This window comes from Nuphar pumila, chromosome 1, assembly GCF_984573655.1.
Source record: "Nuphar pumila chromosome 1, dmNupPumi1.hap1.1, whole genome shotgun sequence".
Classification (NCBI taxonomy): domain Eukaryota; kingdom Viridiplantae; phylum Streptophyta; class Magnoliopsida; order Nymphaeales; family Nymphaeaceae; genus Nuphar; species Nuphar pumila.
Window position 1 is genome coordinate 3,361,860 of NC_143249.1, and position 144,179 is coordinate 3,506,038.

The 144,179-nt window shown below is 37.2% G+C and overlaps 2 protein-coding genes and 1 long non-coding RNA gene across 6 annotated transcripts; 2 read left to right on the forward strand and 1 right to left on the reverse strand.

Annotated features, from left to right (window-relative positions):
* The first annotated feature begins 3,174 nt into the window (after positions 1–3,174).
* Positions 3,175–48,029, forward strand: LOC149847705 (MADS-box transcription factor 23-like). The gene is made up of 8 exons (XM_089996003.1): positions 3,175–3,365; positions 36,521–36,599; positions 37,796–37,857; positions 47,122–47,221; positions 47,322–47,363; positions 47,461–47,502; positions 47,633–47,787; positions 47,892–48,029. Exons 1-8 carry the CDS (start codon positions 3,184–3,186, stop codon positions 47,905–47,907), a joined length of 678 nt encoding a protein of 225 aa, XP_089852129.1. The 5' UTR covers positions 3,175–3,183; the 3' UTR covers positions 47,908–48,029.
* LOC149847706 (uncharacterized) lies at positions 45,711–69,488 on the reverse strand. Of its 4 annotated transcripts, none has more exons than XR_016430238.1 (4): positions 69,385–69,488; positions 60,663–60,757; positions 49,682–49,852; positions 45,711–49,266 (listed from the first exon to the last, which is right to left on the reverse strand). It is a non-coding gene; the product is annotated as an uncharacterized LOC149847706 (long non-coding RNA). The 4 variants fall into 4 exon arrangements; XR_016430241.1 differs by lacking the exon at positions 69,385–69,488 and adding an exon at positions 61,876–62,354; XR_016430260.1 differs by having other exon boundaries at positions 48,860–49,266; positions 49,682–49,929.
* Positions 69,489–116,310: 46,822 nt separating this feature from the next.
* On the forward strand, positions 116,311–118,757 carry LOC149847707 (uncharacterized). The gene has a single exon (XM_090009322.1). It carries the CDS (start codon positions 116,639–116,641, stop codon positions 118,568–118,570), a length of 1,932 nt encoding a protein of 643 aa, XP_089865448.1. The 5' UTR covers positions 116,311–116,638; the 3' UTR covers positions 118,571–118,757.
* Positions 118,758–144,179: the final 25,422 nt, after the last annotated feature.

A 144,179-nucleotide genomic window follows, 5' to 3' on the forward strand; every position in this document is an offset into this window, starting at 1 on the left:
TCCAAATGATAATCTTGATGTGAAAAACTAGCATAGAAGTCTCCGTAATCAACTGGATCGTCTGCGTGGCCAGCGAGGTGGTTGTGTAGGTGTTGAGTTGAAGACCCTAGATCAAACCCCACTGGTGCACAAGTGTGTCCATATCTTTTAGAGGTGGGCCATGTAAGGCATGGTGGTCGTGAACCCCATCTGCGGGTTTTCCTTCTTTAGTTAGGGTTCTTCATCATGAAAGAAAGTCTTACTAATCACATAAGGTTGGAATCTATGTTTCTAAACACCAAATTTTTTACCGAGATGTTTTCGTCCAAAATTTCATCTTTTCTTCAAATCAAGATGCATTTAATTCAAATTTTTGCCTTTAAAGTAAAATTTTTTAGAATTTTGACCAAAATAAGAGTTAAAGAGGAGATCTCAGCTTTTCAACCAGCAAAAAATCACCTCAATCCGACATCATATATCGTCAACTGCCTTTGTTGCGTACCTTTGAGACAGGATTCACCTGCTCATCTTTTCAAATTCGCATTTGGAAAGCCACCCATTTTCAAAATTCTCTTTCCTTACAAGACTTCTTCTTCTAAGGAAACAAACCATGATTAAATCACCGTCATCTATTCAAAGCATCCCACCTAACAATCGTCTGTTTGGATAGATCTCAGATACGCAGAAAACTTATCTGGATACGCCTAAAATACTATAAATAGGGAGCCACCCTCTTTCTTTCAGTATCTGACATCTATCACTCCTAGTACTGTCACTCTGCCTGAGTCTTTAAAAGACCTAGCCTACCTTAGATCAGTTTAAAACCCAGATCACCTTGTCTTATCCCTTTTGAAACCACACCTAGTCAAAGTGTCGCTCGTGCTCTTTTATGCTTGTTAATAATAGAAAAGGCTACCTAAACCCGATATGAGATTCGATTCTCATTTTTATTTTGTATTTTATTTATTTCATACATTTTTTAAAGTTTACATAGCCTTAACATTTGTATATTGTTTGTTTTGGTGTCTTTTTCTTGAGTTTTGGTGGCTCCCGTTACCGAACTCGTTTTCATCTAGGTGTCGCATACGAAGTACGAATCTCTGTAACTCTGCCGCTTCCAAAACAACGATCGAGGAATTTATGGTTCAACTGATCCCTGCTCATAAGAGGAGGAAAACCTCTTTACCTTGAAGAACAATTCTCAACCCTCTCGAAGAAGTCTTGATTCATTTGTTGGATTCATTTTTAAACAAAAAATATATCTTTTAGTAGAAAACTCTCATTTTTGCATTTCCAAACCTGGGGAGGTGTCTACAATGTGATACCTAATGGATATTGAATGATTGTCGAACTTCATTTTGGGAATATATATAGAAAAAGGGATTAGATTAGAGAATGGCTCTAGAAGGTTATGAAATGTTCATGAATGATAAATTGAATATAAATGTGACGACTTATATAAGGAAGGGCTTGTTAAGATACTACAACCGCCACTAATAATAATAATTATAAAATTGATGATGATGGTAAACCACTGCTATTATCTTTTATTATTACAATTATCTTTGTTACTAGCATTATGAATGCAATCCTAAAGATCCCAATAACATAGCCACCTCTTCTATTGCTGATGATATCATTCACAACTAGTAACTTATCTTCACTAGCACTATCATTACACTACGCAGTGACCACCTAGAGCACCCCCCCCCCCAAATTAGGGCTGGTAAATGACCCAAAAAAACAGAGCTTGAAGTGTCTAAGCTTGTTCATTCTTGTGGCAAGCCGAGCCAAGTTTGAGCTTATAATGAGGGCGAACTAAAGAAGCCAAGTTTGGGCTGTCATGTTTACAAGATTGTGGGAAAATGCATTGTTTTAGAACTAGGACAGTAAATTAATTTTAACTTTAAACCTGTTGCTTGCAAACCAAATGCTTTAATCTTTTTTTTTTTTTTTTTGAGTGAAACCAAATGCTTTAGTCAGTTTCATATTACACTCTAAATGATCCTAAAATATATTTATAACTACACTTACTTAAACGGAGTCGAGCCACACCAAACACTTATAGTTCATGTTCAGCTTGCCGACCCTATTTTAGGGGTTTAGCTCCTACTTAACAATCACCACCACCACCATAGTCCTCATCATCATCATCACCATCACCATCACCATCACCATCACCATCACTGGCAGTGAGTAAAGATCGTCAGGAGTCCCTCTCACGAAGCATTAACATCATCCATCACCTTTATGAAGATAATGATCTCCCATCTCCTTGGAAGAGGGAGGGATGAAAGTGAGCAAGTAGTTAAAACTAGGAGCCTAAAATAGTAATGCTTCAAACTCGTATGAAGGCATCATCTGTTTTGCCAAATTTGGAAACCACAAGTAAACACGCACACATGAAAAGAATAAAAAAGAGCGACAAAACGGAGAAAAGAAAAACCATAGGCTTTTATTTTAAACGCACTGCACTCCCTCCACTCACCCACGTCCTCTATGACACGTGGCGGAACCCCGAAGTAGCAGTCGCCCCGTCTCAGAAAAATAGAGGCGTTCATTGTACATCTCCACCGTTGATCTTAAGAGATAGACGGCCGTCAAATGAGTGGGGACCACGTGAGCGAGTTCAACGGTGGATGCATGCCCACAAGCAATGGACGGCTCTGATTTGATCTGCGTCTCGGGCCTTCCCGCCTTAAACCCAACAAAGTCAGATGGAGGCTTACGAGAGAAATACGAAAAGGTCCACGTATTTCTTACACACACGTGGAAGCAATTTATTGGGTAGACGGCAGCGTATACGGCGATTAACCGAGAGTGGGGGCGTTTTATGTGGCCTCGGATTCCGTGCTCTGGACCTGACCGCTACAGGTTTCTGGTTTTCAGGAGCGGTTTTCGGGCAAGGGAGAGTGAAAACCGCTGATCTCCCACCCCTATAAAAGCGAACCCTCAGTCTCAGACGCCAAACGAGAGAGAGAGAGAGAGAGAGGACGGAGAGAGCGGCCATTCCCGACGACAATCGGAAGGTAACGTCGGGATCTGAGGCTTCCGACGAATCTCCGGCGGGAGATCGCCGGGTTCTTCCTCCTCCTCCTCCGTTTGGATCTGACGAAATTTCGATCTCTTTCGTGCTTCTTTGCTTCAGATCCCTATCTCAGAGAATAGATCGTTGCGCGTAGCGTTTTTTCTAGGGTTTCAGGGATGGGAAGGGGGAAGATCGTGATCAGGAGGATCGACAACTCGACGAGCCGGCAGGTGACGTTCTCGAAGCGGAGGAACGGCTTGCTGAAGAAGGCGAGAGAGTTAGCTATCCTCTGCGACGCCGATGTAGGCCTCATCATCTTCTCCAGCACGGGGAGGCTCTACGATTTCGCTAGTTCCAGGTCAGTGAGATCCTGAACGATTTCGTGATTTCGTTCTTCTTTTAGCTGTTCGTTCCTTGTCTTTATATCATAATTAAATATGATCGTCTTTTTTCCGTTGCGTTTGGATCCGATATTCTTTTGTTCATGATCATATCGTGTGCTTAGTGCTTAGAACTAGATTTTTTATTTGTGTTTCGTGTATGATCCTCATTCCGTCGTTTTATTTTGATCCTTGTGGACTTTGTAAATTTATATTTCTCCGATTTCCCATTAGCAGTGTTTGTGTGAGTCAATTGAGTTTGAGAAATGATCTTTTCTTCCGAACAGTGTTGGAGAAATTATTGATTTTTTTTCCTTTTCTCTCTCTCTCTCTCATGTTAGACCTGAAATAGGTAAGAACCGTAGAAACACGGCGATTCTTTTTCTTGATTCGTTTGCACTTTTTCTCTCCGAGTTTATTAGATTAAATTTTGTGTGGAACTTGTGAATTTACTTTTCTGATTATGCCTTTAGCAGTGCTTGTGCGGGTCTAGTTAGTTGAATAAATTTTTTTAAATGTTGCAGTAAATTGTTTTTTGAATGAACGCAGTAGTGACTCTCTCTCTCTCTCTCTCTCTCTCTCTATATATATATATATATATATATATATGTGTGTGTGTGTGTGTGTGTGTGTGTGTGTGTGTGTGTGTGTGTGTGTGTGTGTTTAAACCTGAGTAGCACAGGAGGCTTATAGATAAAACCTTAGAAAGACGCGTAATTTTCTCTTTTTCTTCTGTCCTCCGTTCCCTTGCGCTAGCTCCGAGTTTATATTTTAGATTAAAAAGATGCATAGAGAAGCATATAATGGAGATATTAAATCGATGACGTATTAATTAGTGGCCTCACATCGGGAGCAGATACTAGGTTTTCATGGCAACTGTTTCTTGTATTGATTCTGATTGAGAGAACGTGTAGATTATCTGAAGATTACTTCAATGAACTTAGAGAAGAATTGTTGACGCAATAAATGTGAAGAGGGTAATATAGGATGAGTTTTGGATGGCAATAGAGATAATTTTGAGACGAAGATGAAAATATTCTGGTTTTGGTGGACACCTAAATATTCAATATTAGGAAGCAGAAGAACCTAGGAATAATAGATTCGAGGTGGGGGAGAAGTTGCAATGTGATCTTTTTCATAACTATAGTTTATTGAATCTGTCAGAACTCAACCATGAAAAATCTGACAACTCATTTTTTCACATGTTATTCTCGGTCACACTTTGTTCATCCTGAGACAGTTTAAACTCTGAAAAAGCTGCAACCCAACCCTTTTGGGACATGGAATTCTTTTTTTTCTCTTTTCTAGAATGACACTTCTTGACAGAGGGATCCCACTTTGATATGAAGTTCCAAATCTCTCTTTGTGCATCCTCCATTTTATCTTTGCGTGGGTTGCAGTAGAGGGTAGATCAGGTTCAAGTGTGAAACGTGTGAATGCACACAATTAATGTGCTGCTGCACCCGATCACCCACCATCTTTGGAATACAGCCTGTCAGCTGAAAGGCGGATCAGGTGCAATTATATTGCACACTTTGAGTGGGACGCTGCTGCGCCTGAGTGCCCTCCATCTTTGGAATACGGCCTGTCTGCTGTGGGGGTCAACAGAAGATGAAATGCGGATCAGCATGCAATGTGATTATACCTGATCTGTCAGCTGCGGGGCCCAACAGCATATGGTGGGTGATCAGGTGCAGCACCACACCAAATGTGTGCAATCACGTTGCGCCTAATCCTCCCTCCTGCTGTCCTATGCGTAATTCTTTACAATTTTGTATATATGGAGGAGGAGACGATGATAGAGCCTCAATAAAAGTTGGCGAGTCATCTAAGAGAGGAAATCTGCATCGTTCTCAATATCATTCAACGCGTCAATTAATTCAAGATGCGTGCTATGGTACACAATATTAGCTTGAATGTTGACGTAGATCCCACCTAGACATGGTTCCATCGCTGTGAGTTATTTTATCTGATAATGTGGATGCATGACCCTTAGTCGTGCAAGGGTGGTCGTCTCTGTGTTGCATGTGCTGGCTTTGTCCTTTCTGCCGTGAAGATACCTGGAGATTCTCTTTGTCTATTTCTCGTCTGGTGCTTTATATATATTTTAAGATATTCCTGGAATTTTAAACGCTCTTGGTCACTATCGAGCGATCTTTTGGGCATTACCAACAGGTAAAACATTTCGATTTCGGCATAAGCTCACATGCATCAGCCCAACATCCTTTAATTAACCACTTCGGTAATCAGTTTCACTGACGGTTTATCTTAATCTGATCAATGTGCTACATGAGGAAACCTACTCAATAGCTACAGATTCCGGTGCATTCCTAAGCCTACATTCTTCACTCTCTAAACATTCCGTTGCCGTGTAAGAGCAGTGACTCCAACAATAGGAAAGTCTGCAAGACCTGTGGGGAATAATCATTATAAGATGCTTTACTCGTCATAAAAGAAGATTCCCATGTTTTAGGGTTCTTCAGGGCACTTCTTCCATTTTTCATCTACATGTTTCATCAATTCATGATCATATATAGCTAGCCATCTGCAGTGTGCATCTTTTGTTCCGGTTGATCTCGTTATTCAAATACTTATTATGATTTTCTGAAATGGCAGATGGAGATGTTAATCTGAAAACTTTTATTTATCAATAACTTCAGTTTAACCTTAATTTGAGAAACACATTGTCCCAATAAAAAATATTTAGTATTTCGGCATCAGCCATAAGCATTTCTTTAACTTATCTCAAGGATTGAGACAAGGTGACCCCTTGTCACCGCTTCTCTTCCTCATCGTCATGGAGACTCTCTCTTCCATGATTGAATCGTTTATTGGGGTTGATTTATTTTATGGTGTGGAATTGCTGGCCTTCTCCAAATTTTCTCCATCCTCTTGGCCGATGATATTCTTATATTTGGCCAAGCTAGTGAATCAAACATCACAAACTTATGAGTTTTTCAGTACATATTTTCTGAGTCATATGGACTTTCAATCAATGGCCTAAAAACATGTTTTGTCCCATTTAATGAGGTCGGTAGGGTTGGCTTGTTTGCATCAACACTCTTTGGTTGCTAAATTGACAATCTCTCACTTAAGTACCTTGGTTTGCCCCTTCACCAAGGTGTAAGATTGAACTCTTGGGTTGGATTCAACCTCACCATCGCAAGGCGGGTCACGCTTATGAAGCATGTCCTTACTAGCTATTTCCTACACTTTGTGCAAATCTTCCACATTCCAAGTAAGACAAGGAAGAAAATCAATAGTCTTTCAAACATTTATTTGGTCCGAGGTTGAAAAAGAAAAAATGCAGTTAGTCTCTTGAGAGATCATCACTCGCTCTAAAGAGGAGGGTGAATTGGGAATTCAAGAGGTTGGATGATGGAACAAAGCTCTATTGTTCAAATGGCTTTGGATGACTCTCACTCTTGACAAACCGTGGGTGTGCATTTTCAAAAGTAAATATGGTCTCCATGGCTAGCTATGGGAGGGGAGTAGTGGTCATAAATGGGTTAATGGATCCAAAATTTGGAAGGGGCTGATAAAACTTATTCTCGAGTTTATTGTTGTCATCCATGTGTCTTTTGGTGATGGTTCAAACACTCAGTTTTAGAAGGATGCATGGCATGAAGATGAGTGTTTGAAGGATCTCTATCCCGCACTCTATTGGGTTGCACGGAGAAAAGAAGAACTCATTTCTTTATTTTGGAACCCGCAATATGATTGAAAAATACAACTATGTAGCAATCCATCGCCCAATGTCTTTGATGAATGGATGAGTCTTATGAAGGATTTGTCGTTCCTAAAGCCCAAGGATTCAATAGATACTTTGCATTGGAAGCACTCTTCTAATGGCAACTTTACCATGGAATCATGCTATCGTATGCTTGGTCCCCCAAACGTACTTTGGATGCCTATCAAAGCCTTGTGGAACATCACATATTCAGTTTGAGGATCTATTATTAGGATCTATTATTGCATGGCTAATTCTACATAATAAGCTTCCCACTCATCATGTGCTTATATATATCAAGAGGCATTTACATTACAAGCATAAGTTTATTATGTAGAAAGGAGGAAGAATCATCTTTACACCTCTTTTGGGAATGCGAATATGCTAGAGAATGTTTCAAATTGATTTGGCAATCAATTGCCCCACAATGGGAGACACCAAAAAATCTGAGAGATGTCCTCATTGACTCATATTTTCAAAATTGGGGGCAGAAATTCATCTTTGCTTGGCAGTGCTTTATCCTTATTCTATGGCAACTCTTATGGCTGCATCGAAACAATAGAGTGCACATGGAAGTCAGCCACCATCACACCATCATTGCTAAAGCTGCACTTCGGAAACTTCTTATTCGTTGTAGAATCAAATGGGTTGACCTGAATATTCCATTCTTGCATGTCTTGCGGTCTTCTTTGCTTTCAGAATGAGTGACATCTCGGCACTCCATGTTGAAATACTTCCTATCTGAAATGAAATGAAACTATATTTTTCTCTCAAAAATAAAAAAGATTTAGTGCACGATAGGCACAAGATTTGACCACATTGGATTGATCTCAATCGTAAAGTCCAAAAGAGTAAAGCTATTGGTCAATGGGATTAAGGACAATATATGGATCATAGTAGGCCACGGTGGTTCTAAGCATTGACTTATAGATTCCACCCTTGGGACGTGCGACCCTTCCCCCTCCCGAGGAACACAAAATTATGAGTTTGCACGTAATAGGTCATTTGTTCCTTGGTCCAACATTTTAGGCCGACTTTGGATCTTAGTTTGTCGAAGTAATAGGTGTAGTTAACATCAAAAAAATCTCATTTAACGTCTTTAGGGCATCAAATTTCAATATAAAAGCTGAAAGGCCTTTACATTATTAGACTTGTTTGTATGTGGTACATTGGCCAAAAGTTGTAAGGATTCCTCCATAAGTTATTCAAATTATGCTTGAACCATTGACCGCTTTCAGTTTTTAGCGTGAATAATAAAAATGTTTTAATAAGAGAAAATTGCAATTAAAATTAACTCTGCTGGTTTTAATTTGGCATTTTCGGAAAGGCTTACTCTTGTCAAGCATGTTCTATCTAGCCTTATATTATATTTTGTTCAAATATTTTCAATTCTCCAAAAACAAGAAAAATAATTAATAAAGCCCTTCAAGTGTTCTTATGGTCGGGAAAGGCGCATAAGAAAAAAATGCATCTAGCATCTTGAGATCTTATTACTAGACCCAAGGATGGTGGCAGATTAAGAGTTAGAGAGTTTGGGAGATGAAATGAAAGTCTTCTAATAAAGTGGCTTTGGTGCATAATGTGCTTGGAAAAACATTGGGTGAATGTTCTAAGAGAAAAATATGCTTTGAAGGGCTAGCCTTGGGAACGGTTAGGGGGGTCAAAATGGACTTGTGGTTTGGGCTTTTGGAAAGGTCTAGTGAAGCTATTATCTATCCTCTTACAATCTATTCATGTTCAATTATGAAATGATGAAAGAACACATTTTTTGAAAGATGCTTGGTGTGTTGAAGGTTGTCTTAAGGATGTTTTTTTGTCCTTATATTGGATTGCTAAAGGCAAGGAGAAGGTCATTTCTCATTTTTGGGACATTCAATTCGGATGAAAAAATCAGCTTAGAAGGAACCCATCTCCTATTGTATTTGAGGAATGAGTTTGTCTCATGCGATTGTTGGAAGCTCGAAGACCGAATAACTCCATCGATTCTTTACTTTAGAATCATTATGAGGATAGCTCTTTCTCAATTTCATCATGTTATCATATGCTTGACCCCCTCCTATAGTTTCATGGATTCCTATGGTAGCCCTATGAGATTTTGCCTACCCCTTTAGGGGTTCTTTTATTGATCTTAGAGAAGTGTCTTTTATTAAATCAAAGAACAACAAGATATTATTTGCGTGAAGATGTTATGTGCTCATTATTTGAATGGATGTTTGGATGAAAAGGAACAAAAAGAGACATTTGGAATCTCATTTGCCTTGTAAGGTGATTGCCAAAGCTGCCTTGTGGGAGTTGCAGCAAATAATTGCCTTTAAATGGCTGAATTTGTGTAAACATTTTCTCTTATCTCTTGACACTGTTATGTAGTTTATGTAGATTGACTCTTCGTCAATCCTAATATAACTTCTATTTGCTGAATTGGTTGAATTATTTTTCTTAAAAAAAAAGGTTTTAATATTCACTTGCCTGTTGTAACATGTTATTTATTAACTATTTTCATTTGATTTCTCTCTCTCTCTCTCATATATATCTCACTCCATAATCATATAGTGAAATTCTATGATGGAAGCCCTTTTTACTAATCTCAAACCTGCTCCTTGCTTTACTTTTGCAAAAGATCATGTGGAAACACAAAGCTTTCCATTCACCAAGTTGCTCCTACACCTAATGGAGGAGGGCTTGTTTTTAAGATCAGATATTTAGAAGTCTGTTAAGGGACTAAGATTTGTTGGTGAGAAATGAGAAATGGGTCCAAAAAAATGGATGCAAATGCCTTATAGAAGGTCCATTTAGGCATCTCCGAAAGTGGATGAGAGATCAAGGCCTAGGAGAGCTTTTGGAAGAAACAAATAGGACAAGAGGTCTTTTCTGTTGGATGTATTGTTTCAACACTTGCTTTGTTCTGTTATGATATGAATGTGTTTGAAATGGGGACTTGGCCTATGGATTAGGAGAAAGAACCATATACTCTATTTCGATGGGTGATTCCATGACGTGCAAAAAACCTTTAATTCACCTTTCGGATGAAGGGAAAGAGGAAGGTTGCTTTTGACGTGTTTGAATATGGAGCATTAGCATGTGTCATTCATTTTGTGTGAAGATAATTAGAAAATTGCTCAGTAGAGAAAGGCAAATAAGATCTAGTGTTATGTTCGAATAATGGAATGATGGATTTTTCAACAAGTCTTATAGACCGATCAGAGATATATAAGCTTCTTGGGAGAATTCATTCGTCAAATAGGACATATGTGTCCTAAAAGGCAAATAATTCTTTCATCTTCTTTAGCCAATTTATTCGCTATGCCATGTTTCTTTTCTAGCTCTTTAATGAATATACTTTGAAGATGTACCTTGATTCCTAATGCTTATCGAACTAGTCAAGCTCCTTAATGCCTAAAAAGACAAGAGTGATAGTGTGCCTAGTTAAAATATATTCCCAATGAGCTATAAGAGAATGCAGGTTTTTAGCGATTTTGTTAATCAAGTGAATTGTTGATAACAAAAGTGTCACATTCGAAGACACTCTCGAATACTTGATTCATTCATTAGAAGGGTTGGTCCCACTCGAACCGCTAGAAGAATAGGCCTTGCATATTTCCCAACTTACTGTTGGAAGAATCTTTTTTAGTTTTCTATGCCATCAAGTAGAAATTCCCAAACACACACACACACATCTATATATATAGTCACCAGAATATGAGAACTGAAATATGAGAACTAGAATATCACAAATAGAAATATGGGAATTTTCAACATTTTTTTTTTGCAAATCCAACCATGTAGATGTGTCCAACGTGGTAAATTTGCAAGAATCAATTGTTGGATTGTGTCTTTGATGAAAAAATATAAATTTTTAATGCTTGAATATTTATGAAGATTTATTATAAAAAAAATGCATTTCCCAACATACTGCTTGAATATTTATGAAGGGATAAATAATAGGGTCCGTTCATCTCTCTTGGCCACATTGTCTCGACTTGTCATGGGTTGACTTGTGACTCAGCTAGGTCATGACAACTTTATTATATATAGGGTTTATATTTGGTTCAAGCGATTGTACTTACAATCTAGATTGAATCTTATGATACAGGTTGTTTTGACACAATCTAACCTCATAGATGTGTTTAACATGCTTGATTTAATAGGAATTTGATTCTTTGATCATGTTTTTTCAACCAAAAAATATGTTTTTATGAGTAAAAAAAATTGATGCCTTCAGTCATTGATTTTTGGATCATAAAAAAAAACAGTATACAGGCGGGATTCTGATGATCCAAAAGTTTGTTTTCACTAAAAAAAACATGTACATCACATCTATGGTGTTCGATGTGAATAAAAAAGCCAAACAAGGGAGTTCCACCCAATTTGCTAGGCCATTTGCACATACAAATGATTGCAGCAAATCTTAACCCATATATATAGGAAAAATATACAATAGTTTTGTACCATGATACCATACGGTGTATCTAGCTACCAAATGGTAAATCTAACTTTACAAATGTGTGTAACATTGTTTATTTATGTTAAACGGTTTTATCATGTCTAATACACTACAAGATTCTATTTCTAAATAGTGAAAATCAACAACTCACAATTCCTGAAAATAAGAGCAGTTTAAAAATGGTATAAAACATCATTTTCAAGAAGACATGAAAATAATCAATAGAGCATATTAAACATGATTCAAGGGTTAGATTTTTCTTTTGGAGCTTAGATCTATGTAAATCAAGTATGAAACGCCACAAGCTATGACAATACAATGCCACCATGGCACCTAGAGAGAACTAAATATATTAGGCTCCATATTTTTGTTTTACCCCATAGTTGGAAGTGTTTTATGATAGATCTAAACCATTAAATGTGTTTAGCATGCTCGATTTAGTGAGAATTGACTCTTGAATCATATTTTTTTGATGAAAATATATATTATGAGTTGAGAAAATTTGATGCCTTCATAGCCATTGATTTTGAATCACCAGAAAAACATGTATACAAGTTAGATTCTGGTGATCCAAAAGCTGGTTCCCACTAAAAAAACCTATAGATCACATCTATGGTGTTAGATGTGAGAAAAATACCAAAAAACTACGATGTTGAAGGGGCAGAATAGGTCAAAATGAGAAAATGGGCAGAACGAGCGTTTTCTTTAGATCTTACCATACAGATACATGCTTGATTTTTATAGGAATTGACTCTTGGATTGTCTCATTCCATCATGCAGGTAGGTTTTTACAAGGTTTCAAAATCAATGGTTTAAGATTTTTAAAAATATTTTTGCTTAAAAAACACTATCCAAGTATTGTTTCCTAGAAAATCTACCATGTTAAGCACATCTATAGGGTCAGATTTGTAAAAAAGAACTCGAAAACATGGGTTTACTTACGGTAGGCTGGTTCCAACTACAAAGGCTGATTCCCATTAAAAAAAAACTATAGATCACATTTATGGTGTTGGATATGAGAAAAAATACCAAAAACTACGATTTTAAAGGGGCAGAACGAGAAAGTGGGCAGAACCAACACATTGCTCATATATATATATATATCAAGAGAGAGAGAGAGAGATGGTAGTTGCCAGCCCCTTTAATAGCTTACCAGGTTTTTAAAGGTTTTTTCATTTTTTTTTTAAATCTTACCATACAAATGTCTTATACATGCTTGATTTTATAGGAACCGACTCTTGGATTGTCTCATTCCGTCATGCAGATAGGTTTTAATAAGGTTTCAAAATCAATGGTCTAAGATTTTTCTAAATATTTTTCACTTAAAAATCATATTTTTTTATTAAAAAAACATTATCTAAGTATTGTTTCCTAGAAAATTGACCTTGTCAAACACATATATAGGGTCAAATTTATAAAAAACAACTTGAAAACACAGGTTTGCTTGCGATAGGATGTCAGTAGGCTAAAAAAGTAGTAGGTAACTACCATTCTCTCTCTGTAACGCCCTAGATTTTCAAAACAAAACTTTGTCGAAAATTAATGATTTTTTATTATTTGTAGCGAAATTTATAAAAAGCTTAGCAGCGAAAATAGATGATAGTTAGTCGTCAGTTTTAGAAGATGCCGGACAAAGTCACTGGTATGTGGCCAATCACTCATTGTCCACCAAAATATTTCATTTAAGAAAACCAAAATGAGTTATTTATTACAAACAGTACTGATTGGTAAAGTAGTACTAGATAAAACTGGGTTTGTAAACAAAATATCCAATACAGTCTAGAGAAACCCAGGATCTCGATGTCACCCTGGTCTGCATATCACACTGCAGGTTTAGTACCTGTATCCCCCATAAAACGGGGTCAGAACCATTTCTGGTCTGGTAAAAAAATAATTCAATTCTAATAAATATAATACTTTGAAAGGATAAAAAGTTATTTCAGAGCCACAATTAAAAACATCATAGCTTAAGTCTCCATGACTTAGCGTATTGATATCCCATTAAACGAAGCAGGAGCTCCTCGAGCTTAGCTTAGCTATGGAGATACAATTTGGGTCTCTTGCCCGATCAGTCCAACAGTGTATCAAGATCAATACCTTATACAAGGTGATGTATGAGTAACACTAACACACATTCATTCATTCATCATTGTACCTATAGTTAATGTATTATTTTGATAATTATGAGTTCAACCCCTAGTACGTGGGAGAACATAACTTTGTCATTAAATGAAGTCATTTGCGTGTTTATTATGCTATGTATTTTTATATGCCCATAGGCCTGAGTGACCCCGTCCATAGTGGGACAACAATTTTCATGCCGAAATAAACCATATTAGGCTGGTTCAGATGCACCCTTCTACTATAGTAGCAGGGTTCAATCCCTAGATCTTAAGGATAACTTGATTTTCTAACCTCTGAGTGATAGGAGACCGACTAATCTCTTTGGTTCATAATATCATGTATGTCACTCAAGGTGGTATCATCATCGTCTATCTCGATGAGCATAAAGTCCTGAAGGGGACGAGAAAATCTTTCTTATTAGGATGTTGAGTGTCACATAGGCAATCCAGTGCATTTTGTGCAAAAAGGAATATGAACTCAACCCCACTCATTTTTTTGAAGCACGGGCCAATTCTTGTGTGGTCTGTGACAACTTTTATGTTTTATTCATATACATGCAAACATCACTCTTGGTGTCTACGACATTCACGAGCGCTTCATCCCTTGCGGGAGGACAACCAACTCTGGCACAATGGCGCTTACGGGTATTATTATTATACAATATTTCACAGAGACATGTATCGACAAGGATCACTTTGGATCGACTGCTCGGGCTATTTAGCCACATCGAGCACTGGCTTAACAAGGCGCAACAACTACTTTAGTGCATCTGTCCTTACGAGTATGGTGCCCTTGAAGGCAAAAATGGAATGAGCTTTCTAGACAGGATTCTAACAATGGGGGCATCATTGTGTCATTCATACTATCTTAGGTACGTATTTTGCCAAAAAATTCGGCAACATCTCTCATGTTTAACATGAAAAACACGACGTCCCTTTTAGCTCAGATAGCATATTGTTAAAAATTTTGGCAGGATCTTCCCTATTTAATGGAAAAAATACGACGTTCCTTTTAGCTCAGAGTGCATCTTGTAAAAAAATTTGGCAACATCTCTTCTTTTTAACGAGAAAATCACTACATTCATTTTTTGATAGATGTGCACCGTTGGGCATACTTTGCATCTTCCATGGTTTATTGAAAACCTAGGCCTTAGTTTGGCCATAAGCGGGTGACTTAAATGTTTACGTAAATACAGTTTTGCACAAATCCAAAACCTTTTCAATAGGGGCTTCTTCGCCAAGCAATATTTTGAATAAGACAAGGCATTTGAAATTGCTTTGGCGATAAAGATTAGTCACCATTTGTACGCTTATTATAACATAATTACATTTAATAAAAGCAGGAACCAGTGCACACATAATAACGCGATGATAAAGTAAAGTGCATAAAGCAAGACCCGATGAATGAAACCATACATTGGGCTAAGTAAAGTGCGTAAGGCCCGATAAATGAAACCATGCATTGCGCTAAGTAAATTACGTAAAGCAACATATATGTATATTTGTACATATATATAGTGAATAGAGAAATAGTCGCAAGGATACGAGCATGGTCACTGAAGCAAGCTTGTGGTGCCTTAGAGGGCATAAACCAAGGACTAAGACCCTATGACACTTAATTCATCACAAATATTGAGCGATAGTCGCAAGGGTATGCGTGTGAACACTAAAGCAAGCTTGCAGTGCCCTAGAGGGTGTAAACCAATGACTAATATCCTATGACACTTAATTCATCGTAAATATCAAGCGTTAGTCACAAGGGTACGCGCATGAACACTGAAGCTAACTTGCGGATAGCGTACAAACCTACCAAAATTTGGTGTACGGTAAGAAAAATTCTATCATACAAGACAGTTAATCCACTAAATAACTTGAAAGAGAGAGGATGGCATGCAAACCTACCAAAATTTGGCAGTGGTGACTCAGCGCAGCGTAGAGACACTCTTAGGTCATGTCTAGCACGTCCTTACGTTTGGTACGATAACAACCAAGAGCATCTCATGCAGAACTTGTCGGCGCGATGAAACAAAGAGGTATAGGCCAAAAATGGATTTGGACCTAGTTTAGGTCCAATTGGGTTCAAACCTACTTCAAGTGGGCTAAACTAGGTCAGATGGGTTGGACCCTAGTCAAGAAAAAGATAGAGGAGGTCAAGCTATCAAGACCAAAGTGTTTTAACTCAATTGGGTTCAATCCAGGTCAGGTAGATACAAGCTTACCTTAAGTAGGTTTGATCTAGGTCAAGTGGGCTTGACCTTGGCTAAGACCTAAAACACAAGAAGGGAGAGAAAATTAAACCTAGTAGGTCAAGTGGTTTGACCCAAGTGGGCTTGATCTAGGCTAGGCAAGCTCAAGTTCATCTCAAGTGGGCTTGGTCTAAGTCAACTAGGCTTAACCTAATCTAGAACCAAGAGAGAGAGAAGAGAAACAAAGGTGGGGGATGATTTTCTAAGGGGGGTCTCCTCTTATTTATAGAAAAATAAATGAATCTTGGATCTGTGTGTGGACTGGGTCTGATCCATTTAGTTCATCTGATCCAAGATCCAAACTTAAGACCAAAGTAACATAATGACACCCATATCTCAGTGGGGCCCACTTGATATTTTTATGAGAGATTTATGTGGGGCCCACAAGATATTTTTGTGAGATATTTATATAGGGCCCGCCAAGTATTTTGTGGGGTCTACACATTTTTAGGGTTTCACCAATATTTTTTGCGAAAACAGTGAATATGCCATTCTTTTCGTCTTGACAAGATGAAGCGGCCTGGCTCTGCAAAATTCTCTAATTTTGCCCCATTGAGTGAGATATAACTCCCTACTGTTTAAGGGTATATCTTTGAGGATATATATGTCCTCAGTATAATTGGCTCTGTGAAATTTCTTTGTTTCACATTCCAGGTTAATACAATAATTTTACATAAAAATAGCTCTTATTTTTATTCAAAATTTTACTAAAAAAAATCGGATCTTACACACACACTCTCTTTATATATATATATATATATATATATATATATATATATATATATATATATATATATATATATATATATATATATATATATATATATATATATATTACTGAGCCAAGTCAACCTATGGTTTGGCTGAGTTATGCCAAAACTCCACTGAGCTGGCCGAGTCAACTATGAATTCTTAGGTCATTCATTGGATTGACCCAGTAAGGGGAACGAGTTGGGCCAAGTCAATTGAGACACCGAGTTGACACCAAGTTTTTAGATACTGATGCAGACCATTTTTTGAGAATCATTTTAAGATAACACAAAATCTTTTTCAATGGTTCCATATGTTCAGTTATAAGTTATTGCATAAATTGTGACACTTATTCACAACAACATAAACCACATTTGGGTGAGTGAAAATAAGATATTTCATCATTCCTACAATATTTCTATATCTAATGGAATCGTCGTACAAATCTCCATCATTCACCAATGAGAGCTTGTTTGGTAGGAGTTGTTAGTGTGCGTCCCCATGTGTTGGGATATTGCAAGTTCAAAACCCAATGGTATGTTGTGTAAATGGTGAGGGTGGGGGTCTTCCTAACCCCAACTTGCCTATAAAACAAAACTCTCCATCATTCATATTTTGCTTGTGATGAAAAGCACTAGGAGTTAATAAGGGCTTACGACCACTCATATTTGTCTTCTTCAAAAGATAAAGAGTGTACTTAAGTATACATAATCTCATATTTTCCTCTATTGACTTCAACACTCCGCCTCAGCCAAGCCTTGAACATCAGCCCTCATATTGTTGAGCCTTGGCTGTCTTGCTTCATTTGATTACAAGAATTATTTCAGCTTGCCAAGATCTTTCATTTTAAATCTTTTGCTCAACACATGTTTAATCTCCTTAATGTGTTCTTCAAAACTACCGATAACAATTATGCCATTCACATAGATAAGCAAAATTGTGATATAACTTTTAGTTCTATGAATGAGTAAAGAGTGATCTATAAAAATCATACTTCTAAATCTCTAAAAATAAGCTCTTGAATCACAACCATATATTGCTCTTTTCAACTTGCATACATAATGAGTCAGGTCATTCTCATTGTAATCAAGAGCCTGCTCAATGTGCAATTTCTCTTGTAGCTCTCCATGAAGAAAATGCATTTTTAACAACCAACTGACTTAATGACCGGTCATAATCAACAATAAGAGATAAGATAATACTTATAGTTCCATCCGGACTACAAAACTAAATGTTTCTTTATTCCTTTGCACTTCTAATTGTTTCTTTCAAACAACTGGGGCCAGCTAGAACATTTTGGGTTAATTGATGAGAACAAATCCTCACTCAACCAAAGCTGATAATATTTTATGCCTTCTTTCAACTATTTATCACATAAATTATATTTGAAGCTAATCTCATAAAAAATTATATAAACTGAATACTTGAATACACATGTTTTTAACGTCATAGCACTTTAAACCTGTATAATCATCAGCATCACCAACAAATTTATATATGTATGGCCCTTGGTTCAAATTTATTTCTCAATGATTTGTATATGGAAACATATCATAGATAAGCATAAGCTCATATAACTGAGATGTTTTCCAAACAAAATGAAATACACAGATTTATTTTTTAAAATTTGCATAGGCAATTTATTTATAACATAAATAGCATAATGAAAGACCTCGTATCATAAACAAATTGGAACATTGATGGTGTGTGTTATTGCTAAAACACTTTCAACAATACGGTGATGTTTTCTTTGAATAATGTTATTTTGCTGTAAGATGTACGGACAAGTCACTCTTTGATTGATCGCATTATTTTTTAGATAACCAATGAATTTCTTTGAACAGCACTCACCTTCACTATCACATTGGAAATTCAAAATAGAAATGGTAAATTGATTTTTGACAATGATATGAAATTTTCTAAAACATTGAACACTTTATGCATATTTTTCACAAAATAAATTTAGGTATAACAAGAACAATCATCAATAAACAAAACATAATGAAAGTTTTGAAGCTATTTTATTCGATGAATTAAAGGGGAGTAGATGGTTTTTAGACAATTGATGACAACTGGGACAAACGCCATCTTACTCATGACATAAATTGAATTAGAATAAACTAATCTCTCAATAAATAGTTAACTACAATGACTTAGACGATTATACCAAAGAGTTTTCTTGTTTGACTCTGACCTACGGAAAAACATAAAGAACTCTATCTACAACTCATGTTTCAAAATTGTACCATCAAACATGGAAGAAGGATCTTTTCTAAAAATGTATATATTTCTCCATCACTCTCCCTCGAGGAACGTTCTTCTTACAAAGATAACAAAACAAAGAAAAAAGTAAAAACAACATGAGTTTGTATCATACACTAGATTTTTTTTATTAGGAACAAAGAATACACTAGGCAAATTAAGAGGACCTAACAAACAAAGAAATAAGCCCATTTTTAGCATGAGTGATGGTATAACCAGTACCATCTCCAATAATAACACTTTCTCTACCATTATATGAAACCAATCTATAATTACAATTATCAGTGTATGATGACACTAATTGGGCAGGGTGCCAAGATGATAGGTGCTTAACTAGTGGCTACCTTACCTTACCTTGGCATAAATTTACTCTCTTAAAACTCATCAAAGCAACAAATTGTTGTTAAATTCAGCAAAGCTCAATATAAGGTTTTAGTAGGAGTTGTGGTACCCTAACCATATGTCACGAGTCTATATAATTCACACAGATAGGTGCTCAACTGGTTGAGGTACCATCTGTGTGAATTGTATATCGAACAAGAAGAAACTCCTGTCATATGGTGTGATAACCTTGAGGCCACATATCTTGCTGCAAATCCAATATTTCATGCTCGTATGAAGCATATTGAAATAACTTTCACTTTGTGTGTGAAAAAAGTAAAAAAGAAAAAGCTTGAAGTCAGGGTTATACATCAAAAGATCAATTAGCATATATTTTAACTAAGCCTTTACCCACATAAAGTTTTGAATCCATTCGAGCCAAGCTCAATCTCACCTTTGGAGAGATGAGCCTGAAAGGGGATGTTGAAGATCAAGGTTCATCCAAGACTCCTTATGACTCCAAGAAACCTCTTCAAGAAAGTTCTCATAGGAGTTCTAATCAGCAAGGTTATCTAATTGAAAGATCTCATATGAGTCCTAATCAAGAAGGTTATCTATATGAATGAATGAATTGTAAAACAACTTGTATGATTGAGAAACTTAAGAGTTCTTGGAATCAGAAAACTCCAAGTTAAAAAGTATTTAGAACAAAATATGTTTAAAAGCTAATTACTATTCATGGCTTGAGAGAGAGAGAGAGAGATTTGGAAGGTGTGCCCTATAAACCATCCAATCCAATGATCTAATAGACAAAAAAAATTCTCAAGATAAGATATGCATGATTAGTTTAATAAAAAACATGCTTTATATAATGTATGAAAAATAATTGTACTGTATGACAAATTTGACGTGTTTTTCGAAGTATTTCATAATTTACCAAATCTGCCAAATGGACAATTCTATAGGTTCTCAATTTTTTCTAAACACTTTTACCCCTAGCACCTACAATTTTTTTATTTTCGTAGATCACGATGCTAAAAGTTGGACTTAAGAAACTCATCAACAAAATTGCAACTGATATTGTGGTATTCTAAAAATTGTTGTGAAAATCCTTTACCTTATGAAATTCTCAAGGAGTATCGCATAAAGTATTACGAAATTACTAAAAACTTGTGAAAGTCCTATATTGCAAAATTCTCAAGGCGTATCACAATGGTATTGCGATTTTTTTTCTAAAGAAATTCCTATCCATAAATGACGCTTCATTTCTTAAACCCTTATTGCAGATGCCCTATTTTTGCAGCCCTAAGGTTCTTTTGGTTCTCAACCGGTAGTCTCCAATCCTTACAGTGACATTTCAACGATATTTCAATTTTGCAAAAATCCATCATCGACAACTGTTCACTGGCGGTGAAAACCCCTAAAGCATGGGAAACACTTTATCGACGATAAGTTTTTCCTGTAAAAGCATGGGTAGTACTTCATCGATAATGAGTTTTTTGGTAAATGCATCAGCGATGAAAAGATTGATGGTACTTCATCGATGGTGAATTTTTTTGATAAAAGCATCGACGATGAAAAGATCAGTGGTACTTCAACGACGATGAGTTTTTTCAGTAAAAGCATCACCGATGAGATCTTATGGCATGGATGAGATAGAAAACCAAAAGTATGTGAGTTCTTCGTGAGTGCAAAAGTTGATAAACTGAAAATTCGTTCTCATCATAAGGAACGTGAAGGATAATGATGTAAAATCAATGGAGGTCCTTTTCTAACAAACTATAAAAACTCCTAAGATGTGTTAGACGATGATGTTTTCTTCCTATGCAATGTATGAGAAACTTCACTTTGTTCAAGCATGAAATGATTGCATTGTATGAGTATTTCAACCCCTTTTTTCATTCGAATGCCCTATTTTTGCAAACCCAAATTTTGAACCCCCTCAAACGATTTTTTCAGCGAATCTCTTATGAATGGTGGAGGCGAATAAGAAATTTTGAAAAAAAAAGAAATTCACAAAATTTTGAATTTTCGCTTTTATAGTACAAAAATCGCTACACAACTTGTAAAGTTCATTGCAAAATTCCTCAAAAGTATGCAAAATTCTTGTAATGTTTGCAAAATTCACAAAGTTTCACATGTGATGCAAAATTTTTGCCGCATTAAATGTGATGTTGAGTTTTCAAAGACTATTTTTGGCTAAACACAAATCGACAACACTGCATCTTGTCGCTAATTTTTTACTCAAAAATGAAGGAATATGAAAAAACACAAAAAAAATAAAGATTCTAGACAAAAACATACTAAAAAACGACGAACAAACTCTAAGATTCAAACCCTTCAATGTTCCTAAAACAATAGATGAACAGACACAACTACACCTATCCCAGTGATTATATGCTATTTTCTTGCCGCTTGTGCCAAAATTTTTAAAAAATAAAAACAATAATAAAAAAAGATCAGGACATTAACCCTTCAAAACCACCAAAATCTCATTATGATAAATGATTGAAAAGAAGTCTTCTAAAACACAGTGTTCAGTTGTAATAGGCTGTAGAACTATTTTTGGTTTCAGTTTTGGCTCTAAAAAACAAGAACCCTAAAGAGGTTTTCGATTCCAACTCAAAACAAAAGTTCAAATTCTTGGTCTAAACTTTAAGCTTTAATGTCGGGTGACTCATATATAAATCTAAAAACAAAAGCTTTTCAAAAGATTTTTGAGAAAATTCACAGAGTTGCAAAATCCATGAAATACTTGAGAACATTAAAAAGATCTTTAAAAAAATTTAAGAACCTGCAAAATTGTTCATTTGAGAATTTTGGTAAATTTTGAAGCATTATTGAAAACACGTCATTTTTATCATACAGTACGATCATTTTCAGTATAATGTAAACCAAAAGAATTTTGAAAGTCATTAAATATCAACTTGAAATGGACTAATCTTAAAAAAGCTGTGATTTTATTTCAAAAAGACAATCCAAAGTATGATTGATAGCCAAGAAAATGTAGAATATTTGCCTGTTGAACGTTTTGTCACCTCTATGGTAAGAGAGGTATTTACATGAGTCTAAATATTTTTAACGAAATTTTAATCAACTGTACAAACATAAAGTTTTCAGAGAGGAAGCTTAATCCCCTTGTCTTTATATATATATATATATATATATATATATATATATATATATATATATATATATATATATATATATATATATATATATATATATATATATATATATATATATATATATATATATATATATATAAAGGCAAGCCGGGGTTAGGCAGACCCTAACAGTTGCAACGTCCCAACACAAGGTGACGTGCACTCGTAACCCCCGTCTTTATATTCTTGACGCATATAAACCCACCTTTCATATATGTTATATATTGAAACTTTCGTTTTAGCCGCAGAAAGAGGCTTCGGTGCTTCTGTGAAACAGTAGGGCCTATGGAAATGCATGGGGTGCTGTGCCTTTCTGTGGAATCCCCTTTCTGTGGCACACAAACTTGAATCCAAGAGAACAGGAAAAACCAAAAAAATTCTCCAACTTTACTCAGAATAGATTGACTGAATTGTTTACGTTCATATTACAGAATCCGAATCCTTTTGAATAAGTAAATTTCTAAACCGGATAAAATTATATTTAAAGAAATAAAAGAATCCCCTTTCGACATCAGCTTTTAAAATGATGTCCACTAGCCTTATTCTAAAGACTTTTGAGCATATTTTCTTGTCCAAAACACTTCTGTTACATCATTTTCTATTTGGTTTCCATAAACCAAAAGGTAACTCTTGCCAGCAAAAATGAACCACCCACCCCCTTTTCTATCACCAACCAAACGCTGCATTTGGCCACTGCTAACCCCCCATTGAAGTTTGGCTTCCTTTATTAATCAGCCCCAACTAAAGAACAAATCTTCTATTATAGTCCAACCAAGTTGAAGAAAAAGTCCAAGCTGTTAGTTTATGTCGGCATTTATGCAAAAATAAAACTTAAGCTTGAAGTACCAAGGGAAACATTAATGTCATTCCAGATGCATGCTTGGTATGATGGGATTGCATAAAAGTTCAAGAGAAGAATCATTTGCTGTGATGTGTATAAACATAATTACTAATGTATTAAGGAATTAAACTATTTAGCCATAATATGTCACCTGCATATCATCATAAGTTCTTATTCACTTAAAGAGTGTCTTTTGAAAGCTCATAATTTACAGTACATTGTCTAAAATGTGTCATGATTTTATGATGATACATCTTACTGTTTCGTCATTTATAGAAATATCTTCTTATTTTTCTATCTATTTATTTTATACCCCTTTTTTCAATAAAAACATAAAACATAAAAAAATTCAACTTCTCATAAGAAATTGGCCATCTTTTTTGCTATTTAAAACCATACCCTCTATGGCTGTCTATTCTCCTTTATTTTATTTTGAAGAATGACTTGTATCAACATGGTATTAAAGTCAAGACAAATGAAAGAAATTGAGCTTTAGCACTTCCATTCCATATATGGTGTCCATTCTGAACAGTTTTAAAAAGAAGGTACTGTAATGTTTGAAAAATGAAAACCAACCCTCTTTTTTTAACCTTTTTGAAAAAATATGATGGCAAGAATCATCATCTCGTACTTTACATCACTTTTGTTTAAACAAAGAAAGAGAAGATATTCTGGAATTATCTAACCAGATATGAAGTCCAGTTTGGATCTTAGGTCCAACAATATCATGGTAGCGTGGAAGAGAATAGAACCATTATAATAAGAAATTCTTCCCAGTCCGATAAAATAATTGTAAGGGAAAATTTACTAAAATGAGTGCAGTTTGTGTCATATGATGAAGCCATGAATAGGCATCACACCCTCATGTGTCTTATTTTGTGCCATTTTATGATTTAGTAGACCGTGGGTCATGAAAATATGAAAAGATCAAAATTTCAAACAAACTACCCATATGTCAAAGGGGCTTTAGAGGCACTCTCTTGAAGCAGAAAACCCCATGTTTCTCTAAAAGAAGGGGAAGCACATTTTAAATATTAATGCTAACTATAGAAAATTCAAGTAATTTTAGTAATTATGCAAATATATAAGGGTGGCATGAGCATGATAGTTGTGGTTACATGTGTACATTGTGGAAATCAGATATGTGCATGTGTATATTGCAAGAAGATGGAACCCACAACCGAATCGTCACAAATAATCTCTTAAAGAACCATAAAGGTTCATACACAAAGCATTCACTCAAGAACCACTAAGGTTCATCCACAAAGTACCCAAAAGAGAATGCACAAATAAAAAGTAAAGAATGAATTTAATTCAAGTGGGATTAAACCCACACCAACAGTAGTATATTACAAAGGGAAGAGTCCCCTATTTATAACTAAAGAAATGAGAAGGGAGAGGGAGTCGTTGGCAGCTGTTGGGAGCCCAACGTCTCTCTACTTTATGGCTTTTGACTTTTGGTCAAAAAGCATAAAGTTTACATATGTCCAAAAAACTGAAATTTAATGTTAACTATAACTAAACTATGTATCTAAACTGAAAAGAAAAGATTAAAGATTACACATGATGAAAAATTTACACATGAGATTATCTATCAGATTACATTTTTTAGCACTCCCCTCAAACTTACGGTTGAACAACCGAAAGTTTATCCAAAAGAAAGTGAAATCGAGGAACAACGAGAGGTTTGGTAAAGAAATCCGCCAGTTGATATTTTGAAGAGATATGGAAGATCAATGATGCCTTGTAGGAATTTTTCTCGCATGTAGTGGCAGTCCATCTCGATATGCTTGGTTTGTTCGTGGAATGTACGATTGCTGGTAATGTAAATAAAACTTTTATTGTCACAACATAGTCGTAATGCTCCTGTACTCCCAATACCCATATCTTGAAGCAGTCGCCTCAACCAGACTACTTTCATGATGGTTGTAATCATGACTATGTACTCTGCTTCTGTTGGCGAAAAAGAGACCTTTTATTACTTCTTACACCTCCAAGAAATCAACGATTCTCCTAAAAACACACAATGTCTAGTAGTCGAGTGTCGATCATTAGGATCACCCCACCAATTTGCATCAGTATAAGCAGTTAATTCTAATGAAGTAGACAAAACAAATCCTCTAAAACTGAAAGTTTTAATATATCTAATAATGCGTAACACAACTCTCATATGAACAATGGTAGGAGCATGCTGGAATTGACTTGTTGTGTGAACAACATGTGCAATGTTAGGTCTGGTGATGGAAAGGTAAGACAACGCCCCAACAACTTGTTTGGAAGGTGTTGGGTTCTCAAGTGGTTCGCTATCGTCAATCTTCATTTTGATATTTACAACTTCAGGAGTGTCAACATGTTTTTCATCTATGATTCCTGACCTGTCAACAATATCAAGAGCAAATTTAGATTGAGTTAGTAAATATCCTCTAAGAGAATAAGTCACTTCAATACCAAGAAAAAAATTTAAAAACCCTAAATCACTCATTTCAAAATTGTTTTTGAGAAATTTTTTGATATTGTCAACTCCCTGTTTGTCACTTTCTATGATGATCATGTCGTCCACATAGAGAAGAAGAATAATAATACCTCCATTAGATTTCTTAATAAACAAAATTAAAAACCAAAATCAAGCATAACTTCACCGAACTTATCATATCAAGCCTTTGCATTCTTGACATCCATCTGAAAGATATGTCATTTCTTTACAGAGACAAGAGCTATTAAGGTTCTTACGGTAGTCATTCTAACGACTGGCGCAAATAGTCTATCCAATATTCTTGAAAATAACCTTTGGCAACTAGTCGGGCTTTAAATCTTTCAAGAGTGTCATCACTCTTGGTTTTAACTTTGTATGCCCATCGACATCCTATGAGCTTCTTTCCGGGTGGAATATCTTGAATAGCCTATGTATTTGCCTTTTTAAGGCATTTAACTATGTTGTCATGGCTTCGACCCATTCTGAATGTTCTTTTGTTGTATCATAATTAGACAGTTACATGTAGGAATGTAATAAGGCAATATACGCTTGAAAATTTGATGAAAAAGACTATAGGATACAAAATTTTTGGGCACTTTTGACACCCTAGATGATCTTCTTGTTTCTATTTGATCATGTGCTCTAGTATATTTTTTTAGAGCACAAGGTTGCTCTAGATTACCTCGTCTGAAGTATTGAATGCAGTCTGGATGAGATGATTCGGTGCTCATTATATAATTTTGATCTTCTTGATCAACTTCTCCTTCATTAGTCTCTGGAACTAAGTCTAATAAGGAGTATTCATCAATTTCTCTCGAATCTTTAACTTCAAAAAAACTTTCGTTTTCTAAAAAGGATACATTCTGTGACATATAACTTTCTAGTTCTGAGATTAAGACATCTATAACCTTTTTTATTGTTAGCATAACCAAGAAACGCACATGGAATGGAACGAGGAGAGAGTTTGTCATTTTTGTTAGATAAAACAAAACATTTGCAACCAAATACCCTTAACCTTGAATAATCTTAAATTTGTTTGAAAAGTTTTTCAACAGGTGATATATTGTTTAACAAGGATGATGGCATTCTGTTAATGAGATATACCAGCCCAAAAATTTTTGGGCACTTGATGAGTAATGAGTAGAGTTCTTGTTGTTTATATAATATGCCTATGTTTTCTTTCTGCTAAACTATTTTGATGTGGAGTATATGGAATGATCTTTGATGTGTAATACCATGTAAATTCAAATAATCGTTAAATTCTTTTGATAAATACTCAACCCGTGAATCAGTGCGAAAAATAGAGATGTCATTCTTAAATTGGTTTTGACCAGGTTATGAAATATTTGAAAAGGAAAAAATACTTCAGATTTATGTTTAAGAAAATAAATCCAAGTATGCCTTGTAAAGTCATCTACGAAAATGATATAGTACGAAAAACCTCCTTCAGATATGACAGGTGAGGACCCCATACATCTGAATGTACTAACTCAAGAGGTCAAGAAGAAATAAAATTTCTTTCTTGAAAGGGTAGTTTCTTCATTTTTCCAAGAATACATTTTTCATATTTAAATGTCTCAGAATTACAAAAGTTTTTTATATTTGAAAAAGGATGAATCTTGGATATGCTAGGACGACCAAGTCTCCTGTGCTATAGATCCAAGTCATTTTTCTGAACATTACAACATAGTATATTCTTGAGAATTTCCAAAAAGTCCATGTAATATAGGCCTCCTTCTCTATGGCGTTTCCCAATCAGCTTCCCTGACTGGTGATCCTGTACTCGACAATCACGAGAGGAGAAGGAAATGTTATATCCATGGTCAGTTAATTTGTGATTTAATTTTGAAATATACCTAATTTGTGGAATGTAAAAACCTTTTAAGTATTGAGAAACATTTTCAAAATCTTCTATTGCTTTAATTTCTAGTGATGTCTCATTACTAGTAAAAACATTAGACTCATTTGAGTTATAACATTCAGATAACATATTAATGTTTGGAGTCATATGAAATAAAACACCTGAGTCAAGAAGCCATAGAGATTTACCTGGATCGAAGGTGGTAACTGAAGAGATTGCAACTCCTGTAGATGAAGATGCTCCCTTGAGTAGAGGTTGAAGTGCTTCCATCAATTGTACTAGAGACATACTTCCAATGGAAGATTCACTTGATTCTTGTGGTGGTCCAATAGAGGCAACCTTTTTCTCATAAGGTCTTGTTTTTCATCATTTCCCCTTCCATAGTTAGGGGGTTTGTAAGTTCTAACATAGTTTCCTGGTTTTGAGACAGTTAGAACTGAGTCGCCATCACACTTGGTGATTCTATTCTTAAGTATATTTTCTTTCATACTTAATTCCTCTATTGTGTCCTCTATTGAAGGTACCTTTCCACGATGGAGAATAATAGACTTAGTGGATTCAAATTCCGATCTTAATCCACTAATAAAATGAAAAAAAATGCTTTGCATTGATTTGATTTTGGCAAAATTCAATATCTTGTGGACAATGCCACTTTGGTTCAAGAAGAGCTAACTCTTCCCAAAATTCCAACAAGCCATTGTAGTACTCCCTAATGTTCTTGTCTCCTTGAATCATATTTTTTACTTTGATTTGTAGATTGCACACATGTGCAATATCTTTAAGAGAATACATTCTCTTAAGGTAATCTCACGCATCATTTGCATACTCAAATTTTGCAAGACTTGAGCATTTCTTTATGTCAACGCTTGTAATGAGCCAAAACATGATCTTGGCATGTCCCATTCTCCACTCCCACTTTTTTTCATAAGTGGAGATGGCCTTAATCCTTTCTACTTCCGTGAGAGGTTCTCCTTTGTCCTTTGTAAGAATTAGTGTAGGTTTCATATCGGTCCCATCCACTAATCCCCATAATCCCTTTCCCTATATAAGATGCTTCATAAATGAAGCCCATGTGATATAATTGGAATCATTGAATTTGATGGGCTTAATGGTATCATTATCATTGTCATCCATTTTACAATTTTGGGAAAGAGATAAAGAGAAGAAGAAATAGGGAAAAAACAAAAAAGAAGATAAAGAAAAGAATACTCTACCACAAACGGTGAGTACAAGTATTCCTTCAAGCTTTCAAGCCTTCGCACGATTACAACTTCAAGGAACACCACTTCCTTTCAAAAACGCGAGTAGCACACTTCTCAATGCACCGAAAGAACTTAGCTTGATCGCTTCAACCAACGGCTCTGATACCATGCAAGAAGATGGAACCCATAACCGAATCGTCACAAATAATCTCTTAAAGAACCATAAAGGTTTATACACAAAGCATTCACTCAAAAAACCACTAAGGTTCATCCACAAGTACCCAAAAGAGAATGAACAAATAAAAAGTAAAGAATGGATTTCATTCAAGTGGGATTAAACCCACACCAACAATAGTATATTACAACGGGGAGAGTTCCCTATTTATAACTAAAGAAATGAGAAGGGAGAGGGAGTCGTTGGGCTCCCAACGACTCTATTTAGAGATGTTAGGAGTCCAGCGTCTCTCTACTTTATGGCTTTTGACTTTTGGTCAAAAAGCATAAAGTTTACATATGTCCAAAAAACTGAAATTTAATGTTAACTACTCTAATCCTAATGTAACTAAACTATGTATCTAAACTGAAAAGAAAATATTAAAGATTACATATGATGGAATATTTACATATGAGATTACATTTTTTAACATATATACATAAAGATAAAAATTTAATACAACATATAAGAAGAAAATTTACAAAAGATAGAGCGTCTTTGTTTTACTAAGCTTTCATGAATACTTGGGGCATGTTTATTTTGGCCACAGGTGAGAAAGTGAAGGTCGAGAAATTAGAAGCTGAGAGAGTAGAAGTTGAGAAAGTAGATCACAAGGTCAACCTTGTTATTTACTTTCACAAGTTTCAAGGTAAGAAGTGGCAAAAACAATCACAACCGACAATCACAATCACTACTTTTTCATGTTCCACTAACTTTGAGAAAGTTATGGTGATTGTGATTTGCAATCACAAGAACCAAAAATCACAATGCATTACAAACATGCCCTTAAACACCCTTACACTATCTCACACTTTCACAACACACTAAACACTATCACAACTTAAAAAAGAACAAAAGAAAGAAGTCTTGCACTTTAGACGTGTCCCATGGTCAGTTCTCCCTATTTATAGACATGTAGAAGAATCATATGTTTTCAACGATTTTACTTAGATTTTTGCAGTTCTTTCCTTTAACTAGTAGAATTCATGCTTTATTTTCCCACTTCTTTTGGGTAGACTAGATCCTTCTTTTTTGTTTTTAGTTCTTGTTTCCTCCTTTTAGATAAGAACCTCCATTATTGAGCCCTGTAGTTGATAATAACTTCAGCTTTAAAGGTATGATTGGTTACATTTCATGTGATTTCGAATTTGCATTTTTTTCTCATTTGCATGAGATTCCAAATCACATGTTTGGTTAACTGTGCTAATGAGATTCATTCTCTCATTTGTATGAGATTTCAAACCACATTTGAATGCAATCAAACGTGCCCTAAGTGTTTTGCTTTGGTAACATCTTTGCATTATTTTTTACTTTATGATTTGATGGGGCAAGTCTTACTATCATTGTTGAACGTGGACGTAATTATTTCATTATCATAACTTTGTTTAGAGGAGAAAAATAATTTAAGATTGATTTCTCCTCTGATGTGTTTGTTTCTTTCATAGTTCTTTCTAATAAAATATTCAAGGGTTGTGTGTAGAATTTTCCGTTAAGTCTCACTTTTTTGTATACTTCCAATTGAAGATCTTTTTTGCTTTTTCTGAAACATTTTCAATAAGATTTTTTCCTAAATCTTCTTAAAGTAGCCAAAATTAGGCCTTTGGGCTGACTTAAGCCTCTAACCATTTAATACATTACTTTGTAATGTACTCAGTAGAACACCACAATATTAGTTGTTTTGGGTTGCATATTAAATCCTAAGGTCTATAGGTCTAAAGTTAAGACTTTAGATAAATGAGGATCTGATAAATCCACCAAAAGGTTAGGGCAGGCGTTAAAGAACATTGACTCTTGGCTCAGACATGCTTACACTAAGCTTAGAAGAGAATTTGTATATTTCAGATTCCTGCAATCTCTTAAGCTAACTAATATAGTTGTATGGACTATGGAGTCCTTGACTTCACTGCGACCTGTACCAACAGTAAGTGTGAATATTTGTACACAGAATTAGATGTCATGGCTTCTAAATCTTTTTTATAAAATAATTGTAAAAACACTCGTGTCTCTGCCAATATATTTCTTTTATTGGCACTTTATGGACATTTCAATTTGTTACACTTTTTTTCGATATTTTCGAAACATATAGATGACAAGTTTCTAGCAACCATGGATCTAACATAGGGTTTCCAAATATATCAAATGGTGAAAGACTTAAATAAACACAAAAGCTTAATTTTGACCACTTCAAAAGAAGATCCAAGAAATTTCTTATTGAAAATACAAATACATCAGAAAAAGATATTGAATTTGAAGTTATAAAAAAGTGATAAACTTAATGAAAAATTCTTCGCAATTCTTAAATATTTTATTCAAAAGAACTATAGCAAAAACAAGCACATCACAGAAAATCCACCCTCAAATTATTTTATCTCCTCTAAAATAGGATGAGATAAACATTAGCCATATTCACGTTTAGCAATGACAGTGCAACCTCTTTGCCTCATTAGCTCATTAAAAAAAAACAAAAAATAGGGAAAAAATGTCATCAACAAAAAAAAGAGACTTAAAGTGGAAGTTATCATCAAATACAAAACTCAATAACAGGGGCAGAACCAGAAAATTTATGTAAGGAGGGCCGGAATATATATATATATATATATATATATATATATATATATATATATATATATATATATAGAGAGAGAGAGAGAGAGAATACAATGCCCTTTAATCAGTTTGTTTGGCTCGTTTATCTTTAACTTAAATAAATAAATAAATTATTTAATAAAAAAAAGTAAATAAGTAACCTTGGCGAATGTATGTTTCATGAGAAAACAAGTAAACAACAATGAAATGTAGATGAAAAAATTTAGTTTTTTATCCTCAATTTTTTACTTAGGATTATGGGGCACCAAAAATAAGAGAACAAGTAGGGCTTTTGCCTTTTAGCCCATTAAACAATAAAAAAAAGGACCTAATGTCATGCCCATGTTAATGTGAATATGATAGAAGAACAAAAAAAAACATGTTCATGTGAATATGATAAAAATATCTAGAACAACCCTATGTGTGAGAGAGAGAGAGAGTGTGCCCATATCATTGTGAATATGATAGAAGAACAAAAAAACATGTTTGTGTGAATATTGTAAAAAATATAGAAAAGCTACAACCGTATGAGAGAGAGACCAATGGGAGGTAAAAGGGAGTCGTCTTGTATATTGTAATAAAATCTTATCCTTATGTATATGTTAATTGTTATTCTCCTTGTTTACTTTTGTTGCATCGTTGTTCATGCCAGTATGCACAAATAGGATCAATCATCATAATACAGTATGCTTTATTTTGATAATGATGGACAGATGCAAGCCATCATTAGAGAGTAATATAGATGAGACATCCCTAAATGATGTTTGCAGAACTTCATTTTGACCTCTGTGCATCTCTGTGTGGGTTTGTATATGTGTTCCATGCATGTGATTGTGCCATATCTAGAAAAAAACTTCTGGACCTATTCAGCAGCACTAGTATCATACCTCATACCAACTTTTTGATAATTGACTGTGTTGCCTATTCACTGAATATCAATGAATGGTCAACATCAACACATTCAATGTGTGCATGTGTTTACCGATAATAGAATGACAAATAGTAACTTCACTAACTCAACCAGTAACACATTTATCTTGAAATTTATATGAGAACTAGAGAATTCCAATCCGATCCCCTAAAAATGTTATAGTCGGAATCCCCTGAACATCCACCCTGCATCCCCTAGGAGTTCAGAGAACAAGTTTTGCAGGTATCTCTAATGTGGTGCACATGCCACAAATCTTTCTTAAGACATAAAGGTCTATAAGGCTATGTTTGGGAGCCTTGAACTGGATGTTGTGTTGTGGTTTTCCCCATGCTCTCATACTCTCTTGCTGATTGGGCACAGTGGCATTGCTGAAACAATGCATTGGGAATGGTGTTGGCAGCCCCAACACCACATTTCAACACCATTCACAAGTGGATGTTTTTAGCAACTCCCTCTCAACATCACACATTGGCAAAACAATATTTTGGCAACACCCTGAAACTGTATTTCTGTAACGCCCCAAAATTTCGACTTGTGATTTTCGAAACCTTATCGAAAACCTTTCAAAGATTTAAAGTTTAATATTTAAAAACAACAGCGGAAGACATTTAGAAAGGAACACGAGTCAACAATCCTGGGTACGTTAGCTGAAAAATCATCATTCACATGTACAACATCTTAAAGGAATTTAAGAAGTAAGACAATCGATTAAAATCTGCAGTTTATTACAAAATGAGCATTTTATTCCAAGGTTTAATAAATCTAAGAAAAACTCCAAAAAGTCCCAAAGCTAAGCCGTCAGCAGAAAGAAGATGAATCTTGATCCATGTTGCACCACGCCATCGGCTGCCCGTAAGGTCCTACTCCTCACCTGCCCATGAAATGGGTCAGTTTTACAACAAACCAGTAGGTGCACGAACAGATAAGTAGAATGAAAATAAAACAAGATATTCATGAGATAAGCAGTTATGATATTTAAGCAATTAAAACAATTGTAGTCTATTCTAACAAATGTAATAAGTGCAAAGAGAAGCAGTGTGAGTCTCAGTCATCTATATCTATTCATGAATATATTATTTAAGTTCTGATATTAACTGGCCTGTGGGTACGCACAGACGCGAAACGTAGAAACAGCCGAGACCGATCCGGGGGTTTATTATGTCAGGTGTTTTCATTAACCCGGATGGCTGACTGAGTCCGCTCCTAAGGGGACGGTCAGTGACCAAGAGAGTAAATCCCCAAAGGCATTCGTGGCCCATGGATGCATCCAACTTCTGCAGAAGTGCCTGGGAATTTCCACCTAGGATAATTTATGGTAATCCCAATTCCCCTAACTCCGATGACTGGGGAAAACCGAGTCTTTTGCTCGTGGAGTGGTTGTTAACAACCTGTCCATCGGAGTCTTTGTACCATCCATCCTCTCCCTTGATGAACCGTGAAGATCGGATGGGTACGACGGGGGTTTCTTAACCGCTGCCCCATCCTACATGCTCTGGTCCCTTAGACCCACTCGAGCATCTTGCCTGTGAAGGCGAAAATGGTCATCATTTATGTGATCTCAGCAATGTGCTAATTGCACTCATCGAGGTTGCTACAACCTCCTTAACCTACCATCGTAACCCACATGGGACGTACTTGTCCAAAAGTACGATCATACCTTCCTAGAGGTACAACTACGATAAGGTTTTATGATTTCTTTGGTTCCTACATGTCATGTTTTGCTTTTCTGAGCAATTGGCCCGTGGAGGCCGATATTATTACATCCAAAACAATAAAGTGTAAATTTCACACTTCAATACACTCCATGATCTTACATAAAATTCATACCGTACTTGCCTTAAGGTTCGATTACAATAGCAATTGCAGTGCATTCGGAATCTATTCACAAAGTCTACCTTAAGTATGCAGTTCCAGAGGAGTAATCATGCAAGATAGACAATCATCAGTTAAGTAATCTTGCACGTAAACAGGCATGCCAATTAAACTACTTGATGAGTCTACTAAAAGAATTTACATTATGCAATTTCAAATGAATCACAAAGAGTAAACTTTGACCAGTCAATATTTCTTCAGATACACAAGTATGCAAATTAACTATTCTACCTCAGAAGTCTTATTTTATTTTGTTCATACATACTATTCGTGCGACTTTCCCCTACCTCGGGATGTCTTGCAGCTGCGTGTGCCTACGCGTGTAGATGATACGAGGCTCGGGCCGCGGAGCCAGAACGAGGGTCCGATGCGAGGTCTGCAACAGTGCTATGTTAATAATAATGCGGAGCAAAAGAAAGACAAACCTGCCTATAGGAAAAAGAGAGGCAGCCGGGGTGTGCCCCTACTGGCCGAAAACCGAAAAACGACAAGGGGCGGGCCCTTGCCTGCAGACAGCAACGGGGCGACAGGGAATGAGCCCCTGTCGACAACTACAGAGGCGGCAGGGGGGTCAGCCCCTGCCAATCGCAAAGAAGCGGCAGGAGCTGAGCCCCTGCCGGCAAAATAAATGTGGCAGGGGCTGAGCCCCTACCAGAAACAAACAAGTGACAGGGGCTGAGCCCCTGCCAGCAACAGCCAAGTGGCAGGGGCTGAGCCCCTGCCTGAAATAATGAAAGTGGCAGGGGCTGAGCCCCTGCCTGCGAAAATGAAAGTGGCAGGGGCTCAGCCCCTGCCAGCAACAATGAAAGTGGCAGGGGCTCAGCCCCTGCCATCAACAATGAAAGTGGCAGGGGCTGAGCCCCTGCCAGAATCGATTAGGTGGCAGGGGCTGAGCCCCTGCCTGCGAAAATGAAAGTGGCAGGGGCTCAGCCCCTGCCAGCAACAATGAAAGTGGCAGGGGCTCAGCCCCTGCCAGCAACAATGAAAGTGGCAGGGGCTGAGCCCCTGCCTGCGCAAATGAAAGTGGCAGGGGCTCAGCCCCTGCCAGAAACGTCAAGTGGCAGGGGCTGAGCCCCTGCCAGAATCATCGAATCGGCAGGGGCTGAGCCCCTGCTGACTGACACGAGACGGCAGGCAAAGAGGTGCCGCAGGGGGTGACTGGACCCCCGCCGGCCCTTCGACAGCCCTACAAGAAAAAAAAAGGTGAAGAAAGGTGACAGGGGCCTGAGGGCACCCTGTCGACCCTCCGAAGGGCACAGGGGACATGGGAGGGCACGGCAGGGGCCATGCGCCGCTTGTCGGCCTCCCGGCGAGGAGACAGAGGGGGGGGGGGGGGAAAGGAGGGAAAAGGGAGGAGAAGAGAAGAGGGAGGAGCATACCTGGGAGCGGTGGCCGGCGTCGGCGACAGGGCGCAGCGAGGGAGGTGACCGGCGCGGAGGGGGGAAAGCTCGAGAGGGCTGCGAGAGGGGGGGGCGAGACTCCCCTCGCCCTCCAACCTCTCTCTTAAAGGCGAAGGGGGGCACCGGAAGGGGAAACCCCTGGTGGGTTTCCCAAATCTTCCCGCAAGAGAAGGGGGAGAAGGGGGGTGGGTAGCGGCGCCCGAATGCTCGGGTTTTTCTTAAAACCCTAACATAAAAAGGGGCCTGGGTCGGGTCCGGACCCGACCCGGCCCGGGTCCAAACAGATTTTTTTTTATGGGATTTTACAATTTCCATCCCAATGCAAGGCTCCCAAACATAGCCTAAATGGTTGATAATTCTCCATTTCTAGGACTAGCCTGATCAGGATACTTGTGTTCAATTGCAATGATGCATGAATAGACTTAACAGCATCAACAACGTAGAAAGTATCAGTTTTTGTATCGAAATATTGTTTCAAACATTATGAAACGAAATGTCTTAAAGAATTCGTTATGTGTGCTACCACCATCTGGTTATGTTACCAAGGTTTAACCTCTTTGCCATTTATCTTAGCATGTATGTTCACAGATATTGATGCTCACCTGATGAATGAACAATGACTTACTCCTGCACCTCATTGTCATTTACACTAGATGAAGAATTGTCAGCATGAACATAAATTTATAATCTAAAATCTGCTTTATGATTACCAGCATGAAAGGAATAATTGATCGCTACAATAAATCCAGAGCTGAAAATCATCAAGATCGGACTTCAACAGCAGAAGCCATGGTATGCATCTGTCACGACTCACATATTTAACTCCTAAAAGTTATGGTTGGGAAGAGTCTTGGTCGTGATGATGATGATGATGAAAATAAATAACTTTGCATAGACCAAAGGCTTGTCATAAATAAGAAATCAACCATGGTTTGCCATCATTACAGGAGGGTAAAGCTTAATAGGAGACATGCCACACTTAACGTCTTGAAGAAAGACATAAAATGTAGCCAATTTATGACAACAGGGATGATATACAGCCTTGTGTGTTAATTGCTTTACTATCTGTGCTTTGCTCCCTAGTGATTTCATTGATTGTTTTTACCTACATGCCATAAAAACGTATAGGCCCTTGTGGTATCATCTTAACTTTCAGCCATGATGACTCGGCAAGTGTTTCAAAAAGAAAACAAAATACCAAGACAAGTTGCTTTCCGTTGAATAGCACAAGGTGCAAATCCTACTACCGGAATTAAAGGTCAGTTGAACGGACCACTTCATGCACAGGCACCAATGAAAGCAGGTGTATATAAATCTGGTCCAAGAAGAAGGAAGTCGGTGATAAACAAATGAAAGCACAGAATTGTTATTTTCATGGATCATACAGAAAATCCTACATCACAGTTCAGTTGCCTGGATGATTAAAATCTTCACCCCTTACTCAGATTAGTTATTGCTTTTGTTCATAATGTGCTACATGCAGAGTCCAGTTGGAAGATGATTATCATGGCTTCTAATCATAATCATTATTCTTCACCATTCTCATATTAGCCACGAAGCCAAAGAGATTAGTATCTCATCCTGTTTGGGAAGAATTTGGCTGAATTTTTACGAAGTAATTTTCAGACAATTTTCAAACTGCTACAATATCATTTTTTCAATCCCATCTAGAGAGAAACTAAGGTTTTTAACTGAAAGCAATTTTCCTGTACATCCAAAGTCTCTAAATAAAAGGTGAAATGGAATTTTCCAACAGCTACTAAGCCAACAATTATCATGACCTGTGTCTTCCAGATATATAGACAAGTCAATAACTTTATTTTCACATGCAAGATGGAGTCCGTTAGAGCCAGTTTTTCACAACTTAACAATCATAGGTTATGGATTTTGGTGTGAATATCAATTATGGGATTTCTATTTTTGTATGTTATATTTTTCCATGATGAATTATATGTTGCATGGACTAACATGTCATATGAATGTACCAGTTATGGCAGAGAGAGGCAGCAAACTTAAGGCAGCAACTGACGAATTTGCAGGAAAACAATAGGTACTCTTCCTGATCACATTTCTAATTGTTTTCTATCTTGATCATCTCATAATACAAACTGTACACCAAATTGTGAAATACTGAAGTACACATTTAAACCATCCAGTTTCCTAAATCCAATAAAATGTAGATGGTGAATTAAAGCACAGAATAAGTAAAGTGAATGTTAAGGAGAAACAAGGAACAAATGCAACCACCAAGCAGGAAACATGACACATCTTTGTTGGCAATTATCATACAAAGTACCTATTAAATAGGAAGATAGGTTAAAAGTGCATCAATATAAAACAATTTTTAGAATAATCATTTTGTATAAAAAATGGAGTTTCCATTCATACTTGGAGTTCTAAAAATGGGCCACCTTGGTTGTTTTCAACGATAATAGACAAAAAATAGAAGTGCATGAAAATGTTATTGATCGTAGGAAAGTAAAAGATTTTACTTAAAACCTGAAAATTTTGATAATTGTATACCAGGAGTAACTGATGTTTATGAAATGCATGGTAGAATACACCACAGTGTGCATAACACCACAGAGATATTTATCGCTAGGGATATTCCAGAAAAAACTAAATATGAAGTGACCATGCAACACATCCTAAAATATAGAAGTACGAGAAGCATAAGGGATCTGTGGTGGCAGCAAAATGTCCAAGGAAATAAGAAACATTCATGAGAAACACATAATCCAGTATATGGATACTTGACAAGACGGAGGGTTTACTTCGTTCAGATTTAGAAAGAACATCCAAATATAAAAGATCCATCAACTTATTAAATGATATGCAGGAAAAGCAGACAGCAATGATATGAAAGGAAACAAAAAAATTAACAGATATAGACATCATTTGGACTAATTCAAAATGAAAATCTGCCAAGTAGATGTGTATCTGCATTTTTACCATTTCACACAGTAAGGGCAGTCTGGTCATTGGATCATGTACAGGAACAGAATGGCATTCTTGCAAAATACATGAGATTGTATTGTACCATTATGCATAAATACCATTATGATTATACATAATGGCAATTAAATGTATTACTTTCTTATTCAAGGGGTACTTAAATGTAATTTTACCCACCCAGGCAGTCATTAACAAAAAAAAGATATGTGACACCCAGCAGATTCTATTGTGGTGACTCTTCCTCAACAGTCAATTTATTCCTCTTCTCCAAGCATACACACAAATCCTATCGCAATCAAATTTACTCTGACAATCAGCATTAGTATTCTACTTTCTTCCGAGATATATTTATAATATGCTCTTATTTTTCTACATCTTCAGTAATCCAACCCAGTGGCCACCATAAACTTTATGGTTTTCTACTTCAATTAGTTACTAAGAAACTTAATTCTGATGATTTTCTGACCTAAAAAAAAGACAATGTGAAGCTTGAGATTGATGGATCACTTGATGGAAATGTGCCTGCACCACCCGAATATGCACCTATGGAGAACACCAATGAGAAAAGTGGTAACATACAGGTGTGGACATCCAATCCTTTTTACCATGATTAGGTAAGAGAGGCCAGACAACAATAACTTATGTGACTAACAGTTTTTTTTGTTGAGGTTCTTATTCAGGTTTCTGCTCATGGCATACAGAACCTTCTTAAGTGGTTTGTTCAAATATCCACGCCTCAGTACATATCAATGGAGAATACTGATGGGAAAGGTGGGAATGCACTGGCGTGAAGATCCAATCCTTTATCATAATTGGGTAAAGAGTGACCACTAAACAGTAGCTTATGTAACTGCCACTCTTTTTCTCAAGGTTCTTATTTAGGTTCCAAACAAATGCATTGCTAGTGGTCTATATAACCTTCTTCACAAGTGTTATTTTCAGATATCCCTGTGTCAGTGATATCAGCCTTTTTTTCTGGTAGGCAAAGCCAGGGGGTTACCCATGCCCAAGACTGCTCGGTTATGATAGTGTCACCTAATCGTCTAGCTATCCCATTTGACCCCAGCTTTGATTATATCAGTTGAAAGAATAATTTAACAGCCCTCATTAAAGTATCTCAACAAGGTGAACACCATAATCGATCAATTAGCAACAATTGATAGTTGTTGCAGAGCAAGACAAGATCATTTAGACACCACCAAGATTTAGGACCAGAATATAAGATCTTGAGAGCTCACTGAGGTAACCAGCCTATCATAAAGTATCTCAACAAGGTGAACATAATCCATCAATTAGCAATAATCGATAGTTGTTTCAGAGCAGGACAAGATCATTTAGACACAACCAGGATTTAGGACCAGAATATAAGGTCTTCAGAGCTAATGGTCACTATATGAGTACCACAGTCCACTTTCGAGGAACTGTAGTGCAGCATGACTCTATAGCCGTTACCAACACATCTAACCCATCACAGGCACAGAACACTCATAAAGTACCAACTGCAAAATTCTTACCAAGGTGCGGAATTTTTTCCCCTCCAAATAGAGGAAGAGGCAAGAACACTTTTTTATCTGAACTAAAGTTCTGGCCATGGGATGCCCCTTTTGCCCAATGATCCTTCCTTCCACCTAACCCTTCAAAGAACCTCTGTGCAACATTTGTGGGCTACACAATCACACTACAGAAAATGATTGGCATAAATCCAAGCGGCTTTTAATGCACAATCGAGCAAAGACTGTTGTTTTCTGTTACTCCTATATCTTTTTCCACATCACAAGCTACTGTTACTATAGCACAATCGAGATCAAATATTCAAGGAGGCAAGGAAGGTGGATGATATATTGACTTTGATGCAGCTAACAATGTTTCTAAAGATGTGGTTTCTCCAAAGTTTCCTAAATTAATTCCTTACCGAAGATAAGGGAATATCATAACTGGTGATGGAAAATCATACCTCATCACATACTTTGGAGATGCACATGTCTGGTTTTGTTGCTTCCCTATCCTTGTTAAATATTTTATTTGTTCCTAAGTTTGTTTATCACCAAGTTCCACTACAATTTTTTTCATGCCTTAACTCATGGATCAAGCCATATCTCATGACACACTCTCACCTACATTACATACGTATATATATACATATATGTATATATACATAATTTATTTCATTTTCTTTTTCTGTACAACCAAAAACCCGATAGGGGTGTTTTGGTAAATTACCATGTACCTTTTCCCTTTTGTACTTTTTATTTTTTCTTTCTTTTCCTTTTTTTATTTCTTTCTTTTCATTTTGGAGGACCATAAGGGGCCCCACCCATCTAGTCGTTGGGGCCCCAACGATCATATTTATGACCGTTGGGGCTCCCAACGACTAGAAGGGAGCCCCCTTTATGGTCCCTCTTTTAGCTCTCCTCCTCTATAAATAGAGGAGGCTCACACTTGTAATTGCATGGGGTTTTCACCCTCTTCTTTATTTCTTCAATAATATCCAACTTATGACTTTAAGTCATTTTCTCCTTTTGTGGGATTTTTGTATACACTTTTAGTGTTCGTGTTCTTGGCTCTTGTGATCACTCTTAAAGAGTGTTTTTGCTTTATTGGTGCTTCCGCCCCTCTTCATTACATGGTATCAAAGCAAGGTTGGTGATCGGGCTTCTCTTTGTTATCTTGGGATGTGTGCCTCTCAAGCTTTTGAAGAAAAGAAGACTATTCGGTACCTATGGAACGCGATTCTAAAGTTGAGCTTTCTTTTAAGCTCAATGGATCCAATTATCTTATGTGGGCCTCCGCTATGAAAAATCATTTAAGAGGTAAGAACTTTGGGGTTTTGTTATGGGAACTACTCCTGAACCCTCTCTTGTTCTCACTAAAATCGAAAATGAGGTTGAAAAAGCTTTAGATGGCGATGAGCGCATCAAAGCTATCAATGACCATCAATCCAAAGTTGAAGATTGGGAAAGTAACCATGCCAAAATTTTGGCATGGTTTATGAACAATGTGGACCTCAAAAATTGTGCTAATATTGCTAAATTTAGAAGGCCCAACGAGGCATGGTTCTTCCTTAAGGGTATGTATACCCAAACTTGCTAGACAATTTTTTTGTCAAGAAAAAATCCGTTCCACTAAACAAATGGATATAAGTGCCCGGGACTACTTTAGCTCTTTAACCCCTCTTTGGGATGAACTTGTTCTTCTTGAGCCTAAATGGGTGGCTCCGGAAGATATTGAGTTGAGAAGGGAACAAATTGAAAAGGAACATTTTTTCCAATTTCTCTATGGTCTTCGACCGGAATTTGAACAAGTTAGGGCATCTCTTCTCCATAGAAGTAAAACCTTACCCATTGAAGACGTCCTTGCCGAAATATGCCAAGAAGAAACTCGACTTGGCCTAAGCATTAAGAGTGATGAAGTTTTGGCCGTTACTAGGCCCGGATCAAATGTAAAAGCATATAGACCTCCCCACTTTAACAAAAATAATGGGTCTAGAAAGGGAGTGATTTGTCACTATTGTAATGAATCGGGACACATTAGACCGGTTTGTCCAAAGCTTAAGGGAAAAGTGGCCGCGGTTGGAGAAAATTCTCCAAAGAAGAAGAAAGTGCCAAAGAGGGAGATATCAAAAGAGGGAGATATCAAAGAGACTCTTAATCATATCTCTGAAGTTCTCCAACATCTTCTCAAGACTTCTTCTTCAACATCCGGAGCCGCCATCGCCTATTCTTCATCACCTCCAGGTATGTGGATACTAGACTCCGGTGCTTCTTTTCATATGACATCTCATAAAAACTCTCTTTCTAATGTTTTTTTCGAACCCATATCTTCTTATGTTTCAACGGCTGATGGGACATCTTTAAAAATTGAAAGTATTGGAACACTTGATTTTAAAACTTCTCAAAAGTTTTTCGTTCCTAAAGTAAGAATCGTTCCAAAGATTAATCTAAATCTTTTTTCTGTTTTCCAAATCACCGATCATGAATGCCTAGTCTCTTTCTCACCTAAAGATTGCACCGTGCAGGATCTCCAGTCAGGGAAGCTGATTGGGCAAGGCCATAGAAGGGGTGATCTTTATTTTATGGACTTTTTGACTCTACCTCCAAAGTCATTTTGCAATCTTATAAAGGACAAAAGTATTGGAATTTGGCATGAGAGACTTGGTCATCGAAATTTTGTAAAGATGTTTTTTTTTCCTTTTTTGGACAATACTTGTAAAGACAAACATATGACTTGTAAAGATTGCATTTTTGGGAAATCTAAAGCTATTTCATTCCCTCAAAGAAATTATTTCACCACTCGACCTTTTGAACTTATTCATACCGATGTATGGGGACCTTCCCCTATTTTATCCAAAGGAGGATTTTCGTACTATGTAGTCTTTATTGATGACTTCACTCGATTTACTTGGATTTACTTTTTAAGTCGCAAATCCGAAGTTTTCACCTTCTTTAAAGATTTTCATGCAATGGTCAAAAATCAATTTTTAGGAAATCTATCAATTCTTAAGTCTGATTCGAGAGGCGAATACATGTCCAATGAATTTCAAAGCTATTTAAAAGAAAATGAAATTTGTCATCAACGTTCTTGTCCCAACACTCCGCAACAAAATGGTCTTGCGAAAAGAAAGCATAGACACATAATAGAAACCACAATAACTTTATTAATTTCAAAAAATATTCCAAAATCCTTTTGGGCCGAAGCAGTTCTAACCTCAACATACCTTATCAATAGAACCCCTTCATCTTCTTTGAAAAATCTTTCTCCATTTGAAAAACTTTACAATATGTCTCCCGATTATAAAAGACTAAGAATTTTTGGATGTAAATGCTTTGTTCTAACTCACAAAAATGATAAACTTTCTCCTAGGGCTATTGAATGTATTTTCTTAGGATATGGCGAAAAACAAAAAGGTTATCGATGTTTTGACATACTCAAAAACAAACTTTATATCTCAAAAGATGTCACATTCCTAGAAGAAGAAAATGGTTTTTCGCACCAACCAAATGAAAATATTGATTATTCCTTTTTATTTGACTTATTGCCTCAAGAAAACATCATAGATGATCATGTTGATCCAAGTGAACCTCTCATAGAAGATCATTTTGAACATCCAAATGATGACCAAAATTTAGAAGAAAATGTATCTAGACAAACACAAGTCTACTCTAGAAGGAATGAAAGAAATCCACCTTGTGCCCTTGAAATATTCTCTCAAAGTGAGTCGATTGAAGAAACCTCTCAAAGAAGATCAAATTGTATCTCTAAAGTACCAAATAGATTTGTATCTTATGATTCTTTTTCTCCAAATTTTCGAGCATGTCTACTAGCTCTTCACTCATTTCATGAACAATCTCATTATAATGATGCTAAACAATATGCTCATTGGAATGAAGCAATGGAACTAGAACTTAATGCACTTAAAAAGGCACAAACTTGGGAAATCATTGATCCACCCAATGGCAAGAAACCCATTGGATGTAGATGGGTTTTTAAAGTAAAAACTAAGAGTGATGGTTCATTAGAAAGATATAAGGCTAGGTTAGTGGCCAAAGGATATGCCCAAGAGTATAGGGTAGATTATGATGAAACTTTTACCCCAGTTGCTCGAATGACTAGTGTTCGAGCTCTTATTGTTATAGCCTCTGTTAAAAAATGGCCAATCTTTCAACTTGATGTCAAAAATGTCTTTTTGAATGAAAATTTAAATGAAGAAGTTTATATGGAACCGCCTCCAGGTATGAATTTAAATGGAAAAATTTTAAAATTAAAAAAGGTCTTATATGGACTTAAGCAAGCTCCTAAAGCTTGGTATGACAAGTTTAATAATGTATTAATCAATTTAGGATTTACTTCCTGCTATACCGACACTGCTCTTTTTGTTAAGAAGACAGGTGACTTCATTGTTATTCTTCTGTTATATGTTGATGATATGATCATAACTGAGAGTGACAAAAAAGGGGCAAATGATGTAAAGTCTATGTTAAAAGAAACTTTTGATATGTCTAACCTTGGATACTTGAGATATTTTTTAGGAATTGAAGTAGCTTATTCCGCGCGAGGATACATCCTATCTCAAATGAAATTAGCTGCAGACATTTGTACCAAGTCAGGAATATCTGATGAAAAGAAAGTTGAGACTCCCGAAGTTATCAATGCAAAACTGAGACTTGAGGATGGTGTTCTTCTCGAGGATCCAACCCCCTACCTTCAATTAATTGGATCCCTCACCTATCTATCCATCACCCGTCCAGATATAGCTCATGCGGTTCATGCAACAAGCCAGTTTCAGCATGCACCTACTTCGGTTCATATGGTAGCCGCAATGAGAATTGTGCGATACATCAAAAATACCATCTCCAAGGGACTCTTCTTATCCTCTTCCTCATCTCTTGAGTTAACTGCTTTTACTGATGCTGACTGAGGAGGAAATCCCAATGATCGTATCTCAACTACTGGTCTTTGCATTTTTTTAGGTGAATCTCTCATTTCGTAGAGATGCAAGAAGCAGCAGAAGGTCTCACTATCATCCACTGAAGCTAAATATCGGGCCATGGCAATGACAACTATGGAAATCGTATGGCTCAGAAGTCTCCTTGGTGACATGGGCGTCCTCATTTTCTCTCCCACCAAGCCCTGCTGTGTTAACAAAAGTGCGATATACATTGCAAGCAATCATACTTTTCACAAGCGAACCAAGCATATCGAAATGGATTGCCATTATGTTCGAGACGAATATCTCAGAGGAACTATCACATTACCATATGTTACTTCAGAATATCAACTGGCTGACTTCTTCACCAAAGCGCTCCCAACTCCACGATTTATGTTTCTTCTTAGCAAACTTTCGGTCTTCTCCCCGTAAAGTTTGAGGGGGCATGTTAAATTATGTATATATAAATATATATATACATATACTTATATATATATACGTATATATATACATAATTTATTTCATTTTCTTTTTCTGTACAACCAAAAACCCGATAGGGGTGTTTTGGTAAATTACCATGTACCTTTTCCCTTTTGTACTTTTCCTTTTTTCTTTCTTTTCCTTTTTTTCTTTTCCTTTTTTTATTTCTTTCTTTTCATTTTGGAGGACCATAAGGGGCCCCACCCATCTAGTCGTTGGGGCCCCAACGATCATATTTATGATCGTTGGGGCTCCCAACGACTAGAAGGGAGCCCCCTTTATGGTCCCTCTTTTAGCTCTCCTCCTCTATAAATAGAGGAGGCTCACACTTGTAATTGCATGGGGTTTTCACCCTCTTCTTTCTTTCTTCAATAATATCCAACTTATGACTTTAAGTCATTTTCTCCTTTTGTGGGTTTTTTTATACACCTTTAGTGTTCGTGTTCTTGGCTCTTGTGATCACTCTTAAAGAGTGTTTTTGCTTTATTGGTGCTTCCGCCCTTCTTCATTACAGCCCTGTCCCGTCCCCGATCCCCATTATTAAAATAACTAAAATACCTTTAATGATTTAATAAAATTCCATATAACTCCCTTATATATATTCTTAATTTCTAACCCTAAAGCTAAAAGGACCCTCTTCTTTTGGTCGCCGCTTCTCCAGTAAGCTCGCCTTCCTCTCCTTCCGGTCGGTGCAGTCGACCCTTCGACGGTTCAACCTCCTTTAGAGATGGCAGTGAACCGGGGAGAAACGGGGCTCTGCCCCGCCTCGCCCCGTTTGGACCGAGGATGGACATGAAACGGGGATGGAGGTTAAGATCAAAACCCGTGCGGGGATGAAAACGGGGATGGAGGGCAGAATTTTGAGACGGGGCAGGGGTGGAGACCTTGTCCCCCGCATCCGCCCCGGTCCACTGTCATCCCTAATTGCAAGGAGGAGGATTGGCGTCAATGGCAATCCACTGTGAAACTTTAGCCATATCTTGTGAATATGGGTCTTGGAGAAAAAAAAAGAAAGATATGGCATAGTAATCATGTTGAAGAAAAAAATAAAGCATGTTTTCAGCAAGAGGTAAACAGCTCCCACCTGCTGCTACTACTACTACTGCTACTATGAGGATGATGTTCATGACAACAATGAGACACTGTGTTAACAACTCAAATAAACAGAGTGGAGATGCGCCCATAACCTACATTTATATCGCACATTCTAATACCTACATTCTCAACTTAATTCAATTAGCATCTTAGAGTGGTACTTCACACATTATATAACAGAGCAGCCCAAATGGGGAGTTTCCACAGAAGGAGTTATTGCTGAACCTATGTCAAGTAGGCTACCACTCATGGACTACCTATTGCTGATAACAAAATAATCTATGAAAATAACATGCAAGTTATCTAGTATATCATCTAACCACTGAAATTGACTCTAGTAGATGTGATCTGCTCTTGCAGGCAACTGATGGGAGAGGAGTTATTAGGCTTAAGCCTTAAAGATCTGCAAAATCTAGAAATCCAACTAGAAATGAGTTTGCGTGAAGTTAGAAGGAAGAAGGTGCTGTATTTCTTATCAAGACCAGAAAGAATTGCCTTACCACCAAATCCAGGGACTTATATCTTAAGTGCAACGCTAACCAATCTTTTCACTTTTGCAGGACCAACAGTTAACTGATGAAATTCAAGAGCTAAACCGAAAGGTCCTTGAACAAAAAAAATGCACTTATATGCATATTCTTTCCAACTTACTAGCAAAACATGGTTGTCAAGCTGCTAATAACCACTGTTCAAATGCAGGGACAACTCATTCATCAGGAGAACATGGAATTGTACAAAAAGGTACTAATAGCCTAGAAAAGTATGAAAAGAAAATTTACAAACCTATCACCATTAATAACTTTCTCTACGTTTCAAACTGGAGAACATAGAGTGATGCAGCTAATTTAGGTTGCCAATTTGTTAAATTCAGGTTTATGGAGCAAGGGCAGCAAATGGAACAAGCGGAAGCTCATTACTCACCAACGGCTTGAGTTTTGGAGAAGATTTACACATGCCTATTCATCTTCAGTTAAGCCAACCTCAACCACAACAATATGAAGGATCAACCATGGCTACAAAACTGAGGTAAGTTCTCCAGTGCAATTTTAACAACCTAAAAAGGTACCCGAAAAAGAAAACAGAACGATAGATTGATCTAATGTGTTTTTTCTCTTAAAACCATGGGACAGGTTGCAGTTGCACTGAATGGAGTGAGTGATCGAAGAAAGGAAGTTGTTCATCTGTCATTTGAAGATTCTCAAGCTTTGGCATTTCCAAACAGTCTCCAGGCAATAAAACAGGAAAATCGTGTACAACTTCCAAGATGACTGGAAATTATAAGCTCAAAACATCTTTGATCCATGTAAGATATGTAGAAAAGCAACAGTGCTTTTTCTATCTTGTGTTCTTTAGAACTTTCAGAACTCCAAGACAGTTAAACATTGTCAATAAAACATTTCTGAGCAGTACATGGAAGGTCCATATAGTCTTATCCTAACAAGATCCTTTCTTTAACTAACCAGAGACTTTTTGTTTGTTGCATGTGAGAAAGAAGCTACCAGAAATTGAAAGTGTTTTCCTGCTGGAGTTACCAAACAAGGAAAACAAATAATAGCTAGTGATTAAATCAAGAAAGACATCTAAAAAAGAAGTCAACTGAACAATCAGATCCAGAAATAAACAATAATTAGAGAAGTCTTGTAATAGCAAACATAAGCAGCAGAAGAATCATGAGCTGAAACAGTTTACCATTGGTACCACTAATTTGATCTCTAAGGAGCAATGACTTTTCTCATTAATGAAGAAATTAAGGGGAATTCATGAACTAAGGAATAAACCAAGGTTGTAAGTATCATACAGTTACCCGTATCGATCGGGCTCAGTGACACCATATCGTATCGTAAATTTTCAATAAAAAAATTCCAAAAAATCCAAAAAAATAAAGAAAATCAGAAAAAATTATAGCAAAAAATTCTAAAAAATCATATCTCATGAAACAATGATGAATTGCACAAAATACAACCATAAAATCACATATGAAGCATTTATTTCTCCATGAGCTGCTATGAATGGCATGCATATCTCATAAGAAAAATGTAAATTGTGAAATAATAAACAACACTAAGCTAACAAGTTATAAGATCCATAACAGTGCATGTTTACATAAACAAAAACAAAATTCCCAAGTATGAATCAATACTTAAAAATTTTACATAACCAAAAAATTTTAAGTTCAAACAAAAATAAAGACTTCTTGCAAGAAATCAAGCCCTAAATCACTCTAGAGTTCTTTAGGAGTGAACACAAACTCACCTTAAGGAGTCTTCTTATATATTTCAAAAAAGAAAAAGAAAAGAAAAAATGAATTGAGTGCAACATAAAATGCACTAATTGTGTAGGGGTGTATCGTACGATACACCCGATACAGGTACGATACACACCCATATCGTATCGATTAGGCCCAAAGTAACGATACATAATACAACACTGGAATAAACTATTGACAAATCCAGGCATAGAACCAAAGCAGACTTACAATTGTGACATTGAGGCGGTCCATATTCCCTGACAACAAATGAAAAAAAAAAGATGAAATAGATAAGCAGTTTTGGTGGCATTCTGGTCATTTAAGAATATCAATCACAGTATACTTGGGACAAATTTGGTTCCCCTCACACACACACAGTGTAACAGTCCGAGATATAGCGACCTGAGAAAACAATAGTCACAGGTTTGATATGATTGTGAACACTGCATAAAAGAATACAGCACACTCTGACCCTATTGATTTGACTATATTTCTCTTAAGACCAGTGATGATCATTCAGAAAAACAAGCAACCGTAAAGAACCTCAGGGCTCTGAGGAAAAATAAATTGAAACCTTAAAACGGCTGCTATGGCCAAAGTAAAAGAGATAAAAAAAAAGTTTACATGCCATTATGTATAAAAAATGCTTTAAATATAGCAAGCCATAATCACCTTATCCACTGTCACGTAAAAATGTCAACTGCATTTCCATATTGAGAATGTTCGACAGTATTCCCCTTTTTCCACCCACATGACATGGTATCCATGTGGAACTTGCCATTTTCACTGAAACAGAAGTAAATACACACATTTTTCTCCTGGCAGCCAGCAGCATCCCCATATCTGTGAATGTACAAGGATGTGCACATGATATCTCACATCTTAAAGTCAACAGCCACGAAACCAGTGGTAAAAGGCATCTGAAGCAAAGCCAGTCACTAACAGGCACATTGTTGAGATAAAGTAACTGGAAATTTTCTTTTCTTTTCTTTTCTTAACAGAGCACAGATTCCAAATATACAAGAATGGCAGTTTTTTTACGTACATGACAAACTGCAGAGATCACATCCACCCTGCACTTAAAAGCTAGGCAATATCTTGCACAAACATAATACAGTTCTCTATCTCCAAAAGTACTTCTCACAATCTCGCCATGTTCAAGAATAACACACTAAAAAGAAAGTGATGCCTATAAAGCACTATCACCGATATTTTGAAAATATCGTTATATTATCGGCTATTTCAAGTTAGACGTTAATATCGGGAATATATCACAATATTTTCAAAATATTGCGATAATATCACTTTAATTTTTGAGAAAAAATTATTTTTTTATTTTAAGTTTGCATTTCCTATTTTTTTGTTTCTTTTATATTTTAAAACCTTTAAAACATGTTTATTTATATTTAAGAAAAATAATGCAAAACTTATACTTTTTTTAGTTTTTTGGTGTTATTTATATTTTTTCCAATTTTTTAAACTCCCAAGATATTCTCGAGATTTATCAACTTTTGAAAATCTCGCTGAGAAATTACCTTTAACAATACAGGTGACACATAGTATTGCACAAAATTGATGGCGCACATGTTAGGTTACACACAAACAGAGCAATGGTTACATGATTAATCAGAGCAGGGTCACTGAACAGTTTATCGCATTATAAACTCTTGATCTAGTCACAGGAACAAAAACCACATATAAGCCTTCCTGACCAATGTAAAACTCGAATATGTATCATCATAAACTTGAAAGAAATCAAGCATATCATAGACAGTTGCATGGAGTTGGCCTAATACCACTATTATTGTGTGCAGAAAAATCAGCCAAACCTATGTGCATAAGCATTCTAACCAAATATGCCCTCCCCATCCTACCTTTCACAAAGTCATATCTTTCCTTCTCAGATATTGTAAGTATCAAATCCTTATTTTTGTTATCCCCCTTTATGCCATATTGATGTGCCTAGCATCCATTACTTTAACAAAAGAAAGGTAAATATAAAACAACACAAAGGCCAATAATCTAGTGAAAGATGAATTCCAGAAGCTCACCATTAACATAAAATGAAGCATAGTTAAAAAAGAAGCATAATTACTTTGAGGAAAGAAAAGCATTTAAAAGCATAGTTACTAAAGCAGAACGCATAAGTGGGGAGCAATGCACAGAACAAATTCAGGAAGCAGTGGACTTAAATGATGAGAGGAATTAGGAAGCAAGGGGGAAGGAAGCAATGTACAGAAAAAGACAAATGTTTGTTGTTTGGGAAGTGAAATAGAATTTGCATAAAATAATGAGGAAGCAAGGGGAGTAAGAAGAAATACTTAAAAAAAATGGAGATCATAATCCATAAGTTATTAGGGAATCAGTAGCTTATAGAATAAGGGGAAGATGTGTTAAAATATGTTGTACATATATATATTTATATATATAGATCACGACACATACACATATATATATATATATATTAATTATATATATGTCTATGTGTCTATCTACATATATAAATATATATATATTTATATCTTTTGTAAATAGACCCATAGGGGTAAAACAGTCTTTTTACTTCTTATCGCATATTGTAACTTTTCTTCTTTTCTTTTATTTCCTTTTTTTCTTTCTTTTTTTATTTTCTTTATTCTTTTCTTTTCCGCCTTGGAATGGGCCCCACCTAGGAGGACGTTGGAGCATCCAACGGTCATATTTATGACCGTTGGAAGGGCTCCAACGTCCCTCTAGGAGCCCTTCCAAGGCCTCCTCTTTTGTCTATAAATAAAGGGGTTTCTCCCCATTGTAATGCATGCTTCTTTGAAGCCTTTTGAGTGGAATATATATTTTTTTCCTCTTCTTTTGGGTGCCTTACCACTTTAAGTGGTTGTGTTGTTCTTTTGCCCATTAGTGGCTATTTGTGTATGTGCGTGCTCTCTTGTTTTGCTCTTGGAGACTTCATCTGGCACTTCATTACATGGTATCAAAGCCTTGGTTGATAAAGCTTCATCGGATCTTCTTTTGACAAGTAATTGTAATGAAAAGAGGCGGAAGCACCAATAGAGCAAATGTCACTCTTAAAGAGTGACCACTAAAGCCAAGAACACAAATACCAAATGTGCACACACAAAAACTCTCAAATATGGAAATGACTTAAAGTCATAAGTTGGATATTATTGAAGAAGAGAAGAGAGAGGGGTATAAAACCCATACATGAGAAGGAGAACACCTCCTCTATTTATAGAGGAGGGAGGCTCTAAAGAAGAGACTACAAGGGGGCTCCCTTGTAGTCGTTGGGAGCTCCAACGGTCAGAAATATGACCGTTGGGGCCCCAACGACTACAAGAGTGGGGCCCCCTGTGGTCATCCTAAAGTGAAAAAATAAAAAGACAAAAAAGTAAAAAGGAAAAAGAAAAAAGGAAAAAGATAAAAAAGAAAAGGAAAGGTACAATGACAGAATTACAATAATACCCCTATCGGGTATTTCAATAAATTAGAATATGTATATATATACATATACTTGTATATATACGAATGTATATATATAAGTATATGTATATATATATATATTTTAACAGTAATATCCTTCTCTTTCGTGCATTTATATTCCTCTTCTACAAATGGTCAACAAGGATGCAAAAATCGACCTCTCATTCAAATTGGATGGGACCAATTATCGCATGTGGGCGGCCGCTATGGAAAACAATCTCAAAGGTAAAAAACTTTGGGGTTATGTATGTGGAACCATTCCGGAACCACAATTGAAGTTGACTAAGTTTGAAGGTAATGAGGAAAAAGCTTTGAACGAAGAGGAAAAAGAGAAGGCTATTCTTGATTACTCTTCTAAATTAGAAAATTGGGAAAGTGAGCATGCTAAAATTTTAGCATGGTTCATGAACAATGTTGAATTAAAAATTTGTGCAAATCTCGCCAAATTCAAGAAGGCTAATGAAGCTTGGTTCTTTATGAAAGGCATGTACACTCAAAGAGACCTTGTTAGGCATTTCTTTCTACAAGAAAAGGTAAGAGCTACCAAACAAGGTGATATGAGTATTAGGGACTACTATAGTGCCCTATCTTCTTTATGGGATGAACTTGTCCTTCTCGAACCCTAATGGGAAGGTAGTGCTATTGCTATGAGGCAAGAGCAAATGAAAAAAGAAAGATTTTTCCAATTTATTCATGGGCTTCGCCCCGAATTTGAGCAACTTAGAGGATCCCTTCTCCATAGGGCCTCTACTCCTCTAAGTGATATTTTGGCCGACTTATGTCAAGAAGAGACTCGTTTGGCATTAAAACGAGATGTTGATGAAGTTCATGCCGTATCTAGACCCGGCAACAATGTAAGGCCATACAAACCACCTCATTTTTTCAAAAATAATGGAGGTGGAGGAAGGAAAATCATTTGCCATAATTGTAATGAACCGGGCCATATTCGTCCGGATTGCCCAAGATTTAAAAAGAAGGTGGCCTCCGTTGGTGAAGCTCCTCCAAATGAAGACTCAAAGAAAGATGGTGACATAAAAGAGTCCCTTGCTCATCTTACCGAAACTCTTCAACAATTCATGAAGATGAGCTCCTCTCAGTTTTCCTCTACACCATCCACTTCCGGCGCCGCTATCTCCTCCTTCCCAGGTATGACCTCTTGGATTCTTGATTCGGGTGCCTCCTTTCATATGACTCCGAATGCATCACTCTTATAAAAAACAAGTCTCAACAAATTTAAATCTTTTGTCTCCACTGCCGATGGAACATCCTTGGATGTTGAAGGCATTGGGAATCTTGAGAAAACTTATAATGAAAACAAAGAATTTTTTGTTCCCAAAATTCGAATTATTCCAAAACTTAATTTAAATCTATTTTCCGTTTCCCAAATTACCGATTTTGAATGTAATGTCACTTTTTCACCTACCCATTGCTATGTGCAGGATCTCCGGTCCGGGAAGCGGATTGGGCAAGGCCATAGAAGAGGGGATCTTTATTATATGAATTTTTTGTCATTGTCAAACAAATCATTTTGTAATCATGTTCAATCCAAAGATATTGAGACTTGGCATAAAAGACTTGGACATCCTAGTGTTTCTAAATTGTATCTCTTTCCTTTTTTGGAAAAATTTTGTAATACAAATGCATTCACATGCAATGATTGTATCTTTGGAAAAATTCATTCGCTTCCGTATTCTCATAGTAATTTTGTGTCAAAAAGACCTTTTGAACTTGTGCATTCCGATGTATGGGGACCGGCACCCGTTCTGTCCAAGGGAGGCTACTCCTACTATGTTAGTTTTGTTGATGACTTTACTAGATATACATGGGTATACATTATTAAAAACAAATCCGATGTCTTTAATAATTTTAAAGAATTTCATATTCTTATTCAAAACCAATTTCAAAACAATATAGCTATATTTAGATCCGACTCTGGAGGAGAATACATGTCTAAAGATTTTCAAAATTATTTCAAAACAAATGGAATTTTACATCAACGATCTTGTCCTAAAACCCCGCAACAAAATGGTCTTGCGGAAAGAAAACATAAACATTTAATTGAAACTACAAGAACACTTTTTGTTTCTAAAAATGTTCCTAAAAACTTTTGGGCCGAAGCTCTTCTTACCGCAACATATTTAATCAATCGTATGCCCTCTGCTTCATTAAAAAATGTATCACCTTTTGAAAAATTATTCAAAATTACTCCAGATTTTAATAGATTAAGGATATTCGGATGTAAATGCTTTGTGCTTGTTCAAGGACAAGATAAACTATCACCTAAAGCTATTGAATGTGCATTCATTGGATATGGTGAAAATCAAAAAGGTTATAGATGTTATGATACTCGAAATAATAAACTCTATATATCAAGAAATGTAAACTTTCTTGAAGAACAAAATAGATTTGATGTTCACACATCTAGAGAAAACTTTGACTATTCCTTCCTATTTGATCTTGCTCCTAGAATTGAAACACCAGATGCAATTACTTGCGATAATACTTGTGATGGTATCTCCCATCATAATGATATACTCCAACATGGTAATGATTCTCAAATTGAGAATCTTAATGAAATAAATGTATATACCCGGCGGTCAGGAAATGAACATCAACCTGCTCTTGAAAGATATTCTCAAGATCTCTCATTAGAAGAACCTATTAATGCACCTAGGAGATCTTCTCGTAATAGTAGACCTCCACAAAAATTTGTATCTTATGAATCTTTCTCACCTAATTATAGGGCTTGTCTCATGTTAATTCATTCATATCATGAGCCTACTTCCTTTAAAGAAGCTAAAGATCATCCACATTGGATTGAAGCAATGAAAGTTGAATTAGAGGCTCTTAACAAAGCTCAAACTTGGAGTATTATTCCCCAACCATTAGGAAAAAAGGCAATTGGGTGTAGATGGGTATATAAAGTTAAAACCAAGTGTGATGGATCTCTTGAGAGATACAAAGCTCGTTTGGTTGCAAAAGGCTATGCCCAAGAATATAGAATTGAGTATGAGGAAACCTTTGCTCCCGTAGCTAGGATGACTAGTGTGCGAACTTTAATTGCCTTAGCCTCCATTAAACAATGACCTATATATCAACTTGACGTTAAAAACGCTTTTTTAAATGAAAATTTATATGAAGAAGTGCTTATGGATCCTCTGCCAGGTCTTGAAATTGGTAAAGGAAATATTCTAAAGTTAAATAAAGCTCTCTATGGTCTTAAACAAGCACCTAAAGCTTGGTATGATCTTTTTAGCAAAGTAGTTCTTGATAATGGTTTCTCCTCATGTTATACTGATACTGCTTTGTTTGTTAAAAATTCTAATGGTCACATTACAATTCTGTTATTATATGTTGATGACATGATTATCACAGGTAATGATAAGAGAGGTATTAACCTTATTAAGAATATTCTCAAAGAAAATTTTGATATGTCTGATCTTGGTTATCTAAGATATTTTTTAGGTATTGAAGTTGCATACTCTCCCAAAGGGTATGTCCTCTCTCAGATGAAGCTTGCCTCCGACATTATTGATAGGTCTGGACTGACTGATGACAAGAAGGTGGAAACGCCAGAAATAATCAATGCCAAGATGAGAGCCAGTGATGGCACTCCTTTAGCTGATCCCACACCTTATCGTCAATTGATTGGGTCGCTCACATACTTATTCATCACTAGGCCCGATATTTCTCATGCAGTTCATAGTGCAAGTCAATTTCAGACTGCTCCCTCCACCATTCACATGGTTGTTGTCATGAGAATTATCAGATATTTGAAAGGCTCCATAACAAAAGGATTATTCTTACCCTCTTCTTCACCTCTTACTTTACTTGCTTATACTGACTCTGATTGGGGTGGTAACCCCGATGATCGTATTTCTACCACAGGGTATTGTGTGTTTCTTGGAGAGTCACTTATCTCTTGGAGGTGTAAGAAGCAACAGAAAGTTTCACTCTCTTCTACTGAAGCAGAGTATCGTGCGATGGCCACTACCACCACGGAGATCGTATGGTTAAGAAGTTTGCTTAAAGATATGGGAGTCTCATTCTCAACTCCCTCAAAGCTGTGCTGCGACAACAAGAGCTCTATCTACATTGCCAGCAATCACACCTTTCATGAAAGAACAAAGCACATTGAGATGGATTGCCATTATGTTCGTGATGAGTTCCTACGAGGCACCATTCAATTGCCTTATGTTCCAACCGAGTACCAGTTGGCGGACTTCTTCACCAAAGCTTTGCCATCGCCTCGTTTCTTCTTTCTCCTTAGCAAACTCTCGGTGATCTCACCGTGCGTTTGAGGGGGGGTGTTAAAATATGTTGTACATATATATATTTATATATATAGATCACGACACATACACATATATATATTAATTATATATATGTCTATGTGTCTATCTACATATATAAATATATATATATATATATATATATATATATATATATTTATATCTTTTGTAAATAGACCCATAGGGGTAAAACAGTCTTTTTACTTCTTATCGCATATTGTAACTTTTCTTCTTTTCTTTTATTTCCTTTTTTTCTTTCTTTTTTTACTTTATTCTTTTCTTTTCCACCTTGGAATGGGCCCCACCTAGGAGGACGTTGGAGCATCCAACGGTCATATTTATGACCGTTGGAAGGGCTCCAACGTCCCTCTAGGAGCCCTTCCAAGGCCTCCTCTTTTGTCTATAAATAAAGGGGTTTCTCCCCATTGTAATGCATGCTTCTTTGAAGCCTTTTGAGTGGAATATATATTTTTTTCCTCTTCTTTTGGGTGCCTTACCACTTTAAGTGGTTGTGTTGTTCTTTTGCCCATTAGTGGCTATTTGTGTATGTGCGTGCTCTCTTGTTTTGCTCTTGGAGACTTCATCCAGCACTTCATTACAAGATGCACATGCAACATTTTAAATCATATGAATGTAAGAGACAGCATTTGCAACTAACAGGCTTATTTTCCCCAAGGGGGGGGTGGCGTAGTGGGGTGGGGCCTTGGTTGCGGGGTGGGGCCTTGGTTGCTAGACGGGCAGTCAAGGTTCGATTCTCATGGGTGTCGCCCCTCTGCACAAGACAATGCGTAGCATAGGCCCCGGGGCAGGGGTCCAAGCCTCCGAGTTTTACACTGCCGTCACGACGACCATAGGTATAGCAGGCTGAGCCAGTGCAACCAGGTCTTCGTGCAGGGTGCGGTTTCTTTAAGTTATAAATCCAAAAAAAAGGAGGCAGGCTTATTTTATATTCCAATATCATAAAAAAATAATCAAATAAATATTATACTGTGTAACCATTTCTATTAGACAAATCCAACAATGCCATTTAATTACTTAATGCTTTTTTGGACAATGATCTTACTTTTGTTTGAAGACCATTTTTGTACAATGATCTTACTAAATATATTATTATTTAAGAAAAGCCAAAAAGAAGATTTTAGAACGTTCAAGTTTCCATTCTCCAAAATACGTGATTCCTGAACCCTAAGAAAGTGATTTTGGAGTTTGTGGAATCACATAACAGGAATTGTGATTCCTCACCACTTCTTATTTGTTTTGCATGTAGAATGCTTCCTAATTCTGAATTGAGCTTCCCATTATACCTAGATGCAAGCAGTAACACCAGGTAAAAGTAACAATCAAAAGGAGAAACCACAATACATAGAAATAATATTCATCCCAGAGCTGTCACATAAACACAACTTGTGTAACCGCGACACGGGTACGGGTACCGGGCACAATGTGGGTATGCCGCAGGTTGGGTCCCGCACTGCTCCGGGGCGGGTCTAATGCAAACCCGAACATCGCGGGGGGGGGGGGGGGGGGGGGAATCGCCCCACCCGAAACTCTCTCTCTCTCTCTGCGACTGCAAGGTCACTTGAGAGAGAGGGGTAAACCAGAGGGGTTGGGGGAGGGGGAAAAAAGAGACAGAGAGAGGGTACCTACCTCGTATGAGGTGCTCCTCTTCTTCATATCTCAATCAAGAGAGAGAGAGAGTGAGTCCCCTTTATATTTTTCCACATACACACATTTTTAAAACACTCTTATTTAAAAAAAATCATTTTACCCTTTCTTCCTTTTCATTTTACCGCTTCCTCTTTTACATTTAAAATGTTATTATTTTTTTCTTTCATTTAAAAATGTTAATATATATATATATAGCCATGTCCCTGTACCCACATTTTTCGAACTTGCCGTGTCGTACCCTCCATACCCATAACCATACCTACACAAATACCTAGGTGACATATACACAGACACTAGTATGAGGCATGACATGGACACATTTGGTAGAGGCAAAATATTGAAAGACTAGGACATAAGGATGAGGCTAATACATTTCATAACCATGCATATATGACAAATTTAAAAGAAAAGGCACACAAATAAAGACAAGATAAATGATCAAAATATTAAAAAAATAAATGAAGGATATAATGTAGATTGTGTCTTAACACAAGTTTGACTTTTTTCAATTATATTTTTGATGAGCAGAAGCGAGTTTTGATCCTTATTGAAGAGATTTCAGAAATGAGAAAATTTGTGTGTACTATTGTTTCTTTTCCACCTTCTAGCAAAGCCTGAAAGAAACCTTCCTCCTCCTTGAACCCCTCCAAGGACTCGCCTCCTTTCCCGCCTATCAAGCTGGTCCCTGATAGTGCTAGGAAGAGAAGGCCTCGTTGGGCAGAAGCTCAAATGCTTAATGTGAACTCCAGATAATGGATCATTGGTAGTGCTTACAGTGTTATTAGGATGTATTTATCTACTTGCGACGGATCCTCCTGATGAAGGCTGATTTCTGTCTCAAACCTAGTGGTCATATTCCAATTATTAATATATTTCACTTTCTTTCAAAAAAAAAAGTTTGACACTTTGACTATCTCCATGAAGCATGTGCCTTGTGTCACACATCAACACCAGACACTATGCAAAGTGAAGTGTCCATCTTAGGGATGTAAACGGGTCAGATTCGGTTCGGATATAGGTTATACCAAAACCAATTATTCAAATTTTCAGTAGTCAGAGTGGGATTTGGATTCGGAGTCGGACGCAAAAGCATTCAAACCGAATCCGCATCTGATATTAGTATAAAACCCGGATCCGTTTGACATCTGGTGGAACAACTAGGTTCAGTTAATCCCATGAGTAGGTCCCTTTATTACTTAAAGCCTGCAGGAACATTTATTATGGGGGAATTTGCATTTGCATTCGCATTTTCATTTATTATAGGTTTTGTAAAGACACATAAAAGCTAAAGATGAGGCTGCAAACTCTACAGTGCATTTATTACATTCCACATTTTCTTAGGCTTCATATTCTTTTTCCAAAACAAACTTTTATATATTGGAATACTGACCGTTGCTCTTTAAACGAGTATACCAAGCGTCTTGTTGGATCCTTTTATAAAATTGAACCCAACACGAAAATCTGATCCGATTCATATTCAGATGCAGAATATTTTACCAAACCTGATGAAAAAGATTTGGGTCGGTCAGATATCCGACCCAAACAGGCCAATCCTGCACCGTTCACATCCCTTGTCTGACATAATGGTAACAGCTATGGTCCATGGACTAATATTTAACAAATGAATAGAAGCAAAAAGTAGATTTTGGTGAAACAAATAAGCAAGTTTCAACCTTACAATGCTAACAGATAATAAGCAGCACATCTAGCGCCTATCAGTAAGCCACCGATAAAGTTAGCCACTAAAGTAAGGGAGAAAAAACAAGAATGATCATTTTTCAATGAGAAAAGAGGAGAAAAAATGTCAAAAAGATTGAATCAGCCTCTGGGAACAAAACAAGATATAATTTTTGTTCTTTTGAGTCTAGCACATGATATTGGGCCTCAAGTGAAAATGACAACTCATAGGACAGGTCTCCACCAGACTTGTAACACTCAAGGTGCAAAAGCACACTGAAACATGGTTAAAGAAACCCATGAAGGCAAGATAAGCGCATGGAAAAGAGGAGGACAAATGCACATGGCTACCATCTCAGCCTAGAAGAGTCCAGCGAACATGCAAAGGAAAAGAAGGTTCACAGACATGTCATGAATTGACAACAGGTCCTCATTAGGTGACAAGCATGTGACAAAAGCCAAGACATAATAAAAAAATTTATTTAAATATGATGAGTTCAAACAAAATAAGCAAATATTATAATGCCAAGAATGAACTAAACCTTATTATGTGCCATAGTCCTCCACCGACGGTCACATACTCCACCAAACAAGTGTCTTCATGAATCAAATTAATGGTTCTTATAATTCAGGCATCCTGTCCACGGCACAATAACAGAATAAGTTATAAAATGATGACTGCATTTGTGTAGATTTACAAAATTAGTCCCAAGATAAGGATCAACTACAAAAAAAAAAGTGTAAGACCAACCAGACTAAGCATCACTTAAACACTTCTTTTAGTAAATATAGAGACACACACACATAAACATAAACACCTATATGCATACTTATGTACACATATGTATGGATTCAAGCATTTATGTATGTGTCATGCCTGTGCATGAAGAATTGAAAGAAATAGAGGTTAGCCATTTGACTCATCAATATGTCCATAAAACATATCCAATCTCAGACATCAATTCATGTTCCATCTACAGTTAACACCACTCCCTAATACAGACACCCTCTCTGTGTGTGTGCGGGTGTGTGTGTGTGTGTGCATTGTGCATGCATGCGCATGAGAGAGAGATTCCTAGTCACAGCCACCACTTTTGCTGATATTTTGAAAATATTGTGCTATTAACATTTTCTCTTGCACCAGCCAAAAAAACATGAAAATATCACAATATTCTCAAATTATATTGGCAGAACATGTGTTATCATGATATTGTTGTGATTTATGTGAGTTTAAAAAAACCCTTTTACATATTGTAAGCATACATTTTCTTTTTGTTTATATTTAACAACTTTTCTAGCTGTTCATTTACATTTTCATAAATAAAATACTACAATGCCTTTAAAAAATTCTACAAAACCTATTACTATCTTTAGATTTTTTAAATTTTTAAAAATTTTGAATATTCCTGAGAAAAAAACACCTTTTGAAACAAACTCTCGAGAAAAACTTGCTGTCCTAAAAAACATAATAAGCTACACCTGTCAATGCCAACAGAAACTTAAACTAACTATAACTGAATCCAAGAAACATGAACACGCTAGATGAAGTTAACAGTAGCCAACCAGAGATATTTGAGGTAATACACTTTGATTTCATGTGATTCTGAAAGGTGAAAGATTTTCAAAAAGCAGCCAAATAAACCAAGCACATGACTATAGTTTAATCTGCCTACATCAGACAGAAGCCTCACAAACTGGTTAATAAAGCTTTGAAACAGAACAATCAGTTTAAAGGTGTAATGACTGCCTTCTTACTTCAAAAATGGTACTCAGACAAGATCCAAGCAGGAGAACCACCATGAACGGTACCAAAGTCCAAGTCAGAGAGAACCGATCTAATTCAAAGTAAGCTTCACATAAACAACATTCGACTTTTGTTTATAAAAGTCTTACACTACAATATATCCTCCCCGCAACTGCACTATTCCATCATGGTCCAAAGACAACAAATGGTGAAAAGTCTTCCTGAAATAAACATAGTATGGTTGTCTGCCTTGCCATCATCACCCATTGATGATCTTATATGACCCCTTTTCTAGCTGCCTCTTGCTTCAACATAGTATGGTTGTCAGTCATTGCATTCTCCACGTGCAATCTGGAACTTCATGGGGGCAGAAGATGATTCAAGTGGTCCCAGTCACACAGTTCACCATTTTGCATGTGTACAGATCATTGACCTCCTTAGACATCTGCCTTAACGAACTTCTCAATGCTGAATCAATGGCTCTTAATAACCAAAACCAGACCATTTCCATGTTGAAACTAGAACACCAACACCCAGTGTTGTTAAAAACGCACCTCAAGGCGCAAAAAGCGCGCCTCGCCTCGAGGCGAGGCCCTTTTTGCCTTGAGGCGCACTTAAAAAGCGCAACAGCCTCAAGGCGTACGCCTCATGCGCCTTGAGGCATACGCCTTGAGGCGAGGCGCGCCTCAAACTGAGGCGCGCATTAAGAAATCGGATGGCCCGGACCCGAGATCGACCCGGATCCGAGCCCGTATTCTCGAAAGATCGAGAACCTGTCTTTAAAAAAGACAGACGCTTCGGGGCGAGGGAAAGCCCTCGCCCCTTCTCTCTCCACTCCGTCCCCTCTCGTCCCCCGCCACTGCTCGCCGCCGGCCACCGCTCGCCACCGGCCACCACTCTTCCACCTTCTTCTTTCCTTTGTTGAGAAGCCATCGGCGACCCGCCGACCACCACTCGCCGCCGGCCACCACTCTTCCACCTTCTTCTTTCCTCTGCTGAGAAGCCATCAGCGACCCGCCGGCCACCACTCGCCATCGGCCAGCGACTCACCGCCACCGCCGTCCATTCCGGCGACCTCTGCGCATTCCGGTGACAGGTAAGATCTGTGTGTTTTTCCCCAGCTTCTTCTTTTGTCATTTGTTCTTTGTGAAACCGTGTAACCTACGTTTATGGGGAACCCGGCTCCACTCATCCCTATATCATCCTCTGTGGTCATAACTCCCTCTGGGATCTCATTGGTACTAAGTTATTTTGATCAATCTGGCCCTATCGATGGGTTCAGCACAGTTGATTTAATAGAAATCAATCTTTTGATAGTGTTCTTTAACAAAAAAACATGATTTTCAATTTATTTTGACAGTGTTCTTTAACAAAAAAACCATGTTTTTATTAATGGTTATTGATTTTTGAATCAGCAAAAAAGTCTTGCACATAAGTCGGATTCTGTCTATTCAAATGCCGATCTTCACTAAATGGATGATGTAGATCACATACACAGGGTCCAATTTGATGAAAACAACTTGCATCAGTGAGGTCCTAATGACAGGAATGGCGATATGGATGACTGGAACCTAAATGTGGTTATGGGTGCCATGCAAAACACTATGCTTGCTTGGTGCTTCATCAATAAAGCATTTCTTATTTATTTATAATTTTAGATAATTTTTATAGTTTTTTTAAGTTTAAAATTTTTTTTTTGAGGCTTACGCTTTGCGCCTCGAGGCTTACGCCTCGCCTCGGATTTTGGTGGAGCGCCTCGCTACGCCTCAACGCTTTTAACAACACTGCCAACACCCAAACAAGTACCCATTAAGTGTACATGAGCCATTGCCACAGGTATCGGCCATACGTTGAAGATCTTGTGATATCATCTCCGTAAACTGAATGATATATTTAAAAAGTAAACTGGAGAAAAATGGTTTTCGAATTAGCAGAACAAAAACTGAATATATGGAGTGCAAGTTTAGTACAGAAGCTAGTGATAGCAATGTCATTCAAATACAAGAGATGTCTATTAAACAATGTCATAAATTTTGGTATTTAGGGTCCATATTATAACAGAATGGGAGATTTGAAGAATATATCACTAATAGGATCAATGTTGGTTGGGTTAAGTAGAGACAGGATAGTGGCATGCTATGTGATAAAAGAGTACCTCTACGACTAAAAGGACGTTTCTACAAGGCTACTATAAGACCAACACATTATATGGAATTGAATGTTGGGCAACTAAAAAATAACAAGACAAGGTGCACGTTGCAGAGATGAGTATGTTAAGATGGATGGATGGCTAGGGTTACAGGAAAGGATAAATTAGAAATGAATATATTAGAATACGCCTAAGAGTTATACCAATAAAGGATAAAATAAGTAAATGTCGTTTACGATGGTTTGGACATGTTGCACGAAGTCCTCTCATGGTGCCCATGAGAAATATTGACATGGTACAAGTAGGAGTTAGGAAAAGAGGAAGACCAATGAAGACTTGGAAGGAGGCAGTTAGAGCTGGACATGAAAGATTATAAAGTGACCAAAGATTTAGCTCTAGATAGACAGGAATAGAGAAACGGGAGTCGTAAAGCCGACCCCATGTAGTTGGGATAAGGCTTGATGATGATGATGATGATGAGTGACTGAGCATATCGTGATAACACCCATATGTTTTTAACTTCTACACTTTCCTTATTCTTCTCTTCTCAATCATCTTTTAATATTCTAAAACTCTTTTGTACCCTTACATTTTTTGCCAAAAACAAAGAAAGCTTTATGTTATGTATGATTTTATATAATTTCAATTTCTTTAACAAATTTTCCAGAGATTGCCAAGATCTACTAAAAATTATAAATCAAGATTTTTCCTTGCAAAAATTGATACATGGCACTGAACGATATTATTTCTAGGAGGTATAATCCTGATTCCAAGGAATGAAAGCACCATTAGCTGCTTCTCTTAACCACCTCCATTTGTCTAATAAGTAACCAACTAATTATTGCAAGGCCTTTCTACTAAAAAGCAGGTAAAACAGTGATATATTTCAATTTCCATGGATTACTAAGGAGACTCTAAACAAAAACTGACACAATACAAAAGAGAAAATAGAGTGACATAACTTAACACCACACACAAAATCTATCAACTGCCATTCTAAAATGATGCATCATAGGTATTCATCAAGTACAGGGCTAAATCACTTGATGCCACGACAAGAACATATGCTAAGCACAAGAATTTGACAAAGTTATCCTCTCATTATCTAATGGATAGCCTGTCAACAGTACCGCCTTTCACCCATTCTTAATCCATCAATTTATCTTGAAGAATTCTCCCTTGCTAACCTGTCTTTCAATTCAAAAGCATAATAACCATATATAGATCCAATTGGCAGTTTTTTGTTCCACAAAGAAGTAAATATAAAAATTCTTCTTCTTGTAGGGATAGCATTTGCTACCCCCTCGTCGATAAGGAAGTCCCTAATTACCACTCATAGGGGAAAGTTGGTTTGACCCAGAGTTACCGGAAGCGCCTAGGTAAGTGGGGAAGCACGCTTCGAAAGCGCGAAACGTCACGCTTCTGAAATGTGCGGGGAAGCACCATTTTTTAATGGGAAGCGTGCTTCCCCTTTATGGGAAGTGTGTTTCCCATCACACTTCCCCCTCACTTCCCCCTCGCTTCCCCCATTTTTTCAAATTTTTTTTTGTATTTTTAATTTTTTTTATTTATTTCGCTTCCCCCTCGCTTCCCGGTTCGCTTCCTAGGTCGCTTCCGAGACGATTCCCGATTCGCTCCTAAGTAGTCCCACGCTTCCCGCTTCCTAAAATTTTGAAAGTGCCTCGCTTCCCGCTCCCGCTTCCTCAACTGGCAACCATGGTTTAACCACATGGATGTGTTCAATATGGTCAAAATAGTAGGAATCAAACCTTGAATCATAGTTTTTGGGCGTAAAAAATACTTTTTTGTTTGAAAATTTGGCGCATCATAGGCCGTTGATTTTTCAACCCTCATAAAATTTGTCATATGGATCAGAAAAACATCATCCAAAGGTTAGTTTCTACTAAATATATAGATCACAACTGAAGGGTCAGATGTGCAAAAAATAGAGAAAAATAAAATATTAGGGGCTTCCTCACCCACAAGGGTAGCAAACACTAAATTTTTTCACTAGGGGTTCCCTTATCCACGAGTGTAGCAAACATTATATATATATATGTGTGTGTGTGTGTGTGTGTGTGAAAAACACAGGCATACATGTAAAGAACAAAAATAGAAAAGAAGGAAAAAAGTAAAAAAAAAAAGGAAAAAGAGGAAAAGGGAAAGGAAGAAAAAGAAGAGAAGGTAGAGGGGTGAAAGGAGGAAGAAGAAAATAAAGAAAAAAATAAAAAGGTGAAAAAGAAAAGGAAAAGAAGAAGAAGAAAAGGAGATAAGAAAAAAAGCATTTGGAGCGAGAGGAATAAGAAAAATAAAAATAAAGAAAGAGACAAAAAAAAGAAAGAAAAAAAACAACAATCATGTCCCTAAAGCCTCGACGGGACAGTCTAGGTGGGAAGATAAGGCCCTACCACCTACGCCTAGACCCACAAGCCTAAGCGGTGGCCCTGCGCCTGCTTTTGACAACTAAGGATACCTTAGATGCAAAATAAGCACAATTACTCTTAATCATCGATCATTAACTAACAAATATGGTAAATCGGAGAAGGTATTCATTGATTATGATTTTTAGATACAACACTGTTCAAAGCATAGTCACCTGAATCGATCAAGATAATTTCTCGACGAGAGTTTTTCTTGGAGATATTTGCAAAAAGAAATTTTTCTCAGAAAAATCTCAGAAGCTTCAAAAATTGAAAAAATATAAATAATAATAACATAGGAAAATAATATGTTCTCTATTATTTTTCCTTAAAAAATATAAAGAAACAAGTTTTAAAAGTTTTCATAAAAGAAACCAACCAAAAATAGAAAAACTGAACTTAAAATATATACAAATAGGATTTTTTTAAAAAATATCACAAAAATATCGTGATATTATCACGATATTTTCATTTTGGCAATATTTTGAAAATAACAGCACAATTATAAGCTACACCCATCCAAATTAAAAATGAACATGGCTCATGTGGGCTAAAGTAGACTTCTAAAGCTAATAATTATCGTTAGTACATAGTAGGCATGATGTGAGATACAAGAGATTGGGAGTTCATTTATTCTATTATCATTATTTGTGAAATAAATTATGTAGATAAATCTTGAAACTCAATTTTTTATTTTTCATTCAAAAATATTTTTTCCCAAATAAGCCAGCTCAAAATCAGGACAGGTTCATGACAGGGTTAACTTGAGCTTGGACTCTTCGTATTAAGCAAAACAAGCCAAGCTTGAAAAAAGCAAGCTCGACTTGTCAGGTCATTTACCCACACCATCCACTGTAATGAAAGCTTTTTAAAAAAAGGAGCCCAATACCTAAAATACTTGAATCACTAGCATCCACTATGGACCTGATACTGCACCTAACATAGAAATGTTGACAATATGATCATGGGAGTTTAATAAGGTTATTCATATACGGTAACCAAAGGCTTCTCCTTGAAATAGGCATTTAAGGCCACAACTTCCCATAATACAATAATAATAGAAGCACTTTAGCTTGCTAGTGATGTTTATTTCTCACTATTCCAAACTAAGAAATATTAAGTCTAATAACAGCTTCTTCTCGCTACAAAAATTTTTACATGTACATAAAAGAAAAAGAAATACACAGACAATAAAGTTCAGCACACCAGCAACCCAAAACAGTGACCTTTCCAAGATTAACAGAAAGAAACAGCAACTTTTTGTATGATTCCTACAAAAAAACCACCCATACTGCCTGAAGAAATAAAAGTTTACAAATGTCAGTAAGTATAAAGAAGCATACACCACAAAACAAACCTCTACGACTCCTGTAATTACATCCCACAAAACCTGACCACATCTACAAACACCTATCAAGCTGACAACCTCAGCTCTCATAACTGCCTTAAAATTAAAATCTCCTACTTTTATTTATCTTTTAAGCTTCGTATACCTGTTTCTCATCCTTTATGAAGCCATTTTCCCATTTACCTTGCAGACCATCATCTCCAAGAAACAAGCACTACCATACACAATAGATTCTTTTCTTTTTTTTTTGGTTGACAAAGCAGATTGCCTCATGCTCTTTAAATTGGCCCCCTTATTTTTGTCATGTAACATACGCTAGAAAGAAATAAGGAAAGTAATTATCTCCCATTAACACCAGCAACCCAGCCCGCAACACACCCTACCCAAGAAACAAAAAGAAAAACATGCACATGGATACAGACACCCCAAATATGCAAGGATGCGCAGATGCGTAAGCAAGAGATTATGCACGCAGAACACATGAGAAGTACTTGAAGGAAATAGGCAAAAACAAGTGGTCTCGAGGAATAAACGAATTACAAGCGCAGTATATAAATTAATACCCGAGTATCTACTCATTCTATTACAAAACAAAGACAAGGAAATGGTTAAAAGGTGTCAAATTCCAACCGTGAACACGTCGGTAGAAAATAAAACAACTGACAGGTTTCGATAATGGTCTTAAGGGACAAAAGAAATTTGTTTTAAAGGACAACTGGACCCTCGAGATATAAACGAGGCAAACGAATGAGAAGACACGATTTCCCAAAAAAATCAGAAACCTAACACGTCGCACCAAAAAAGGATTCAGTAGCATTCATCAATACGGTGCAAATTTCATCCAAACCCTACAAAGAGTAATCTAAGCTAAAGAAAAGCCTTTACGGCTTAAGGTGTCAAACTATCGGCCACCGCTGACAAGTATATTACATTCAAAACAGCACAGAAAGAACGAAAAATGCCAAAAACTAAATAAATAGAAACCGAAGATCTCAGTCTCGACTTCAAAATCTTCTGAGAGGAAGAAAATCAAACCCCCTAGAGCTTCTGACGGGAAAAAACGATCCTATTTCTGAAACGAAACGGTAAAAATGCCAATATTCAATCCCCGGCGATAACTACGCGATGATAACCTCTTTTCTTTTTACCCATCGTTAGTCCGTTTCATCTTCGAAAAACGGAAAGGATCGATAAACAAACAATCTACATCCAGCACTTGACTATTTATCGCAAACTTAAACCACACAACACATAAAAAAGAAGAAAAAACCACTGGACTAGCTCCGAATTTCAAATAGAAAAAGACTTGCAGTAACTCGAAAGTTCAAGCACGAAATCTTATCAAGACTACCAAAAACTCGATCATCGAAAACATAAAACCAGATTTGACCTAGAATTCCGTCAAAATGATACCGAAAATGAGCGTGAAAACGCATCTCGCTCTCCTCCGCATCAAAAGAAGCCATCAGATGGCCAGAAATCGCAGAAAAAGAAAGCGGAGAAGAACGCCGATCTCAAGAAAAGAAGGAAATCGAGAAAGAAATATGAGATCAAAACCTAATCCTAGAGAGCCATTGGCGAAAGGGGAAGGGAAGAGATTGACCTGATTCTCGGCTCCGATCGAGAGCGATGGCGAGGGAAGACGAGGGAGGAAGGACGAGAGCTGCGAGCGTGAGCCAATCCGCGTGCGACGAGAAAAAAAAATCCGGAGCGATCATTCTCGCAGGCGCTTTTATAGCGGGTGGCCGACGACCCCACCACGGCCACGTCACCGCCTCTTTTGGCTCTCTGGTGGTTTTCGCGCGATTCCAGAACCATCCTAGATCGGCTCGGGCTCGCTTCTTTTGTAGTTTTGTTTCGCAGTTCGCACGTGCTTCGAAACCCTCATGTGACACTAGGAAAAGAGGATTGGTTCCATGAGCTCGACGCTCTTGTAGCTTGGATGCGCGGATCATGCATGGGTCTGGAATTGGGCATCACTAGATCCAGTCCACTACTGCAGAACGTTATGGGGCTCGGAGACACTCCATTGAACAAGGATAATGGCTGGTTTGGACCATAGTCACAAATACCGGGCATTTTTTTTTAAATCTCCCTATTTTATTGTCAGATTTACAAAAAAAATAATGGGTCTCGAGAAAAACATTTTAAATTTATCGTTTATTTTTTAAAATATCATGCTTTTATAATATTGTCAGGTTACTGAAGTGATTTTTAGATTTTTATATACTTTGAGTGTATTTTTATAATTTTATATGTTAGATATTTTAAAAGTTTAAATATATTTATATTCTATTGAAAAAATTTTGAGAAAAAAAATTATTATTTTGTTTTTTCACACTGAGGAAAACCAATAACAAGATTTGTGATTATTGTTTGTACTCTGGAGTGCATGTCAGGGCAAATACCCCATAAGAACATGGGACGCAATTGTTGGAGTAATACAGGCCACGTAAGGCAGGTAGTTGTGGGGCCCCATTGGGGGTTTTCCTTGCTTAAGCCAGGGTTTCTCGTCACCAAAATATATATATATATATATATATATATATATATATATATATATATATATATATATATATATATATATATACACAAGCTCACAAATTGATAGATAAATCAGGACCGTCGGCCTCTCAACATCATACGGCCTGAACCAGACCTTCATCGAGAACATGTGTGTGCAGTGCTCATGTAATCTTAACTCACCCATTTAGTCCTATGTTGGGTGGACGGCCGAAGCCAGCACAGGGAGTCCCTCAACATAAAACAGCGGCGCTGCAACTTCTTTTCTGACGGACACTTGTGTCCTTTTCACACGCGACTGAAGTTGGATTTCTCATTTTTCTTGCGTTGCGACCCGATGCACACTGACCCGAATCGGAACCTCGTTCCTCTTCACGCGTTATGCCCACTTGATTTGGTACTCAAGCTTACAAAGTGGAAGAGACCGTAGCCTGTCATTCTATCTAAAAAGTATCACAGATATCTTGAATTAGTCGCAACGAATTGTTAAAGACCTCAAGGGTTTTACCAACCGGAGGCCCGCCAATGTCGGTCGGTGATGGTGTGTTTTTTTTTTATGATTATCCCAAAAAATAATAAATACTGTCAGAGATCTTTTCAACAGCACAAAAAGATGGTGAAACTTGAGGAGAAAGAGATTCGCCCAGTTGATACAACTCGGTTTGCGTAATGCATCAGAAATCCGAATCTTACCGCTGCAACATTGCCCGTCACTGTCTCTCTAAGAAGGAACATAGGGGCCATGTGAGTCTTCCCAAGCCTTTAAAAGTTTGGAGCGATCCAATGAGACCATAATCGACTCGGTTCTCTGAGTCGACGCGTGTCCCAGAAGGAGGCACGTGACTTAGCCGACGCCGACTAGGCTCAGCTCTAACTCGAGCCATCGTCTGGGCAACCGAATGAAACGCTCGACCAGGGGGGCACTTGCACGCCTTTAACCAGGATGGCACGTTTGACAAAGCTGCAATTTTTTCCCATTCTTTAAATTTGTTTACAGCATACTTTGCGTGATATCAGGAGAGCCACGTAGTTGGTTTGAGGGCCTGCTATTTAAGTACGATATTTTTCTCGTAAACCCCTCCCGTGGAAATGCTGCCACTTCGATGCTCCAAAAACCCAAGATCTTCTCTTTTTTTTATAGGCAAGCTGGGGTTGAGAAGACTGCAACTTCCCAAGACAAGGTGACATGTACTGGCTGATCCTACCAGACAAGCTGAGCCCCAATTTGTAATTACCCAAGATTTTTTTCTTTCTTTTTAAAAGCAAACTGAGCTAATGCAGACTCCTACTACAACAACAGCCGCCCCTTGTGGCAGCGGGATTCGATCCTGGGTCTCAGCTTGACACAGGACCCTATTACCACATGGGATACCACCTTTGTGGTAAATACCCGAGATTTTCACGGAGTGGCAGGGACGGGGCAGGGCGGGGAAAAGGGTACGTCCATCCCCGTTTCATACCCTTCATCCCCGGTCCAAACGGGGCGAGGTGGGGTGGGGCCCCGCTTTCCCCCGGACCACTGCCATCCCTACTTATAAGAGCCCAACAATGCGTAACATTTTGTGTTCATGTTCCCCTTGCTGGCCATATTTCAATTGTTTCACTACAAAAAAATTGTCAATTAGTGACGAAAATTTGTGACAGAAATAATTCGTCACAATTTTACGATAGATTAGCTAGAGAAAATGAGTTGTTCATAAAATTAAAATTAGTTGCGAGATTTGCGACAGAATAATTTTATAGCACAATCCATCGCTACTTAGCGACGGATATTATTTCATCGTGAAATATGTCGAAACTTAGCGATGAATATTATTCTGTCGCTAATTAGTACCGATGTTGACGACAAATTTTTTTTGTCGAGAATCCATCTTTAGTTTTGTATGCAAAACACCCATCTAGGGCATGGAATTGTGCTCTCTCTCTCTCTCTCTCTCTCTCTCTCTCTCTCTCTCTCTCTCTCTCTCTCTCTCTCTCTCATCCGCGTTGCTCGCCCCCGAACACCTACCACTCTTCGGCGATCGCCAGACTCTTCAGTGATCGCCCCGACCACCTCCCGCTCTTCGGCGACCACCCCGGCCACCTCCCTTTCTCCGACGACCTCCCTGACCCTCTCTGCACCCACTCTTCCGCCAACCGCCCCCGCATTGCTCGTCCTGGCCACCTACTGCTCTCTGGTGACCGCCCCGACCACCTCCCGCTATCCGGCGACCACCCCGGCCACCTCCCGCTATTCGACCGCACCTGCTCTTTCGTCGACCGTCCCCATGCTGCTCTCTGGCGATCGCTCCGACCATCTCCGCCCCCACTCTCCAGCGACCCACCAACAGGAAAGTACGTCAGTGAGCTCGCCTCCCATACTCGTGTCTCCCCTCTGTCCCTCTTTCTAACTTGTCGACAGGGGACCTGCCCCCTTGTCGCTGATATTTTCTGGTAGGGGGGCGGAGCCCTTCTGCCGATGTTATTTTGTGGCAGGCGGGCAGACCCCCTACTCTTGTTTAAGCAAGGGCGGCAGGAGATCTGCCCCCCCTGCCGCTGTTATTTTCTGGCAGGGGGGCGGACCCTCTGCCCTTGTTTAAGCAAAGGCGGTAGGGGATCTGCCCCCTCTGTCGCTGATATTTTTTGGCAGGGGGCGGACCCCCCTACCCTTGTTTAAGCAAGGGCGACAGAGGATCTGCCCCCCTTGCCGTTGGTATTTTTCAGGAGGGAAGCCGCCCCCTTCCCTTGTTTAAGCAAGGGCGGCAGGGGATCCACCCCCCTTGCCATTTTGTTTGCTTGGTCGGTAGGGGCGAGAGCCCCCCTGCCGCTGCTATTTTCTAGTGACAGGGGGATTCGCCTGCAAGGGGTGGAGTCCCCCTGCCGTTGGTATTTTTTGGCAGGGGGCGGAGCCCCCCTTCACTTGTTTAAGCAACAACGGCAGGGGGATCCTCCCTCCTGCCATTGTGTTTACTCGGCCGGCAAGGGGGCCTGCATCCCTGCCGCTGGTACTTTCTGGCAGGGGGCTTCCTCCCCCTGCCCTTGTTTTAGCAATAGCGGCAGGGGGATCCACCCCCTGCCATTGTGTTTGCTCTGTCGGGTTGGTACTTTCTTGTATCTTTGTCTTTGGCGGGTAAGAGTAATGTGCATTGCATGTGCATAATAGAGCAAAATGCGTGATGCTTAATGCTAAGCATCGCATGCGGCTTAAAATGCTATACAAAAATAAACATGCAAAATGCAAAATGGGCGAATACCCGTGGTGAGTAAGTGATGCAAGTGCATCACATGTTATTTAATTTCTTAGATGCAATATTTTTTTGTTCAAATACTCACTTAGTTGTGGATAACTAGGACTGCTTTGTTGGAGTTTGGAGATCATGTTGAGCATGATTTTAATGTATGAAAATAGAAGTGTTCTTATTTTTGGAATTCGGATTTCATAGTAGGCATGAAAGTAGTTAGTGAGATATTGGAGTATGTTTGTTGCAGGTATATGTTTGACATTGTTTTGATATGAATGTATTGCAATGTTTGATGTGTTTGTATCCATGCTTGCATGAAGTTATTTTCCATTTGATTATGCCTTCCATGTGAAATTGTATATTAAAAACATGCTTAAAATGAATGTATCATTTTATGAAATGTGATTTCATATTTATAAATATCCTCATGATGTGTATCTTGGTGATTTGATGATGTTACACACAAAAATATTGAATTATCAATGCATGCATAATAATTTATGAAATTGCATTTTATGTTAAGCATGTTTGTGGTATAGAGGGAAAGAAAATTCACGCATTAACTGAAACAAAAAAATTGCTCACAAACAATCACCAAATAAGAGTTAATAGATTAATTAGATATTGTTTTCATCATAGCATTATTATGATTCTCTTTTAACTGGTGATGATAATATCCGTAACATTATAATGACTGCAAATAGTGAATGGATGTATCGTGGGATCGTTGATAATGAGGTGCCGCATGAATATATAGATGGTGTTGACAATTTTATTAAATTCACAACGGCAAGTGTCAGTACACTGGATCTCACCGGTCGAATCAGATGTCTCTGCACGATACTTAAGAATAATCGATTTGTAGAACGGCATGACGTTAGACATCACCTATACAAGAAAAGTTTTGTTAGTGGTTATCGGAATTGGACGTTTCATGGTGAAGAATTTTAGAATAATTTTGATGCACGGGTGAATGTGGTGCACGATAATTCATATGTGGATTTGATGTTTGATGTCGCAGGACCAGAAATGGGTTCTGCTATGTGACCTAGTGATGTACCAACTAGGGTAGAGGAAGAAGCAATAAACGATGTAGCTAGTAGATTTTATGACTTACTTAAAGATGCTGATCAGCCACTATGAAATGGTTGCGAGAGTCACACTATCTTGTCTACACTTTTTCAACTACTGAATTTGAAGTCAGAGTATAATTAGAGTCAATCATGTTTTGACCGTCCGTGCTTTATTGTGAAGAGTATGTTGCCCAAATATGAAAAATTGCCAGAAAATCTCTATCGTGCGAAGGTTATGGTCAACGCTCTAGGTATGGGGTATCAAAAGATAGATGCTTGTCCAAATCACTGCATGTTGTATTTCAAATATAAAAAAATAGCAGATCATGTTCATCATGTGGGCATCCTCGGTTCAAGCTAAAGACAAGGAAAAATGGTAGCATGAGGTCAAAAGTAGTGTCATACAAGTCACTCTGCTACTTTTCTTTCACCCCTAAATTGTAACGACTCTATATATCTTTGAGGACAGCTAAACAAATGATATGACATATAAATAAAGTTTGACATGATAAAGACAAGATCACACATCCTGTTGACGCGGAAGCTTGGAGGCACTTTGATTGTAATTATCAGAACTTTGTAATGGAAGTGAAAAATGTTAGGCTTGGTTTATGTATAGATAGATTTAATCTGTTTGGGGGTAGATCAACCCCATACTTATGTTGGTCAGTATTTGTCACCCCATACAACCTTCCTCCAACCTTGTGTATGAAGTGTCAAAATTTTTTCTTGTCTTAGTGTGGCACACGATGACTCATGCAAATAGTTTATATCGATAGTCGACCGTAAGTAATTTATTGTCACTTGTCCAATACTTATCTTATAAATAGTGTATATCGACAGTCGATTATTAATGTGTATTAATTCATATGCAGTGCGAGATTTGAGCAATAAGAAGTAATACGAGAAATTAAGAAGTCGCTATTGCAACATCTTTCAGGATCGGTCGCGCAATGGAAAGAGTACCCGACAGAGGTGTTGGACAGATTAATATCTTCATTTATGGTATGCAATCGTTTATCAGAACTAATGTGTTTCATATTTAATTTTTTTTTATAATCATGTGTGCTAACTTTTTATAAGTATTTATAGAATTTCCATCGTTTCGCGACTGCAAACGAGGAGAAAGATGCGAGGGTAGTGTGGCAGAAGGTGGTTGCCAATCGATTTGCCGACATGCTGCAGAATATGAAGACTGCAACAAAAAATAGCTAGTGGGATAGATGATCCAGTGCAGTGGAAGGGCCATGGGGCTTCTACTATCATGAGAGATTATTGAGATGGCATATGTGACAAGTGAGCGAGCAAAGAATTTTGAAACCGCTCAGCAAAGGCTGCACAAAACTGAGCGAAGATGCTCGATGCCTATCTACACACAGGTGAATCTATGACTTTTGGGAGCCACCAGAAGAAAATGGTAACTCATCAATATATATATATATATATAAATCAAATTTATAAGTATTTCTACATACTTATTAATTAATTTTTTTATCATTTAACATTGCAGAAAGTAGAAAAATGAAATATTGTGTCTAACAAGAATGTGTTTGTTGAAACACATAAATGTAAGAGCATGGGAGATTTCGTATCAGAGAAGGCAAAAGCGACACCAATATGTATTTATTGTATTAATAAACATTGTAATATACAAGTTATCATGAATTACGTTATCATAAACATTATAATTCTTAATTATTAATTCATATTATAATCATTATTTTGTAGAAGTCATACGAGCAACAAATGGTAGATCGATATGGCGATGACTCTACTCAGCATCCGCCTTTTGATCCTGCAGCATGGGGACTACAACCGGTGAACCCAAAAAGGGTTATGTGTTCGCGTTTGTGAGTAACATGAACATCACAACAGTCGTTGCCTTCTGCAGCCATGGCTCTCAGAGTTCTCCCACCAGCATCAACTCTCAACATCTGATTGACTCTGCTATGTCTTGGGATGGTGTCTGACAGCGTCTTTAGGACAAAATGCATTATTTTTTAAATGAAGTTATTCCCAACATTGTCCATAATGAGTTATGCAACTTTTTTTAGGATAGGAGAACTTTGTCTGCATTCAACATGAGCTTCAGTGCCTGTCAGGTATAAAGATTCATGTCATTTGTTTCATTTCGTTAGATTTCAAACTAGTATATGCATGATTGAATACATATATGCATGATTGCCTCACTATGAATTTTTTGACACCTTTAAAACACATATTTGCATGATTGATTCACTATACAATTTTTATGACACCCTTATAACACATATACGCATGATTGAATCACTATGAAAGTTGTTTACAACCTTACAACATATATATGCATGATTCCATCACTATAAAATTTTCTTAGTGCCTTATAACACATATATGCATGATTGAATCACTATGAAAGTTTCTTGACAACCTTAGAACACATACAAGCATGCTTTCATCACTATGACAACCTTAGAACACATATGAGCCTGATATTAGCATATATGAAAGTTTTTTAATGTCTTATAACACATATATGCATGATCAAATCACTGTAATTTTTTTTGACTGCCTTAGAACATGATATGCATGATTGAATCACATATAAAGTTTTTTGACTGCCTTAGAACACATATGAACATGATTGAATCACTATGAAAGTTTTTTACTACCTTATAACACATATGAGAATGATACTAACATATATGAAAGTTTTTTGACTGCCTTATAACACATATATGCATGATTGAATCAATATGAAAGTTTTTTGATAACCTTAGAACACATATATGCATGATTGAATCAATATAAAAGTTTTTTGACAACCTTTGAACACATATATGCATGATTGAATCACTATGAAAGTTTTTTGACAACCTTAGAATACATACAAGCATGCTTTCATCACTATGAAATTGTTTTACTGCATTAGAACACACATATGCATGATTGAATTACTATAAATTTTTTCTTAGAACACATATATGCATGATTGAATCAATATGAAAGTTTTTTGACTGCCTTAGAACACATATGAGCATGATTAAATCAATATGAATATTTTTTGACAACCTTAGAACACATATTAGTATAATTTCATCACTATAGAAGTTTTTTGACTGCCTTATAACACATATATACATGATTGTGATACATAACACATTTATTTGACAGCCTTATAAACCATATATGCATGCATAAATCACTGTGGCATTCTTTGACAACCTTAGAACACATATCTGCATGATTGAATCACTATAATTTTTTTTTCAGTCGTAGAACATATCTGAATTCTGTTAATGTCATTCAGTTTATTGCTAGTCTATGTGTCATACAACTATTTACTTTGTTGCATTAGATTAGGTGCATTGCATATAATTTATTTCATTATATTTTGTTTATAAATACTAACATTTTGGTTCTCTTGTAGGATGCTAGAGATGATCAGCGTAGAGGAGCTGATGGAGGCATGGAGGGAAGGGCAGATCAAGAAAATTAAGAGGATGATGTCTCAAATCTTGCCGAGGATTAGATTCATGTGTTTAATTTGTTTGACGTACTTGTAACTAATTATAACTTGGCAATGACTATATTTGGTTGTTTAACTTAGAACTTGTGTTAAATTTGTTTCACTTGTATATGCATTTTTTATGTGTACTTTGGTTTTTATAAGCAGGTTATATGAATTGTATAACAAGAAATTTTCTCAAGTTTCATATTTATTTATTTTTTTAAAATTAGAGACAGATTACCAATGGATATTATCCGTCGCCAATTTAAATCAGTTGACGGTTTACGATGGAATTTAAGTCATCGCTAATGTCCGTCACCAAATTGACGACTAACATTAGTGACAAATACGTATCCTTTGTCACAGCTTAACGGCGAATTAGTGATGGATTAAATTATGTCGCATAACCAAACCAGTCTCTATTTAGTGATGAATTAGCGACGAACATGATCCGTCGCTAATTAGCGACGGATTGACGACAAATAAATTTTGTTGCAGTTTAACGATTAGGATTATGCGATGGACGCTATCCATCACTAAACACGTTAGCGATGGATTTTACGATGAATTAACGACAGATAACATTCATCACTAATATATATTTTTCTGATAGTGTTTGAACAAACACTTCATCAACCAGACCACTAGCAACACATCTTGTTTTGTTTCTGAAAGATAGCTACGGTCATAAGATCTGTCACCATATATTATTGTCAAAACATTCACAGTTACAATCTTAAGCCTTTGGACCTTCGATGATCATGGTCCGACTTCAAAAGGCAAATAATTTGTTTTGCAAATAATATGTTATCCCCCACAAAATTTTCTTTATGATTTAATGTGAGACACATCACGTGATATGTCAAGTAATGATAGAGAACTATCTCCAACATCCCCACAGTCCATTGATCTCATCCAACTGTACTCCATGCAAGTGGTGAGACCCATCATAAAGTTAACAGCATTGGGGCGATGACAGTGACTGTTATTCGCAACAATGGATGGTAGCCCGTGTGGTCAGCAAGGTATTTTTGTTTTAAAGGCAAGCTGGGGTTAGGCAGACCCCCACCAGTTATTATTCAATGAACATTTGGGGTTTTGAACCTGCAACATCCCACCACATGGAGACCTGCACTAACAGCTCCTACAAACTACGTGGAGCCCCGTTGGTTGGTTAGCAGGGTGGTTGTAAAGGCATTAAGATGAAGGCTTTTGATCAAATTTCGCTGGCGCACAGTTGTGTCCGTAGCTTTTAAAGGTGGGCCAAGGGTAGTCGTGGGCTTCACCCGGGGTTTGCCTGGCCAAAGAGTGGGTCCATTAAGTAGCTCGATTCTTTGCGAGAGTTTCTTGTCCTAAAAAAAAGAAAAAAAATTACAAATACCCATCCAACCTTTGCGCTATTTACAAATATAAGCCTAACCTTTGAAATATTACAAATAGGTGCTGAGCTTAGATGCTAAGGGCCGTTTGGATATTTTGAGAGAGAATTCTCATAGAAAAGTGAATTCTCATTCCAAGGAAAAGTCAAAAAAGAGAATTCTCAATCTCCAGATTTACATTGTATGGATAACTCTAGTGTGCAAAATGAATTCTTTTAAAAAATCTCAACTTAATGTGAGGCTTCTTATTTATAATATGGGTATAGAAATGAATTTTAAAATTTTAGTAACAAAAGGGTGGTAACCAGTGGTTCATACACTTTTGCATTAAGATTCATACACTTTTGTATTCAAATCAACGTTTTATCATACCCATGTTTTGATTTGATCGAATCTGATTCATTTGAACCTTGTACATGTGAAAACCTTGATTTATGTCTTCTTTTACCAGATTCAATATCACTATATACATTTTGGATCCGAATCCAATCTTAGATCATTGTACCTAATTTGAATTTGATTTGGATCAGTAGAATGTAACCTGTATTTTATCCATTTGCAGCACTAAATGAGCATACCGCCCCCCACCCACAAGCTTCAAATATTAATTTTAATTTTTTTATGTTTAATAAAAATATATTTTTATATTTTCTTTCCTTTTCTCTCTCTTTCTCTCGGCACACGGATCCCATCATTTGAAATAGGATGGGTTTTATCATACATTCAATCCTAGTCATCCAATTAACTGCTAAGGATTGAATGTATGGTAAAACCAGTAATATTTCAAATGATGGGATCTGTGTTCTCTCTCTACTCGATATAGAGGGGCAAGGGTTCTGGTGGCTGAAGATGAGACGAGAAACTATTTCAGTGCCAGATTTCGGCAATGAACAACACTAGATCGCCGTCATAATGCTGGTGGCTGTGCTCAGCTTGAGAGGCATGTGTTCCAATATCAGGCGATGGTGATTAAAGGGGAGGGAGGAGGAGGAAGAGGAGAACTCTAATTAGAGGTTTTAGAAGATTTAGAATTCTAATTACTAAGCACAAGAATGGATCCAAACAAGTGAATATGACGTAGCAGGTAATAAGAATTTCATTTCTCTTAAATTACCTCATATCCAAAACGCACCCTAATTCTCAAAGACCCGCTTCTCATAACTATAGACCAATAACCCTAGTCAAACGCTGGTTACCTACCATAAATTAACATTTTTACCCCTTCTCCAGCCCTTCACCATCTCCTTATCTCTCATGGGTTAAAACGAGGGTTCTACACAACATAACATGTGGAGATTCACCTCTCTTCAATCGTTGCAGAGCTTCTACTGTAGTTTACTCATAGGTAGGTCCGTAAACGGTTCAAATTTGGGTCAGATATAGGCATTACCAAGTCCGATTTAATCGGGTTTGGCCTAATCAGGTTCATAGTTGGATTTGGATAGAAAAAGATAAAACCAAACCTGAATCCGACCAAGTTTAAAACCTTGTATTTACACTTAATCAGGTCAGGTTTTTAGTCAGATTTGGGTTTTAGTCAGATTCAGGTTTGGGTTTGAATGCAAAACTTAATACCAAACATGGATCCAGTAATTAATCAAATCCAGATTTAACTCCCAAACCCGCTTAATGGACTCAGATTCGAGTAGGGTATCAGGTCGCACATGAACCGTTTACATCCCTACATATAGGTGAATCATTAGCTTTCCCTTGCGAGCTTATTGTTAGAATCAAAACCAGTATCATGATGTAAATCAGATTACAATACAACATGATATACATGTAATACATTTGATTCAAATCGTAATAGGGTTCAAGCATGTCATGTTCTAATTGAAACCAAAATCCAAACGAAAACATCAAATCAAACAGATGAAAAGAACAAAATAATAACAAGGAAAACATGTTAATATTTTGCAATAGATTAAGGCGTATAAAAATACTTTCCTTAGAGAAGATTTGCCCCCACATACGGTATAAAAAGGGTCTGACGTCCTTCCCCCAAGATACAATAGCCTCGACGATCTGAATTGGTGCACTCCGATAGATCACCCTTCGAAGACAACCTCAGTGAACGACTGGTGCAGAACTCTCCTTTCCGAGAAACACCCACGGAGAAGCAAAAAAGAGCAGGGAGAGAGAAAACCAAAACTGAGAGTCACTTGCGTCTATATGTCTGTAGCTGCAACCCTCTAACTACATTTATATCTTCTGAACGGATACTAAAACGTGGAAGAGACATGTTACCAATTACGAAGTAACGTGACCCATCAACGGAACGATCCATTATCCATTTATCTTTTCTCATTATTTAATCCAAATAAAAATAATAAATGTGGAACAAAAATTATATTGAACTTAGAATGGATATGACTCTAAAGAGCCAATTACCCAAACCCGAACCCAGACCTGGCCCAGCTCGACTCGACACGGTATGGTAGGCAGGCGCGCGCATGCGCGCGCGTGTGTGGTAGCCATCATATCCCCTTGTTCTTTGGAACAAGTGATAGAATCTCCATGTAGGTTATAAACCCCACAACCTTTTTGAGATTCTTCAATATGAGACTATTCCACATCATCAAAGTCCAAAAGTACTCCATAAAGAAGTGATCCCCAAATTGTTTTCTCCTTTGAATTAACTCCTTATCTCTTCTTACATCCAACATTCTCCCATAAATTCAAAGAATGAAAATAGGAGGAAACAAAGATGCAAGATGGAGTAATCTGCAGCAGGACATATCATGCTTTCAGTAATGGTACCTTTCGGTTTGAACCACTACCTTAGTTGGCTAACTTTACCTCCACAAGAATGAAGTAAACTAAAGTCTTGAACTTGAACCTTTGGTGTATGAGTATCCATTAACAACAATATGATAAAGGTTCTAGTTGTAATCTTTAGAGGCATCACGTTAAAGGTCATGCACCTGAATCTTGTTTCATGAGTGACTTCAGGAATAACCCAATTTCTTAAACTGCGGCCACACAGTTACACTCATATAGGTGAGCTTCTACAGAGAAGCACTGCTAACATCTCGCCAAGAAGGCTTTGAACCCATTCAGAGTTTTAACTCTTCATTTACTTTCAACTACATCACCTTTCCAGAGTAATCAGAGAAAAAGACACAGATACACAATATCACATTAAGAAGGTGCTATCCAGTTCACCCTACAACTTGTTATTACCACATTGAACCTATTTTGTGGGATCTCTACTCAGATAGGTTGGGTTGCTAGTGTAGATGAACTACTGATGGGTTTCAGTCTCATTCCCTCTCTGAATTTTAAGATTAATGACTTATCTAGTCCTTTCATTAATAGACCAGTTGTGTTCTCTTTGGATTCAACATAGTCTGCAACAACCACTAACTGAGACACCAGTTTTCTTACAGATTTTATTCTAACTTGGATGTGTCTTTTTTATTTTTTATTATATTTTATGCTTTTGATCTTTGCAATTGTGGCCATATTGTTATAATGCACATATATTGCAGGAATTGGTTTGCACATTAAAGGAAGTTCCTTAAGAAGTCTCTTTAACTATTCGGCTTTCATTCCTATGATATCTAAAGCACAGAGCTCAGCCTCAAAAGTAGACCGTGACAAGATGATCTGCTTTACTGATCTTTAAGCGACAATGCCGCCACCCAAGGTAAATATATACCCTGTTATGCCATAACTCCCATAATTCATGGCTATCCAGCTCGCATCACTATATCCCTAAAAAACGACATTAAATTTCTTGTAATGTAAACTCAAGAAAATAGTTCCTTTCAGGTATCTAAGTACCTTGTTCAATGCCTTCCAATGAGTGTGATTTGGACAGCTTGTGTATCTACTTAATTTTGTCACAGAGAACGAAATATTCGGTCTCGTGCAATTTGCAAGATACATCAAACTTCTAATAATCTGAGAATACCTTAATTGAGACACAAGAACACCTGTCGTAATCTTATAAAGAGGAGTAGAAGGGTCATATGCAGTTGCTACAGATTTTTCTTTGTCATAGCCAAAATTTTCAAGTACTTTCTCAACAAAGTGAGATTGAGAAATAATTATTCTATTACCTGAACGAGTCAGCTTTAAGGCTAAGATCATATTTGCAATTCTCATATCCTTCATATCAAATTTACTATTAAGAAACAACTTTGTCTCATCCATAATTCTTATATTGAAACCAAACAATAGAATATCATCTACATACAAACATAAAATGATACATGCATCACTTTTAACTTTGCAATAAATATATTTATCAGATTCATTGACAACACAGCCAAATGATAAAATCACTTTATTAAATTTCTCATGTCACTGCTTAGGGGCTTGTTTCAGTTCATATAATGACTTAACAAGTCTAAAAACTTTATTTTCATTACCAGGAGCCAAAAAACCCTCAGGTTGATCCATATAAATCTTTTTTTCAAGATCGTCATGCAAAAAGGTAGTCTTTACATCCATTTGATGAACCGAGAGATCATAGATGGAGGTCAGTACAATAAACACCCTAATTGCAGTCATCCGAGTAACCAGAGAATAAATGTCAGAATAATCTATTCCTTCATTTTGTTTGAACCCCTTGGAAACGCCTTGTACTTATCAATAGATCCATCTGGTTTTAACTTCTTCTTAAAGATTCATTTGCACCCAATAGTGGAGCTACCACAAGGAAGGTCAATCAGTTCCCAAGTGCCATTAGAGACAATAAAGTCCATTTTACTCTTTATGACTTATTTTCAATGCCTTGCTTCAGATGAAGCCATTGTATCTCGAAAAGTGGGAGGATCGTCCTCGATCAGGTAAGTGATATAATCACTTCCCAAATCCTTGATAATCCATGGTCTTTTACTCCTTCTTGGTTAAACCACTTCCTCAGACTCATTTGGTTCAGAGTGAAAACAAGATGGCTCAACCCCCATGTCTGTCATCCTTTCCACATGTTCGAGAATGAAACCTAAAGTTAAAGGTACATCTAAAGAAGAAAGATTTTGAGGTACTCCAACTTTCATGGAAAATATATCATCAAAGAATGTAGCTTCTCGAAGCTCAACAATAGAGTTTACATCTATGTTAGATATCTCAGACTTAATTACTAAGAACTTATACGCATAGTTGTTCTCTACATAACCCAAAAATATAACATCTATGGTTTTAGGACCCAACTTCTTTCTTTTGTGCTCTGAGACAAGTACCTTTGCAAGACACCCCCATACTTTGAGGTATTTTAAGCTAGGTTTCATATTTCTCCAGAGTTCAAAAGGGTTACTATCCTTATGCTTATGGGAAACTTTATTCAGAATATGGCAAGCCATATTCAGAGCATCCCCCTATATATAGGTAGGTGATCCAGAAGTCCCAAGTAGAGCATTTATCATGTCAGTTAGGGTTCTATTCTTTCTTTCTGCAATCCTATTAGATTGAGGAGAATATAGAGCGGTAAACTCATGAACTATGCCAACAGATTGACAATATTCATCAAGTTTGTTAGACATATATTCTCCCCCCTCTATCAGACCTCAATCTTATAAGTTTTCTACCAGTTTGTGTTTCTGCTTCATTCTTAAAAATAAAAAACTTATCAAAATCTTCATCTTTTGATTTTAGCAAATACAATAACAATATTTAGTGCCATTATCTATAAAAGTGATAAAGTACTTTTTATGATTTCTAGTTAACACTCTATTAAAGTCACATATATCTGACCCGTTACCATTTATGAAGTAACGTGACCCGTCAATGAAACGATTTGTTATCCATTTCTCTTTTTTCATTATTTAATCCAAATAAAAATAATAAATACGGGACAAAAAAAATATTGGACTTAGAATGGATATGGCCCTAAAGGGCCAATTACCCGAACCCGAACTTGGTCTGGCTTGGCGCAGAGGGTGGGCGCGCGTGTGTGTGGTAGCCATCATATCCCCTTATTCTTTAGAACAAGTGATAGAATCTCCATGTAGGTTATAAACCCCACAACCTTTTTGAGATTCTTCAATATGGGACTATTCCACATCATCAAAGTCCAAAAGTACTCCATATAGGAGTGGTCACCAAATTGTTTTTTCCTTTGAATTAACTCCGCATATCTTCTTACATTCAACACTTATGACATCTATGCGCCAAAGACTAGCACCTATACTTTACTATGAACTTTTAAATTTGATATCTTTCCGTATAAATTGAAACCAAGCCACATCCTAATACATTATTCAGATTTTGTACCGAGATTCCGATGTCAGACCAATGTTGTCAGTTTCAGTATCGGCCCTGAATCGTTTGGCAATGATTCAGGTGAATGTCCGATACCATTCTCAAGTGAATCCTTTTGAATTGGCTAAAAAATAATTAAAAAATATTTTATATCAGTCAGAATGCAACACATGTTAAAACCATTAAAATAATATTAAAAATAATTCTAAAATAATATAAAAAAATAATTTTAGACATATTTACATTTATTAAAAAATAGCCGATTCAGGTTAGTTGGGCATCAATTTTCTGTCGATACGATACATATCGGCAGATTCAGACCGATACCGACAACATTGATCCAGACTATCACCATCAATGGGTACACAATCAAAGTTTCATATAGTGTAGTTTTAGCAGCTCATTTGGCAGTTTAAAATTATTGCATGCATATATCATTTGCAGTCACAAGCTGCAACCTGTATAATGCTCTCACTCTCTCCATCCCTTTTTCTCCTAATACTAATACACCCAAAGGTGGGAAAACTGCTGTAGGCATTCACCAATCTTTAGCTACCACAGCCCTAAACCATACCTTAAAGCCATGCTCAGATTATCAGCAACTCACTTAAGACTTCGCTGCCTTTCAGTCACAAACTCACCATAGGGTTTCGACTGGCATCCTGCAAAACTTTGTTGCCCCTCTCTCTCTCAAATACCAAGAGAAGACGAAAAGAACTCAACCATGGAATTTTCGTTTTACCCCACTAGAGAGGAACATGAATCTCATCATTTGAAATAGGATGGGTTCCATCATACATTCTATCCTAGCCCTCCAATAAATGATTAAATGGTTCTGCTGGATGGTTAGGATTGAATGTATGATGAAACCCATCTATTTCAAATGATAGGATCCATTTCAAATGATAAAATTAAATGTATGATGAAAAGAACTTGAAAAGAACCAACGGGGGCTCCGCTTGTCTGGTAGAAGCAGCTAGTGCACCTCCCCTTGTGTTGGGAAGTTGCAGGTTCAAAACCCAATGCTATGCTGGTAAGGGTCTGCCTAACCCCAGCTTGCTTATAAAAAAAAAGGGACTTGAAAAGGGTAAATATGTCAATTCAAAATAAGTAGTCAAGGTTTGACCAGGGTCAAATGACTAAATTCAGCTCAGCCGTGTGTTTTTAAACCCAGGCGGTCTTTAATTTGTAATATTTCAAAGGTTTGAGAAGGTATTTGTAATTTTTTCAGAAAAAAAGATGGACGGTGGAGATGCTAGCATTTTCTCACCATGATTGGTTAGATCATATGAACTGCTGCAATGCAAAAGAAAGAAGACTATGCTTTTTATAAAGGCCTTTGTGGTCCCCCAAGGATAGCTCATGTTGGCTTTAAGAAACAAAGTCGGTTTTATTAAATAAACCAGATACGATGATGAGTCGGGATCGGGTGCGATTGCACAAAAATTGTGCATTAAGCACTCGATCGCCCTCCATCAGGTCTTGGTCCCACACCTGACAGGCCCATTAGCTGCTTCTCTTAACCACCTCCATTTGTCTAATAAGTAACCAACTAATTATTGCAAGGCCTTTCTACTAAAAAGCAGGTAAATTATTGCATGCATATATCATTTGCAGTCACAAGCTGCAACCTGTATAATGCTCTCACTCTCTCCATCCCTTTTTCTCCTAATACTAATACACCCAAAGGTGGGAAAACTGCTGTAGGCATTCACCAATCTTTAGCTACCACAGCCCTAAACCATACCTTAAAGCCATGCTCAGATTATCAGCAACTCACTTAAGACTTCGCTGCCTTTCAGTCACAAACTCACCATAGGGTTTCGACTGGCATCCTGCAAAACTTTGTTGCCCCTCTCTCTCTCAAATACCAAGAGAAGACGAAAAGAACTCAACCATGGAATTTTCGTTTTACCCCACTAGAGAGGAACATGAATCTCATCATTTGAAATAGGATGGGTTCCATCATACATTCTATCCTAGCCCTCCAATAAATGATTAAATGGTTCTGCTGGATGGTTAGGATTGAATGTATGATGAAACCCATCTATTTCAAATGATAGGATCCATTTCAAATGATAAAATTAAATGTATGATGAAAAGAACTTGAAAAGAACCAACGGGGGCTCCGCTTGTCTGGTAGAAGCAGCTAGTGCACCTCCCCTTGTGTTGGGAAGTTGCAGGTTCAAAACCCAATGCTATGCTGGTAAGGGTCTGCCTAACCCCAGCTTGCTTATAAAAAAAAAGGGACTTGAAAAGGGTAAATATGTCAATTCAAAATAAGTAGTCAAGGTTTGACCAGGGTCAAATGACTAAATTCAGCTCAGCCGTGTGTTTTTAAACCCAGGCGGTCTTTAATTTGTAATAATTCAAAGGTTTGAGCAGGTATTTGTAATTTTTTCAGAAAAAAAGATGGACGGTGGAGATGCTAGCATTTTCTAGCCATGATTGGTTAGATCATATGAACTGCTGCAATGCAAAAGAAAGAAGACTATGCTTTTATAAAGGCCTTTGTGGTCCCCCAAGGATAGCTCATGTTGGCTTTAAGAAACAAAGTCGGTTTTATTAAATAAACCAGATACGATGATGAGTCGGGATCGGGTGCGATTGCACAAAAATTGTGCATTAAGCACTCGATCGCCCTCCATCATCAGGTCTTGGGCCCACACCTGACAGGCCCTGTCTCCAAGAAGGAAGGGTGAGCAGGTGCTTAATGCATAAATATTTGTGATCTTTTCACTGATATTATACGCTTCAATTATTACTTCTGACACAAATGTTTTTATCATGTGAGGTGCGCCCGCCACTTGTTGGCTTTAAACAAACAAGTAGAGCCTGAAGGCTTCCGACTTTTACTAGAACTCCCCGTTCACTATTCAATTTTAAAAGGAATAACTGAAAAGCTAAAGGCTGAGGTCTCAAGTGGGCCAATTATACAAGGAATTGTTAAAATTTTCTATTGCAAATTGCATGTAACAAATGTGGCCTTTTAAGAGGTAGCGCACGTGATATATATATATATATATATATATATATATATATATATATATATATATATATATATATATATATAGAGAGAGAGAGAGAGAGAGAGAGAGAGAGAGAGAGAGATTGGTAGCTGCTCATTTGGTGCTAAATGATATGGGTTTTTCTGCTTTTTTGATATTTTTTTCGCAGTTCTGACCCCATAAATGTGTCAGGCATGATCGATTTATGAAGAATCCATAACTTCCATAACTCGCCATGTGTTTTTAATTAAAAAAATGATATTTGAAGCCTAAAAAATTTACAAAGATTTTGGACCATTGATTTTTTGAATCTTATAAAAACCCACCCATGTGTTGGAACCAAACGCTTCAAGAGATGATCCCTATAGAATCAAGTACATAGATCACATCGGTACAGTCAAAATTTAAAAATGAAATGAAAAAAAGGCTAAAAACCCCATTTAGCACATTCATTTCAAACCTAACATGTGAGCAACTACCAATCACTATCACTATATATATATATATATATTTTGAAAACCTCCCCCAATGAAAAACCCTCACAAACCTTCAAATGGGCATTTTATTGAATTTTTGATATTTTTTTCAAAATTTCAACAATATAATGTGGTCTATGTTTGTTTTTTATAGGAATCAGTTTTTAGAGCATTTGATTCCGATGCATGGATAGGTTTTTATAAGTTTCATTGATGCATCTTGGTACATAAGGTCACAGTGGTTTTCAAAACACCTGCCCCCTCCCTTGTTTCCATCCCTTTTGACCGTCAGAGCCACCTCCCCATGCGGGGCGGGGAGCTGCAACCCCTCACCAGATGTAGCAGGCCGGTGAGCAAACTAAGGCAATCTGGGTCCAAGAGATTTATTTGGATATTGGTTTTGGTTTAGGTTTTCTATTTGAGTTTTAATTTTGATTTGAATCTTCTTTTAATGTAATGGATCCATCTCAAATCTAATTTAGAATTAAAGAGTTTAATGCCCGATCCGTGCAAACTAATTTCCCATTCTGAGAAGAGTTGTAATTGTGGAGATTTCTCTTAAAAGACTCCTTCCCCAAATCATATTCTTTTGTAAACTTTAGAAAAAAAGTAGAAGACTCGAAACCATTATACCGAACTCAAAAAGGATATGGCACTGGAAGTGACAAAAGAAAGCACACCATTGGAATCAGAGCCGGACCTGTAAAGAGGCCAATGTAGCTTGGGCCTCAGGGCCCCTGGGCCCAAAAAAAATCTAGGGGCCCATTTTTAAGGCTCGAGCTCCACTATTTTTATTTAATATAATATAAATATTTGGAATATTATATTTGTTTAATGTGAATGCAAATTTTATTGTTATTTTGATTCTTTAAAAAAAATAGAAGGCGCTGCCCCCGAACTCCTACTATTAATAGGGGGCTCATTTTTTCCTCTGCCTCAGGCCCCATAAAACACAAGTACGGCTCTGATTGGAATTGCACCAACGTTCCCAGAATATGTGCTCTATTGGAAATACACCTACCTTCTCAGAATATTATTTCTATTGGAAATCCACCAACCATCTCTCTAAGAAGCCACCATGTTCAACATTTTGTTATCTCTACATTAGTTATTTTTTCTTTTTTTCATTTCCTTGGCAACATTTTTCTCACTACCTTACTGTATTCTAACTCTGCCTTAATAACAATTAACAAGATTCTTGTTTTCCTTGAAAGAAATAATGTTATCAACAAAAGGATACTGGATATTGGAGGGAGACCCAATTCTGCTTTTTGCAGAATGCTACTACTAACGATATTGAATTCAAGCAATGCCACTAGAGCCACTTGCATCGATATATTGGCAACACAGCTAAACTCAAAGAAAATCGTACAGCAAATGCATTGTCATGCTTAAAGAAGACAGAACCAATTGGCGGAGTGCGCCCCATTATCTGAAAGTGCACTCGGCATGCATGGCCAAGTGGGAGGATTAAAGTACAATAAAGTATTAAAATTTTGAGCCAATTGTCTGAGTGGGAGATGAAGGAAATTAAAGTAAATCACTGAAATTTATGTTATTGTGCATCATTACACAAGACAAGATTTAAAGGATTCATTGTAGTTAGTGTCACTATCATTGAAAGGTGGCAATCAAAAACAGTTGGAAATGGATCCCGAAAAACCCATTTAGCATGTTTCTCTCTCTCTCTCTCTATATATATATATAATCTCCCCTAGAATCAATAAATTTTCTCTTAATTTTCTAGTGTTGCACGTGGTTGTGCTAAGTTTGCTTGAAGAATACTGGGTGCTTCCAATCAAAACTCTTTTAAACTATGTCACAGGGACACTTCAACGTACCATCGTGTGGTGTCACGTTGCATACTATTCTTAGTAGAAAATTGCACAAAAATGGTGTCTCGTGTCCTTGTGACATAGCTTTTAAACCTTGCCACTTGCTGAATAGAAATGCTTATTTTCGGCGACACAGAAGAAGCAGCTTCTAGCTGGGCGTGCATGACATATTCGGAAGTCTAGCGTTAACAGTACTCTAAAAAATAATGACGTTAACGGTTAACATACGCCTGCAAATGTAATAGGCCTGAGTCAATATCGTGCCTCCACTCTCGCTTGCTGGATTTGTAACTATGTGGATGATAGCTTTCTAATGTAGGGCGATTTAACCAAGGGATAAGATCCCATATTTCATAAATCTATATATCCTCTTGTGATGCAAAGAATGAGAAATTTTGGGATATTCTTGGAGCTGATTATTGTGTTACAGATTTCCAACAGAACTAGCTAAGAGATAACTGGCGAGTGGATGATCTTGTTCATCCAACTGAAGCTGATTGTATAAAATTAATAATGTGCTCTGTCAGAGAGATTGATAAACGGCTAGTGGGGATCTTATTTCATCTCACATGATGGCTGTTATCTTCAAAGAGGTTGTATTAACATGTTGGTATATTGCATTAGAGAAGTAGTTTGTTTTTCGAGTTTTGATGCTCGATGACGGGGGGCTTTTGCTCTGTGCTTTACATCTCTGTAATAGGTCACTTTATCCCTTGGTGGAAGGCATTGCAGTCACTTTATCCCTTGGTGGAAGGCATTGCAGACTGTGTATGTGACAGTGTCCATGTGAAATCGATCTTATTGTTGAGGACAAAGTCCCTTCTTTGTGAAGATTGTAGTCTCAGACACTAGCCTAAGTTTATTGTGTTCGTCTAGCTAATAGGCTCAGTCAATGCTAGGTACGTGCCTGCTCACCGTAAAACGGTGGAGTCAAGGCGTCGACCTAATTCATGCACCTCCAATACAAAAGTGTAGATAAAGTCTAAGCTCTTTAGTAACCTCTCAAAGGCAAATGCAAATACGTTTGCATGTTTGTTTGGAATCTGTGGACCTGAAGAAATAACTATGAAATCCGCACATCCACCCAAACAACTTCAATAATGGATTTGGAAGTTTTTGCTGGAATTTTGATGGTGCTCCCAAACAAGTTCCATACTTCTTTCCCCAGCTACCACGGACGCCCAAACAGGGCCTAAGAGTTCCTTTGGAATAATAGATAAACTGCCTCATTCTAGCTCTTCCCTTTCCATGATTCCGTCATGATGCCCAGTAACGCTTGGTCGCTTTGATTGTTTTGATGATTATTGGTGGTTCTTGAACCCAATGCACCATGATACATTCATTAGGTGGGAATCACATTCCCCATACATTCATGCATGGATGGGATGGGTGGCTGAAGTGTAGGGGTTAAAGTGGGTCGGAGACAAGCTGGATCTTAACAGATCCAAATGCAAATCCAAAAGGTAAAGAGTATTCTAAATCTGAATCTGGATCCAAGTCAAACCCAAAGAGGTAAGGTTGAATTTGAATCCGAAAAACATGAATATGAATCTGAAAAACATGTTGTAATACTGGATCCGGAAAAAAATGAACAAAAACAAGTTATTTACATGTAAAAAAAAGTGTAATTGGGTCAGATTTTGAATCGAATCATTTCTAGATCTGACTTAAAATGCTGATCCGAATCCAAAAATAATCCATTCGTTCATATCCGAATTCTGATCCAAATATACACCCGGATCTTACTTAAAGGATCCTATCCAGAAGAAAACATGTCAGACTCAGATTGGATATCCGAGCTCCATCCGTTTGCAATGAACTGTCATGCTATCCAATGTTGTTAAAATTGAATAAACTCGGCTTGAATTGGTTGATTAGAACTGATTTGACACCACCGATTTATTGGAAATCTGTCAGTTTTGTTTTTTCCTTCATTTTTTTATATTTTATTGATAATTATGATATTTGTTTGCTATGTATTTTTAAGTGTTAAATTCATGTTTTAGAATTTGATTGAAACTCTACGTCATCATTTACATTATTTCTGTATTTTCCTTTTTTTTTAGATAATTTTCCTGAAACCTTTTTAGATAATTTGCAATAAGCACAAGCTGATGTTGAACACCTCAAGCTCGACTCATTCATCTCGTTTACCATCCGTGCAACTAATAGAAATCTAAAAGAACTTATTGACGCCGGATGCATCTTCCAAGACTTGTACATGAGGAAGAAAATCGTCTTCATATTTCAGAAAGTTTAAACACCAACTTTGTGCATGACATTGTGCTAAAACTACGCTAATGCAACTGTGATTGAAAGCACCATCACGGCCATTACCCATGTGGCCAGCGGGGTCATGTGTCATGCTGAAGGCCGCGTTACTTTATCATGGTTGGGGCACTTAAGGCTGGGTGGTCATGTTCTCAACCCTAGGGATGGGCATAGGGAGGGGCCGGGCCGGCCCACTAATGGACTGGGCTGATAGGGCTGTTGACTGGGTCGGCCCGGTCAACAGCCCGATCCATCAATGACGGGCCGGCCCGTTGGCAAAACCCTGGCCCCACAGACTGCCCGTTAGACCCATGGGATCAGGTCGGGTTGGGCCTATTATATAATATATATTATATTATATAAAATGTAACATATATTATTTATATAATATATTATATTATATATTATGTATATTATGTTATATATATAAAATATTATAATATATATATTATGTGATATATAATGTATTATATTATATATATAATGTATATAATATATATAATAACAAGCTGGACTGGGCTGACTGGCCCGTGTTGACCCGTGGCCCAGCCCGTGTCTGCCCGGTTTGGGCTGGGCCGGGCCAGGGGCTAAATATACTGGCCCAGACCCGGCCCATGGCCGGTGCCCACCTCTACTCAACCTGGAGTTTTACATTGCAGGGAAGCGGGCCCATTAAGTGACCTATTAATACTCTGTGAGGATTTTCCTTCATCATCAAAATAAAAAAATCCTGTGCTTGAAAGCATTGCATTGATTTAATTATAACAAATTATATGCCATTACTTATGAGGTCAATTTGGAATCTTGATTCTGAAATGGGGATTTTGAAATGCTACTATTCCAAGAATTCCAAGATTAATTATCGAATTTTGGATTTTAAGAGTCTTTTATTGGATACACATCTTGAACTGGTTTTAAAATTTAGAGAATCTTTATGCTAAAAAGGCTAATGATTAGGCTGTATTCGACTAATATGCATCCAATCTAACGGGTTGAATGGACATGATTCTGAATTGAGCTACGCCTTGGATTATATTGAAGAAAGTAAATGAATAGGATCTTGGAGGGATCCAATATGACTTGGATTCGACGAACATATATTGCATGACACACTAGGGTCTCACAAGCTTAATCCCACCGAACTCAAATATATATGGGCCTTGTTTTTTTATCCACATCCAAAATCCTGGGTTCAATATGAATTTGTCAACCCACTCACATTCACTTGTAAATATCGGGTTTTAAACTAGTCAGACCCAGATTTAGTTTTATCTGATTACATATGAATCTGGACCCAATTAGATCAAACCCAATTAGATCAGACTTGGTAATGCCTAAATCCGACCCGTTTACATCCCTACTTTTCATGACCTAAGCGTAGAGCTATAGGAACCTAACAACAAAAGCTTAGCGTTATGAAAAGGTCAAACTTAATGAGATTTAGTAAGGTATGAAGCGTTACCCCATGTGATGCAATTGCCCTAGCTGTAGATCTAGATCTAGGTCTAATCAGGCTTGGTTTAAACAGGTATAAGTTTTAATTAATAATCATAATGATCATTTGTAGACTCTTGATCTTTTGAAAATTTACACATTCACAGTATCTTAATCGGATCTTAATTAGGTTCAATTCATACATGGTTTATGAACGTAAGAACTGTATTTATGATTCAAATGACATAAATCTTTCAAACATAAATAACCTGGTTAACTTATTAGATTTACTTTTATGGGTCTATATCACCGCAGGGGTCTCCCGCATGGCCAGAGGGGTGGTTGTGACTTATGAAGGCGAAAAAAAAAAAATTACATGCAACGAAAAACACATAAGAGAGACAGAAATGATAATAAGATTTGTCGAAAGAATTTAATAATTGTTTTGGGGGAAGAAAAATCATGAGCAGATGAAGGCCAAAAACGAAAAAAAAATCAATCTTTAGAAACTGTACAATAAATAATGATGCCACAAAATTCCCACTTTAATTAGCCGTTAAAAAGAGCAGAAAAATCAACAAGAAGAAGAACAGGGAGAAAACTGGTCACTTCTAACCCTTTTGGTGTCATCAAGGATGCTCATGATGACATTAAATAACACATCGACGATTCGAACAAACCACCAATCATCACAAACACATCTAGCATCTAATAATTTGCAAACAAATTAACAATTACCGATTTCTTCTCCACGATTCTTGTTCAGCTTTTCTTCCCTTTAGTGTTAGCTGTTTGCAAAGATACCTCTTTTTTTTTCAAGGCTAGCTACTGGTTGAGACACATTGTGGCACGTGCCCACCCTGACCCAACAACTCCCTAATAAGGGTTCAGGTCAGGGCTGGGCAGTGCCCACCTTGATCCAATGAAGAAGGATCAGGGTGACAGTGCCTCTCTCTCTCTCTCTCTCAACCCAACAATTCTCCCAATGGAGGGGTTTGCTTGGGCTGCTAAACAAGCCTAACTTGGACTGTTCTAGCTTGGTTCGTTAAGGCTACCTGCTCTTTGCGAGCCCATCACACGAGCTGGCTCATCTTCAAAAAAATTGTTTTTTAAAGCTTGATAATATATAAAATATATGTATAATATATATAAATATATGTTTAATCTACCTAAAAACATATATAATATGCATTTATGTATATAATAAATCACATATATGCATTTTCTTCATGGTGGTATAAAGAAATACTCACGTCTGTCAAAGGCCTTCAATTCCATCAAGCAGCAAGAAAGTGACAAACACAATAGGTAACCTCCAGTGAAAATTGTCATCATCAGACCATTAACCACTTAGTAGAGACTGTTAGCAGTTCATCATTACAACAAATGTCTAACAAATTTTAAGTAAACTTTACAATCTTAGCAATGAACTTTACAGTGAAAATACAACCATGCATTCATTACAATCTTGGCAATTTCACAAGTACAAGCAGAATTGTAACTCAAATTTGTAAGCAACAAACACACAACTATGAACAGCCATATAAGTGTGCTAGACTAGTGACTGTTAGCAGTCTGAACTTGATCAGGATAAATGATAGTCCCCACAATCTATTTACGCCTTCTGTGTGCAAATCCACATGGGGTAGTAGTTGCAGTAGGTGTAACTTCCTGGGCATGAGATGGGATGGGAATTTCTTCTAAATGACCAAAAATGCATAGTTCACCAGAATCATCTTTGCTATAGTGACACTGAGTCCACAGCTTGCACAAGCCTGTCAACAAGAACTAGTGTTTGGCATGAAAATACCATTAATCAGAAAAAAATGATATATATATATATATAAGCCATGATATTATGCTAGATGGTGTGACCCAAGAAACATATAAACCACAAACAACATTGAAAACCACATGAACGATGAGCATAGGCAAGGACAGATTTACATATGACTAATGAGTGAACTATTTACAGAAGGATATGTCAACCATGTATGCATATCATATGGCAAGCCATTCATTATAACAAAAAATCTAAAACACCCATAACATAATTTATATACAAATTAATCCAGTGTATAAATATATAATATAAAAGTATATATAAATGTATAATATGTAAAACGACCTATACAAGTCAAGCCAATCGAGCTTGCCATGTTCGTTCTCGGCTCATTTATGTAAATGAGCTAGATGATAACTTGGCTCTCTAAGCTCAATTTCTGACTTGAGCCGAGTCAAATGGCAAGTTGTTCATCTCGTTTCCCAGCTCTGGTGTTTTTGCCCACCCTAGTTCAGATTCATGGTTCTGCCTTTGAGGCTACAGATCTCCTATTTATAGGATGTAGTAGCCCACCGAACTACCAAAAACTTACTGACTGAGATCCTCTATGTTCACGACACTCGTTCTTCTGTTTCTACATGACGTGGCCACAACGATGTTCACATAATCCACCGACTCACATAAATGGATCCCCTTCACACAACAACTAATCACCAGAACATCACCGCCTCTCCCTTACAACTCATTATGACCACCCACGTATGATGCAACCCTTCGTGGCATGCATGCAGACCCATGCACATGCCATTCATCTCGCATGCATGCATGCATGCTGACCCCGTACGACAAATCGACGCTGGAACCCCTCATGGCATGAATGCACAAAACAAGGAGAGGGTGTTGCCTGTGCAACCCCGGAACACACACGACTGAGCATCGCGTGGCGTTCAGTCGGGTGTAGGGGGTGCCGTACACTGACGTGCATCCCGCAGGCTGATGATAAATATCGTCATTTATGTTAATTCAAACTAATGATAAATATCGTTGACTATATTATTTTAAGTCGATGATAAATATTATTGGTTATATATTAAAGTCAACGATAATTATCATCGTAGATATTGAAAAACCATAAAAGTTCAAAAAAAATCTAAAGACACACAATTAATTCAATGGAAAATCTAAAACCCAGAACAAAAAAAAATAAGTACATTATCAGAGCAAGGAGGGTAAAATTTGACATCATGTGGCAATTTCTCTTGACATAGGTAGAGGAGGAGGCCTTCCCATCGCTGAAAGGATCACGTGATGATTAACAATCTCTTGAGAAGCTTCTGCCGGTCTTCTTTATGAAGACCACATTACAATAAGATTTGGAAACATATTGGCCAAAATGGATGCAAACTATATGAAAATCATAGACCTCTCACTCCCTGACAACAAAACAGAACTAGTGAAGGTATGTGAAGAAGTTGGCTTCTTCAAAGTCATCAACCATGGAATACCAATGGAATTCATATCAAGGTTCGAAGCTGAAACAACAAAGTTATTCTCACTCCTCATATTGGAGAAGGAAAAAGCTGGGCTTACTAACCCATTTGGTTATGGTAACAAAAGGATAGAGCCTAATGGCGACATCGGCTGGATCGAGTACCTTCTCTTGCGAGCTGATCCTAAATTCATTTCTTAGGGACCTATGCATGTTTCTAATGGCAACCCATGCTCTTTCTGGTAATAGAAAAGTTTTGGAAGGAAAAAATGAATCTTTCTTGTTAATTTTTCATGGTGGTATGACATTGTCCTGAGCAGATGGGTGATAAACCTGATGCAAAGACAAGTCAAAGCACACCTAAGGGTGTATAAACACGGAGACAATTTGGCTAATCCTTTCCAACAGTTTTGTGTTCCACTCTTTTATAATCTAAGTGTCACCATTTTAGTGGTGGTATGATTTAATATCCTATGTCAAATAATGTGTTAGCCCACATCTAGAAATCCTATATATATATATATATATATATATATATATATATATATATATATAGAGAGAGAGAGAGAGAGAGAGAGAGAGAGAGAGAGAGAGAGAGAGAGCATACAAGAGTGCCACCAATGGATGCAGGGTATTGAGGAATTGGGCATAGAATCCCATTTTTTTCAGATTTAAAAGCAATTGCATATGAACCTGAGAATTCTGCTTCAGAAGCAAATAGCAATAACCGTATTTAGAAATAGATATTTCATCAGAACAAGAGAATTATGCTTCAGAAGTAAATAGACCACAAACAAGACTATGTCAAATAATCCAAATCATCCAAATCCAGGCATAGGATCACCATGCACGTGTCCAGACTTGAATTAAAAAATTGAACATGATAATCTCAATGCAATGTGAACAATTCCTAAAACATAGAAAATAAAATATATATTTAGTGAACAAACCTAAATTTGTTTAATAATACCTTTTAGCTTGAACTTCGATCTTGTTGTAGTAGCGTTGCAACCATTCCCTTAAACTGCATCACCCTAGCTTCCAATCCCACCACCATACCCCTCAAGGTGCCCAACTCTTCTTTGGTGGTCACCAATTTCTCCTTAGTTAATTCAAGCTTATGCCTAAGGGCGTTGTTCGATGTATTGGTAGAAGCGCATGCTTGGGTAGGTATGACATAACCTCTGACATAGCCAGGTCGTGTATTGAGGACCTCTTTAAATATCACAAAATCCTTCATATTGAAGTCTTGTGATACCAATTGTGTGCCACCTCATTGCCTTTGCAATATCTTTTGACATAAACAACAGTTTCAACCTAGGCTTAATCGAAAAGTGTTGTAAAATATTTTGAGGTAACCTCTTATATTTACCGTCACGATGTTCTTCATCGTACCATCTTTCAGTTTTACACTTCGGATATTTATCGACATTAGCATTTTTCTTACAAAACAACACACAATCATTCATGCATGCATGTATTTTCTCATAGCTAAACTCACCTTTTTTGTACCTATTTGCTTCATAAAACGAGTTTAGCAAGCCAACTCACTTAGGGAACACATCCCTTAACAAGTCAATCAACATATTAAATGACTTGCTACTTCAATTGTTAAGTATCTTCAAATGAAGTAGCCTAATGATGAAAGCGAGTTTTGAGAACTTCTTACATCCTGGATAAAGTTCACACCGAGACAAATCCCATAATTTGTCAAACAATCTCTCTTCGTTATCATTGGTTATTGCACCCGTTGTAGTAGAAGATTGACTAAGATTAGAAGACACGTGTGCCCCTATATAAACATCATCCAACAATTCATCCACATCATCATCGACGTCCATAGTGCTCCTGATCACATCATCATTTACGACATGCTCGTACCCAGCCATCGATACCTCTGCTTCACCATGGTAGATCCAATTTTTGCACTCTTGATAAAACCCATGTTGCATCAAACAAGTGTCTACCACATTTACTTTCAGGTATAATCTGTTCTTGCACTTCACACGTGGACACTTGATCCTACCATGGCTATCCATGTGATTACAGGCTAGATTACAAAATGCCCAAACTCTGTCTATATATTCGAGCACATATCTATCTTTACAAAGAATCTAGCTCTTATCCATCTTGTAACCCCTAGTCCAAAAGCATCAAAAAAATGAATTAAGTCACTTGTTTGAAGTCATATCGTATATGCACAACATAGTAATACAAGTATCTTAGTTTTGCAAATATAAGTACCTTAACTAGAAATAATATATATATATATATATATATATATATATATATATATATACAGTAATAAAAGTTCAGACTAAAATTGAAAAATACAAAGGTCATGTAATCATTTTTTCATAACCCTACACATATTTTCTGCCATAATGTTGATCTTAGCATGAATTGAACACCATCCAATTACTATTATCCTGAAAAAATCACAACCATCATCTAATCTACCAAATAGAGACCCACAAAAATCATGAACAAGCTCAAGAAGAAGGAGAAGGGTCATTTTCACACATGATCAAAGAATACCTATTTTGCAACTTATCCGACATACATCCTCCCAAACAATCATAACACAATTGAAAGCACTTAAATTTTCTTAAATAACATGATATTCCAAGATTTATCCATCAAAAAGGAAGAAAAAAATATGTTTAAATTTAGCATTAGTTTAGTCAATTTTTAACGCATTTGTTATATCCCTAATCACCAAATGAAAAAAAAATCTTGAGGATCCTGGCAATCAAATCCTTGCAGGAATCTAAACTTTTGTGTCGCGCGGCCACAAGAGCATGACGTCTACAAGAAATCACAAGAACACCATCTGAAGGTTCACATAAAATGACTCACTTTCCCTTCAACAACAAGAACCATGATTAAGTTTTAACAAATCACAAGATCGATGCAGATCTGCTAGATGCACAGTATTAAATTCTTAACAGATCTCAACCATAAAAACCTCAAAAAAATTGGGACAAAAACTGGTAACTGGCAATTCAAAACCCTAGCTCCATCCATTTAAAGTTTCTTTACATTTGGGACAAGAAAAAAAAATTGCAACCCTAAGAGAATGCAAGCACGAAAACGAGAATCAGGTACTCACTATTTCGGATTCATGGCACGCGAGAGAGAGAGAGAGGTAGTGGCTCCACTCACCATTGGATTGGTGGCAGTGGTCAAAATCCTTCATGTCGGTTGCCGAAACTCCAAAATTCTTGACGTCGGTGGCCAAAACCCATGTTGAGATTTCGAATAGAGAAATGGTTGAGGCAAAAGTTAGGGGCTTAGGGCAAACAAAAAAATGAAAATATGAGGCAAATTCACTCCTTTTTTTATAAGGTTTTTACAAAAAGAAAAAACAAAAAAAAATTGAGTCTAATTCACCCCTTTTTTTCAAAAAAACTTTTGATTATAAGTGACAACATAATATCAACGATAATCAGCATATTGACGATGATAAATATCATCAAAGATATATTTTAGGTTGACAATATTATTGTCGTTATTATTCATCAAAAATAATATAAAAATTGATGATAATTATCATCGATAGTTTATTAAACAAGATAAGAGCAACAATGAATATAATCGCTATAAATATTTTTACTACGACATTGTATGTGGTCGGGATTAATTTATTATTGAAGACGATAATTTATTGTCACAATATTTATGGTCGGTAATGACATGTTATCTTGTACTAGCACACCGATGCACATCAAATGCATCCCACATGCATAGGTACTCCATGTGATGCATCATGCATGCACACCCATGCACTTCAAATGCACCCCACTCGCATGCCATCTACTCCCTCATGTCTCATAATGTATTATATATCCTTAAAAAAATGGGTCCCACCCCCACATGTCTCATCACTCTCCTAACGCCACATCCACATGTGGGTCCCAAGTAGGGGTGTCAGTAGGTCAGGTTTGACTCAGACTCAATCCTTACCAAACTGTAGAAGGTATGAGTTTGGTGATAAATAAGAAGGTCTTATTAGAATTTGGTTCGAACTCAAAGGGTCCAATTAATATATGGACTTGAGTATGGCTTATAAAATTTCATTCCAGACCCAATCTCGTCTTCAATTTTGATTAATATCTGCAAAATTTTAATGTAAAAGGGATAACAAATATTATTTTACCGAGTATGGTATGGGTCTAGTTCATGTAATCCTTATAGGATCCGATATGGTTTCTTATGGTGGGTTCGATTGGACATGTGTTCAGACTGTTACGAGCCTACTTTCAACAAAAGATCTAGATCTAGGTCACAGGATCCACACAACCTACCCAACAGGTAAAGAGGGTTCTGCAGGCCCAGGTGGGACCCAAATAGCTGACGTGGCTATTTCATAAGGAGACGAGAAGCCTGCCACATGTCACCATGAGGAGCAAGCTGAGTCGCCAAATGGGCCTCATGAGGGCATAAATTGAGAAGTCTCAGGGGACGTCCCCCTATTTCTGTGAACCCTATCCAATTAAATTAGTTAGTTGTTATTTTTTTAGGATTTCTTTAATTTTGTTTCTTGGTAGTTAAGGAGTTATGATTAGTGTAGGTCTCTTTCTTACCCAGTTTTTTGTTTCTTGTTCTTGGTTGTCTTCTTGAGTAGTTAGGCCAGATATCCATTCTATAAAAGAGGGTTGGGAAGCACTTTGAGAGTTATTAAATAATATTGATTTTTTCGTAGATTTGTTTTTCTCTCTTACCCTTCCTTCTCTCTTTTCTCTCTCCCAGACATCCCTACCCCCTTGACGTCTCCCTCTTCTCCAGACGTCCCCACCCCCTAACATCGCTCTCTTCCTCGAGTGCATGTCTGACATGTCCCTTGTTGGTGGTCCAGAATCATCAAAGGGCCCAAGCCCTTCGCAAACCCCATATTTCATATTGAGTTACCCTTACTTGAAATATTGTACGGGAGTCCTGTCAGCTATGGTTTTGTTGATCAACCTCTCTAAACTTATCTAGGTATTTTATCAGTCCCTAGACCTTTTACTTTATGCCTGATTCTAGTTGCAACCTTAACCAAGTCATAATTCTTTTTCAGAATCTTGAAACCCAAACACACCTCGACCACTCTGCAGTGCACATTGTTTAGTATGCTTGAGATCATCAGCCCATCTAATGACCCAGTTGACTTCCTGAACCCCAGCACTTGTACCAAACCCTATGCCATGCCCCTAGGTCCATGCCCCTAGGTAACCCTAGGTTGCCTGTGTTCTATCCCTTACAAGTTTGGACCAATGTTGTTAGTATCATAATCAAACTTGTATCATTTTTTTCATAAAATGCCCAAATCGTATCAGATCTGTATCATTTGGTATAGATCTATTTAAAATTATTATTTTTAATAAAAATATAAAAATATAAAACTATAAAAAACAAAAAATAATATAAAAATTTAAAATCAAAAAATCAAAAAAATCAAGAGCACATGACAATAAAATAAAATAAACATAGTTTGGAGTTGCAAAACACAATAATATAAAGTTAGAGCACATCATAATAACAAGTGTAGAAGACACTCTAAAAGATAAAACAAAGGTCTCACAAAAATCAACCACAAAGTACTGATATTACTAGTTGACAATAATGTTCAAATTATGTCAGGCACCACACATTCATCACTTCAAACAAACTAGTTTGCATTCTTGATATTATTCCAAGAATCGTAAAGTTCAACATAATTAAAAGATTATAAATAAAACATGTTTTGCACTTTTGCATCTACTAAATGTTCATGTTATGCAAAAGATAGAATACCATATTACATAACATAAAAGTTCTGTAGTACAAATTAAACAATCATATGTTGTAATAGGATCATATATTGCATTCATGTCAAACCAATTTGTGCTTAGATCTACCTTATATTCCATTGCATATTATCATTGTCTTGGACATCACCAGAGCTTGGTACATAAACATTAGATTGGCCTTCAAGATTATTCACCAACTCAAGAGTACTCAGCTCCGCAAAAGGTCCATCATTAACACACAATTCTACAAAATACACAATTTTATTATAGTTTTATGTGATATGAAAGATAAAGAAAACCAATCAATGATCGTTATATATTATATAACATATCATACTAAGTTACATGACAAATTTATACCTTTACCAATATAAGGTTGAACTTCATCAACCTCATCCCCACCATCAACCAACTCAAGCCAAGTGACATGTTCCTTAGTTAACACTCCTTCAACAACCCATTCTTCAGTCACATCCATAGCTTCCATACTTATGGGATCGAAGTAAAACCAAACCCTTCTACGTTTCATTATCATTGCTTGGCTACAAAAAAAATTAATATAATACTCCAATAATTATAATTGATAATATACCAAAATCATTAAAAAGTAACCTTTCTATGAGCTTCAAATTGTAATAGACGAACATAAGATCATTGAGTCTCGAGTGCTCAAGCTATTCCTTTCTTTTCATATATATGCTCAAATACACTCTAATTCCTTTCATAACTAGAAGAGCTACATGTTTGGCTAAATATTCAAATTGCAAATTGTTGTAGAGGTATTAAAGAATCTATCCCCCTACCAAACTGTGTCCACCATTCAATTATACACAAAAAAGATATCCATGTCAAATAAATTAAAATATTATGTAATAAATTTTATAATAAATGAGTGATTGCTAAAATGAAATTCCTGGAGACATTTTATATCAGTTTATGCTTTGTTGTTTCCTTTTCAAAATCTGACTCTGCCCCCTCATACATATATAGCTTTCCACTGATCTTATCATGTAACTGCGAATATGGTGCCAATCTCTCAAGCAATCAAGAAGTTCAGATCTCACTTCTATAGGCAATCCATATTTTTTATCATAAAACTTGTTAGGATTCAAATGGATCCCTGCAGCATAAAGGGGAAAATAAAGTTGTGACTTCCACCTTTCATCTATTTTCTTTACAATATTTGCAAAATTTCTTTTTATCAACACAACACGTGCAATTTTGGTCCTAGCCTTCAACATAACATCATAAATATAACACATGGATGGTCGCAACCAAGTGCAACACATACAAGAGGCTCACAAATATCTATGATCTCCCAAAATGAATTAGTCAAAACCATAGCCTTCAATTCTTCTCCAATTGTAGTGGAGTATTTTGAATTTAGCCATTTAAGAGAAGCAAACATTTGCATCAACCCTTTCCTTTGTTCAAGAATACTATGCAATGTGAGAAAATGAGTAGTAAATCATGTTTTAGTAGGTCAGATTAAAATTTTTCTTCTTTGTAGGCTTCTTAATCAAGTGTAAAACCCCTTTGTGATTGTAAATAAATTTTGTCAACCGATTTGCATCTTTTAATAGCAAATTAACCTCCTTTATATTTCCAATATCATGTAACATTAGGTTACTACAATGAGCAGCACAAGGAGACCAAAAAAATATTTTGTAATGATGTTTCAACATCTTCTAAGTTGATTTGTAATTAGCAACGTTATTTGTGACAAATTATATAATATTTTTTGGCCTAATTTTTTATACTATTTTTTTTAAATAACACAAATAAATTTTCAACAGTCGTAACTATCTTTATTGCATCCATAGAATCAAGAAATGTAGTTCTTTAGGACAATAAGCTAAAAAATTAATAAGTGACCTTCTTGTAACATCAGTCCACCCATCAGCCATAATTGTGCACTCAAATTGCTTCCAATCTTGCTTGAATTGATCACAAAAGATTTTAACCTTTGTTATACTTAATTGCAAGAAACGACAACATAAGTAATGATACAATGACATTTTATAACCTGAACCAATATTAGTTATAGCATCTGCCATAGCTTGAAAGGAAAATGAATTTGCAACATTAAAAGCAATTGCATTCTCATAGATAAAACGAGCAACACATAAATTTGCTTCTACTTGTTTATTTGAAGCCATAGCATAACAAATGTCAGGTTGGGAGCCAAAATTTGTTCTTGAAGCAAAAAATGATGCAATGACATTTTTTTGGCTAGTTTGTCAAACTTTACTATTACTACTCACTCAATTCATAGGAGCCTTTCCCTTGTCTTGGGCTGCATTTTGTATTTCATCAACTTCATCACTATCATTAACATCATAATCTCCATCACTAGAAAATGTTAGACTTTCTCTTTATGAATTAGATTCTTTCTTTTCTTATTCCAATAAGTCCAAGCATTTCTTTTATTTGATGTATTTCATTTTCATCCGCATCCTTACGGCTAGAAACAACTCCTTTTTTTCTTGCTATGTGTTCTTTTAATCTAGTAATGCCACCGCTTATTCTTTTACCACAATAGTTGCATTAAACCTTGTTCTTATCTAAAGGGTCATAAATAAACCCAAATTCTTATCCTGAATCATCTGATGCTACCATTTTCAGACTACACAATCAGTAATGTCCGAAAACTCCAACCCTAAAATCATGAGATTTTTTTTAAATTACAATAAAAATCATTTACAAACAAAATCAGATCAAGAGATTGGGCGGGTTACAAATTTATCAAACCTTCTGCGAGAAAATATATTTGAGACTCTTGTGGTCAGAGAAAACTTTGAATTGCTCTTTGTACAGATAATGCTGCCATACTTTAATTGCAAATACCACAATTGCTAACTCTAAATCATGCGTAGGGTAATTTTGCACATGCACTTTCAGCTAACGAGAACCATAAGTGATTACCTTGTCATGTTGCATCAAAACACAACCAAGTCTTGTACCTGAAGCCTCACTCTAAACCATAAATCCTCCATGGCCTAACGGTAACGTGAGCACTGGGGCTAAAGTAAGCCTCTTCTTCGGCTTTTGAAAACTTTCCTTGCACTATTGAGTCCATACAAATTTAATCACTTTACGAAGAAGTTTAGTCATCAGGGTTGCTATCTTTGAGAAGTCCAGAAAACTATAAATATCTGAAACATTCTTCGGTTGCTTCCAATCCAAAATCGCTTCCACCTAATAAAAATTTTTAACAAAAAAACATAAATTTTTATTCAATTGAATATAAAACTCAAATTTACTTCTTCAAAACATATTTCATTAGTATAAAATCACCTTAGCAGAATCTACTGACACTCCATCTTTTGAGATCACATGTCCCAAAAATATGACCCGCTCCAATCAAAATTCACACTTAAAATTTTTGCATACAATGAATGCCTTCTAAGTGTTTCCAAAACAATCCTTAGATGCTTGATCATGCATACATTTGGCATTTTATTCATCTTTATTTATGCATGATCCATGTTAAAATCACTTTAAAAACCTATTTTTATCGTTAGTTTTGAGAAACTGTATTGAAATCAAATTTATAAAAAAATCGCGTATTTCTAAGCTTACCCTGCATTTTTTAGTGTTTTATTTAATTTAGGAATTTTTAATTAGTGTTTTAATTAGTTTAGAAAAGTTCAAGTTGGAGTCCTAGTTAGTTTAGGAAGTTTGGTTTTATGAAACACGTTTTTCAAAAGCCCCTTTTGGAAATTATTGAAAAATTATCAGACTTGTTTTGAAAAATGTGTTTTAACCTAATGTTCTAATATAAATAGTCATATCAAGGGCTAGAAACATGTTTTTCCAGCAGCCCTTTTGCTTCCCCTCCTTCTTGCCTTCCTCTTCTCTCTCTCTCTTGCTTCTCCTATCACTTTTGCTTATTTCTTTATCTCCTTGTTCTCCTCTTCTTCTTTTTCTTCCTCTTTTTCTTCAAGCTTTGAACATTTTCGTCATCGACAACTTATTCTTCTTCATCAGAGCAACGTGTATGCAGCTGGATCAACAATCTTCTCCTCTCAACCCTTTCATCGAAAGCGGATCGTCAGGTTTGTTTCTTTCTCTCCCATCTCTGTAGCTTAGAATCATATCATGGGATGCATTGTCTTTGATTTTTGCATCTTCATTGCATCTAGTGTAATCTGGATTTTATTTACAGTGTTCTTGCATTCTAGAATAGCTTATATAAATTGTAAGCAGTAGTTTGTGTGTTTTTAGTTCAAGTTTAATCAATAGAGAATAATATTTTTCAGCATCCTGCTGTGGGCGTGCAAGGAACTTGCGTGAATGAAATATTCACGCATGGTTGTTTGATCTGATAGAATGCCCAATATTTTAGAGGAACACATGTAGCCTGAAGGAGCAGATTTAAGATCACAAAATTTTACCTTGTTTCGCTTGATTGTTAAAATTTGATTCGGGTGATCAGCAAGTTGTGTTGTTCATCTTTGGCTAAATCGTAACAAAGAATTTCAACTCACGCGGCAATACTTGGCATCCTCCATCAGCAACATAAAACACAGTTCAGTGTAATAGATGTTGAACCGTGGTTGAACCTGCAACGTTTAAGTGTTATGATTTCTATTATTTAGGTTAGCATGTTTGTCAAATTAAATAGATAGTTGAATTTTTATTTACTAGTTAATTAAGGCATGGTGTCTTACGTAATGTAGTGATAATTAATAGATTTACGTACTCAGCAAATGATAAGGTCCAGTCGGTTCAGCATATAGGTAAGTAACAGAGGTATCTAATAGTTAATGTTTAGAATTTTTGTGTGATATATTAGTTAGCAGTGTGATTTATTAGTTAGAATAGCTGTAGGTTAATAGTTAGGTTAATGAATTTTAATAGGTTAGTAAATAACATTATCATATAGGTTGGCATCAACATTTTCTATTTAACATAGTCATTGTTTGTTTTGTTTTTCTTATTTATTTCATTTGCAGTAGCTATTCATTGCATTGCTTATTTAGTTTATTTGTATTAGACGTTAGGTTATTTCAATATTGTGGTGACATTAAACATTAATTATTTGTTTTAGTTAATCTTTGTTAGTTATTTGATTTATTTATTTGATCCAGCAATTGATGTTAATTGTTTTAGTTATTATATTAGCCATGATTTCATTAGAATGTCATTTGTCTTAGTCATAGCATTAGACGTTGAATTTATTAGCCATATTTGATTTCATTAGTTATAGGTTTTAATAATTAATTTCAGTTGTCGTGATTCAGAAGTAGTCGTAGTCTAATTAGGGGTATTAATTTTCCTTAGTGTTTCACTTCAGTTGTTCTTGATTTAGTTGTTTTAAATTAGTTAAGTTGTCAATAGTTGTATTTTAGTTTCTAAATTTATTTCATGTTATAAGTAGTTACACTATTTCTTCTTTTAGTGCATAGTGGTCTGTTAGAATAGTAGTTTGATTCTTGTTTTTGCTGATTTTTAAGTTTAAAATTAGTTTAGTTTTCTTCGTTTTACTGCGTTTTGTATTTTTTATTCTTGCAGGGAAGCGTTGGAAAGTGCGGTAGAGCCTTTTTCATACCCTAAAAGTACCCTTTGAGGTCCCATCAGGCCCTCAGAAGTGCCTTCAGGGAGTCCTCATAAAAGCAACAGTTCAAGAAAGCATACATTACCTCAAGAAGGGACAAGAAGACTCGAAGCACTGAAGCCTTTCATTTTCTTTTTTAGGGTTTTATTTTATTTTATTAATTGGGTCTGTAATAAAACTATTTATTTATTTTTGTTTAATCCCTCTGCGTAGGACAATACTCTTTAGTGATTTATTTATTTAATTAATTCTTTTTTTTTATTTTGGCAATAAAGAGTAGCGTAGTTGTGTGTTTGAATACGAGTATTTCCCGTTCCCTGAGATAGACCCGGACTCCACCACTCATGCAAACCGGTTTTTATTATTTGGTGTCTGACTTTCACTTAGTTTTCATTAAAAATATTATTTTAAAAATCATTTCCCTAAAACTCACATCAATGCTCTTTGTGATCTTCCTCACTTTCTAAATAGATCAATATGTCATCGATTAATACGATCACAAACAAGTCTAAATATGACTAAAATTTTTTGTTCATTAGGTCCATAAATATTGCCGGAGCATTGGTTAGCCCAAAAGGCATCACCAAAAACTCGTAGTGGTCATATCACATCCTAAACGTTGTCTAACCATGGTGTTTGGATTGTCGTTCATCACATGGATGAATGGCATCCAAGGCACCTCTGACCTCATCCTGCACTCTCCAACAAATTGATGTAGGCCTCATGACTCCCATCACAACGTTCACGTGCTATAATAATCTCCAGATTATGAGAGCCGAGGGGGTTCAACGTAGTGGGGGTGGAGCTTGGGCCATTAGGTGGATAGTCAGGGTTTGATTCTTGCGAGCGACACTTTCTTGCCTTGGGGTGAGAGTCCTAGCCTCGATGTTTTATGCCTCTAACCGACGACCATAGGTATGGCAAGTTGAGCCTGCGTGGTCAGGTCTTCAAGCCCAGATGCGATCGCTTTTAGTGATTAATCAAAAATAAAAATAAAAATAAAAATAAAAAACTCCAGATTTTGAGGTGGTTTTTCAATTTGCTGGCCACGAGTAAGACTAGCAGTGGATGCCAAACACCATATTGCACACTTTGCGACACACTGCCTTAATATAGTTCATTTTGGATTCACCCAAATTCTAGTTACGGGATCAATATTAATTAGCAATACATTAAAAGCACAACCACAAACATGATTCAAGGTAATTTTTTTGTCAGTTTTTTTTTCAACAATTCTCTTCAAAAAGTTATTTTTCAAGAAAAATATCGGATTCGTTAAAAATAAAAAAAATGTAAATAAAAAATTTGAAAGATAAATAATAAAATGTTTTAGTTGTACATAAAATAATAAAAAAAGTTTTTAAATTTAAAATGAACAAAAAACAACAAAATATATTCTTTAAAAAATAAAATAAGATTTTTTTTTAAAATATCATGCTATTATCACAATAATTTTAATATAGCTAATATTTTAAAATTATTGAGATATATTATAACGCTCTGAGATTTTAAACCCAAAAAATTATGTGAAATCTTATTATATATATATCAGCGAAAACCTTTTAAACTTTGGTTGAAAAGCTTAGGTGGGTTACAAATCGTACAATAACAGTAAGACATAATTTTTAATGAAGATAACATTTCTAAAATGATTCAGATCTAGTAAACAGAGCATTTTAATCATTGTCATAATGTTTTTAAAAAAAATAGTACTAATATGTATCTAAAAATTTGTTCTTGAAAAAGGAAAATCACTGGCTTTCGACGCTGACACAACTTTCCACAACCACTCCAGCAGACTATTAAATACTTGAAATTTGGTAGGAGGGTCAATATCTACAAGCCCCCAGTAAGAATATAATAACAAAACATTTATGTATAGAAACAATCATACATTGAATAACATTCTTTTCATCTAAATAAGCAAATTATCAGTGCAAATGAATAATTGTAATATAACAATTTAATATCACATGCAATAATCTTACTCATGCATGATCATTCAATTTATGCATGAGTTACTGGTGCAAGCAAAAAAATCACATTAAGAACGAATAACTTACAAATTTTTTATTTATATTTTCCTTTCAATATGATGCATGACATGCTTTACTATATGCATAATACACTTTCATTTTTCTTTCATGTTACTCTACGGGTACAATGGAAACAATATATGAATTAGAAGCATGACCCAAGGAGTATATTCAATCAATTTGTATCTTATTACCCTAGCCTTGCTCATCTTTTCGGTTCTGGGTAATGAATAATTATGTTGAAAAAGAGACTCCAACACCCTAACCTGATATATCAGAACTTACTTTCAACTGAAAAAATCTCACTATCACCCCATGACATTAGTGGTAGTTATCCCCTATATTTGTAGCTGGGAAAACAACCCTTCGTGCTCATCAAAATCCCACAAAACCTAGTGTACCACTTACCCTCTCATTGTAATTAAGCCATAAGAGAATTAACATGCACATATTTCATTATTAAAGTCTCTTGATATACAAGCTTAAACGTAATTAATCACTTACAAGATCAATAACTTTCACAGGGCAGAATCACGTATGATTTTAAATTAATTAGTTACAAGGTTATCAACCATCACTTTGGGTCACCAACACATATCGATCGAGTTGACCATACACAAGATCCAGAGCCATCCATTTGAGCTCAAACCCTCTCTTGATTTCATAAAAGAACATTATTCAATATGCATTTCATCATTCACTATGTTATAAGCATAAGCATCATGTTAACATATTTCATAAGCACAAAATTTTAAAATTGTACTCATGCATTGAAATATGGTTTTTTATTCATACACAGGCTTAAAATAAATATGATTACGTAATAATTCAGAAATATGCATAATAAAAAACCTGGATCACATACATACGTACATTCATAAATTTTTTGAAATACACTCATATATACATGTTCATAAAATCTGAAATATACATGAATTAATATACTCGTAAAACTTGAACATATACATATATGTATTTGAAAAATATTTTAAAATACTCACCTGTGTATGTTTGAAACTTTCTAAATACATGCATATTTTTTACTCATGAAAATCCAATGTATTTGTAAATATATATTTTATTCGTAAATAGTGCAACACAAACGAGTTTTTGAAAATATATATATATATATATATATATATATATATATATATATATATATATATATATATATATATATTTTTATAACTATACGAACCTGGCATGAAAGTACAAAAATTTCTAGCACGAAAAGATTATTTTTCTAGCAACCTAAGTCCACGCATATACTCTAAGTCACCATAAACCTGCCTCATAATGCATGCAATTTTATGAGAAGCAATAAATCTCAAAAATACCCTTAGAGATTTTTCTCTGAAAGGTGCGATGTGGATCGCGCTTTGCCGATGATCCTAATATGAGCAAGGACGAGTGTATTCCCTTCAAGTTCTGTGTCGCAAGTACGAAAATGTATGGGTGCAGTATCTCATCGTGATGCAGGTCTGATAGCGACAATGGTGCATGAGGTGGAGCTTAGGCGATTTGGCAAAAATACAAGCGAAGGAGGAAGGTGGCTCCTTCGGCGCTCGACAGAGCCTAGGGCCACTCGGCTGGGTTGGGTGGAGCTTGGCTTAGGCTGGGCTTTACTCCACCTGACTGAGAGGGAAGGAGGGAGGGTCGCCGGAATGGCAGCCCTTCTCGTCCTATTGGCTAAAACCGAGAGGAGTGGAGCCATCCGACCACCTGCTGGACCAGCAAGTGTGCTAGTGGTATGTTGTCAGCAGTAAACAAAAAGGAAGAAGAGGCAAACAGGTGGCATGCTGTAAAACAGAGAAAAGAGGGGAAAGCGGCCGGCGGGCTACTGTGAGTCACAGTAGCCCGCCGGTGACAGTGGCCGTTCGACCACTGGGCTTACACAGAGGAAGGGGGAGGGGAGAAGCGGCAGACGGCAAGCCTGCCGAAAACAGGCGAAGAGGAGAGGGAGACAGGCGTGATGGGCTAGCAGGTGGCCTGAGGGTGGTGGTAGGCATTGTCGCCGACTGTGAAGGGGGGGGGACTCCAGTGGATTGGCACAAAGAGGAGAGAGAGAGAGAGAGAGAGAGAGAGAGAGAGAGAGAGAGGCTTTTATGCATGCAAGGAAGGTGGGTGCATGAGTGAGAGAGTGTGTAATAGGAGTGAGAGCCAAGAAGACCGGAGGAAGTGAGAAAGAGAGTGAAATGAAAGGGTATTTATAACCTTCTCATGCGCGAAGGGATATGGAGTAGGGAGTAGGGAGTAGGGAGGGGGTTTAATAGGTAGGGGCCTCGATGGGAGGATTTTAAATGAGGGAGGTGAGAGGTGATGGGTACTTGGGTTGGGTTCATTTGGATCCAACCCTAATCCATACGGGTTATGGGGTGTGACTCATTTGGGTTCACTTGGATCCAACTCATGTGGGTTGAGACTCATTTGGGTCTACTTAAATCCAACCTATGTGGGTTATGGGGATGAGATCCATTTGGGTCTCATCAAATTTGGATCAATAAATATATATAATGATATTGTTAATTTGGATTGGGTCTATCAAATGGATCCAAATAAGTGAAGGATCCAATCAGTGCAGATTTATTTGAACTGGGTCCAAATCTAAGAGCCCTATCATCTAAATAGTGTGGATCTTGATTGAACTGGGTTCAAAACTATCTTATTTGGGTTGGCCATCTTGGATCTTCAAAATTATCCATATCTAGATAATTTTTAGATTCAATGGGTCCAAGTGTGCCCCAATTTGACATTTCAACCCTGAATTTATATGGGTTGATTCTCTTAGATCCCCCATTAGGATCCAAACCCAAATATGTTTCTAAAACCTTATAGAATTTGATTTTTTATCAAAATCTCGCTTATAATTGGATGGAATTAAATTTTATCATCTCTTAAATTATTCATTTATTTGCGAGCTTCATAACAATATAAATTAATCATTAATTTTCAATTAATTGCAAATAATCATTAATTGTGAAATTGTTGTTTACCCAAAAATGTGCCAATAAATTTTCAAATAAGGTAAATAACAATTAATTACGAATGAATTGGACCAATATTTAGGCTAAAATTTTATTCAAATATTCTTCAAAATTTGCGGGTCTTACATATATATACTTCAATATCAGCTGATTTGTATTTCTCTTAAATATCATGATGATTTCAAAATATATGCGATATTTGGGGCTATGGTTAAAAATGATGCTGAAATAATTATTACTTGTTTTAAAGATAATTATTGTATATAGAATAGTTAAATATATATAATTCACATCAAAATATTTAAATAAAAGTAGCTATAATAAACAAAGGCATAAAAACTACTAAAACAACAACAGAAAACATAGTAAAATTGGGCGATATTCTGAAAATATTTTTTGGTCAGTATATGGGCTTTCTATATATCGGTGATATATCATATATGTAAGCTAGGTGCAAGGAGCAATGTCGTCAGTATTGGTATCAGCCCTGAATCGTTGGGCCACCTATTCAGCTGTATGGATCAATTCCGATACTCAACTTAATCGTTCTATATTGGCCCAAAAATAATAAAAAATTATTACATGTCAGTCACAACGTGACTCATGTTAAAGCCATTAAAATAATTTTAAAATAATATTAAAAAGTATTTTTAGTATTTTTTTATATTTATTAAAAAAATAGCCGATTCAGGCCTGCAGCGTATCAAAATTCTGCCTATAAGTATAGGCCGATACACACCAATACTGAACATTAGTAGGGATTAAGGACTTCATAACTGTAATGTTTTTTTTTTGTCTTCTTTTTTATAATATTACAACTTGCCGTAACAAGGGTAGAGATTTCCCAATTTCGAGTCTCGCAAATATTATCCAGAAACAGGGTGTCAACGGGTTGGACCTTCAGCATAAATGGGTGGGTCCAAACCCAGATCCGACATAGAGGTGTACCAGATCTGGACCATGGTATTACCAGACCTATCTTGGGTAAAAACAGACTGGTGTTCGATTAGGTACAGATAAACCAGAGCCAGCCCATACTCAGTAAATTAATATTGTTTATAATTTTTACATTGAACAATTGCATATCTTAATTGGAACTTTGGTTGGAATGGGCTGGTATGAAATTTCATAAACTATACCGGATTCATATATTATCCTATAGAAAGGTATGCCAATGAATCCTATTTTATTCAATATCCAACCGAATTATATTCCATTTACTTGCATTTGATAAGCCAAAACCATAACCCATTATAATCGGATGCGTATATGGTTTTGTTTTTTTGCAACCGAATCCAACAAATATCCAAATTTGATGGATATCCAAATCCGTTTACATGTTAAATAGCAGATCTGGTATGAAATTTTCACCATCCGAATCTAAATCTGAATTCGAATCCGTTTAGCCAACATCCGACTGATCGAGCATGGTATTGGCCACTTCCATTCCAAATTTCTAATCATTTAGATCCATACTAGGTAGGGGAGTCAATCGGTTTGGTTCTGAAGGTAGAACCAAACCCGATTTGAGATTATGGTTCTGGGTCCGGACTCAGGTCCAATCGGACTCACCATAAGAGAAACCATACCCGGATCCTATAAGGATTACATGAACCAGACCGGACCATGCCCGGTAAAATAATATTTTTTTATCCTTTTTACATTGAAAATTTGTGGATCTTAGTAGAACTCAGGCCCGGGTTTGATAAGAAATTTCACAAACCAAACCCGGATCCATATATTAATCGGACCCTGGCCTTCTTATTTATCAACAAACCCTGACCCTACAAGGTTTGGTATTGGTCGGATCCGGTTCAAACCCGACCCATTGACACCTGAATTCTTAGTCGGGCGGGCCTCCTTCTTTCATACCAAACCCGGATCTTATCGAATCAGTTACGGTTCTGGATCGAATCATATCCGACCCGCTGACACCCATATCCAGAGGATATTCCCTCACGGGCGTCTAACCCCTTTTGCGTTTGAGGGCGACTCTCCCTCTCTTCTACGCTCACAGATAGAGAAGGCCCCCGGGCCTCCCCAGTCGAACTCTGCGACCCTACCAGCGTAACGGTGCGCTCTCTTCTCTTCTTTATCTCCCTTTTCTCCTCCTCTTTTATCTTCCCCTGTCCTTCGTATCTCGTTTGCGTTTCATTGAAGTTGAAGAAACCCTCTCTTTCTCCAAGCACCGCCCTCCTTTCATCTCCCCTCTTCTTATTTGCTTTTGGACATCTCAAGTTATTCTTTTATATGATTTCTGGGTTTTTTTGCTCAAGTTTCTGACTGTAAATAGGAAAAAGAGGGGAAACCCAACATGGGTTCTGTGTTCCCCGCCGAGAAATGTTATGGAGGGCTACTCTTGCCCATGTCTCCTTCTATTGGGTACCAGAGTTCTTCTAATTTTGGTTATTCTCATGGTCATGGACATGGTACTAGTAGGGTTCAATTTTGTAGCGTTGCTTCGAAGCCTAGTTCGAGCAATGGCTGTTCCCTGAGAGTTCGCGCGAATTCGAGGTCATTTCGCCTTAAAATTTCGACGTATAGTGAGAAGGGTCGTGCGAGAAACCGTAGAAAGGATAAGAGGGATTTGGTAGATGCGATTCTGAAGCCGGAGGTGCTCGGTGGCAATGGAGTAGCTAGGTGGGAAGAGCAGCAATACTCTTCGAATGGTAAATTTTTGAATGGTTCGAAGAATCCGAATGAGATGTTGCATAATGGTAGTGTTTCGGCGGGTTCTTGGAGCGGTTTGGACGATTCAGAGTCGAATGAGATTCTTCGGCGCCTCGTTAGGAATGGTGAATTGGTGGAGGCATTGAGTTTTCTGGAGAATATGGCTGGTAATGGGGAGATACCGGATATCATTCCTTGCACGAGTTTGATTCGAGGGTTTTGTAAGATGGGGCAGACTAAGAAAGCCACTAAAGTAATGGAGATCATCGAAAGTTCGGGAGCTGTTCCGGATGTTATAACATACAACATTTTGATTAGTGGGTACTGCAAATCTGGTGAGGTGGAAAATGCTTTGAAGGTCCTGGATCGAATGAGTTGCGCCCCGGATGTCGTCACCTATAATACGATCCTGAGGAGCTTATGCGATCGGGGAAGACTGAAGCAGGCGATGGAAGTTCTTGATCATATGTCGCAGAAGGAGTGCTTTCCTGATGTCATTACATACACAATTCTGATTGAAGCTACCTGCAAAGAGAGCGGAGTCGAGCAAGCGATGAAGCTCTTGGATGAGATGAGAAGCAGGGGATGCAAACCTGATGTTGTGACTTACAATGTGCTCATCAATGGGATCTGCAAAGAAGGCCAGCTGAATGAAGCAATCAAATTTCTCAATAACATGGGATCATATGGATGTCATCCTAATGTAATAACTCACAATATCATTCTCCGCAGTCTGTGTAGCACCGGTCGATGGATGGATGCAGAGAAGTTGTTAGCTGATATGGTTGAGAAGGGGTGTGGTCCTAGTGTTGTGACCTTCAACATTTTGATCAATTTCTTGTGTAGGAAAGGTCTACTTGGACGTGCTATAAACATTTTGGAGAGGATGCCAGAGTATGGGTGCACTCCCAATTCTCTAAGCTACAATCCATTGCTTCATGGATTCTGCAAGGAGAAGAAGATGGAGCGAGCGATAGAGTACTTGGATATAATGGTGAGTAGAGGTTGTTATCCTGACATAGTTACTTATAACACTTTGTTGACTGCGCTGTGCAAGAATGGGAAAGTTGATGTTGCCGTCGATTTTCTTCGTGAATTGGGGAGTAAAGGTTGTTCACCTGTGCTGATCACTTACAATACTGTTATTGATGGGCTTGCAAAGATTGGAGATACTAAGCAAGCCTTAGAACTTCTGGAAGAGATGTTAGCAAAGGGTCTTCATCCTGATGTTATTACTTACTCGTCGCTAGTGGCTGGACTTTGCCGCGAAGGTAAGGTAAACGAAGCAATCAAGTTTTTCAGTGAGATGGAAGATGGAGACATAAAACCGAATGCTATTACATACAATTCTCTCATTCTGGGGCTGTGCAAGGCTCACAAAACCGCTAGTGCTATTGATGTCCTTGCTTATATGGTTTCTAAGGGGTGTATACCGACTGAAGCAACTTATACCATCCTGATTGAAGGTCTTGCTCATGAGGGTGAAGCCAAAGAAGCATTGAAATTATTGAATGAGTTGTGCACTAGAGGTGTTGTTAAGAGAAGTACAGTGCAGCATGCAGCAGTTCAAATGTAGGTTTGTTAGGCTTGTTTCTTGAGGGTAAATACAAGTATTGAACTTGTACAATTTTGTGGGTGTAGCCTTTTGCTGTTACGAGGGTTGTTTATTCATGTTTTCATCTTATTCCTTGACATTACTTCCAAAATTTTGAGTACTCTGTTGTAATTATTTTCCCCTTGTGAGGTATCATCACTTGTTATGCGAGAAGAAGCAGGTACCCTTGCATCTGTAGAATTTGGGTTGCATGACTGGGAGACTGGACCAGTGGAATTTGGGTTCTGCTTGTTTGTTAGTTTCTAGAGTTTTTCATCCCTAAGTTGCTGAATATTTAGAACTTTCTTGTGAGCTGATTCCAATAGATTATCAGATCTTACAGATGCACCTTTAATCAAATTCTTAAGCAAGCTTGAATTCCTGTACTGTGTTATATTTGATGGTGGTATCTACTTTCTTATGTGTTTGGTAATATGTGCAACGAATGCCAGTCCAATTAGTCCCAGTTCTTTTTAGCTTCGGAAGATGTTGCAATACCTATAGCAGTTGGAAAACCCAAATTGCCCAAATTTTCTTGTTGTGATCAACCTTGCTGACTGAAGGCACAGTACGCATTCATAACGATGTAGTTGGTTAACTGACTGTAGTTAGTTTGGATAAGATCTTTGATTGACTGTTTGAAGGTAAAGTAACATACGATCTTGCTTCAAAATTTTGCAATCAATTAGATTGGACTTATGTCACCATGATTAGTTTCCTATTTAAATATCCCCATTTTCTTCTTTCAATTACACTAAATTAGAAGCTAGATGTCTGTTTGTTGTTATCATCAGTGATTTGGTCTCTAAATCTGTACTAGTCAACATTAATTTTTTGACAAAGCAGAAATGCTTCCTAAGATTTGCACCTTTGTCTAGCAGGAAAGCGTTGTAAAATATTAACACTTTTTTTCACATGTTTAAAGGTCTTTTCAATCTCATGGTTAGCTACGGAATTCCGTTAACTTTTTTGTTTTTATAGGCAATCTGGGGTTAGGATGCCCCCACCGGTTATACAAGGTACCATTGGGTTTTGAACTTGCAACTTCCCACGCAAGCTGACGTGCACTAACAGCTCTATAGTTAACTTGCTTAACTATAGTCGACCTAAGGGGTTTGGCGTAATATGGAGCCCAGACCGTTTGAAGAGCAGTCTAGGTTCAAATCCCATGAGCTTCATCCCTTGCATAAGCCGAAGCTTGGCGACTCCCTGGGGTCGAGGGGTAAGCCCTTATGCTGACATGGACAGAGACCGTAAGTATGGCAGTCTGAGCCAGCACAGCTAGGTCTCTGCCCCCTGGAGCAGTTTATCTGAGTAAAAAAAAAAACTAAAAACTAAAAAAAAAAACTTGCTTTACTATCGAGTTGTCTGTACTTTCTTTATTATCATTCACGATTCTATGGACATGAATAACTGCAAATGCAATTCAAAGAATAAAATAGTACTTCCCACTTATCATTCCCTTCTCTTTTCTAGTATTACTTGTTTGTGTTTGAGAGGGCTCTCATTCATTGCTTTAGCTGAAACAAGGTTGGTTTTATAACAAAGGAAGGTTTTGTGGGCAAAAATAATAAATCCGCTGCAATGTTTGATGGCGTCAGAAAAGAAAGGGAATAGGTTGCCTGGCTGTCTGGTCATTTGAAAATAAGTTGCTCTGTTTTGCTGCTGCCACCTGTAAAGTTTGTGTTACTTTTCCAGAAGTCGCTCAAGTTCTTCCATAATTCCCCCGTCTGTCCCCATTTCGTCGCTTGGCAGAACCATAATATTTACATCCACTCTCAGGACATTTTGAGGAATCAGCATGTCACATACTCTTACAAACAAAGGAATGAATCTCTTTTTCTATGAAGGGGACAACATTTTTCTAAGGGCGTCTTTGGAAGTGAGAAAATAGTAAGAAAAGTGAAAGTAAAAGAAAATTAATACAGCTTTTCCAACCATTCCAAACCAGAGAATTTTTCAAAAAAAGTTTTTCTAAAAATATAATTTTTGATTGAAATCTCTCTCTCTCTCTCTCTCTCTCTCTCTCTTGCGGCTCGATCCTCGTTGAGGGCGTCAACAGTTTCTCGCCGGATTCCAACATTCGCAACTCCTTGTCGTTGGAAATCTTTCATTCGTCACTTGCCAAAATCCGATGATTTTTGCCACCGCCGGCACATGAGCCTCAAGAAGTTGTGCTCCCTCATGAGGACCACAGCATCGTGAAGGCATTCGTCATCTGCATCTCAACCTGAGATTGGTGGCAGTCGGTGGACATCTTGTCACGATGGTGGGTATGACGGGCGGGGCGTCCTGCCGGCCAAGGTGGTTGACCTTGTTTTGGCTGCGGAGGTGGCAAATTGGAAGCTCTGTGCCGAGAGAAAGGCAACACCGTCCTTGATGCCCTCGGCTAGCTTGAGACCATGGACATGTATGATAGACCCACGTGTTCGACCCACCTCTCTCTCTATACCAACAAGCAATAATTTTTCATTTGAAAAAGTTATCATATCAAAACTTATCATAAGCAAACTTTTCTCTTTCTATAAGAATTTTTCTAGCCTTCAAACTAGAGGTGTCAAAGGGTTGGGTTTGGTACGAACCTAGGTGGAACCAGACTTGGACCCGATTTTTGGGTATGGTATCGGGTTCAGACTTGGGTCTAACTGGTTCCACTATAAGAGCAATCATACCCTGCCCCGATAAGAACTACATGAACCAGACCCAGACCATACCCAATAAAATAATATTTTTATCATTTTTACATTTAAAAAATTGTGGGTCTTAATTGAGAATTTCACAAACTATACCCGAATCCATGTATTAATCGAACCTTTGAGTCTTCTTATTTATCACCATACCTGGACCTTGTAGGGTTTGGACCGAGTGGGGTCCGAGTAAACCCAACCCGTTGACAGCCCTCCTTCACACGTGCCCTAAATGAAGCTCTTGCAGCAACTTTTGAAAATATTCAAATGTTTAATCTCCTAAACACTTAGATTCATCCAACCACTTAAGCCTTTTTATATTTAAATGTTGAAATTCATGATTTCCACATCTTTCACGTCATTAACTGCTTCTGTATGGATTGTTTTATCACTGGCTCCTTGTTCATTTCCTATGTATTTATATCGGATATTTTCTTTAAAGAGAATTCAAGTTTGCATATGACGTTTTTTTTTTTTAATAAGTGTGGAAAACCACCTCATTCACCGGTGTAAAAACCCCAAGTCCCCCTTGCCCCCACTAGGGAGTACGCCCAGCTTTCGCCTCACCTCTGGGTTGTCAGCTAAAGATGAAGGGTGACCAGGTGCAGCGGCACACTCAAAGGGTGCGATGTGATTGCACCTGATCTGCCCTAAGTAGCAGGAGCTCATTTTTATCTTTTTTTTTTCGGAAAAGTCCGAGAGAACATGGAATCAACCATCCTCCCATGGAGGGAAGATTAAACAAAGAAATTATGGGGCCTAGTGGGAATTCTCAAATTCCTGCGATGCACACTTAAGAATTGCTTTCATCACAAAAATATCAGCATATAATCATTAGTAACATAAAAAATATAAGTAAAATATACAAATATAGTAAAAATATGCAATAATGTCACTATATATTGAAAATGTGAATCCTAATCACCTTATTTCTTCATTTTGATCTCCCCCCCCCAATCCATGGAGCGCATACGGCATTCTGATTCCCCACAATATCAAATCTTATTGTAGGTACAACGAGATTATTTTAGTAATGAAGGAATCAAAATCTTATAACAATTAAATTGAATTCCTGCTTATTCCTTTTCTAAAAAAACTTTTGGTTTCTAAGTGTCAAAAAATGAGATTGTACAAAGGTTGACTTAAAAGTCTTTAAGTGTTGTCAGAATTTTCACCACTTGTGAATCTCCTGCAATATTATTGTGAGATTTCAAAATCTTGGCGATATTTGTCAGAATCCTGCAATTGCTTAATTTGTGCAATGTAGTCAGGAATCACTAGAAATATGAGAACTAATGTATGAGCCCTGATTTTTATGAATTTTTTGTTCTTTTCTCTTAGATCTAACCGTCTACATGCTTGGTTTTATAAGAATCCGTTCTTGAATCATCCGGTTTTGATGCATAAATGAGTTTTTTTTTAAGGCTTTAAAATCAATGGCTCACAATCTTAATAAATATTCAATCAGTCAAAAATCACATTTTTTCATCGAAAATACATGATCCAATAGTTGATTCCTAGCAAATTCACCATGCCAAGCACGTGCACATGGTTGTATTTGCAAAAAAAATGTTAGAAATGCCTATATTTTCAGTTCTCTGTGTATCTGACCTATATCGGAAAAAGATACGTTTCACTCCTTAATTGGCTATTTTTTAATAAATATAAAAAATACTTAAAATTAATTTTAGAGCTGTATATGGGTCAGATCATAACCGGGTCATTGTCAACCCTAACCCGAGCCTCAGATTCGTGTTGGAGTAGTTAGCGGGTAAAACATGAAAGAGCCACTAGCCGACCAAATGACTTCCACAAATTCCCAAATTGTTTGTGTCTAGGTCTGTCTATGGATCGGGATTGTATTGGGTACCAACCCAATCCAAACCTGAATTTCTGGGCATCCGCATAAAGAACACCCACATGATTATTATTCGGGTCGACCCCAACCTGACCCTAGTAATGTGTGGGCTGGGTTTGGTTTATGAGTTTCGGCAGATATCTGACCCAACCCAGCTTGACCTGAGTGTTTTATATGTACTTGGTGAATGTAAGCTCCTGAAATTACATGGATCCAGGTTTGTGATTTCATTTTCTTGATCCGGTAAAACTTCAACCTAGCAACTAGTTATTTCAGCGGGTTTGGGTACACCCTGATGGGTCAGATACCAGACCCGTTGACAGCCCAAGTGTCATTGAATTAGATATCTGACCACTTGTCTCATATCCGAACCTGAGCCCAGTCAGGTTTGAAAATGTATCCTCAAACCTGAACATTTTCTTTTGTGCCTTTTTTTATTTTAAGCCATTCATTCTTTATTTTGATCTTCTTATGTTGAGCCAAACTCAAGATTTAGAATCCAGAAGAATGTACATCTGCCTCAAGGGGGGTTGGCGTAGTGGGGTAAGGCCTTGGCTGCTAGACGGGCAGTCAAGGTTCGATTCCCATGGGCATCGCCAATCTGCCCAAGCCAATGGGTAGCGTAGGCTCTGGGGTCCTAGCCTCGGAGTTTTACGCTGTCGGCACAACCGTAGGTATGGCAGGCTGAGCTAGCACGACTAGGTCTCCTTGCCGGCTGTGGTTTCTTTGGGTTATAAAAAAAGAAAGATGAACGTACATCTGAGTCCGGATCATTGATCCAAAAAAAAAAACAGCATAATAGTCGTACATTTTCGCTGACCCCAATTGTTTTGGGATGAAGGCGTAGTTGTTGTTGTTGTATAATAGTAGTACATTTTATTCTGCCCATGTATCAATGAGTGCTGTCAAGGGGTTGGGTATCCGACCAACAGGGTTTACCCAAACCTTCCTAAATACCTATTTGTTGAGTTTAGGTTCAGTTTTGGGTTTTCTTGGATCAAGAAAATGGAATTCCATTCTAGTTTCATATAATTTAAAGAGCTTATATTCACTAAAAATACATATAAAGTACTTGCGCAAGCCAGGTTGGAAGAGATATCGAGTAAAAATCATAACCCAAACCCAACATGCATATTACTCCGGTTGGGTTCAAGTTGACCCAAATAATACTCATGTTTGGGCCGGGTTGAGTCTGATACAAACCCGACCAGTTGAGATCCCTAATACTAATGCAACCATTCTTTTACGAGAAATTCTATGTGGACTCCTTGAGGGTCCGATTTGAGTGTGCCTCTGCACCTGGTTGCCCTCCATCTGCTTTTGGGCCCCACAACTCACATGCTGTCAGCTAAAAAAAAGGCACCGGGTTCTGCAAAGTGTGCCATGTGATGGCACCTGATCCTATCTCGATTTTCACTGACCGCTAATGGCATATGCCACATGAAGCACCTTTATCGGCGGAACCGATTCTACCGGTTGTACCGTTGAAGTATGCTTCCATAGAAAAAAAACAAAAAACAAAAAACAAAAACGAATACTCTATCTCAATCATTTTTTTGTGCTCCTTAATTATTAAAATGGAAGTTATGAGTTTCCAACTTTCAATTAACACTTCTCTAGTGTTGTATACCGTTCGGATTCAGATCAGATGTGGCCAAATATCATATTCAACTAATAGGATGTTGCCTAAATGGATTTGAATTCAGATGGTGAAAATCTCATACCAAATTCACTTTTTTACATGTAAGGGGATTCGGTAGCAAAAAACCAATATCATATATCTGCATCTTATTATAATCGGATATAGTTTTGGCTTACCAAATTTGACTAAACAAAGCTTTTATTCTGAGTCAGATATAGGATAAAATCTGATCCATTGCTCTCTCTCTCTCATTCCTACATGGCAACAAAAATGGATCCTATTAGTCAGAAATCTATATGCTAAAAGTGGATCAAACAAAGAAATTGAGAACAACATTTTTCCATGTAAACAATAAATTGGATCGAATTTGGTATGAATCCAAATGTAGATCTAACATAAAGTTCAATCTGAATGTAAGAGAATAATCTTACTGAAACAGTCCAATTGGATTCAAATTGGAGTATCAATGGGTCGGGTTTGGTTCGGACCCAGGTGGAACCAGACTTGGATCAGATTTTTGGGTATGATATCGGGTCTGGAACCGGTTCTAATCGGGTCCACTATAAGAAAAACCATACCCGGGCCCAATAAGAACTACATGAAACAAACCCGAACCATACTCCGATAAAACTATATTTTTTATCATTTTTACATTGAAAATTTGTGGGTCTTAATCAAAAAGGGTTGGCTCTGGGTCTGGCATAAAATTTCACGTATTAATTGGACCTTCGTGTTCAGACCCGCGTCTTAAGCAGGTCTTCTTATTTATCACCATACCTGAACCCTATAGGGTTTGGTTAGGGTCGGGTCCGGGTAAACCTATTCCCGTTGACACCCCTAGATTAAATCCTTTTTCATCAGGTCTCATTAGGATTCAAGCTCATATTCAAAACCATTGCAGAAAACTTCAAATTTGTTTATGGATCAACCATGATCAGCATTTTAATATCTGAACTGGATGGATCCAGAAACAGGATACACTTTCCTAACCATGAGAGAGAGGGGGAGAGAGCGAGACATGTGAATGGAAACTCTTGACTCCTATTTAATAATTATGGAAGGAGCTTTAAATGTTAAAAGCGTGTGTGCGCGCGCACACACACACACACACACACACAGAGAGAGAGAGAGAGAGAGAGAGAGAGAGAGAGAGAGAGAGAGAGTCTGGTGTCGTGTCCATTTGGTCTTTTCAAATGCTCAACTATAGAAACTGTTTTGGCCGATAGAGATGCTCCATGTGGCAGGATATATTTAAGGTATGTTTGCAATAATGACCTTTGATTCTTGTGATTATAAATCAATTACAGTACTTTCTCAAAGTTAGTAAAACATGAAAAAGTAAAAATTGTGATTGTGATTGCAGCTGTGATTGTTTTTTGGTTGAACATTGTGACTTGTGACCAACAATTACAGCTTCTAAAACAATCATGTGTTTAATGGCCAGCAAAAGTCTAAGGTTGTGAGTATCATTTCTTCATTTGTGGATGAGGATTCATGTCCAAAACTCCAAATGTTCAAGTGGTAAGATATTTGTGGATTCAACCGAGATGTGTAGTCGTTCCTGCGCCCACTGCAACGAACAAAAACGTCACTGAATGTCATAAATAGTAAAATATATTTTCCATATTTTTTCTGCTTAAAACAAATACAGGCATGCAACAAACAAAAACGTCACTAAATATCATATATAATAGAATATATTTTCCATTTTTTTGTGCTTAAAAAGAATACAGGCATGCAACAAACAAAAACGTCACTGAATGTCATATATAGTAGAATATTTTTTTCATAAATACAGGCATGCAATACAGCAGAATGTAAATTATGTTCTCTACCTCAAAAAAAAAAAATACAGGCTATCATTTTTATCTAATTAGTGTAGACCCCATTCCTGACAAGGAAATATAGCCAAGCCACCATCATTCAATTCACCCAAGATTCCCTTTTAAGAGTTGGAATGTGCCAATGTGGACCAACTTGCCAGCCTTCAGCCCTCCAATCTCCCACTGTCCCCACTCTTCCACACCCTCTTTATCCTGCCCCGATGCTATTGGTTCACAAAAAGAATAAAAAAACATTCTGGCCTTAGGGACAGAGAATACCATGGAGGACCAACCTTCACCTCATGGAGAAGAAGGCTTGATCAAGTTCACCTCATGTTGGGGGCGCATAAGAGGGAGGCTCAGAAGGTTGTGCAGGCTCACCAGGGTGCTGAGGAGCAGGAGGTCCATAGCAAAGCCTGGTAGTTTCAGGTATGATCCTTTGAGCTACTCTCAAAATTTTGATGAGGGGTGTTGGGAGGATGAAATGGAGCACCAGTGCCGTGGATACATGGCTAGATTTGCCCTTCCTATCACAAAACCAGCAGAAGATAGATAAACAAGCAGAAACGGTGGTTTAGAGCTATGTGAGTGGTCACCAAACCAGCTGCATGAGGTGAGGATGGCTTTCACTGTTAGCAGTGTTGAAGAAATTGAGTATGAAGATTAATGGTTTTGGGGGTTTGAAGAGTTGGGTGTAAGTGGTATTTCTATTTTGTGGATTGTTATAATGGAAGCGAGAGCGAGAGAGAGAGAGAGAGAGAGAGAGAGAGAGAGAGAGAGAGAGAGAGAGAGAGAGAGAGGCTAATTCTACTCTGGCTGTAAAAAAAATTATTGCTTTCAATTATGATATAGATAAATGGCAATCGATCACTCACCTTTTGTACATTTTCATTTGATTCTTTTATCGCATTCTTTTGAAGAAAATGCCATTAAAAGATTCAATATTGTAATTGTGGGACTGTTCTGCTTGTTTTATCTAAGCCATGGACAGAGAAAAGAATGTAAATTAATTGCATTTTTTTGTTAGCTATCTAAGGCTATGTATCTGTGCCTGAGCCTCACAAAGAAGTGACCAATTAATTATTTCAGGAACTCCCTATTATACCAATGATAGCATTCGCCAACTTGATCATGATTCATTTTATGACAAGTTTAGGACACTAGCAGACCGTAGAGAACGACATCATTTGTATTGAGCTGTTATGCTCAGTGGAAATAAGGGTACCATGGATGAAAAATCAAAAGCAATTGCCTGCCGGGATCTAGGCATTATAATGCAATTAACAGTTCTTAATAATCTGTGGACAATTCTTAATAATATGTACATAATTTTTTTAACTTCTTGGTCATATGATTGGTCCATTTGCAGCTGCTCTTTCTTTCTATCTTGACTGTGTATCCATCTTAGAGATTATCAAATTCTCTCACCGTAGCGAGCTTATTCAGAAGGTTGTTTAGAAAAATGTCATCTTGATAGTGGCACATCCTTGACACCCACCCAGGTCATCCAAGTAGTAGGGGAGAAGGTGCTGGCCCTTTCATCCCAAGTTCGACTTTCACCAGGTGTGGGTGTGACTTTCACTGGCAGGTTCCGCAAGGGTGTTGGAGCCTGCTTGGGTGTCAGTGACCCCACTCGGAGATGACATAATGCTGGTCACTTTCACATATAATATTTGGTCATTAGCCTTGGTTTGGGAGCCTTGCGTTGGGATAGAAACATTCTTTTCATGTATTGCTGAATTGTGGTGTTGAGGATGGAGTTGCTAAAAACATCTTGTGAATGGTGATGAATTGTGGTGTTGGGGTTGGTTAACTCCATCCTCATCACAGTGCTTTTACAGTATTAGCAACACTATTGCTCTCAAACAGCAGAGGGTGTTGGGTGAACTCACAATTAATAATTGTTCATTAGTAAATCATTCTTAATAAAACTGGATAAATGATCAGGGAATATTTTTTTCCCGGTGGTTGATGACCACACAGTGAATGCCACCAATAATTGAACCCGTGTTACGATTGCCCTACATGGTATGACAAACGTAAAAGGGTTCTTTTGCGAGTGAAATATCTGGATATTTTCTCAAAAAGAAATATCTGGATATTCCTTGACTTGTTACTGATAGGTGAAGCCCTTTGAGCTAGGGCCAGAGACAGATGATGAAACCATGTCAAGTACATCAATAAATGTATTGATAATTTACATGTGGGCACCTCTTTATTTTTTTTTGGATAACAAGGAGATACCAGCTTTATGGTTCAAATATCTCGTTACGGGCCGAAAGGTCTCACATTGACTGTGGCTCTATTTTCCTGTTTGGGATGTAAAACTCCACGAGTATACTATGTATATCCCCCCTGCCCATTGAGAGTTTTTCCTGTTGGTTTCTACCTTGCAGCAAGGGATGCACACCATGAGTATCGAACTCGCAGCGCCCTTCAACTTGAACATCTGAAGTCGACTCATAGCCACATGTGTGGCGCCCTTATGCTAACATATGTGCACTCAAGTATGGCAAATTCACATTTAGTGACCACAATTTTCAAGTATTCACGTAAGACTATTGAGATACTTTTATATCACCCAACCCTAGTTAACTCTTTAAAATGACATCTTTAACCTTTGAATGTCACTTTTGTAGCTTCTCATTGTCGTAGTTATAAACTTTTTTTTATAGGCAAACTGGGGTTAGGCAGACCCCCACCGGTTGTACAACCATACCATTGGGATTTGAACTTGCAACATCCCAACACAAGGTGACATGCACTCACTGCTCCTACCAGACAATCGGAATCCCCGTTGGTAGTTGTGTAGTTATAAACATTTTTTTTTACTTAGAGAAACCGTCCCATGCACAGAGACCTACCCGTAGCTCAACCTGCCGTACTTACGGTCGTTGTCCTGTCAATATAAAACTCTGAAGGCTTACCCTTGAAACCCAGGGAGTCATCAAGCTTCGGCTTACGCAGGAGTTGACGCCCATGGGATTTGAACCTAAACTGCCTGTCAAACGGCCTAGCCCCCCCCCATCCCACTACGCCAAACCCCTTGGGTCTTGTTGTAGTTATAAACTTACAATAGGGTAGATTACTGTTTTTTCAAGTTAAAAGCAGCATAGACGGTTGGGCAATTTCCAAAAGGTGTAGCTGCTGGTGGTGGAAGCTGTCCATGTGGCGGATCACACGTATTGTATATAACCCTATATACAATATGTTCCATCACCACTCTACAATCTACATCTCACTTTATGGAGGTGTGTGAGGTTCCCACTCTAACATACCTAACGGTTTCCTTGAAAGATGTGTGGTGGGGATTGAATAAAACCGACGATCCATTGTATACAATATGGCCCTTACTGCTCTCAAACATAGCAGGTTTCTTTCCACATCTTCAACTACCTTCATTCTTTGGGAATGCATTGCTAAACGTTAACTCGGCGCCAATATGTAAGTTACGTACCTTAAATGTATATTTAAAACTAAAAACACACGATTTTTTCACAATAAATCACCGTTAACAACATAAGTATCATGTTTAAAATGCAATGTCTATGTTCTTATGAAAAAATCACTATATTTTGAAAATATCATGAAAATTACTGTTTAAAACTTTCCGGTAATTTCTTGCGATTTTTTCCCAAATATAGTGATATTTTCATGATTTTTTTTGTAAATATCGCGATATTTGTCCACAGTAATGCATGCTCTAGAAGATGCTCTATAGTATTCTCAAAAGAAAAAAAAATGTCTTATAAATCCACTAATTACATATTTTTAAGTTAAATAATAGACAACTGGACGTCTGAATCATAACAGTGGTTTCTCCTCGTTATATAAAAAAAGGAAAACTAAACATTGAATAGCTGTCATTTGTCCTAATACCTATTTTCTTTTGATATGCATAATTGGTAGTTGAATGTATGGTTCATATTGCTACCAAACAGGGGAAAAAGAAAAACGATACAAGCGTTGAATTATTGTTAGCCAGTATGTTATTGGACTTTTGTCCATTGCTTTTCTAAGACTTGCCTGCACTAATTGCAGGGAGAGCCCACAAAGCCATTGTTGACCAAGGCCAATAAGTTTCCCTGATCAGCTTTCCGCATAAAGTTCGCTATGACTGTGATTTTGCACTGAGTACTCAACATGTATGATGTTTTTCATGGTTGGACTTTCCCTTTCTTGATAACTGGATCCTAGAATGGGTCAATTATAGGTGGGTCCTACTCCAGGTCCAACTTCCAAAAAGTGCCCACAAGAGGGTCTGGTTACGTATAGCCCGTGAGTTGAATTGATTCTAACAAGTAAGTTTACCATTTACAGCGAAATGTGTTGCAATAACATTTACATGATTATTGTTACATCTTGGTCTTAAGTGTTTTCTCTAGATCCAGATCCGGATGCAAACAAAAAAAGGTATACTCGGTGCAGTTTTCACATGGATCAGATATGGGCTGGATCATGCCAGATCCAAATCTGAATTTGAATTATCCTCAGTAGATCTGCATCTGAATCCAATTCTCAAACATATCCAATCAGGTAGGTTAAATCCAGGTCCGAAATACATGTGACAAAACTGGATATGGTAAAAGGTATTAGCTCTTTACATCTAAAAATGCAATTGGATTGGATTTTGATCCAAATCCATATTAGATCCGACCTAAAAGACCCATCTGAAATTTGATTTGAATCAATAAATAATTAACGAGTAAGAATTTCTGAATCCGGTATTAATTCACACTCGGGTCTTATTTTAAGGATTTGATTTTGGAAATGATATGCCGGATTCAGATCGAATATCCGACCATATCCAATCCATTTACAACCTTTTGGAAGAAGCAGATGCACTCAAGATTTGAAGCCCCAACTTCTCACTGACAGTTGGAGCTGAAGGATTCAGAATCGTGGTGTGCGCAGTGAAGGCGAGCTCTAGGTGATAAAGTAGAAGGAAAATAGGGTTGAGATTGACGGTCTGCTTTATGAGAGATCCTTTGATGGAATTATCGAGCTCTGTGTCATCCTGCACAGGTAAGGGTTGTAATACTTATCCTCCCCTAGGTAGCTGTTACCAAGCCATAACCATTTCATTGGATTCTCAAACATGTTGGGAATCCAATGTGATGTGGGGCCCACCACTATCATAGTGGTTCATAACTTAATAGCCCACTATGTAAATGAATTATTGAATTTTTTGCCCCACAAATCTGGATCATTGGATATAATTACCTAGATCCATTACCTAGATTCAACATATGGGGTTTCATGTATAAGACCCATTAGCCATACTAGATCTATACAAGGATCCAATATCTCCCACTTGACCATATGGAGCGAACACCCACATTATATCATAACCGGTGCATTATGTATCACACTCATAACTATATAACATTATGAGGTTTTACATACGCTAGTTAAATTTCTCCTTCATGATATATCCTTATCATGAGGCTTTTCACAAACTAGGTTATTTTTTCATCATGTCATAAATTTTATCATAACCTAATGTGTAATAGTTTATTTCAAGTATTCACCATTTACTGCATACTGAGTCATGCAATCCATAGTTTTAAAGAAAAAGTGACTATATTATAATGTAGGTCTCGTATAGTTATAGGGTTTTTGCGGCTCTTCCATGACCATACCATAAGCATGCACATTAGTAGAGTACTATATAATTTATTAATTCAAAAATCTATAATTTGCCAAACATAGCAAATACTTTCACTTTTCAAACTTTTACTATAGTTTATACCCCCACTATTCATGTGCACTATCACATTTTGATCACCACTTGATTATTTTAGATCAGTATATCCAGATCCAAATAGTCATAAATGTGATTGACTAACACTATGTTGTATTTTATGCATAAGTTTTTAAAGCATGAAAATATCCCTTTATACAAGCATACTATAGAGAGAATTATCTATAATGATTATTTATCATTATATATAAATAAATATCCTCACATGCACGTGTAAAATTATAATTCAGCTCACACTATTCCAATGCCTTGCATTTAAGCAATATTTGTATTAAGCCATGACATTATGAGGTTTTACATACATTAGTTGAACTTTTTTTTTCATGATATATCACCATCATGCGGATATTCACAGACTAGTTTAATTTTTCATCATGAAGTAAAGCATAAATCTCATATTCAAATCCAATTTGAATATGTACTAGATCCATATCCAATGAAAGTTATGCTATTACCATTTGAATATGCCAAACATGACAAGCCAATTTCAAGGCTTTAATCAAACCACAAGCTTGTGAACATATAAGTTTAGATCCATTATCGGATCCACTTAAAGAAAATATATTTGTATGAGTCCATATCCAAAACCGACTTGAGATGTTATCTATCAAGTCCAACATGATCCATATTAAAATGGATCTCCATACAATCTTAAATAAAATCACATGATTTGACCATAACCCAAATCCATATCCATAACCATATATTTTAAATGCAAATAGATCCACGTTACACATCCATCATTCTACTTATCTAAATCTATCCAGGTCAAATAAAGACCCATACAAAATATATTATTAGGTCAAATATATGCATTGTTACTATCCATATCTACCATAAACTCTGAATCAAATATGAATCTATGTCTCATATCCAGGCATTATACTTTCCTAGATCCATCATAAAACCTGAATCAAATCTAGATCCATATCCTATATTCGAGCATCCAGAATCAATACTAGATTCATTCAATAATAGAACCTAATTAAAAAACTATTCAAAAATTATACATGTATCTGATCATAATTGGGTTCATATCATTATATGAGCTTTGAGTAAAACAATTTTAAACTAGATTTACATCCAATCAATTTGATATATCCAAATTCATATAGGTTCAACCAAATTCAAAATATTTTACTGGATCAAATTAAGGTCTATGTCACCTTATTAGATCCAAACATCAGATCTAATACCGATTAGATCCAATCTTGATCCAAACATCATATTTAATAGATCTTACAATTAAACTTGATCTATATAAAAAATTTGATCAATACAAACCATACTGGATCCAGATATTAACATAAATAAAATATTAATGTATATATTAAAAAAATATATGCAAACACAATATTTCAGGATTCAAAAAATTATATATGCATGCTAAAAAAATTCTCTCCCATACCAGGGTAGAGAACCAAAGCAAATTATAATTGAGTGTAAAAAGAATTTTACTGGATCCAACCAGGTGTATAAAATAATACCTATACCGAATTGATCCAAACCTGGATAAAGTTCTGTGAAGTATTCCGCTAATCAGAAGCATTTTTTTGCAAAATCAAAAAAATTAGAAATAGTTCTAGGTAAAATCAACAATCAAGAACTCTAAAACCTAATATCAAGAAATTTTGAGTTAAATAAAAAAAACTTAGGAGGCTTTCTGAAATTTTTAGAAAGTCCAAGAATTGTTCTGAACAAAATAAAAATTGTAGCTTTGTTTCAGATAATATCCATAGAGAGGGCCTCTTTCTGAAATTGCAAAAAAATAGTGGCCCTTCGGTTTTTTTTTGTTTTACCCTCTTTCGTAAAAGAGAGACCCTTAGGGTTTTCCCCTTTTACGAAAGGGGGAAACCAAAGGAACTGAAGAGGGGGCACGACCATCATTGCCCTCGATGCCGCCTTCCTCATGAGATACAGCAACCACCACTGTGGGTTTTGGTGAAATCGTCGTCATGGTTTTCGGCAACAGTCCGGTGGAGAAAGGTCTTCCACCTCCCATTCTCCACCGGCTACTTGGTTAGATTTGTGATTCACTTCTATTTCTGCTAGATGAGCAAGCTTGGTGGCAAAGTTGCCATCGATTGCCCTAACCAGATCCTTGAGCCTTGTCCTTGATGTACTTTCGCCCGAAGGATAGGCCGCAACTGAGGGAAACCTGGGCATCGATGATGCCATGGCCGTCGTAGAACCCGTTCTCCTTCTTGTAGAAGTGCATTGACCCATCCTTCTCCTTGGAGCAGCCAGCAATACGACCCATGAGCTCAGAGAACGCCTCGATGAGGGTCCTGCCATGAGAGAGGTAGATCACCACTTGGCCATTGTAGAGGTGACACAACCCTCATATCAGCTTGGCCTTGTAGAGTGAGTCAGAGGTGATCTCCATCCGGCACATCATCGCCATGTCCCGAAAGAACCGCATGAGCTCCACCGGCGTCATCTCCACCGACCGCGACAACAACTCGATCTTGTACTCCGTGAACGAAATGCTCGTCTTGATCATCAACATTGTTGATTCATCGATGGAGAACCACCAACGATGGGAGAAGGAGGTCAGGTAATTGAGGCACCAGAGCAGCTCGTGGCACCTCGGCGAGTAGACAGTGACACCTAGGATTCGTCCGATCATGTCGAAGGACTCCTGAAAGGTGAGGTTGCTGGTGAGGTGCCAGAGCATCCTCTGTAGCTGCCAGATCTCGTGGATAGCCCTCTGCATCATCAACTGACACCAGAACAGAGGAATATCCTCTACCCTTTTTTGCCGTTGGTGAGGGTGGGTGTCCCTTTACTGAGAGTCGGAACCACCCAGGAATATGGCTATGACCAGTAGGGCATCCTCAAGATTCCCTATCAACGGGGGTTTCCCTTCACTCCTTGTGACCACTGATTCCTTTGTTTCTCATCGGTGCTCTGATAAAAAACAGAGAGCCTCACAACTCCTTACACAAACAAATTTTTATTTTTTTATTATTTTTTATAGCTGTTTTTTCTGACAGTAGGGACAACGCTGGGATCCTCCTATAGCCTCCTTACTAGACAGACCATTAGTTGCTATCACTGCTGTTTTTTTCGATAATGGCCTCCTGCCTGCAACCGCCTCCCTGCGATCAGCGTCCTCGAGTGGCAATAAGTGTCGAGTATATGGTGCACACCTGTAACCTGGACGCACGAGTGAGCAGCATGGTCTTCAGCCATTGATGGTGATTTGGTTTAAGGGGGGGACACCTGCTGGTCGTCGGGGTGCAAGAGGCACCAGGTTATTCGGTAGGGTGCAACCCTGTCCGTCCGACTGGCTGAAAAAGGAGGCCCACCATGGTGGGTCGCAACCGTCCAGCAGAGACACAAAAGAGCATAGGGGAGCAGGGGTGGTCGACGTCGGTGAGATAAGCAGGCTGGCCTGCCGGGTATAATATCAAAGGAAGAGGTGGGAGAAACCACCGTGGGAGCTTTTCGGTGACCACTGCAGTTGCCATTTTTCGACAGCAAGGCCTTGGTTGTTGGACCTATCCGGTACAAAAGATACCTGCACACCAAAAATTGAGCTCTTATACTAATGAAGGATTTAGAATTGTGGTGTGCGCAGTGAAGGCAAGCTCTAGATGATAGAGTAGAAGGAAAATAGGGCAAAGATTGACAACCTGATTTAGGAGATATTTTCTGATGAAATTATCTAGCTTTGTGTCATCCTGCTAGGGCCCACCACTATTATAGTGATTCATTACTCAATGACCCACTATGTAAGTGAGTTATTGGATTCCTGACCCACTACTATTCTGAATCATTGAATCTAATTACCTAGATCCATTACCAGATTCAATTCTAGATCTAACATATGAGTGTCATGTGTAAGACCCATTGACCACACTGGATCATCCAACAGAAGCATGCATATTTATTATTGCACCAAGCAATGACAATCCAGACCCAATCCAGATATGGCTCAAAAAAGAAATGTTAAGAGGAAAGCCACATGTTTCTGGCCCCAGCCGTGCAATAAGTGGCCGTGATGGTGATGGATGAGGGCAATGTAGGACCTACAAAGGGTCCTCTAAAAGGGTCAGTATCACACATACCAGGCAGGGTCCATACTCGTTCTCACTCTTAAACCTTTGAATGTTCAAATTCAAATGGTTATATTATTTGTTGTCTCTCATCAAGGATATTGAACATGTAAGATGGGGTCATGCACGTGAACCTGCCTCTTCAATATCAAAAGCATCTTGTCTTTATATTTGAAATATAAAAATGCTTTTGGTCTATGTCATAAAGATACAGGTATGATCCGGCATGCAGTACGAGTTCAACGTGTTTGAGTGTGAGTTTTTTTTGAGAAGTAAGACACAAGAAGGATTTGTTTTCTAAGTTTTCATCAATAAAGCTGAATTTTTGTTTTTTAATTATATAAATATATATTTTATCAAAACTCTTGACAAAATGTTAAAAATATTTAAATAATATCCATGCGTGCCGGTGTTCGAGTATATCGAGCAGTGTCATGAAGAACACAAAGTCAAAATGGTGAATCCTTGTGACATAGGGCTGGCAAACAAGCTGAACAAGCGAGTTTGAACTGTTCTTGGGAAGAACCAATCCAAGTTCGAGCTTATAATGAGCTCAAGTTAGATAAGCTGAGTTTGAGATAACTTTATAAAAAAAAATGCACTTTTTTCAGAGCTGGTAAGTAATAAGATTACAAAAAATACATGTAAAATATATCTATTGGTATTTCTTACCACCTAACGAGCTTATACGAGTCCAGCCAAGCCAAGTACTCTAGTGTTCATGTTCAGCTTGTCGAGCCTATTTTACTAGTTCAAATGAGCTCTTTATGAGCCAAACATAGCTCAGCTTGTTTCCCAACCCTAGACACAGCTTTTGACTAGAGATAAGAACGGGTTGGATATAGGTCTAAATCTAACTCGGAGCTCTTAATAAACTGTTAAGTCATCGAACACGTCCAGCCGTGTCATGGACAGTGTGTCAAAATGGTGCATCCTTGTGGCATAGCTTCTGACTATAGATGAAAACGGGTTGGATATAGGTCTAAATCTAACTTGGAGCTGACACTGGAATCCATAGCCCGGTAATGATCAAAGTCCTTGGGATACTGGATCGGCTGATGAAACATGTTCATGTGGAAAAGGTAAAACATGCTGGGTCAGACTGGATTTTAGCCCAGATCCAACCATGTTTCTTTACCCAATTCTTACCCAGATCCAAATAGATTCGGCTATATCCGTTTCATAACTAACCTGAATTCGGCCATACATTACCAACTGCAATAATATGGACCAGATATATTTCAGAGCTGGAGCTTATCCAACCTCTAGTGCATTTTGGTTTCATAAGACTGAATTTAGAGCCAATCTGGATCTGACCATGTAATTGCCAGGTAGGATTCAACCCTGTGTCCTGTAGTTTTAAATTCAGTTGTTCTTTAGTAATTTATAATTCACAGTTACTAAGAGTGGAGGCTTTGGAGAGCACATCAAGTGATCTGCCAAATCACTTTTAGATAAATGATTTGGCATCCTCACTGTCCACAAATGTGGATGAAGCAATGAACGGTGAAGATGTCAAATCACGATTTGCTCTCGAGGCTTTATAGGATGTGTTGCTTTTGTTTCTGCAAACTGTAAATTTGATGCCATCCTTTCAAACAAAAAGGATCCTGCCAAGCGATATTGAAAGGTCATAATGAAATCTTATCAAATTGATATTATGAAATCTACAATGAAGGTATGTAATTTTGATATTACAAGCGATGTTGAAAGGTCATAATGACATCTTATCAAATTGATATTATGAAATCTACAATGAAGGTATGTAATTTTCTAGTAGCTATCTTGACAATATGCTTGAGGGTGATGCATGATGAAGTCGAAGTGTAAGGACCCTGACTCAAGTATGCATGGTACAAAAAAAAAACTGAAAAATACCTTTCACATACGGTATATTTCTTTACCATAGTCCTATTTCTTTCTCATATAAGAAAGTAAAAGGGCTTTGCAAGTCAATGGCCTAGTTTGGGCCTGGATAAGTCTCAAAAGGAGGCTCAGGTCCGATCCAAACAGGCTGAACCACGAACAGCACTCAGGCTGCCCAACCTGAGCCTTAGTCATAAAAAGCAACCAAAAGATGAAAATAAAAATAAGTGTTTGTAAATGTTATTCTGACTTATATATATATATATATCAAAAAGTTTGATCCAAGCTGTTTTCAGTTTTCAACCATGAAAATCACGTCTATATGATCTAATTAGTCAAAAAACATATTTAACATAGAGATTTTGAAGGAAAAGACAAGTGGTGGATCATTCATTGTGTGCATCAATATATATAATTATTGTATATAACAGATTTAACATTATATTCAAATCTCCTTGCACATTTCATTTGATGGGATGTATGTGGGCATCAGATCAGCCGCTTTCAGGCGCAATGAACATATCTCACGTGAGCATGTGAGGTGTGTAAGGAATATAGTGGTCACAAGACAACTCTTGGGAGGGGCCAGCCCAATGGCTGTCTCCTTCCAACGGTTGGGCCAACACAACATCCACAATTATAACATATCAACACTAAATATTCACTTAAAATAAAAGATAAACAAGTTATAGAAAATTAAATACATTGTTCATGTCTGGTTCAAGGGTTGTGACACTTCACCATTGGGCATGTCTCATTCCAACCCACTTTCAGAGACTACAAGGAGGGGTCGTATGGGGCCACAAGAGACTTATGTGGTGATTGAAGTATACATATTTACAGGTATACAAAATCACAGAATTATCTACTTGTTTTACCGATTTTCTGGTGAAAGAAAATCATGTTGAAAGGCTCAAAGGTTATGATCAAAAGAACAAGCCGTGGAGATTTTCTGCATAACGGCACACACCTGAGACCCTGGGTCCACCCTTTAGCAAATGCATACGAAACTTACAGTGGTATCATAGCAACGCGGTTCCCCTTGTCGGTGTGCGTATCGGTGCTCAGTGTGCACGCCATGAAAATCAGCCACCATAAAAAACAAGAAAAACACAAAAAGGGATTTAGCAAAAACACGTCAATAACAAGTAATTTCTGTTTTGGCAAACAATGAACCAAGGATTCCTGTTTGTGGAGACCATGATTTGTTTTAGGGTACAAATTTTTTTTTTTTTTACGTATGGTAATGCTCCCCCCATCGTGGGGGGTTACAGAAGGAGGGGAAAACGATGTCCCTTCCTCTCCCACAAATCACATCCTAGGAGAGGAAGAGGGGTGCCCCCATTTAATTCAGGAGGAGGGGGAATCGACACCCATGGCTATAAAAGCCATGGGGGAGGGGGGCTCCTACCCTTTCCCAACTCAAGCACCAGAGGAGAAGAGAGGGAGCGAGAAGGGTGAAGCGAGAGAGGACCCACCGCCGGTCACCGTCAGGTAAGCCCCTCTCCCTCTTGTTGTTTTTAATACAGAGGTCGCCGACAACCTCATGGTTGCCGGCGAGTTGCAACAAAACAAAGACGGGAAAAACCCTGTCCCTGCATTGCAATTAAAGAAAGGGGGCAACAAAGGGTTTTCCCTCTGTTATTGCCACCTGTTGGTGACGAAAATGGGAAGGAAGGACCGACTGCTGCGAGGAGGCAGGAGGTCTGGCCGCTGCCCTCATCGCTGCAGGCACCGAAAAAAAAAGGGGATGGTAGCCGCATGCGATCAACAATCGCCAGCCGCACCGCCCCATTTGCAGAAACTGCAACAGTTTGGCAACAATGGTGTTGCCAAAACTGTTGCAGAAAAAGTGTAGGGAAGACTCAGAATGTGTTTCCTGCCGACCGAGTCGGCCACACTGCTCGGTTTGTGCATAACTCAAACTAAGACAGGTCAACGCAAATTGAGCCATGAGTGCTTTGACAGACCGACTCGGTCTTAACGAACTGAGTCGGGTCTGTATATCGTGATAGACTGACTCGGTCTGTTAGAACCGGTCCAAGTCTTTTTGGCCATAGCAGACCGACTCGGTCTGGACAAACCGAGTCAGGGTTTGTTTTCTTGATAACTTGGTATGGACAAACCGAACCCAAATGATACCAAGGGTAGACTGGCGCGATCTAGACCAAGTCGGGCCTCGATGTTGGTCAAATCGAAATTTGATTTTGGTATGTATATATATATACATGTATGTGAATATATAAATGTGGGTCCACATGAGTGGGCAAGTGTAGTGGAAAAATCGAGATAGTAAAGACCTTAATTTTTCTAATACGCACCAGTTCCAAGTTGCAAAACGCAAATTAGACTACGGATACCCAAATGAATCCAAAAATAAGTAGAGTTAGTCCAAAATCCAAGAATGCCCAGCACAGATGCTATCTTATGCTAAACCATCACAAATATGTTTGGATCAAGAATACCAAATCCATGAATCTAAATCGGAGTTGAGTTGAGGACCTAAGTGGTCTAATTTTAGTATGAATGTGGATCTTAAAGTAACATAAAGTAAAGATAACATAAAGGTCATTATTAATGGTTGAAAGAGTAAAAAGACCATTTTACCCTTGATATGCCTACAAAATATACAAGGCATAACTAAGTGCTTCATAGTCAGATTCATGTGATTCTTGAATTCATGGATTCTACTGATTGAGTAGAATCCATTAGTAGGAGATGCGAGAACAAACTCTGAAAGAATGGAGTCAGAATTTGATAGTTAAGTCTAAGGGTATTTTAGTAATTTTGATAATGATATGAGGTATTTATTGATTTCAGATCAAAGGTTGCGTAAAACTAAGAATTTAGAATTTAAGCATTCCAGGTAAGTGAACATTTGCAAATTCCTTCTTAGTTAATTAAAACACATGCTAGCTAGTTAGACATCCTTTAATATGATTCAAATGCTTCAAGTATGCTAGTTTTGTTATTGTGAATAACCACTATTTTGCATGTTTAGGAATCTACAAAATTTAAGTGTGATGCTTAAACCTGATTATACATATTTTCTAAGTTATGAAATAAATGTAGCATGACATGATTGCATGTATGAGATTGATGTGTTACGTAGAAATTGAGGGTAGAGTTCCAGAGTCTCAGGATAGGTATTACCTTGAAAAATGTCATGCTTATGCCTTGGGAGAAACATTGTAAGTATCGTGAATTAATCTATTGTGGGTTGTCATCCTTAACAGTTCAGAGATGTGAACATGCGTTAAAAAGTAGTTAGTTGACATATATTGATGATTGTATAACGCACTGACTTCAAGATGTGAATATTAAAAGAAAGTTATGTGACCATATAAAATATGATAGAGAACTCTACTAGAAGGCATGGTCTCAGAAAATGTTGAGGTGTGTACCTCTTGAGCAACTTGGAAATACCTCAGATGTTCTTAGGTGACCCTTAATGTTAAAACGTTGCCCACTAGACACATATATGATGTAGCATGAACCACAAAACCTTGGCAGCAGGTATAGCTTCTTGTGACACCTTGAGGGCAGGTATAGCTCCTTGAGACACCTTGGGGGCAGGTATAGCCACCCTGGCTCTTCGGCTAGCTACCGTTTGAGCTCCTTTGCTCTCGGCTTGCAACCAGTGAGCTGCTACAATAATTGTATCCGTAGTCTGGGCCGGTTTGGACAATGTTGTTGTGAGTGGTTCACATGTCTTGCTAACATTGTAGACTCTGAGTTATCTATATGGGTTGCTACACCCGAGGAGGCTATATCTGAAGTAGCTGATTAGAGTAGAAGATGTGTTTGAGAATGATAATAGAGATGCAGTAATGGAGGTAAAACTCATAAATAACATGTGTACAAAAGTAACAAACTAAACTAAGACTAAGAGCTTAGAGTTCACTACAGTTGCAACGGTCATGTCTATTTGTAAATAAAATCTTACTGGGTTGTAGACTCACCCCCTTCTTTTGGTTGCAACTGTAGGTTCAGGGACTGTTGTTGTCACTCACAGGACTTAATATGACTCAGCTACACTAAAGTATGGTTTGCCTCTACTTTTTATTCTGTTTATGCATTTGGATGGTTATTGACAAAAAATGGATATGTGGACCTTTAATTATTAAATGAAAAAAAATTCGGGCATGGTTTAGAGTTGTTTTTGAGATTATTGAGTAATTTTTCTCTGGGAACTAACGTCCATGAACTCGGGCTCGAGAGCCCCCAGATCGTGTTGTTACACGTACCCTAGTTTTTTCGGTGACCAGTGATCATCCAGGTCTGTCACTAGAAATCGTTAGAGTCATGACCAATAACACAGAACCCACTGTGTTTGTGTTTTGTGGCAAAAAAAATTTGGAAATAACAGAGATAAAAGAATGAAAAAGAAAAAGGAAAAAATAGAGGGCTTTTATTCCTATGTTGTTGCTCACCTCACCAGCAAAATCTGATATCGGTGGTGATTGGATTTGACGCCGATGGTGGTCGGATCAAATGCCTATGGCGACGCCGGTGGTTGCCAAATCTGACGTCGATAGTGTACCTCACTAGAGTAGTTGACGTCCTATAACAAAGATAAAATAGTGAATAAGAAAAAGGGGAAACATAGGGCTTTTAGTATCAGAGCAAGGCAGTTCCCCCTATTGGTGCATGTATCAGTGCCCGGTGTGCGTACATTGTTGTGAAAATCGGCCATCATAAAAAATAAAAAAAACACTAAAAGGGATTTAGCGAAAACAGGTCAGTAACATGCAATTTCTGGCAAACAATAAACCAAGGATAACTGTTTGTGGAAACCCTAATTTGTTTTAGACTACGAAGAAAAAAAACTCTACGAAAATAACAAAAATGAAAGAGTGAAAAAGAAAAGGGGAAAACAAAGGGCTTTTACTCCTCTGTTCTTGCTCACCTCACCAGTTACTAGCAAAATATGATGCCAGTGTTGACCAAATCTGAAGTCGGTGGCTCTGTAACAAATATCATGAGATTTATAAAAATCTCGCGATAATATTGTGAGAAATTGCCTGAAAGTTTAAAACAACAATTTCTTGTGAGATTTTCAATCTGTGACAAATATCGCGATATCTACCATTTTAGAGATATTTATCACGAGATTTTCATTTTTAAGTGTGTTTTATTTATATTTTCTTATAAAAATTATTTTTTATATTTTTTAATTTATTTTTAAATTTATTTTTTATTGCTAAGATTTTGCCAAAAAAATGCAAGATTTATGAAAATTTTCAAAATCTCCCAAGTTTTTTACTCCCGAGATTTTGTTGTTTTTAACTTTTGTCACTATGGTCGGTGGTGGCCAGATCAAATGTCAGTGGTGGCCGAATTTGATGCTGGTGGTGATGTACCTCGCTGGAGTAGGATATGAGGGATCAATTCCCTCTCTCTCTCTGTGTGTGTTTGTATCAACTCGCCAGATGGTCAAACTTTTCATGGCTCCTTGCTGAAAGAAAAGGGAAACCCTCATCGGCTGAGGTTTTATGGTGACAGCTTAATCGCCTCTTCTTCTCCACCTCTGAGGTAGTGCTCCACTAATAGACTACCCTTTTTACTGCGAAGTTCTATCATCAAAAAAGTTGGATGAGAAAAAAAAGGGGGATTTTTTTGTTAGGATTTCGGTTTTTGGAAGAAGAAGGGTTGAGAACCCTTCATCTTCTATTTTTTCTTTTAAAAACATTATTTTTATTATTTAATATTTGTTAAAGTAATAATTTTTGTTTTAATCCATAAGTTTTCAGGTTATTTCATTCAGAAATTGACTTGTCTACTAGATACATGACAAGATCTCTCCCTGTCATTTTTTTATAAAAAGACTTTTTTATTTTTTTTGAAATTATAGAAAGGTATTTGAACCTTTCTATTTAACTCAAAACGA

Excerpts from the sequence above, each read along its gene's own strand:
- LOC149847705 (XM_089996003.1), top strand. The coding sequence starts at position 3,184 with ATGGGAAGGGGGAAGATCGTGATCAGGAGGATCGACAACTCGACGAGC. Across the intron at positions 37,858-47,121 it reads AATTTGCAGGAAAACAATAG|GCAACTGATGGGAGAGGAGT; the intron begins GTACTCTTCCTG and ends CTGCTCTTGCAG. Across the intron at positions 47,222-47,321 it reads GTGAAGTTAGAAGGAAGAAG|GACCAACAGTTAACTGATGA; the intron begins GTGCTGTATTTC and ends TCACTTTTGCAG.
- LOC149847707 (XM_090009322.1), top strand. The coding sequence starts at position 116,639 with ATGGGTTCTGTGTTCCCCGCCGAGAAATGTTATGGAGGGCTACTCTTG.